General features: G+C 37.7%; 9 protein-coding genes and 1 long non-coding RNA gene across 14 annotated transcripts; 1 reads left to right on the top strand and 9 right to left on the bottom strand.

Moving 5' to 3' along the window:
• Positions 1-20,969: 20,969 nt before the first annotated feature.
• On the bottom strand, positions 20,970-30,264 carry emx3 (empty spiracles homeobox 3). The gene is made up of 3 exons (XM_084133421.1): positions 29,523-30,264; positions 23,728-23,912; positions 20,970-22,222 (listed from the first exon to the last, which is right to left on the bottom strand). Exons 1-3 carry the CDS (start codon positions 29,869-29,871, stop codon positions 22,055-22,057), a joined length of 702 nt encoding a protein of 233 aa, XP_083989547.1. The 5' UTR covers positions 29,872-30,264; the 3' UTR covers positions 20,970-22,054.
• A 4,416-nt stretch (positions 30,265-34,680) lies between these two features.
• Positions 34,681-43,325, bottom strand: b4galt7 (xylosylprotein beta 1,4-galactosyltransferase, polypeptide 7 (galactosyltransferase I)). Its single transcript, XM_084132956.1, has 6 exons — positions 42,717-43,325; positions 39,000-39,329; positions 37,180-37,405; positions 36,962-37,045; positions 36,735-36,839; positions 34,681-35,665 (listed from the first exon to the last, which is right to left on the bottom strand). The coding sequence occupies exons 1-6, from the start codon at positions 42,767-42,769 to the stop codon at positions 35,510-35,512; spliced, it is 954 nt and encodes a 317-aa protein (XP_083989082.1). The 5' UTR covers positions 42,770-43,325; the 3' UTR covers positions 34,681-35,509.
• A 529-nt stretch (positions 43,326-43,854) lies between these two features.
• tmed9 (transmembrane p24 trafficking protein 9) lies at positions 43,855-47,656 on the bottom strand. The gene is made up of 5 exons (XM_084133691.1): positions 47,419-47,656; positions 46,797-46,897; positions 46,583-46,708; positions 45,620-45,766; positions 43,855-45,420 (listed from the first exon to the last, which is right to left on the bottom strand). The coding sequence occupies exons 1-5, from the start codon at positions 47,636-47,638 to the stop codon at positions 45,271-45,273; spliced, it is 744 nt and encodes a 247-aa protein (XP_083989817.1). The 5' UTR covers positions 47,639-47,656; the 3' UTR covers positions 43,855-45,270.
• Positions 47,657-49,046: 1,390 nt separating this feature from the next.
• Positions 49,047-58,955, bottom strand: LOC311095594. The gene is made up of 3 exons (XR_014608868.1): positions 58,793-58,955; positions 49,839-49,953; positions 49,047-49,760 (listed from the first exon to the last, which is right to left on the bottom strand). It is a non-coding gene; the product is annotated as an uncharacterized lncRNA (long non-coding RNA).
• Positions 58,956-61,537: 2,582 nt separating this feature from the next.
• Positions 61,538-69,034, bottom strand: lman2 (lectin, mannose-binding 2). 2 transcript variants are annotated; one of them, XM_084133347.1, is made up of 8 exons: positions 68,722-69,034; positions 67,278-67,396; positions 65,225-65,342; positions 64,815-64,894; positions 63,976-64,137; positions 62,782-62,896; positions 62,584-62,703; positions 61,538-62,485 (listed from the first exon to the last, which is right to left on the bottom strand). In XM_084133347.1, the coding sequence occupies exons 1-8, from the start codon at positions 68,906-68,908 to the stop codon at positions 62,325-62,327; spliced, it is 1,062 nt and encodes a 353-aa protein (XP_083989473.1). In that variant the 5' UTR covers positions 68,909-69,034; the 3' UTR covers positions 61,538-62,324. The 2 variants fall into 2 exon arrangements, with proteins under 2 accessions (XP_083989473.1, XP_083989472.1); XM_084133346.1 differs by lacking the exon at positions 64,815-64,894 and adding an exon at positions 64,934-65,016 and having other exon boundaries at positions 68,722-68,951.
• Positions 69,035-69,492: 458 nt separating this feature from the next.
• Positions 69,493-76,327, bottom strand: pld7 (phospholipase D family, member 7). 2 transcript variants are annotated; one of them, XM_084133295.1, is made up of 11 exons: positions 76,043-76,327; positions 74,608-75,510; positions 73,644-73,828; positions 73,374-73,557; positions 73,096-73,210; positions 72,847-72,974; positions 72,196-72,399; positions 71,683-71,822; positions 70,428-70,593; positions 70,234-70,333; positions 69,493-70,026 (listed from the first exon to the last, which is right to left on the bottom strand). In XM_084133295.1, the coding sequence occupies exons 1-11, from the start codon at positions 76,043-76,045 to the stop codon at positions 69,821-69,823; spliced, it is 2,334 nt and encodes a 777-aa protein (XP_083989421.1). In that variant the 5' UTR covers positions 76,046-76,327; the 3' UTR covers positions 69,493-69,820. The 2 variants fall into 2 exon arrangements, with proteins under 2 accessions (XP_083989421.1, XP_083989420.1); XM_084133294.1 differs by having other exon boundaries at positions 73,644-73,831; positions 76,043-76,259.
• Positions 76,328-76,989: 662 nt separating this feature from the next.
• On the top strand, positions 76,990-82,284 carry gpr137 (G protein-coupled receptor 137). Its single transcript, XM_084133164.1, has 8 exons — positions 76,990-77,128; positions 77,591-78,179; positions 78,268-78,317; positions 79,241-79,484; positions 79,694-79,837; positions 79,923-80,051; positions 81,560-81,678; positions 81,779-82,284. Exons 2-8 carry the CDS (start codon positions 77,835-77,837, stop codon positions 81,870-81,872), a joined length of 1,125 nt encoding a protein of 374 aa, XP_083989290.1. The 5' UTR covers positions 76,990-77,128; positions 77,591-77,834; the 3' UTR covers positions 81,873-82,284.
• Positions 82,285-82,890: 606 nt separating this feature from the next.
• On the bottom strand, positions 82,891-89,956 carry syvn1 (synovial apoptosis inhibitor 1, synoviolin). Of its 2 annotated transcripts, none has more exons than XM_084133162.1 (16): positions 89,792-89,956; positions 87,940-88,077; positions 87,765-87,857; positions 87,527-87,679; positions 86,454-86,502; positions 86,107-86,210; positions 85,753-85,879; positions 85,567-85,666; positions 85,411-85,476; positions 84,958-85,074; positions 84,712-84,869; positions 84,471-84,623; positions 84,251-84,391; positions 83,975-84,158; positions 83,764-83,876; positions 82,891-83,449 (listed from the first exon to the last, which is right to left on the bottom strand). In XM_084133162.1, exons 2-16 carry the CDS (start codon positions 88,069-88,071, stop codon positions 83,274-83,276), a joined length of 1,866 nt encoding a protein of 621 aa, XP_083989288.1. In that variant the 5' UTR covers positions 88,072-88,077; positions 89,792-89,956; the 3' UTR covers positions 82,891-83,273. The 2 variants fall into 2 exon arrangements, with proteins under 2 accessions (XP_083989288.1, XP_083989289.1); XM_084133163.1 differs by having other exon boundaries at positions 89,749-89,928.
• Positions 89,957-92,432: 2,476 nt separating this feature from the next.
• smad5 (SMAD family member 5) lies at positions 92,433-110,563 on the bottom strand. Of its 2 annotated transcripts, none has more exons than XM_084132636.1 (7): positions 110,429-110,563; positions 99,743-100,513; positions 98,357-98,614; positions 96,849-96,962; positions 95,185-95,406; positions 94,042-94,298; positions 92,433-93,154 (listed from the first exon to the last, which is right to left on the bottom strand). In XM_084132636.1, the coding sequence occupies exons 2-7, from the start codon at positions 100,143-100,145 to the stop codon at positions 93,011-93,013; spliced, it is 1,398 nt and encodes a 465-aa protein (XP_083988762.1). In that variant the 5' UTR covers positions 100,146-100,513; positions 110,429-110,563; the 3' UTR covers positions 92,433-93,010. The 2 variants fall into 2 exon arrangements, with proteins under 2 accessions (XP_083988762.1, XP_083988763.1); XM_084132637.1 differs by having other exon boundaries at positions 110,267-110,491.
• A 6,201-nt stretch (positions 110,564-116,764) lies between these two features.
• tgfbi (transforming growth factor, beta-induced) lies at positions 116,765-129,042 on the bottom strand. The gene is made up of 17 exons (XM_084133818.1): positions 128,845-129,042; positions 128,492-128,590; positions 124,361-124,425; positions 124,127-124,284; positions 123,794-123,958; positions 122,746-122,892; positions 122,508-122,649; positions 121,831-122,043; positions 121,036-121,173; positions 120,807-120,952; positions 120,383-120,519; positions 119,170-119,300; positions 118,864-118,988; positions 117,880-117,982; positions 117,725-117,786; positions 117,581-117,605; positions 116,765-117,444 (listed from the first exon to the last, which is right to left on the bottom strand). Exons 1-17 carry the CDS (start codon positions 128,958-128,960, stop codon positions 117,383-117,385), a joined length of 2,034 nt encoding a protein of 677 aa, XP_083989944.1. The 5' UTR covers positions 128,961-129,042; the 3' UTR covers positions 116,765-117,382.
• Positions 129,043-144,179: the final 15,137 nt, after the last annotated feature.

Raw genomic sequence — 144,179 nt, 5'->3', positions numbered from 1 at the left:
CGGGCCAGGTGACAACCATGTTGTACTGAGACCCCGGCCTGGCTATGTGCCCAAGGTTCCTATCACTTCCTTCAGGGACCAGGTGGTGAACCTGCAAGCGCTGCCCCTGGAGGAGGCAGACCCAGCCCTGGCTTTGCTCTGTCCCGTTCGCGCCCTGCGTCTGTACGTGGACAGAGCTCAAAGTCTCAGGACCTCAGACCAGCTCTTTATCTGTTATGGAGGCCAGCAGAAGGGAAAGGCTGTCTCCAAGCAGAGGATGGCCCACTGGATAGTGGATGCCATCGCCTTGGCTTACCAAGCACGCCGCAAAGTGCTTTGGGTTCGAGTTTGAGTTTGGCTCATGATCTTGTTCCCCTCACTCCTTCCTGTCTGTCCTACATTGTACTATCTAATAAAGCAGTGGACTAATGAATAATTCAACTATTGAACTGATCTGAATCAACATTGAACTGACTTGAGCTGAAAAATTACCCTATTGTCTCCCGTAGAGCTGCTTTATACCTGAAATTGAATTTGTTTCATAGTTGATGAACTTTGCAACATTGACACAGTTATTGAACTGAATTGAAACAACACTGAAGTAAATTGAACGGAATAAAGACACTTTTGTCTTCTGTAGAGCTGCTTTATAGATGAAATGTAATTTGTTTCATAATTGATGAATTTGACAACATTAACACTTTTATTTTCCTGTTTATGAAACAATATACTGTATATAAAGCGCAATATAAATAATGTGACTTGACACAAAACTAATATGTATATTGGAGGGGCCATGTCCTGTTATGGTGATCCCTCAATGACTACATGTGTCTAAGGTGGGAAAATATGACTTCCCTAAAGTTCAGCAGTAATCTTTTAAATAATTTTTTTAAACAGATGGCATAATTTCCTGAGATATGCCTATAATATTCAAAAACAGTGGTTTGCTCTTTCTTCAGAGCCATAGAGCAATCTTCAGAGGTGAGTGAGGACTGAAGCATGGCTCCAGTTCTGTACTGTTCCCAGCTCTCTTCTCTCCCACACAGAGACCCACACCCAGCCCCTGTCCATCTGCACCGGCAGGCACCTCAGCTGGGAGAGTAGCAAGCACCAGCCTCCCTCTTCTGTTCAGGTCAGAGTCCTTCACACTCAATGACATCATCATTGTCTGTCAGTCACAGAAAGCCGTGGGCCTCCTGTCTCAACACAGACTTCAGCCATGCCAACAAAGTGCCTCCAGCACTTAAAGCCCAAGCATTACAGATGAATGCAGATCCGCTGTAGTGACACTGTACATCAAGAGACCTTCTTTACGTGGGCTCCGTTTGTTTGCTGCGCCGGGATGTGCTGAGTAGCTGGCCGCCTTTAATGTGTGCAGACGGCAATAGAGAGATGTGAGCCAATCCAGCCATCTTGTACTGAGGATTCAGGGCTGGACAAGCATTTGCCATCTGTAGCTGCGGTAATGCGTGAGTCTGCAGCCAGCCCACATTGTGTCAGCAGCAGCAGCCCGGTACTGAGGGTTTTTTAAGAGAGTGTTTGAAATATCTCACCCCTTTCTGTTGTACACTATCACCCACTAATGGAGCATGAACTTTAAGGGGGTGACATCAATTACTTCAAAAGATATAATGAGTGTAAATGGTTTATCTTAAGTGCAAAAGAGGAACTGGGAAGGAGCTCATTATGTAGTCAGTGATTATCACCTGCATATTAAGTGTTGTTAATAGTTGTGGAAATCCTCATGTTACACTGCACTGGAAGTGTCATTATAGGGGCTCAATATACTTGCTTAAATAATGACGGAATTGTTTAAGGAAAAATTATATTTGTAAAAAGTAACATTTAAAATTAAGTCAATCTGTCATTTTTGGACATTAAAATACTTTCTTAGCCAAACAAAAATATGTAGAGATATTATATAGATATTAAAGGTAGGGGAGGTAATTTTCGGAGCAGCTAGCAATAGGAACAAGTGTTACCATAGCAACCCAGTCCACCTTTACTTCCCACCATCACCCTCAGGGTCTTCCAGCTGACAGTAAGGTGCCTTAAATCACAGCTCAGGCGAAAGAGACACATGCTAAAACTTCTAAAGTTTGCTCCTCCAGACTTTTCCATTTCTGTTCCTCACCTAACCGTTCTGTCATGTCACATTGTATTAAAATGGCCACTTCTGATCCAAAAGACTTTTCTATTTTAAGCCTTATTTAGGAATGTTGTTTTCATATGTGATGGCTAACTGCTCTTTCAGCCGATGAATAAGGGAAATTCTTATCTAGCGAAACGATCCGTCATTTTCAAAAATAAAAATGTATAGGCTACTTTTTAACCACAAATACTCGTCTTGCACTAGCTTTTGCACAAAAGACGATCGATTGGCTAAGACCCTTATTCCTCGGTTGGGATCGTGTTGAGCCCTTTGAAGCGGCATTGAAACTGCAATTTGGATCTTCAACCGGTTGGTTCCCGTTGAAGTCCACTAGGCTATATGGAGAAAAATCCTGGAATTTTTCCTCAAAAACCTTAATTTATTTTCGACTGAAGAAAAAAAGACATCTTGGATGACATGGGTGGAGAGTAAATTATCAGGAAATTTTGAAAATTTTTAACTAATCCTTTAACATGTCATAATGGCTATGTTTACATCCACAACTTTTGTTTCAGTCGGACTGAATTTATTCCGATTGATGAATTCGAACGCAGTGTTTACATGAACGCAAAACATGCGATCCGGTTGATGTGCGCGTTTACATGTCACAAACTTCAAATCGGAATATTTTTTGACATGCACACTGCACAAATATACAGAGTTTCCTGCTGTTTGTGCATAATAACTATTCTCCTACATTGGTTCTTTATTTGTTTTAAACAGCAGACTTAATATTTATCCATTTCATAATTTAGAAACAATGAGCATATGAACCGTTGTGCCGTGCTGCTCATATAGCCTACAAATGCCCAAAACCAGTCGTCTGTGGATGAAAATCCGAAACAAGGACTGGTGGGACGTTGTCCTGCTCCACTTCACAGACCCTGAGTGAAAGGAGAATTTTAGAATGACGGGACACTCATTTACATGACACTTGCGCAGTCCTTTCAGTTTCGGTTTTCAATCCGATCAAGTGTTTACATGTTCTCTCGATCGGATTAGAAAAGGAATAAACCACCCCTTTCAATCCGATTGAAATTTTGTTCGGATCGAGCTCAGTCTGATCAATTAAGGTGTTTACATGAAGGCTTTTCAGCCTTGAATCCGATTACTAACGGATTATTTGGTTGCATCGGTTGATCAGAGAATTCCATCTGAAGCAAAAACAGAATAGGCTACAGTGATTATGTTAATGTGATTATGCATAATTAGAGCAACCAGATCTAAGCTCAAGCATTGCAGATCAAAATCACACACACAAAAAAAATAATCACACTTCTGAAGCTCATGCAATAGATTTACATATTACTCCAAAAGAATGAGTCAGACCATGTACCAAAGAGCCCAGTGAACAGGTTCATGTGCAGTGGAGAGAGAAAAAACTAATAGAACTAAATGATCATGTATACAGGATTGAAGAGGTTTGCCTGTAAACATCTTAATTTGCTTAATCCTTAATTCCTCCGGTTATTAAAGACGACTTAATATGCAAAGGTCTGCAAATGAACAAAGAACAAAGTCACTCCAAAGGGAGTTATTCTCTATACTAGTGCGTGCGCGCTGTTTCTGGACTCCCTGAAACACCACCATTGTAGTCTTGTGTTGTCATCTGGGAACGAACACGTCACAATATTCCTAATTTTAATAACAACCACAAAAATAAAGAGGTGAGGCCTGGTTGAGTTGCATCAGGAAGCTGTGTCTCATTTCGGAGACTGCATTCTCCGGAGGTCGCATTCGTCACCTCATACAGTTCACTTGAAGGGGTGAATGATAACGAGTGAGTAAATTCGGACAGCCGTTGAGTGTACATCAGCTGTACACTCGTTATTGCGGTGCAATGTGGGATAGAATGAGTGCACTCAATAACGTCAACTATGGTTTCAGACACCACTACAAATGGCTGTTCCCTCAAATAATGCCCTATTTGAGGGTATAGGGGGTGATTGGAATTCGAATTTGAAGAGGCAAACAAGTCAGCTTTTTGGAAGAAGGGGCTTCAGAGAAACAGGAACTAAACAGAGTGTTACTGACAAACAGGGAAAAGAGGTGCTGCAACAATGTAAAATATGTGAATTTTTTTTTTTTTACATTTAAGCATGGAAATCTATTCAAGTAGACCCCAAAAACAAAACCAAGGGCATAATATGGCCTCTTTAACAATAATCAAGACTTTAATCAAATGTATGTGTAAATGTAACCAATGATCATTTCAGTCTGATATTAACAGTTTGTGCAGCACATTTCAGCCTGGATTGGTTTACGAATCTGTCGAATTAATACAGGCTTGGCAAAGAGGGTGTTATTGAAGGATGGGTAGAATAAAACTATTTAACACGAAAACAAACCCACAGACAGTGTTTGACAGAGCTGGAGAAGGCGCTCAGCACTTTTGCTCATTAAACATGCAAAGGGAGTATCATAAAGTCATACTAGCAAAACAAAATGTTCTTGTCATCTCATGTGAGTGTGCATGTTTTTTTTGTTTTGTTTTTTAAGTATTAACTTCTTTCAGTGTAAAACTTTCTTAATGAGGAAAATTGACTTTATTTTGTTTCTGTTGTATGACCCTTCTTTGCATCTCAAGAAATTTGTAAAAAAAAGTTCTGTTCTTTGTCTAGTCTTTGTTTTTGAACCCAGTTTGTGACTTGTAAGAAACCTACCAAAATGGAAAGTGCCACACACACACACGCAAGAAACAAATCCACATCAACACACACAACATTCGCATTCGCACACAAAAGAGAGTCGACATCCTTCCCACACCTGAGGTGGCGAAGCTCTCACCTCCCGATCGCATACAGGTGTGAAAGCAAATACAATGGATCTTTATTCAGGTTGAATCACGTGAAGTCTCATCAAACGCAACACAGGTGCGCGGCAGACTTTCGGATCATCAGATACTTTAGAAAGTGGATATTTGATCTAATCACTCCATCAAGCAGCATGAGAAGGAAGAACCTAATCGTTCACTTCCAGAGAGCATCAACAAGGGTACAGATCTGTAACAGGCCTGCGATTTGTGTTGTTCCATTAGGGAAATCAGTGCCGTATTTAACCCTACTTGCCGTGATGGGAAGACAGCAACACCAGCCGCTATATATACAAGCCGCAGCTCCGCTCGCACAACCCCCGTGGTCTCATTTTATGCAGTGCTGCATCATAAGGGAAAAAGAGGATAGAGTGATGTTTACCTATTCACACCTCTGATGAGTGCAGGAGAATTGAATTCATGCTGAGAGAGGAATAATTGATTTGGACGGCAGCCGCACCAGGAACATCTGGGGTCTTTCTCACACCGGCACATCTTCTGATAACATAATAAAAGAAGGATTAACTGCGAGGCACAGTCATTTACACCAATATTTCCCTGTAAACACATTTACGTACGGCATTAAAATCTCGAAAATGTTCCCTGATGAAATGAATTAGCCTTTTCTTTACAGTTGTGGTGTGACTTTAATCGAATCTTCAAATGTATTATTTAAGTCATCTTTAATTATCAGATTACTATAAACACGAGTCAACATTGCATTTAGTAGGATTGTCACTTGAATGCATCGCTAATATCTAATTGGGGCGTACCGGTTGACGTTTGCGCCCTAACTTGGGGCTCTTTCCTCCTGCGCCCCGCTCCTGTTTCTGGCATCTGGTTCACTGAGTAAATTGGCTGTACAGACACCCTTCTTCGCTCTCCTCGGTTCTGTGGCGCTCCCATTTAAAAAGTGAGAAATTATAATTATCAGAATTATGCTTTTAATGATGCGTTAATTAGACTCCTACAGTGAGATTAGCAAGTGCTTATGAATTATTAACTGTGAAGTCTTTCCAGAATTTGAACAGGCAGGACGCACACTAAATTTGCTTTTTTGGTGATTAGCGTGCTGGAAAATAACACAACAGACTGTGGTGCATATGCTTATGATTACAACTTTAAGTGCATTTATTTAACTCTATCACACACCGGCGATTTTGTGCCAAGATTCTGTGCAACCAACTTCTCGGGCAAAGAGCCTTGCGCATTCGTACTTTCTCATTAACAGAAACATATGATGAATCATTCGCTGCCAAAAGTCTTTTTTAGCACACGGCAGATATATATATAACGAGCGCTCTTTCTGTTTGGTGTTTTCGCTTTGATGCTTTGACAAGGTCACTGTAATGATGTATGTGCTTTCTTTGCTAATGCATTCTTCAAATCTTCTCCTCCACTCTGTCAACAGCAGGGAAAACAATGAGGATTCATAGCGCACCTTATCGAACCGCCCGTGAGCGAGCACGATGGACGTTAAATAAACAACCCTCCCCGCAGCCAATCCTGGCTCGTGTTACATGAGCAAAACCTAACAGAGCATGGTAAAACTATTTGGGTAATCCCTAGTTGTAATAACTAAGTCAACTGTTTTGAATTGAGAGAGCAGCCTCTGGCCCAACCGCAGTGGTCATGGCCGCCCTCTTTAGCCCAGTGTGTAACGCTTGGTCTGAGCTGTCCAAACTTTTGGATGGAAATAAGCCTGCTAATTTGCAGGACATGGGCACCACACCCCACTTGGCATGCATGAGTGAAGAGTGCACCCAGGATACATCACACAAAAGACCATTTAAAGGGAAGGGAGAAGCCTGCTCTTTGCCCACAGTCCATTTTAAACAAATAACCAATAAATAACCCATGTCCAAATGGCCAATTTAGACAGCGCCAGCACCAATTGGTCTGCGGACTATTAGAGTGAAGTGAACAAAAGAGACGCCTGACTGAAGCCTACATCTGTGATGCCATAGCGAATGATTGAGTTATTCCACAGAGATAACCAAGACATCTTTCTCTTTTAAGTAATACATAAGGGATATTCAGTCAGATAGTTATTATGGTAAAAATAAAGCAGAATCAAAGCAGATGGGTCTTGTATCACCCTGAAAGGGTTTTATCACTTGCCTAAAAAGTAAATAAATGGACATGAAATATTGATTCGACTGGATAGTGAAAAAGATTAGGCACTGGACAAATATATTTGACACCAGAAAATCACAGATGACAAATCACAATCAAGTATCCAGTTGTGTAATATACTGTATATATTTTAAATTTTGTTAAAAACTGTATATATTTGATGTACTTTATGTACATATGTTTATGTAATTTGCATTCGTGTTGCTATTATAACATATCTTCAATTAAAATATGGGCAGTTAAATAAGTAAATATTCATATGCCTCTGTATATACGTTATGGAATAATTTGACCTTTCAGATGAATCTTTTTTTGCTTTGTCTGTCATCAGTTATTCAATTATTATCAACTAAGTTGTCAAAATAAATGTTTTAATAAAACATTTTATTTAGTATTTTACATTAATGACACTTTACAATATATATATAAATATTAAAACTATTTTATTTTTTTACACATTTTAGTGTTTTTGCTTTTTCACGACGAGGAACAACGAGGAACAGAAGAAAAGAAAAAAGATGACAAATGGAAATGACAAAACAACAGAACATTTGAGGAAAGAAAAATTCCTTTGACTGGACAGGTAATTCTTAAACAGGATACAAATTTGTAAATGTTGTAGAGTTACTTAATCCTGTGAATATATATTAAAATAAAATATCTACTACCCTTATGACTCATTGAATGACAATGGTAACAATGATTGTGTTCAATACAAAAAGAGAGATAAAGTGCATTATCCTGACTATTGTCAGCTGTCTAATACAACTTTAGGCACAGCATTATATACATTATCAATGAATACAGATAACACACCAACTAAATTAGCAAATGTTTCTATTTATTTCCTATAATACCACATTGTCTGGTGCATCATCATCCTGCATATGCTAAACTTAATCTAAATCTAAATATGTTACAATTTAAAAGTAAATCAACATCATTCTTAAGGGGGGCATCTTCCCCCATACTACTATATATAAACTCCTTCAAACCCTGTCTCTTTTTGTGTATTTATATATAATTATATATATATATATATATATATATATATATATATTTTATTTTTTTTTTTTATTTCAAGTTTGCCCATGGCAATAACGGATTTACGGATTGTTGCAAGGATATTAAGTACCTCCATACATAATGCAGTGAAACACTGATAGTGCTCAAAAAAAAAAAAAAAAAAGAGTTCATCATATCAATTTCCCATCTGACAACGTGTGACTTATGAAGTGCATTTTAATGAACCATTGTTTCTTTGATATTTCCTGCTATGCGTTTTTCTCCACAGGGCGTCAGTGAGTGTGTTAGTGGGCCAGAGGGTAGAAAATAACACAATGCAATATATTTTATGAAGAGACCTCCGACAATCGCACCGAGCAAAGACTCGTCGGCAGGTTTTGTTTTTACACAGGTTATGCAAATCAGTCCTCGTTGACTCTCCAACTCGTTATAACATTAATTAACACAGTGCTACCTTGCTCAATATTTGGTAACAGAGCCACTGTCTGCGGATGTAAAAATTTACAGGATTCCAATTTTAATGAGGGAGCAGAGCACAGGTGTGCTAATGAAGGGATCGGCTCATTTGAATAAAACCATCCTGTTTGGGAGAAAATTAATTAGCAACACTGGAGTAAACGTTGACACCTTTGAACAGAGATGGTGAAATTATACAATGCAAATTTGCCTTTAATGACAAAGGTGCTCCTGCCTTATATCTATTTAGTAAAGTTTGTTAATCAGCATTAATCAATGTGTTATCAGAGGTTAGTTAGCCTACTTCAGACATTTAATTGTGAGACTGAATTGCCGCCATTGCCGCACTAATAGTCACAAGGTCGAGTTCAAAAAGCAGCATTTACCAAATAGCTTTCCCTCTTCATGTTTAGTCTCCATTTGAGGCCAAAATTACGTGATGCTCACTCTGCCCGTCTCAATTTTCCTTCTTGGATTACCATGTTTAAGCCTTATTTTCAGGAGACAACACGAGCTAACTGCAGCTTATTAAAAACTATGAGGTGGAATTTTACTGTGACATTCAAGACAGAGCAGATAATAGGGAAATACCATGTCTTTTCATGAAGTGTAGAGGAACGTAGTCTTAACCCGAGGCCTGATATTAAAACGTTCTTCTGCGCTTAAAGCAGCAATTAAGGAGCGTTGTGAAACAAGTGTTAGATACTCAAAAGTCTCTCACACGATACCTCTGAGTTTAACACTTTGAATACCCACTTGAGGCTAATGCTTTTCATAGTTGCCGTTTCATCCACTTTATCTTGGAGGGACCACACATTTTCCACATCTACTGAAAACTATGGTTATAAATCTAAAGCTTTACATTCTGAAGGCCTTTAGCCGATGGCTAAATAGCACATTATCCTGCATCCTGCACAGTGCGGCTTAAAATAAATCAGTGGCAGGGTTTCTCCATATTTTTAAGCAACACGGACCAGCAGTCAATCATCTGATGCTTTTTCAGGACCCTGATTGTTATCTTCCTAAAGTTTTTGATTTTGCTTTACTAAAGATATAAAATAAAATAAAATACATAAGATATAAAATATTATATATATAATATATTAAAATAACTAACTGTAATTTTCATAATTTTTTCAGCTCATTTTTTAGAAAAGGAAAAATTTCTATGCCCAAAAATGTGTACTTTCATAAGCATTGAATTTGTTGAACTTATTTCTGAACCATGATGAAGTACATCCACCCTGTGACCATGATTGACTCCATTGAATTTTGCTGTAATAAAATCAACTGGAAAGAATATTTTTTTCTGTTATTGTTAAGTATAATTTAACCCATAGGGAGCAATTTTCTTGGTACTTATAAGCACTTAAAAAGGTCTCTGTCTCTGTTTTTTTTAGCTTTCAATTATAGCATAGCCTACATTTTAACGGTCGCAAAGTAAATTCAAATTCAAATGTAGCCTACCTAATAAGACAGTACGCGATTTCAGACGCAGCATGTAAGTTAGGTATTTGGACAGCCTACTCATTTATTGACATACTGCTTTTTGCATACTTTATCATAGGGAAAGATATAGGCTTTCACACTGTCAGTTTTTGGGATTGTCAACCGGATTTACTTACAGGTCAAATGTCCCGTTCAAACAGCAACTTACAGTAATGTCTCGATTCGAATACTCTATGAACGTGCAACGGGAGTCAAGCCTGTATTCTCTTACCAGTAACCATAGCGACAATGACCAAATGTAATATCAAAGTAGGCCTAGTCCATAAAACTGAAAAAAATCGTATCACTTTTGACACGACAAGAGTCCAATGGAGCATATGAATCGCGTGTAGGACACAAAACTGACGGGAGCAGCTCCACTGGAGAACAGTGCCTGGATCTAAAACCTTCAGATGACACACACACAGCTCATACTGTATCTCCGTTGCTGTAAGTTACCAAAGGCGAAACCACACAAGAAAAGCCGCCGCAACACACGGTAGACAAGCGTTTTGTGCAGCGTGTTTGTTCGGCTCTCTAACCGTATGCACTATGCAGGGTTCCCACACCTTGGTTAACTTCAAATTCAAGGACATTTCAAGAAGTTTCCAGGTCCAATATCCTCAAATTCAAGGACTTAATGTGGGGACACATTTCAAGTGAGAGCAAGGTTACATCGTGTTACCTTGTAAGATACATTGTTACAGTTTTTTATACAGTTTTTAACTATGCAAAAAAGCATTTTTTTTGCATTGATTTTTGGCCATATGACAGAAATCAGATATTCTATCTGTCATATTTCTGATTTGCATAAAACTGAAGAATATTCGGTACATCCTATACTGTATTCTAAAATGATCTGATATTAACTTTTGCATGAAACGTTGAGGTAACTTACCATCGGGAAACACTTAACATAACGCGTAAATCAAGCAAGCTAGAATGCATAGCATAATGTGTTATGCGAAATAACACATTAGTGAACTTGAGGGAATAATATGGATTTTTTTCCAGAAAACATCTCGCACAAAATAAATTCAAGCACTTTCAAGGTATATATGTATCTATATATGTTTATTTTCAAAAACTTTCCAGGGCCTTGAATTTTTTTTTTTCAGATTCACAAACTTTCAAGGATTTCAAGGACCCGTGGGAACCCTGCTGTATGATGTGACACAACTAGAGCCCTGTTTACACCTGGTATTAATGCTGCTTTATCAGAATTATCATCAATACTAGTTTCCTAGTTAAAAAATGTGGACATGAACGCCCTCTCAAGTCAAAATTTGAATGCTACAAGCTAGTATCACGACTTCAGAAGTGGGAAGTAGGACATTTCCGATTGGTCAATCGGCAGACACATACCCGTTTACACCTGGTGTTTTATGCTGCCTTCACGTGCTATCGGAAATGTCCTACTTCCCACTTCTGAAGTCAATTACTAGCTCGTCACATTCAAGATCTTTGTTGTCGGAAAAAACAGGAACTATGGAGGACACTAGGTTTATTCTTGCCTATAAATTGGGAAAATCTTATTAAAGCCATTCATTGGCCAACATTCACCATGCTATCTATAGTCAGCTTGCTGACGATTGTGGAATTTCAGTCAAATACAGGCTATTTTTGCTGTGAATAATATATACATCAATGATTATTCATGTATATGCACTACTTTAACGACGAGACATGGTGATGTAGCGGTTGTGGGAAAAAAACTAATAAAGAATACCAATTCTCCCCTCAATCACAATCGTTCACCGCTCCGCCATGTTTAAAGTTTGTGGCCCAGCCATCTTGTGAACTTGGGTATCAAAAAAATTATCCCTGAACTTCCCAGTGGTAAATACGACTTGAGAGGGCATTCATGTCCAATTTTCAACTAGGAAACTTGTATTTATGAGTTACACATGATTTCTTTAAGGGGAGGTTCTATGGGCAGGTAAATGTATGGATTTTTTTCAGATCTTTGGATCAAATGGACAAAATAAGCTTAATAAACGTGAAAGGAGACGATGAAAAAACACACGGAGAGCATCAGCTTTTGTTTCTGCTCTGACAGCCGCAAGAAGCCGCCGAACACTGTGAGTGAGTGTTTGAAATCTGGAATGGTAAGAGAACATTGTGCTTGGTACATTTTTCATCTTCAAATCAAACTTGGATCTTCAGCCAAAGAAAGTTTACATCCCGTCTGGCTAGTGCGCTTACCCTTATGTTTATGCGTTAGGTCAGTAGGCGTGTGTTCGAATGCATTTGACCAAAAAAGCAATCCAGTCAATGCGTTTTCGACTATCTTTAGAAGTAGTCAAAAGTGGACAAGCTCAAAAGTTTTAGACCCCGTTTGCATTTAGCGTCATCCACTTATGATCCAATCGACCAAAACGCATCTTAATACCATGTGTAAACAGGGCCTATTTGTCCATTCAGGTTCAGTTCATAGCACAGGTTTTTTGAGAATGCGGTTGTGCTTCCTGAAAATATATGGGTGCGAGTTTGGTTATAGAATGCGATTGTCACTCTCGTAAATAACTGAACTGGCCTAATATTCAGAGAATGTGTGTCATCATGTGTGAAAGGTTTCCATGTAGGTCGGATTATGTGGTAAATACCATGCAATTGCGTGTTTAGGTCATGTCCATAAACACAAGAAGGTTCGGCTATACTATGTATGGGTTGTAGCCTGTTGCTACAATAAATAGTGTTGTTTGAACTATAGTCAGTTGGATTGTATACATGGACAGCTAACAGAAAGCTTCACTGGCCTTTGGTGAACCACCCTTTTCGAAAAAAACAAACCTCGAATAGAGTCTGTATTAGAGCTGGGCGATTTTTTTCCCCTAAATATAATATATATATATATATATATATAATATAATTTTATATATATTAAAATACGCACATATACACAAGCTCACTCACATAGCCTACACACACACACACTCTCACGCGCACACACAGTCACACACACTCGCTCACTCACTCGCGAACACACATTCTCACTCACTCTCCCTCACTCACTCGCGCGCGTCTTGTCGTGGAGGACCGATAAAAATTAAACATGCTAGTCTTTTTGTCGTGATGTCGTGAAGCATCGAGGGCTGCGCCGCAGGGAGCGTGCTACGGAAACCCTGAAGGAAGATTTGGCGAATGCAAAATGTATTGTACACTATACTGAAGAGGGGGAGAAAAAAAATCTAAAAAATCGATTTTTTGAAAATATGAATCGATTGACCTACCAACTCGATTTTTAAATCAAATCGATTTTTTCCCAGCCCTAGTCTGTAGCCTATTCAAAAATCGAATCTGTGCCAGTCCGTGCAATAAAATCCAAACCACAACGGGCAACGGCAGACATAGCATACTTGCTTGCTCAGGTGTCCTTTTTCTTTTTATACACCTTGTTGGACATTTTTGGTGTCTTGGTGTGCAACATAACAGATCCGCTCAGATAGGCCGATCACACGATGGAGATTCCACAAATATTGGATTCATCTGCGCAAACAAGCAGTATCGAAACACAACTGGCGTAAAAATAACGTAATATCCGCAAGTGACATTTTAAAGTAGCCTATGTTTCAACCACAGGTGGAGAGACCAACGTTTTAATTCTAATTCTAAAGATATCCATTGTAATTTTAAGCAATAATAATATATGCCTACTGTATTATTAGGAGCTAAGCAACACATTAAAGCCCCTTTCACACAGCGCTTTGAACCCGGGAAATTGCCGGCAAATTGCCAGAGCGCCTTCTGTGTGAAAGCAAACACGACCCGGGATTAATGCCGGGATCGATGCCGGGTTGGGGACCTAGTAACATTGCCGTGTTCAGTCCCGGAACGCGCGCTGTGTGAACAAAAGCCGTAATAATGCCGTGTCGTAGTGATGACGCTGAAGCCGGGATCGTTCGCCAGCTGTGAAACGGTACGTAATGCGCAAGTTTATGATCGAATCAGAGAAAAAAATGCACAAGCGTGGTTTCTCGAGAGGGAAATCGCAGCTCATAAGCAAACTTCAGACGCTGCTAAAACATTAAAGTCACGTCGATGTCACGTGTCTTTACGGGATTTTTACGGCTTGTGTGTGAACGCACTCTCTGATTCCGGAAAATCACTGGCAGTGTGAATGAACCAAAATCAAATCCCGGGTCACTTTATCCGTGTATTTTCCGGAATCTCTGTGTGAAAGGGGCTTAAGTAAGTTTTTCAGCAGCATATGATGACCATCAGACAGAAGTTTAAGGATGCAGTGTAAACTTCTCAGTCAATTGTCAGTCTCTTTCTTTACTGTCATCCATAAATATAGGAACTGGTAAATATAGTCACAGCAACCGGATGGCCGTGACGCCGATGCACTGATTTCCATCATAATTCTGCACCCAGAACCAGGCTGGGCCCCTTAAATAGTAATGTGCTAGAACACAAATAGGGGATGCGTGATCACATTGGAGAAAACCTGCTGTCGGGTGTTGATTCGCGCTGTCTGGTGAGTGCCAATGGGGACGCACGTCAGTTTTATAGCTGAGCTGGGAGGAGAGGCGTTGGCAGGGAAAGAAATGCGCTCATCAATGTTTATTAATCACCGGCATGATACGATACTGTAGCATTGCAGTATTTTTACACACGTTGAGCATGCACAATCATCTTTGGCCACAAGTTGATTTACTTAATTAGTCACAGGTCTGTGTGAAAGCCATGCAAAACTGTTTCTTGTATAAGCAAAAAGCCATGAGTGTCATTCTATCAGCTGTCAGTCAAAGTCATCTGCTGGGCCTGCTTTTTCTGTTTTTAACACACACGTCAGAGTGTCTCAAGCTGTTTGCAAGGAATCAAGCGTTGGATTTTCTACATGAACCGCATGAAACAAAGGAGCAACAGCTCACACATGTCAGAAAACCCACAGTGTATCCGTTCAAATGACAAAAAATGCACGACGGAAGTGATGGGTACAGGAAAAATATAGAGAATTTACGATATTTAAGAAATATCACGAATGCAAGTGTGATTTTTTTTTTTATACAATCATTCAATAATTGAGAGGTTCAAGGGTTAGTTCACCCAAAAATGAAAATGATCCCATAATTTACTCACCCTCAAGCCATCCTAGGTGTAGCTATATGACTTTCTTCTTTCTGCCAAACACAATTGGAGTTATATTAAAAAATATCCTGGCTCTTCCAAGCTTTATAATGGGAGTGAATAATAACTGAGATTTTGAAGCCCAAAAAAGCTCATCCATCCATCATAAAAGTAACCCATACGGCTCCACGGGGTTAATAAAGGCCTTCTGAAGCGATGTGATGCGTTTTTGTAAAAAAGAAAATCCATATTTATAACTTAAACTATAATCACTGGCTTCCGGACAAAGAGTGACCTCTGACCCAGAGCATGACATATTTATGAACAAGGAAGCGCAGAAGATGGAGCAAAACGAAAGTCTAAATTACATTTTTAAAGAGAAATGTCAGAGGAGCTTGTGTTTGTTGCTCAGTCATATTTGTTTGAACCACGAGAGGTGTCGACTCTCACCTAAGCTTACGCTATTCCTACATCATATGTCATACGCCGGGTCAGAGGTCACTGTTCCGCCGGAACTAGAATCGTGTACGGCAATTACCGGCAGAAGCCGATATGATATGATTATATTTTATAAAGTTTTAAATATGGATATTTTTCTTCAAAATGCATTGCTTCGCTTCAGAAGGCCTTTATTAACCCCCTGGAGCCGTATAGATTACTTTTATGATGGATGGATGTGCTTTTTTAGGCTTCAAAATCTCTCCCATTCTAAAGCTTGGAAGAGCCAGGACATTTTTTTAATATAACTCCAATTGTGTTTGGCTGAAAGAAGAAAGTCATATACACCTAGGATGGCTTGAAGATGAGTAAATTATGGGATTATTTAAATTTTTGGGGGTGAACTAACCCTTTAATATCAAGTATTAAATACTAACATTTCTGACAAAGTTAGTGCATATATTTATTATTTGCAAAAAAAGAAATATTTACTCTGCCAAATTAGTGGACAACTACTGTAAATTGTATCTAGTTTTTGCTGAAAAATAGGCCTGCTTGTAAAGTCATCTTCACATTCAGATTATGCATAATCAAATACTTACTCTGTATTATTATAAGAGCATTTATCAATACAAAGGATATGCCTACTAAGAAGTAGGCCTCTATTCAATGAGTAATTATCATTCATAGCTTTTGACTGATTAACAAAGGTGCCTACATATTTCATTGCATATTTTCACAAGATCTCCAAAGACTTGAATGATTGTTATGATTCTTTAGATTGCCTCGCGGCCTTTGTCCATTCAACGCTATTAACTGATGTTTCTGTGTAATTACTCTGTCTGTGTGTTTAACAAACACACAGACACTCACAAAAGAAGCTGGTATGTTTTCAAAGAAGCAAAGCGACATGTCTGCAATAATTCAGATATTTGTAATCAAAACAGAAAACTCTCACTGACTGTTTTGGGTACACAAAAAAGCCTGGCCAATCAAAATATTGTTGCTCAAGCACAAAGTCAGAAGCAATTTACTTTTGAAAGATCGATTTAACCACTGATGAGCGTGCTTGGTTTAGCTCAAGGATTTTGGATCGCCAACAGTCATTGTGCATTAATTAGAGCTCCTAACACTGATTCACAAAAACCAATCAATTACTCTTCTAGACTTGACTGTCGGTACCCTATAATTGGGTGACTGCTTTCCTTTTCTCAAGTGCCCCGCGGCCAATCGTTGCAGACCAAACAGGTGGCAGCAGAGGAAACAAGCTCTTCCAGTCCATAAAACTGGCTAACTAGCTCCTGAAAGTTGCCAGCCTGCAATTATCATATCATTTGTGTTGTAAATCACACTGCTTCTTGTCATGGTATCATCAGCTGCAGCAATTTCATGCAGCACATCTACCCCCCACCCCTAAAAAAAGAAACAAATGTTAAAAAGTAAAGACATTTCAGGTCATTTTCACATGTATTCAGTTTCAATAAACAGAGCTGGAATTGAGTAGCTGTGAATGTGGTTCATAAATCAGCGCATTTGTGTGACATTGTCCCATAGGCAGAAGAGATGGCCCTCCCTACTGTACGTTGCACAATAGACTCCAATGCAGGTAGCACGTACTTCCCCCTTCTCAAGTCTAAACATCCCCGAATCCAGCATACCCACCCACATACCGGATTTTTATCCTGTCACCTGGACACAGCAAGGGCGTACAACATTTTTATAATGCCTTTTGTACATCATAATATCAAATAATTCTGCCTTGGAAAAGCAATAAATCTTTAAGTAGGATCCTGCATCGTCGTGTTTTAATTTTCCAGTGGATCTTGTAATCATGGCAACCCATAAACTAATAGGAAAAGGTTGTTAAGTTTAGGCTAGTCATTTACACAGTTATTCAGATAATGTTATGAATACTTGTAATTAAAAAAAAAACACCTAATTGAACATTGACACTGTTTATAGCCTCACTGAGGTACTGTGTGTTCTTACCCTCTAAACACATGGTAATTGCTCAGCTGCAGTTGATACAGCCACAAATAAGGCAAATGAGTCACTGTTAGATAGATAAACAACTAACGTTAGATCGGTTTTTTTTAACCCTCAGATATCATAAATTACACCAACTTATAAAGAAAACACATTTGAATCAATCATTTAACAGCAACATTAGTCATTACATGACTGTCTATTAATATCTTAAAATTTGCTCCAGAGAAACAATTGTGTGCGGCGCCATCTTGAGAATTTTGCGATTGAACTTCCGTTGCTGCGGTAACTCTGTATATTTTTTATGGCACTAATTAGCTGGTGAAGTGGGTTTACTTATAGAGTTAACGAAAGTTTTCATAAGCGCTGTATAATGTTTGAAGCGGGTGTTCATTAATTAATCAAGATCTTACCGTTATGCTGTGGAAATAAAAACCAGAAGACTGAACACAACTGCGCTGATCAAGGGGCGGGGCTACACAGATTTTTCCTAAAAATCTCTTATTAATGCTTGTAGTAAACTTTTATTAGCTTATTTTCATCAAAGAATACTGAAAATTATCACAGTCTCCACAAAAATATTAAGCAGCACAATTGTTTTCGACTTAAAAAGATAAAATGTTCTTGAGCAGCAAATCAGCAGGATCACGTGACTCTAAAGACTGGCCTAATGATGCTGAAAATACAGCTTGGCATCACAGGAATAAATTACATTTTAAAAGAAAACAGTTATTTTAAATACTAATAATATTTCACAATTTTACAGTTTTTAAAGTATTGTTGCTCAAATAAATTCAGCCCTCACTGTAAAAAAAAAAGTTGCTGCCTTACATTTTTAAGAAGCCTACAATCAACTTGGATGTTTAAGTCATTTCTACTTAAATTACATTAAACTGACATAAAAAAAGGGTTGAATCTTGAACTTATAAAAAAAAAAGGATGAGTTAAAGCAATTTAAAATGTTGTCGTAACTTATTGATCATACAATTCTTTTACGCATAAGAGACTTAATTCTTTCAAAAAACATTTGAAAAAATCGTACTGACCGCAAACTTTTGAAAATAATTTAAATTATAAGTTTCATTAAATGCTATAAATTATAAAAAGTTATAGAAATAAACAAAAGTACTGCAAATTCATAAATATACCTGCTGCATATTTAGCCTGTTTATCAAAGTAATTGTATTATAAATTGCAATCACTGACCAATTTTGTTTTCAACATTTATAAGAAAGAGAATTAAAAGCAATGAGCAAAGCTTTCAGTTGAATTATAGCAACATTTCACAGACAAGGACAAATTTATGTATGAAAATAATTTGGATAACTTTATCATTGGTTAGACAAACTTGGTATGTAGGATAAATAAGAAGCAGCACTAGCTTTGATTAACTTGATGAAGCCAAATCAGTAGCCCACTCTCCGCTTGGCATCGGTCCAGATCAAATTACTGTGAGTTAGATGAATTATTTCACTTAACATAGTTGGGAAACATCACAGACTGCTCTCTACACCTACATGCTTTCAACCATCTGTTCTTTTGTTTACACCTCTTCATATCCATGGCAACAACATGGGGGCAGGTAGCTAGTCGGAAATATTTGTAAGTAGCATAGCCCTCATAAGATTAATGAGCATTTGTTTGAAGCAATGTGCTTTGACACAGAAGGATATTCGGATATTGTTGCTTCGTCATAAACTGTGACTCCAACAGTGAAGCAATCAGTCAGTCAAAACTATTTTACACACATAATTGAGAATTAGGCCTATGTGATTGTCAGTAATTCACATATGTTGCATCATATCTGTGATAAAATCACTTCAGAGTTAGCTCAACCTTCTATTTATCATCATGTGTTAACACTGATAGCGTCCTGTCTGTGTGATCATTACTCATACAGACTGAGAGTGGTAATTTTGCATACACAAACACTGCGACTTCGGTGGCTATGTTACATTAGTGATGTTTGACTACCCACACAAAATGTATCGGGAGGTTATACATTAGTTGTTCTCAATTTTATTTTGTTTTGATACGCTCACAGAACTAAACTGCCTATCTGAAACAGAATCTGCAAGAAAGAAACAGTCTTTGTTTACACTATTCGAGTGAGGTATATGTTTTTTAATGGAGTGGGTGTTTAAATTAAGCCTATCTGTCTGTCTGAAGTGTTGTGGCGTATAAATATGTTTTGTTTTTCTTGCTGTGTGTTTCAGAAGTGTTGTTTCCTGGGGACTTCTTCAATGAAAGATAATATGAATAGATAGATTGTTCTTATATTATCTTTCACAGTTTATAGGAATTGCGACTGATAATGAGGCTATGTATTTACGTCCAAGGTCATGCAGATATGCAAATTTAAAACATTTATGTCACTCAGGCCCTTAAGGATTAGCTGGTGTAAATTACAGTATATAAAGGTGACATGGATGCCTTTTCAGCTGACTGAAATACATATATATATATATATATGTGTGTGTGAATGTATGTATGTATATATATGTATATATATATATATATGTGTGTGTGTGTGTGTGTGTGTGTGTGTGTGTGTGTGTGTGTGTGTGTGTGTACTACCGATTTTTAATGTGTTTTTTTTTTTTTTGCTTATCAAGGCTGCATTTATTTGATAAAAACACAGTAAAACTTAAATATTGTGAAATAGGCTATTATTACCATTTAAAATAATCATATTAAATATATGTTTAAAATGCTCAAGGAACATTTCCTATTATTAATATCAATGTTTAAACCAGTTATACCGCTTAATGTTTTTGTGGAAACGCTGATAAAAAAAGATCAGGATTATTTGATGAATAGAAAGATCAAAAGAACAGCATTTATTTGAAATAGACACTACTGTCACTTATAATTTAATGCATCTTTGCTGAATAAAAGTATTGATTTCTTTCTTTCTTGAATTTTAATTGTGTATCATGGTTTCCACAAAAACTGTTTCTTGAGTGCCAAATCAGCATTATCTATAAAGTTATTTTATTGAGCCAGCAGATGAGATGCACACTGTAAGCGAACAGTTAAATGATACAAAACACAAATTAAATCAACTCAGAAACATATTTATAAGTGTTTCCACAGCCCAGCGAAGGTAATGGTGTTTGATACAGTGGCTGTTTTGCACAGGTTTTGGCGTGACACTGTTTGCACATGTAAATCCAAAGGTGGAGATGTTTGTCCACTTTCAAGCTCTTATATGTGCAGCGAGCATGTAAGTACACTACTTTTGGAAGGATTTCTGTATAATGACAACTGTCTGTTTTATGTAACTGAACCAATTAAGCTGTGGCTCCTCAGGAATGCAAAAGCATCTATTGAGAGAGAAAAAAAGAAAACCCAGACAAATCACTGCTAAATGAGCAGCTTAGAACATAATAACAAAGGATAAATAATTCCCAAACAGTCTTTAAGTTAAGGTTTTTATTATCTAATAGTCTGCAGAAAAAAAAGTTAAACACACACATACCAAAAGATTCCTGAACAATGAAGACAAACGAATGGGGTTACAGTGAGTGCTTATCACCTTAAAGAAAACCCAAAAAAACAAACATCTATGAAGTGCTACAAACCATTCTGGGTCTTAGAGGTTAGAATGCATTTTTTTCCCTCGTATTTAATTGAGTAAAGAAAGAAATTCAAACAATTCCTAAGCTTCTCTAGTTCGCTGATATTTGATCTCAGTTCAAGAGCCGTTGTGGTAATAAACATGAAAGAAAAATAATTCTCACACGATACATGTAAAATCTTCAATAAGCTTTAACCCAGATGTAAAACACAAAATACAATTTTGGGTTTGGAGCTGAAATGCATAGAAAAGTTCACTCGCTTAGAATAAATAGAACCTTTTCAAATGGATATCTGACTGATATCTGTCGCTTTAAATTTGAAGTGTTTGCCTGGTTCGTAAAAGAATGACATTGTATAAAATATGCACATCCATTTTTTTTTTTAGAAGTACATCTATGTGTGATTTTTCATTCACAGACTGGATCGACCTATTGGTGTTAGACTATGGGCATTGAATCTCTAAATCAATTTAACACTACAAAACATTGATCAATCTATTCATTAAGGTGTTCTTTTATTATTACTTTCGTCATCCAGTTTACTTCTTTATGATGGAAATGTTCTGACTGATAACAAAGGAGCAAGAGAGAAGTGAAAACTTACACACACACACAAAAAAAGCATACAAAAAAGTCTCCATTGCTCTGAGATGGAATGAGATCCAAAATGAAGAGGTCCATGTGTATTGCATACAGAAGTCTTTTACAGTCAAGTCTCTCTGAGCAGTTCAGCTGCTGACGTCCTTTGCTCCGTTGTGCGCGATCAGAAGTCGGTGGCAGTCGACTGTGACTCAGCTCCTTAGTTTACACACCAAGTTCAATTCATGACGCCGTCCGTCTGAAAAATATTGTTCTTTTTTTGTGGGGCAGAGATCCGTCAACATGACTGATGTTTATTACCCGAGATAACACAGCCGTATGACATCAGTCTTCTGAAATGACGTCAATGTCCTCAGAGCTGCCCTGTTGCGTGGCCACCCTCCAGCGGCTCACATGCTGACTGCCCTTCCTCTTCTGCTGCGACTCTGGTGACTCTTCCTCCAGCTTCTGTCTCTTGTGCTTGGTCCTTCTGTTCTGGAACCAGACTTTCACCTGAACAAGAACGAGAAAGAGAGGCCATTTCAATATATCAGCTTATCTAGCCAAAGCCAAATAGTTACATATATAATTAATATATAATAATAGATAGTATATATTGATTAATATGTTTTAAAATGCATGTTTTAACTATTTTATCCTTTTTTTATTAAAGAAAGTTATAAAGCATATCTTCCCCATACCGTGTTTGCTATTAAAATACTTTGGCGGCACATTATTATGCCATTTAAAAACATGCTTATGCCTGCAGCTCATGTGAGATCGGATTGTTGTTGACTTAATCTCTCAATCTGGTGAGGAAATCGTGTATTGTGATTGCACAATATGTGGAAACATATTCTAACTGTGTGCTTGACACGGATAAAACAGTATGTAAAAAAAAAAAAGCAAACATCCAAAATAAAAGTAACTGTAAAAACAAAATGACTAATTGCAAAGGTTTACAGGTGTCCAAAAGTCTGAAATCACTAATAATTTATTATAATTTACTATAATTTAATAAAGGTCATTACAAATTATATTATCGGTATGAACACTTGAACGAAACTTGTTTTTTTTTAAATGTACTAGAATACGAATAAAACTATGTAAAAAAAACAAAACAAAAAAAACATACCAAATAAAAGTCGCTGCAAAAACATAACAACTAATTAAAAAGGTTCATTAAAAACCACAAGTGAAATTGCATTTTTATAATTAAATTAAAAATATATATATATTTATGCCCTAAATTTTGAACATTTGAACTAAAATTAATGAAAAAATTATATTTGTAATTTAAAAATGTATCCGTATAAAAAAACATCCAAAATAACTAATTTAAAAGATTCATATATGAATCTTTAGAATTTAGATAAAAAGATTCATATAACCTGTAAAAAAAAGTTGCTGCATTCAATTTTTAAGTACAATCAACTTGGATGTTTAAGTCACTTCAACTTAAATTACATTAAACTCACTTAAAAAAGAGTTGAATCTTGTTTAACTTATTTTGATGAGTTAAAGCAATGTAAAAACAAATGTTGTCATAACTTACTGATCACATAATTTTTTACAGTGAAAGCAGGTGTCCAAAAGTCTAAAATAAGTTTCTTATTTTATCTCATAACATTTATTTATTTATTTATTTGATTGATTTTTTTATTATTCCATTTCTTTCCACGTTCCGATTTGTATTCCCCGATTTTCAGTGGTGTCTCAGACTTTTGAACTCCTCCGTGTGTCACATCAGGCATTGCTCAAGCCTAACAATTAAGTATGTGAATGCTTGTGAAGCCGATTGTGAAAATAACCAATAAATGCATGTTGTATACATGCTTTGGAATTTATACGGCCTATCCCAAGGCAATGAATGATGAATTACTTCCGTCCTGTGAGGAAACTAGATGAGTAAATGCGTGTTCACATCCCATGCCGTTAGCAGTGTGTGTGTGTGTGTGTGTGTGTGTGTGTGCGGTGGAATGCTGAAGGGACGGACCCTGACGCCTCTGCCTCCTCACCTGTGTCTCTGTCAGGCACAGCCCGTTGGCTAACTGCTTGCGCTCGGCTCCCACCACGTAATGGTTCTTCTCAAAGGCACGTTCCAGCCGGAGCAGCTGCGACGGGGAGAAGGCCGTGCGGATGCGCTTGGGCTTGCGAGAGAAAGGCCCGTGTAGCAGCAGGTTTTCCGGGCTGCTGTCGTCACCTGGAGACAAGAAGCAGGGGAATAAAAAGTACATGTCAATTAGCCCAGTGGATACTTTTATAGTGGGATTTAAAATGAATAAACGAAAATCTAAAACTTTCACAACAAAAACACAAGGGAAACGTGTAGATTTTAAAGATTTCAAACTGTGACTTATGCGCCAAATATGTTTTACATGAAAATTTCACCGTTTAAATTTGAAGTATCGTGCTGTTGAAATCCTAATGACATAATTGGATTGTTTTTTTCCTTTTTGAAGTGTGTGGGATTACAAAATAAAGTGATGTGAATTTTTAAAATTCAAAAAAAAGTCTTATGGCAGCCATTACGTTGACGTTTCTTCATTTAGCAGATTGATTATCCAGAGGCTCTTTATGATTTTATACAAAATAAGTGCTTTACGTAGCAAAGCAATGCTGACATTAAGCACAGGATTTCATGTCTTAATTGAGCCACATGAGTTGATTTGAATAATTCCAGGTCAGTTCCAGACACGGCTGATGTAAAGTGTGTTCACACCGCATCATTCATACCAACCGAACGTCTGTACACTCAGACAGCTCTCGACGAGTCTTTAACCTTCGGCCCTCATAATATATGGCATTACCCTGATTTTCATACAAATGCAAGGCTGCTAAAAAATAAATAGACATCCATGGCTGAATAGATGCAAAAACATTTGTGATGAATATGTTAATTGTCAGTTAAGCAAATCTAAATCCCTTACATTTGGTCTGATTATATTCAACATGAGGTAATAGTAAAATTTTGTCTCCATCAGTATCAGAGCAAACGTGATCTTCGCTCGACCCCAGACAACATCTGGAGGGCAGAGTACGTGTGCCGTTTATTGCAAACACACAAAGAGAGAAAAACATTTTTCATAAACAAATGGATGTGTAATTTATGTGACCACTTTAGTGTTTGGAGAGCTATGCTTGAAAGAATCTTCAGAAATGCGATGACCGCAATCACGTATAAACAAAATTTTCTCGCGGAGCGGTTACAGGGTGGATAGAAGTGACAGACCATGATCTTTTGTCAATGGAAAAATAACCAAAAGGTTTCAACGTTCGCATCAGGTGTGCAACCGCAAATGTGCATCGGTAACATGCAAACGTCCCAAATAGGTGTTTGCTTCAGTAACGACTTTTTCTGAGCATGCGATTCGGCTGGGTTTATGAATGCGGTTGGTCCATGCCCACACGTAGGCCGTGAAGCTGCTGAAAACATCAGTGGCAATTGCTAAAAGCATATTAATGCATTAATACATTCAGCCACCCAGAAATACTTTCACAACTCCAAAGGCTGCCTAAATCCTCTGAACCACAAATTTAGATAAACGAATTTAATCTAAATCTATAAGAGTTCAGTGTGCACAGAGCCCATTGAAATGTTTAACACTGATGATCATCAAAGAAAGCACAATGATGCACCAATTCTGAGCACAAAAGCTCACTAATGGCATCACCAGAAGATGAAAAGAGGATTAGCATGAGGCTGTTCGGACTTTAAGTCTTTTAAAAACTCCGAAACCGAGCCTTTATCTGCAGACAATGGCTTTGAACTGACTCCTTTCAGACGAGCATTAAGCCATCACAGAGAGGCAACTTCACCTCTCAGCCTAAAGCACAGCGATGCTTCATATACACACATTTCTAGGCATCCCACTGCGGAAAAGACAGTTGCAACATGTTTGTTTGCGTTCACAGAATGACTAGTTCGTAATGGTCGCTGTTGCAAGCCTCCATTAGCAGAGACTTCCCAAAGGTCCTAATAATGTTTGCACTTTACTTCTATTTTACTAAAAGGTGCATATTTTCTGTCACAGCACTGTCATTGACAACTGCTTTCAGCTGGTGCGCTGAAAACGCTTTGAACACCAGAGGCAAAAACAATGGAGACGTCTCTGTGCAAAACTGAGGGGAGCAGGGCGGAAGAATGTAAATAATGAGTTCTACGCGGTTTGAAGGTGTTGAAAAGCCCTCCTTAAACCTTCCTCAAGGTGCACTGAGCGCCAACCAACCGAAACCGAATACTCAGTGTTATAGTGGCAACTTTTCGAAACTTTCAAATCAAAGCCAAATCTCATTTCGTTGTACGCTCGGTGCTCTCGGCCTGGCATCATCAGCATGTGTGGCATCACCTCCGTGTCTCTCGAGAGAGGTGGTGGATCAGACTAGCAGGCCAGAACACTGACAGAGACTCAAGCCTCCTGAAGAGCTGGGAGACCCTCCGGGGGTTTGGACTCAAACACACACTGGCCTATCCACGGCAAGAAAGCCCCCAACACGAGGAAAAGGGAACCAGATGGCACCCAGATCAGCTTTACTACCATTCCCTTGGCACAAACAAGCTTGGTCTTGTCAGTGCCGTTCTCATTAGAGGCAGGGAGAAGGGTGGACTATAGTGGGAAAGAAAGAGACTGTACCCTTTGGTCTCTCCTACAGAATGAGTGTTCCCCGTTACGCCGCCTCCCTCACATTTTGATTCAATATTTTCCAAGCAATTTTGAAAAAAAAAAAAAAGTTATATATATATATATTTCCAAAAGATTGAACTGTTATTATCTGCTATTTTTGTTATTATATTATTACATTATTATTACATTGTTATGTAAGCTTTGGAATGAGGCCTCAAAAGAAAGACAATAAATCATTCAATATCAATAGTTTTAAAAGTCTGCTGATAACACTGTTTATATATATATATATATATATATATATATATATATATATATATATATATATAACTTCTTTTTTTTTTCAAAATTGCTTGGAAAATATTGAATCAAAATGTCAGGGAGGCGGCGTAACGGGGAACACTCATTCTGTAGGAGAGACCAAAGGGTACAGTCTCTTTCTTTGTGTGTGTGTGTGTGTGTGTGTGTGTGTGTGTGTGTGTGTGTGTGTGTGTAACTTAACTGCTATTATTATATTATTACATTGTTACAATATTTTTTAATTATATTATGCTTTAGAATGCGGGCTCTAAAGAAAGACAATCAATCAATCTATCTATATTATTAAAAGTCTGCTGATAACACTGTTTATACATCTATAGGCCTATATGTATGTATATATATATATATATATATATATATATATATATATAAGGGGTGTAACAATATATTGTGCATATATATCACAATACATTATACAAAATACAAAAACTATCGGGATAGTGAAAATCTGTATTGTGTATAGTTCACCCAAAATGAAAATTACTGTGTGAGAAAAAAATTCAAGTTTACAAAGTTTTAGTGTCAGTACTACATATATAATGTTAAATATAATGTATAATTATATTAGAGCAATGGGGGAATATTTGTGGCTCCTGATAATGCCAAATGTCTTTTGTTACCATTAAAAAGCGGCCAACACTATTTTAAATATATCTAGTAAGTGACAGAGTGCAAACATATTCGTCTCAAATAATGTTTAACCTCTTAGCATTTGTCTGGGAGTATCGCAATACTATTGTATCGTGAGTTCAGTATCGTGATATGTATCGAGTTGTGACATAAGGGTATCGTCACACCCCTAAATATATATATATATACATATAGGCTATATATATAACTGCTATAATTATTATATTATTACATTATTATTACATTGTTCTCATATTATTACATTATGCTTTGGAATGCACCCTCTAAAGAAAGACAATCCAGTCTGCTGATGACACTGTTCATGCATCTGGAACCTCACAGATTTTTATTGTAACCTGAGAGCGCACAAATCTCAGAAAAAATGCATCAGTGCCACTGTCACAGTCTGTGAATCGTAACCATAACACGAAACCCTGCTCATGTACAACAGCAGGCCGGTCTGGGATCCTGTTTACCTTGTCCCGCATGACGGATCCGAGGACGTGGACGCATCTCTTTTCCCATTCAGGAAGCGCTAGAGTTAAAACCCATGGACACATTAGCACTGACACTCTCCTCGATAGGTGATCCGTTCCCACCCAATCCCCACGGCTGCATTTAGTCTTGTCTAAACAGTAGTTTTCTAGGTTATTGGACACCATCAGTGAGTGGATCGGCTGCGTGTGTAAACAAAGAGGCTCTATCTAAACCCCGGATCTGAGTAATAGTGACAACAACCTCTGACTTCCACTAATTACCTGAGCAATGCCCTCGAGGACTGTGGTCCAGCTTTGGACCCTATAACAGCAAATGTGTCTGGGCTTCTCATCACAGCCCTCCAAGCAGGCAATAAGTCAGACCGGCCAGGGCTACTGATCAAGCTTTAACAAATTGCCTGGTAAATAGGACCTCCTAGTATCCATTACACTTTTTAAAGGACTCTGCAAACAGGACTATCAAATCAATCAACTATTCTTGTATTTGATTTTTAATAATAATAATAATAAATTAAAGAAGTTTGAAGAAACATTCATCTCACAAAGATGGTGATTAAAATGTACAAAATAAAAAATGTAATCAAAATAAAATAAAGCTCTTAAAGGAACAAACATTTCAAGGCTGTTTTTTTTATTTATTTTTTTATTACTAGAGCTGCCTATTAAATCCATGGGGTAAAGTGCTTGTCCAAATAGTTGTTTTAAAAGCTAACATATGTCATTAACAGTGTTTGCATTATTATGGTAATTTTAAGAGCTGTAAATGTTTATGAGCCTTATAATAACAAATGTGGAAGAATCACAAATGTAAAAGAAAGATGTTGCATGTAGCACTTCGACTACCTCATAACAATATTCGTCCACCCACAATAGTGTAGGCCTAAAATAATTATTGAAATAGATTATGTATATCGTACATTTAAAAAAAGAAAACGGAAACGACGTAGAAATACGGTGCATCTTTAAGAAGATACACAAACAAATATTTAAATATTTAAATAAAAATTATTCAAATAACAGTAAAATAATGTAGGCTACTTTAGTTTTTTCTACTATATTTATAGTGTTAAAATGATCCTAAACGATGGAACGTATGATGAAAGTATAATTTAAGTAAAATATAGCCCAATTAACAGCCTACATTTATTTTAGGCCTATCATTAATATATGCTTCTGAAAACTGTGACAATAATCTTTATTATCTTTATCTTAATTATCTTTAATAAGGAATTATTTATATTATAATACACAATGAGAGCTAAAAATGTTTCAAACAAACAGAATAAAAAATATTTGTATCGAACGACGTTCTTTTATGTGATCGAAATAAATTAGCGGTCTTTCATAATGTTATGACGACTACAAAATTATTTAGCAATTCACGTGTATTGGTAATTTGGTAAAATTAATCTAATTTAAAGTCAAACCATTTTTAAATAGACTATAACACGAGTTGCACGGCATCATTTTCTCATGAGTCCCTTTTATTTTTATTTTAAATCGATATGTTTATAAAAAATAGGATAATATTCAGATGAGAGGTATTTATCGCATCGCCATATATAACAATTTTGAAATAAAACATTAAATCAATATAGGCCAAAGAGCTGCTGAAAACCTTGACTAGCCTAACTTACCGCATAGGCTAAATCTTTTTGTAGTTATTAAGCTTTTCTTAACTTCATGGACCCCACTTCAATCTCTCACTCCATCTCTCAACATCCCAGAAGTGATCTTTACCTTGGAATCGATGTCCCAGATATCTGTTCCTCAACACCCACGGGTAGAAGTTGAGGGTGTCCCTGTGGTGAGGGCTGAAGAAGGGCTGTGTGGGGATCTGGAGGTGACGCAGAGACAGCCCGGAGTTGGTGGAATGAGTGGCCGGGTCTGTGAACATCATCTCTGGGCTGCTGCTGTACAGTGTCCTGCCTGAGTTCTGGAAGCAGCTCCCAAAGGGGGAAGGATGGATGGATTCAGAGAACCTCAGAGCAGTGGGTCTGATGGGCTCATCCGCAGCGGCACTTGATGAATTGGAGTCTTTACCCACAAGAGATTCAATAGTGAAGCACTTCTTATTGTGCTGGAACATTGTGATGGGCTATAAAAAAATACTCAGTCAATTAAATGCACACAAAAAAAATCGAACAGGAAGTCAACCGATGATGAACCCACGTCTAAAAAAAGTCAAAAAGACAATATTTATATAGTCCCTCTACAATCCATAACTTCATAAGGTTCCTTTGGTTCCTTCAATTTCGTGGGTTGCAATCCACTTCCAATAACTGCAAATAGACGTGTGAGTTTCTGTCACCAGTTGTGTTTAAAGTCATTCAGATCTCATCTCATTCATGTCCTTGTCAGAGCAAACCTCGAGCATGTGAAGCAGGCATCAGCTCCGATGCAGTCAGATCGCTGCGAGCTCTTGTGATCGATGATCCGTCAGCTTGTGCGCCAGCGCTTGTCATGATGAGCCAACTTCAATACCTGCTCTCTCAGAGCTCCGACAGCGAGGTGTGCTGCGCATGCGCAGATCGGCGAGCGGCTCACTCGCACTCAATTACAGCCATTTTGTGTTGTGTAAAGAAATTCTTCAGGCTATTTGACCAGAAAGAGTAGGCTACAACAACACATGTGTCAGAACAGAATCTATGAAGGTTATACCTAGCTACATTTTAAATGTTTTCAAGCTTCAAAACTGAATCTTTCTGATGGCTTAGTCGTGATCAGCAGGTTGCTTTAGGCTACAATTTGTTTAATTTTATTACAATGTGATTGATGTTGTTTTTGAATAATTTTTATTTCATTTATTTAGGCTAATTTTGCGAAATACAAGCAGGTGAAAGGGATTTATAGATTTTGTTTTGCTAGGCTAGTTTAAATGAACGGCCTCATAATTCGTCACGATATTCATTTAGGTTATTATTTGCCTATTACTTTCTTGTCTTCTTACAGCCCAGACATAGCCTATTTATTTCCGTTAATAAATTTTCACACACTATTATTTATCATATTTAAAAAAAAATCCTTGCTAGGCTACTGCATTTAAATTATCTATTTATATTATGTGTAGGCTACACAGTTCAGGCTATCGGTAGCCTACACTGTAAAAAATATTGTTGGTTTAACTTTTAAAAAGTAGGCTAAATAACCTGGTTGCTTAGTTCATTGAAATAAAATCAAATAAAAAATACAATGGAGATTGGTTTAATCAATAGAAACTCAAAATGTTAAGTTGATAAGTTGATTTGACAAAAGAAAATATTTACCAATAAAATATTAGAATTTTTTTTTTTTATTATTTATTTTTATTTTTTACAGTGTACAACCAGTAAGAATTAAAGCCTACAAATGTAAAAATTCGTTGTAGCAAGTAAATTGAATAATAATATAGGCTAATAATAATAATACAATATGCCAATAATAACAATAAAAATATTAAATATCATTAAAATTGCCACATGCATCCATGCAATTTGCTATTATCATTTGCAGTATTAGCCTATAGTTTTTTTTATTACCCTTGTTGTTTTATCTATCAAATAATTATTATATCCTTTAATGAGGTTTATTACCTTACAAGATAGAAAATTATATATTTTTTATTTTATAGATTGGTTTGATTTATGGACCATTATAGGTAAGCATATAAATTAACTAGTGAAATAATCAATATGGTTAACACATCTAACACTTATTTTTATTTTATGGATAGACATTGTCATCATAACAAGAGAACTCAGGAATCTGAGCTTAGTTAAGGAGTTTATGAAGGTGTCTTAATGAAGCAGACACAGATCAAGGGAACCGGGCATTGATCTCTCGGCTTGACATGTCTCGAGTGCCTCTCCTTGTCTCATTTGTCAGTTACAAACGCAATAAGTTGTTGAGAGAGGATGGAGGCTAATGGGGTGGATCAGAGTCTCGGAAACCCTGGACAGATGTCACCCTTTTGAGAAGGAACAATCGTGGCTCAGGAGCCACACAAAAGCCCCCCTGCTCAGGCCTTTCACAATCCACCCAGCGGAAACCCATGTGAACCACGCAGGGCACAGACCCCATTGAGCCCCAAAGCAGTCCGTCTCCAGCCCTCTTGTGCCTCCCTTCTCATTCCCTCTGCATATAATTAATAGCTTTCTCTGGCCAATTTTGTCCCCTTTGCCTCAAATACAAATGGCCATTAACATCTATTAATTTTGCCTCTGGCAATTGATTGCAGAGTGTGCACAGCTGAAAGGCTATAACAGTTGGAGTTTTTGTAAGCACTCTGGGTGTGAAGGCGAGTTAAAATGTGATTATTGTTCCCCTGCCTGGAACTAACTGGTGTTAAACCGTCTTTGAACACGGAGAAGCCAAGATTGGTTATTTTATAGTCATTAGCTGACTCAGAGAAGCTAAATTAAATGGATAACCATCAATACCTATTGACTTGAGGAACAAAAAATAGCATGTTCATGAAATCCCTTATTCACAATAAAAAAAAAAAAAAAAAGCAAATCAAAGATACATTACAAAAAAGGTTGAATTAAGCTAATTGTAAAACTTCTCTTATCAGACCATGAATAGAACTCAAATCTATTAATAGAGTTATCAGACAGCCATAGTAAAAACCTTTCTAACTGCCGAATGCATTATTTGCAAAGTATTTTTTTAATAGAAAGTTAATATTTTGCAATAATTCAGCTCTTGATTCTAGGATTTAGATCTAAAAAAAGAAAAGAAAGAAATGCTAAAAAAAATTATATAGCTAAAAATATATTTTATAGCTAATATATGATAAGTGCCTGAATTATAAAGCTAGTCCTTTTTCTACTCCATATTTGCATGATGCAGGGCATGTATTTGGAAAAACTAAAAGAGGTCAGTTAAGGATGTCAAGCTCACAGTCACTGTTTACTATGGCACTCAGAGTTAGTATTTATTTGCTCATGTATCCTAGTCTGTTTATCCACTAATAACTAAAGTAAATGTATTACACGTCATGAATGCTGGGACAAACACTCAATGAGATTATACAGGCTTTTTGTTGGTTACTGTTCAGAGTGTGTGGTGAACAAACAACGCCCTCTACTGTACCAATGTGTAAAAGACACAGAGCACATCCATTTACACTGCATTTAGACATGCTTTTAAAATAGATAAATTGAAAACATATATGGTCGGCACTTAAATATTTAAAAAACAATTAAATAGTAAAACGAACATGGCATGGTGTAAGTAGGCCTACATGTTGATTATGATCTCTAACTGATCTGAGGTGCGTTTCCCAAAGCCAACTATGGTCGCAATTTCCGTGTTACCAATTAGAGTTCAATGGAACTTGCTACCAAAGTTGGCAAACGATGATTTTTGAAACGCATTTCTGGACTGTCTTTCACCAGAGCCGCGTGGATAGAGCAAGAGCTGAGGCCAGAAATTTTCTCTCGGAATTTCATTTAAAACCATATTTGCTATGCTGCTCCAGGCTCCAACTTCTTTGACATTTCAAATTTTCTGAAGAGACTCAATCACTTTATAATGAACAGATTGAATTTAGGCTTTTATATTTTAATCACATATAAACATTTATCATTGATCATAAACAGAAGCTCAACCAAACCTGCTTTACACGTGAGAACAAACCTCATTGGTTCTTGCAGAAGCTCAAACCTGCTGCGTCACACGAGAATGAACCTCATTGGTTCTCGCACATCAAGCGAACATGCTTGAGCTTCCATTTACCTCAAATGATGCGTGAGTTGATGCATGTTTGTGAATAAAAGCCTAAATTCAACCTGTTCATATAATTCATATCGTGTCTCTTCAGAAATTTTGGTCTAAACCACTCAATTCATACGGATTATTTTTACCATCCCTTTATTAACTTTTTGAAGCGTCTGTAGTTGCGTAACTGCCAATGAATGGAGGGACAGAAATCTCTCAGATTTCATCAAAAAGATCTTAATTTGTGTTCCGAAGATGAACGAAAGTCTTACGGGTTTGAAACCACATGAGGGTGACTAATTAATGACAGAATTTTCATTTCATTTTTATTTTTAAGCCTCGTCTGTGAAACCGGTGGGCTAGTTATTTCCGAACAGAACAAATACATACGCTCACTATGCATGCAACATTATCATACTGCTAGTTAGACACGTGAATCCTTGTTGAAGCTCCACATTGTGTTAATCACTGAGAATGAAGGACATTCATTATTATTATCTTTGATATTCAGACACAAGCAGAGAGTTAAGTGACCTTTTACTTGATAAAAAAAAAAATGTACAAAAAAATCTGCATATTAGAGTAAGGCTGAAGTCCTTAAAACTAAAAAAAAAAAAAAGTAGTAGTAGTAGTATGGAAAATTGATACTGTGACAAATTTTAAAAATCAATTTTAATCCTATTTAAGCTTCACTATAGTCACATTCCTTTGACTCCAGCTCTTCTCCTTTGTACACATTTTTCTCTCTCTGGCCAAAAAGTATATTTAACTAGTACTTTAAATATTTCAACATTTAGAAGGCTTGCAAGTGAACAATAAACAAATTCCATTAAGTGTGTCCAAACCAAAACCCAGCTTAACAACCCATTTAAAATGACATCAATAGCCATTATCCTGCTGAAGCTAAAATTAAACAACAGTTCACGAAAACACAGCACAGCAAACGTCATTAACTGTATAATGTTGTGGAGCTCAACTGGATGCACTACTGGCATGTACACAACCCTCCCTCGAAATCCATTTTCTTTTTTCTTGAAACATCTCCAGATATTAGGGATAGAATGTCATTTTAGAGTGTTAAAGAATATACAAATAAATGGGGTCAGGAATAACAAATTCTCTTTCCACACTCAAACTAGTATTATTGCTCTGCTGGTGAATGTGTAGAACCTTGTTTTTTAAAAAAGACAAGTAACTGTTGAGTCGTATTTTCTTTATTTTTTTGGCAAACATGTTCTGTGCAGTTGTGTAGCAGTTTGTTGCCACAGGCACAATAATGCATCTCAGTCTGGACAGAGTACTCATTCACAGTTTATGTTCAGGCATTGCTAATGAAAACAAGTATGTGGTGTCTAAATTTTATTAACATTTGCACCGAAAGCTGTTTTTTGGATATAGCTTCATGCCTCCAGTTCATTGGGTCTCTACATAATCCTGTGAGTGTACGTTGTAACAGCATTCCATGCGTTCTGAAACATGGGGGGAAAGTAAAAAGACTTGAAATTAAGAAACATTAGTTTTTTTATATAAATACTGAATATTGTGCAAATACAATCAAAGTACCCTTAAACCCATTTCATGTATATATAATATTGTCCTTTTCAAGACATGATTTTGAATTCAAGCAAAAAAGAAACAATTTTGTCAAGACAGGGCTGAGCAAATACTTGCAATTGCACTAAGAGAAACAGTCCAAAACAGTCAACCGCTACAACTAAAATATTATAAAACTCATTCAAAATCTGACATTTGGATGCTCGTATTTGCAAAGTTGATGATGCAAACTCAGTGTAGTACCTGTGGTCCATAGATCGATTAAAAAAAATGAGGCAGCACTTCATCATGGATGAAGTCAACAACACTGTCCTATAAAAATAAATCCAAAGGGAAAAGTTCTTTCCCCACTGTCACATATTCAAGTCATTTTGGTTAGACGATCACAGAGTGACTGGCACTGATAATCTGTGAAAGCTTTCCTGCTACCAGAATGCGTATCATTCTGGCGTTACAGGTCCTGCTCAAGCACTTTAGCTGGACTGGCACCATGGGGTCTGGCTGAAGTCACACTCTAGAGCGATGCTGATGACAGTACATGGAGCTCCACTGATAGTCACTTCCTTTCTGGACTCCACCTTGTAGCGGAGGTTAGTGAGGCCACCCTCGGGGTCCACCTTAAACTGCTCCTGCCGAAAGCAGACAGATATGAATCCAAACATTTGGACAAGAACGTGCATCATGACAATGTTGTCACGACAAAAACATCTACTGATCAGAACTAGAAAACATTTGGCAAACTGTTTCATTTTAGAAAAACTGGAAGTGTATATGTTTGTAAATTTCAGTTAAGCTGTGTCGACATACCTGGGCTGATTCCGAAATCGCCCCCCTGTACCATCAAATAGGGACAGCCATTTGTAGTGGTGTCCGAAACCATAGTGGACGTTATTGAGTGCACTTATTCAATCCCACATTGCACCGCAATAACGAGTGTACAGACGATGTACACTCAACGGCTGTCCGAATTCGCTGACTCCTTTTCATTCACTCCTTCATGTGAACAGTATTAGTGGACTACCGTAGGGAATAGTGAATGAGGGATTAGGGGGCGATTTCGGATTCAGCCCTAGTCTTTATTAGTAGTACCTTTCCACACCTTACAATAATAATAAACTACAAAATAACACAAACTGAATCCTGGGAATTATGTAGTGACCAAAAATTCTCAAAACAATATTAAATTTGATCTAATATATTTATATATTTAATTATCAAGTGAGATGGATGCTTGTTGGCTGTATTTTATGCTCATCCATTTAAACAAAATAATAACAACAATAAACATTTAGCTTGTAAAGAAAATATGTAACCACAATTTATTTTTACCTTTAGATCGAAATGTTTAAGATCATTATAAATTATAAAATTATCAAATGTTTTACATGGCTATGCAAGATATTTGATGAATACAGCTTATTAATTAATCCACATCTTTATACCAATTTAAATATTGTTAAATAATGTTTCTTGAGCATCAAATCAGCATATTACAATGATTTCTGAAGGATCATGTGACACTGAAGACTGGAGTAATGATGCTGAAAATACAGCTTTTCCAAAATATATTCAAACAGAAAACAGTTAAATTGTAATAATTTTTCATAGTATTACTGTTTTTACTTGAGACTTGAGAGACTACTTCTGAGGAGGTACTGAGCGCTGAGGTGTTTTTTTGTGTGTGTGTTTTATTTCTACCTGCTTTTGTGCAGCGATCCGCTTCTGGTCTCTCTTCCTCCAGGCTGGATCATGGATGTGTCTAAATGTTTTAGTTCCTGTAGTAATACCCGTTGGCCTAAAAAGCTGCAGAGATTTGAATTGTCACGATTAAATAACTTATCAAATGAAACGGCACAAACTCCTTATAAATCCTCTGAGCAGGTGCGTAGGAATAAATAGTGTTAAAGTGTTCAGTTCTTTTGTACCTCAAGTTTAGCTGTTCTTAGTCTTCTGAAAAACTCGTCATCTTCTCTTCCCCATCCCCAAAAGCGATTTGACATCCCATTGCACTATAGGAAAAAAAAAAAAAAAAAAAAAAAAAATAATAATAATAAAAAAATAATCACAAGCAATTGTAATTTGCAATGAAATTCTGCAGTCCTGGAATCAGTACTGAATGTCCAAACGTATTCAGGTTTCTTACCATCTGATAATGTTTCTTGGTAAGCAGCAGGATCCCTCCCACATACGTCTTATAATGATATAAGGGATGGAGCTCTGGTGAGGCCACATGGAAGGGCCCCTCCTCCGGGAATCCATAGTCCAGATCCTCATTTTGGGGCAACAAGTCCACATCATGCATTGCAATGTAGTCTGTGTCATTATCGCTTTCCATGTGGCCAACATTAATAAGCGAGGCACGATTAAACCTGACAAAAATGAGAGTCAAAATCCAAATTGTTTTACTCCATAACACTTGTGTAATAGATATTTCCTTCAGCAAAAATAACACATTTATTCCTGCAATGATTCAAGTGCCCCTATTATGCCATTTTAAAGGTTATTAAAGGTATAGTTCACCCAAAAATAAAAATTACCCCATGATTTACTCACCCTCAAGCCATCCTAGGTGTAAATGACTTGCTTCTTTCAGATGAATACAATCAGAGTTATATTAAAAAATGTCCTGGCTCTTCACAGCTTTATAATGGCAGTGAATGGCCATTTTATGTTTTGAAGTCCATCGAAGTGCATCTATCCATCATTAAAGTGCTCCACACGTCTCCGGGGGGTTAATAAAGGCCTTCTGAAGTGAAGCGATATTTAAAACTTTATCGACTAAAACAACTGGCTTCCGGCAGACGGCCGTACACATCGATTACTTTTATCATGGATGGATGCACTTTGATGGACTTCAAAACAAAAATGTCATTTACTTGAACTTTATAGGTAATATCTATGGTTTGACCCATTTGAGAGGCGGACAAAATCAGAATTTAAAATGAACTGAATAAAGCTCTCTACGAACTTGACGAGCGATGCCGCGCTGACTGTAAAAAATGCACATGGATCACTGTCACACACACACTCTCAGAGTAATATTGTAAGTTACTGCATAATACATTTTCAACTAGAAGAATAGTACAGAATCACGATACACAGGCTCACTTGTAGCTATGTCTTTTAACTATTATAATATTTTGAAGGGCATAAACAGGAACTTTTAACTATAACTTTACATCATCAACTGTCACTTTAGCGCGAGGCCCTGTGCGGTCGCAGACTTGGTACTGTCGGTAGCATATAGCATTAGCTCCCAAGCCTGAGCTAACTCGATCGCGTCGAGCTAGGCGGGCGTGGTTTCAGATAGTCAGGCTCCTCAGCTCCACCCGTGTCCCGCCTCTTTGCCCATTTTCTCGTATCCGGAAGTGACGCGAGGCCAAGGTGGCGACGGCCGGCTCCGCCCACTTTAGGCTTCAAAAATGCTCTTCAGAAACCTACGGGTGACGTCACGGACACTACGTCCATATTTTTTTACAGTCTATGGTCTTACCTTATCAATTCAAGCACGAGTCCATTTCTGTTGGAAGTGCCTGGAAAGTGGATTTGCTTTCGCAGCGAAGAAAACAGCATCTTCTCGACATGTCGACAACACGAACCAAACTCTTCCAGGCCTCAGCTACAACTACAGTGTTTAAGGGGCCAAAGTAGATGCTGTTCGTGGGCAACCAATGTAGACTATAGGCTGGCATTATTCAAATGTTACAAACTTAAGACCGTTCAAGAATGAAGTAAGACTGGAGCTACTGAAGACTCGTTTCAGCAGTTCAGAATCAGTTCTTTTTTAGGGGAGACAATAACTAATTTATCTGCACTTTGATCATTGAAACTTTGCAGACATTTTACATTCACAGAGCTATTTAAACACTGCATGAAAGGTAGTATCCGAAAAAGCATAATAGGGGAACTTTAAAGAATCACTAGCAAACACAAAAAGTTAAGACACATAGTAAAATTACTCACCGAAAACGATCCACTTGGTTTATAATAAATATTTTATGCCGTATTTTCTTTTTGTTGAGGAAAGCGTGCATGTAAGGGACGAATATCAGCAGCTCTTCAAAGCGCTCTCTGAATGGCACGATGAGGGCCATTTTGTGAGGGCCCCAGGAGGGGTCATCAGCAGAGGAGGACTGTCTCTCTATGGGACAGGGCTGATGAGGGAGGTGGCTGTATCCAACAGTCTGGTTCATGTCTCCTGAACAAGTCAGTTGCACCCAAAGAAGGGACCCCAAAACAAACACCATGCAGAACCCAAAGAGCTTCCAGACGGTGCATTTCCTCGACAGAAAACTGCAAGCATAAATGCAATTGTGTGAAAAATAAAAAATAATTGAGCTAAACCTGATATATGACATGTCAAGCATTCAATAAAAGGATAATAACAGTCCCTGCAAATCATAAAGTCAACGGTCAGCATATTGTGGTTATGCGGATGCTGTTCCAGACACACTAAAAGCACTTTATATAACCCATGACATTGCTTAACGAGTGCAACTGACGTATTTCCCTTTAAACCAGGAAGTAAGTGTTGCAACAAATCAAAGTGCAGGTTAGAATTCAGGTGAATACAGGCAGTATTAGTGGGAGGGACATTCTCATTCTTGAGAGCATTTGATTGGACAAAATGAATGAGTGCAAGATGAGTCATCAATACTTCTGGGGCCTGTTTCAATAAGGAGGTTCAGGAGTTAAAACTTGAACTCTGAGTTGACTTACCCTGAGATGGGAAACTCTGAGTTTTTGGTTTCAGAACAGCTGAAATTAGTTAGTTCAATCAACTCTGAGTTGACTGACTCTGAGTTAAGCGCGTGCACCACAACTATAAAAAGCCATTATCAATGGAGCACAGATATTATGAGTCACCATGGCAACAGCGCCAGACAAAAAGAGGTCTTCATATTTCTTCACATTTTAATTACTGTTATACAGTGATGGGTGTAATTAATTACCAAGTAATCTAAATACTGTAATTTAATTAAAGGGATTACTCTTAATACTTCTGTAATTTAAAGTTAAATCTGATGTAATTGTATTAGACTATAGAACAATTCTGTATAGGCTATTTAACATACATTTTTAAAAGTTATATTTTTAATTTAACCTTCTCCCTCTACACACTTTGGTCAATTCTATAATAATTCATGCAATTGTATATTGTTTATTTGAAAGCATTAAAAGTGCTGTTTCTTGTCTCTCCTTGTATTGTTCAAGTGTTTAAGGTTGACATGGGATTTAGTAATTAGTAATAAGTAGACCAATCATTTCTAAAGATAGTCATTATTACATTAATCTAATTACACTGTTGAAGATGTCATTTGTAGTTAGTAATACAAGTAACTTGCCCAACTGTTATAATATCAGAGGTGAAACTGGAAGAACAGTATGTTATTCAACCTAATTTTAATTTTCATGTAGGTGCAATCCTGCAGGCATTAAAAGAACATGGCAGCAGCTGAAATTTAAATATAAAAACATAATTCAGTCAAGTAAGGCTTGAGCATAGTATGGATGTAGGCTACCTGACTTTACAAACATGTGACATATTAAATAACTAAAGCATCCAGTGTCTAGCAGTGCAGCAGCATTTACGGCTGAGGGAATTCCTGGACGGACTTCAGAGCCAGTCCCAAAGATCCAAGGGCCTTCATAAAATGTAAGAGGTTTACATATGTGTTATTTTTTATATAGGCTATTTTTGATATTTCCATTTATTTTACTTTGGGTTAGGATTTTTGTTGGTCCCAACAGATTCTGATGGTAATATCTGTCTTTTGGAGCCTCCTGTCCCAACAGAACCCCAGGCAGTCGTAAGTCGCCTACTCAATACACCAGAAATTATGACAAATAGTGTTATAAAGTGTACTCAACCAAATGCTCATCACATGGGGATAAAGAGTTTCTGCTGCCACAGAGAGGCCTAATGTTAATATTATGTGTCTACACATCAAACAATCTACACATTCACATTTTTTCACATTTTTATGTGGAGTAGCCTATAGAATCTAAGTTTAAATCTAAGTATAAACGGGTATTCTTATCTCTCCCCCCGCCCCCAGAGTGTGGAAGAACAACAGGAGGACGGTCCATCAACTTCTGTTGCACAGATCAACAGTTCAGTGATTTCCAGTAAATGCCACAGTTTAATTCTGTAGAATTTGTTTAGAACTACATTATGTAACTCTAATCTACTACTGTGTTTTCAGTTGCCAGTTAAGGAGTTATATAGACTTCATCTTATTTAAAAAAAAAAAAGAAATAGCAATATTTTATTTATTAATAAAATATTAATTTTATTAATAAAAATTTACTGAATGAAGAAATGTACTGTTTAAACACTGCTTCCTCTTTAAAAAAGGGGAGGAGACCGAAAGAAACTGGGTTTACTGAAGAAAACCTGCTCCCGACCAGGTTAGGTTCACAGAGTAAGTTACCATGGTAACTGACTCTGAGTATAAGTTACCTCTCTTTCAGAAACAGGCTTGACTTACTCTGCTTTCTCAGGTTTAACATATCTCCCATTCTGAAACAGAAAACTCAGAGTTTCCCTCATTTCAGGGTTAACATACTCAGAGTTTTCACTTAACCTCCTTTCTGAAACAGGCCCCTGGTTAGTTTTCCTAGAAAATAAATACCATGCATCTCTAAACAACTTGTCTTGCTCAACCAGACTTGACCCCATAAAGTCTACTGTAGGTAAATGAAATGTAATGAAATGAAAAGTAAGTAAATGGCCTTTTAGTATAATTGTAAAAACATTCCCCTTCAGGTTGTGGCACACGTCTTATTGCTGGGAAATTTGCATTGATTTTTATGAAGTAAACATAAGAATAGCTTGTATACAGTTATTAATATTGCAAGATGAACACTTACTGAACTGAAACTTATGTTTACCTCATTATTCACTAACATTTTTCAAAAGAAATGATGCATATGAAATATGATCCATCAAGCTTTTGATTAACATTGATTTGTTCATCTCTCAATCATAATTTTATTGAATTGCATTATACGTTTTGCCTCCCACAATTGAAATGATAGAACTTTAACAATAAAAACTAAGAATTTAAATTTCTTACTAAGACATACTACCGGGAGATATAGTGACTACTGATATTTATATTAATTTTATGTGAGTAGTCTTGTTATAAATATCTCACTGATTTACATTACAAGCTATCATATTTCATCTTACTTTCTGGCCATATAAATATCAGCAACTGCTCCAAATTGTATATTTTTGCTAATTTTCCTCCTAGAGTGTGAACTCCAGCTTTATGCATCAAATATTATACTCTAGCCTATATAAAACATTATGCAAACTTTTTTTTAAAAAAATTGTATATATATATATATATGGTTCAATAAACGTTTTTCTAATTATGATATAATGTGTCAGGCTTTACGGGGTTACAACTTTTCACACTTAACTTCACACTTATACTCACTGAACCTCTCCATGACGCTGCATCCTTTGACTTTCACTTCTTGAAATTTTGAAACACATGAAACAACTACTAGCAAACGAAGATTATATTTCTTTTCATACACACAGAGGGTTTTCCAAAACCATAGACCAGCATTTGCAAATAATTACAGCAATTCAGCAAATGGAACAAGTTTATATATTTATAGAGAGTGATCACATGTTGATTTGCATGTTATGATTAAAGCGTTTACCTTCTATCATCTTTGAAATACAGCACAGGTTTTCTCCGTGAAGAATACATCATCTTTGTGCCTGTCAGTGCAACACTGTACCACGCATGAAGTAGACAAGCAGATCGCAATATCTTCACATATACTTCACTGATACGGCCTTATGACGTCTACATGTTAAAATCAAATTTCTCGTTTGCAATAATAGTGTATTTTGTCTCTTTCCATCATGAATGATCTATAACTTTAAAACACATTCTTCCTAGTTGTCTATTTAAACGTTCTCTTGCATAGTAGGTGCGACGCCAATCACACTATCTCAATCTATATAAACCTAATTCATCCTCGTCTCGTTATATCTGATTAGAGCATTTAATGAGTTCAGTTACATGTCACTCATAACGGTACGACAACAAAAAACGCGCACGAGCTCGCGTGATGGCTGTAGGACGACACGTCCGTCTGACGCGTGTTACACGCCGCTAACATACGATATAGTTTGACGTTATTTAATACGGCGCGTCATTGATGATAAACGTTCAAAAACTTAACTGAGAACGGTGACAAAAGGGAAAAAAAAAATTACACGCTGGCTGGAATCGTCCGTCTTTAAAATATTCCTCGGGAAACAGTGTACGGAATAAAGTTCCTAGGATGTTCTGACCTGACAGGTACATTTAGGTTAGATACATGATTAGACACATATTTTTATTTACAGTTATATGCACAAAGCGAAGGTCACCAATAGACAGTGGAAATCTGAGTGCAATGTGTCGTGTAATAAATGTACAAATACGACTACACTCAAAAGCAATTGTGATGTGAAGTTCGACTCCTTTCCGCGAATCGGTTCTTTTGAATAGTTCGTTTTAATGAACCGGTTAAAAATGTCAGTCATTAGTTTACGCTATCGCATTGTCACCGTCGTCCCCATAGTATCATTACACACCCTATTAAAGCTGTATGATAGGCACAAACTACTTTTTACGTTTACCGAATGGGACGCCTAAATGTAAATGTTTGTAATGTAGGTTACTGTATGAATGTCTGTCAACAAGGTGTATAGCAGTAGTAAAACACTCCACTAGTAAATTAATTCCTCGACACAATCTTACCCAAACAACTGTGAGGTGGACATTAAAACTGAGCCAATACAATGTTGGGGGAGTGGGAAACTTTATTTCTGAGTGCAATTATGGGTTGATTTCTCACCAGCAAAATTTTCCCTCCCCTATCCCCACTTAAAAAGGTAACCCCATTTCCCTGTGGCTGCTTATAAACTAAAATGACCAAAAAAAAAATAAAATAATAATAATAATAATAATAGGAGAGGGCAAAGCAATTCAGTGAGCAATAATCTGTGTAACAAAACACTCAAAAGGCATGCCTTTTTTTTTTTTTTTTAAAGAAAATACAACAACGACACCAGCTATGGTAACTAAAAAAGCAAACACAAATATATATTTTTTTAGATTTTTACAGTGTATTCTGGGCTGATCACTTTGAGGGGCAAATAATCTGTGAAATCTCTACATTAACCTGAGCAAGTGACAACAGGAAAATAAAGATGTGAAATAGAAAAATGACAATAATGTATGTGCAAGATGGCATTACAGATTTCACAGGGAATTGAGGAAATCTCATTCGATTAAAATCTGCCTAAACTTCAGTCAGATTAATAGACAATGGATAATGGGGATTTAGGTATTCATGATAAAATAAAACAACTTTTTGATATCATTTCTTTCAATGTGCCAAGTACTCACAATTAAACATTTCACCTTTTGATAACTACATTTTGCCATTTATTTAGATATATACACTTTAAACACGTACACTTTTATGCAAAATCATTGAGGTCAGTCAAAGTGTAGCTATCAAAAGGGAAGAACGCCTAATACTAACATGACTCTGATCACAATGATGATTAACAAAAATAAAATGGAGGGGGTATAGAAGAGAAAACATGAACCAATTGTATAAAGAATAAAAAAGGAAAACACCAAGAAACATTCACTCCAAGCAAAACTTTAAATATCATCCTAATTACTGCATAACCAAACAGAAGAAATGTACACCTGCCACCAGGATAAACGCAGTTATTTTTGTCTTGTAAATGTTTACGCAAATAATCCAAGGACATTTAGGAAAACATCACATTCACAGCCCAGATAATTTCTTCATCGGCTTTCTGAAACAAAAACTACCGTTAACAACTTAAGGGAATATAAAAAAAATAAAAAATAAAATTGTAGGGCAACCACTATGCGATTTGTGTATTGAATCCAGTAAACTATTGGAGTGCCTATCACCTCCAAACAGTTTAGAACAAACTGTAATGCATTTCTGAACAGAAACTAGATTCACATTACTTGGGGTGCGGCACTGAAACGAGCAATGTAAAACGAATCAATGCAGGATAAACCAGGGGAATTTAGGGTGGGAACTGAACTGAGTGCATGTCGAGTTTTCAGCAGTCTTGACCACACATGAAGCGGGTGATCTTCAAAATTTTGTGTACTCTATCAACAATTAAAAAAAAAAAAAAAAAAAAAAAAAAAATCCAAATACAGTTCTATACTAATTTCTTGGCCTCAAAGAAGCTCTTGAGATGTCTCATTTGCCAAAAGCCAATGGCCACCAGGATCAGCGTCTGGACGATAGACCACCACAGAACCCTCTGATTGGTGCTCTCGCTGGTTTGCCTGAAGCGTTCCTCACGATACTGAAAGTAAAAAAAAGATTCACGTAAGGATCATTCTTGTGCACAGAAAATAAGGCAATGGCAAAAGTGGTGCTTATGCATGTATTGCATGTTTCACTACCATGTTCTATCAGCGTCGGTGGAAGAATGCCTTGAAAACAATTGTTGCGGTGGCTCTGAATTAGCCAGATCTCAGTTGCCAAACCTGTAGGACACTCACCCTCTGATAGTTCTGCTCTTTCTGGATCTGATCCACCTGCTCCATCAGCTGTCGAACTCTCAGCTGCAGCTCCGTGAGCTTGTCTTTGGCAGCGATTTCTGCATAGTTGTTTGTGTGCTCACCAACTTGGATGTCCAAGTGAACACGCTGTATTGAAAATTCAAAAGAAAAAGAAGGCAAAAATAGGTAGATAAATAATAACAGATGGTGCTCTACACTTTATGTAACATATATATACAAATCTATAATTTTTTTTAAAGATATAAATATAAACAATTTATATGTATACACATTATGATTTGACAAAATCTAAAAAACACTTTTTGTAATTAATAGATTAACACATCCTTACTTGCAATAATGTTTTTGTCAATTTATCTGGAAGAAACTTGTAGCAATATACTTTAAATCTGGCATGAAACAGAGGTCACGATAGACTTTTCTTCCACAATGTGACGTCTGAATGAAACGGCTTCCCAAACAAGAAAATTGTAGGGCTTACTTGCAATAATGTTTTTGTCAATTTATCTGGAAGAAACTTGTAGCAATATACTTTAAATCTGGCATGAAACAGAGGTCACGATAGACTTTTCTTCCACAATGTGACGTCTGAATGAAACGGCTTCCCAAACAAGAAAATTGTAGGGCGGGACTTGATTTTGTTCATTGGGAATTGTTTGGATGGCTGTGGTTTGCTCTTGCTGTGATCTCATGTGAATGACAGCAGCGCCAGTAAACACTTCATCAGAGAAGAGATGAGATGTGGTTGCAATAGGGAGGGGGAAGTTGTTCTGATTAAAGATTACGAGGGCACATGAATTTAAAAATAATGATGTGCACAGATAACTCTTTTATAACACTGCAATATTCCATTTAAAAAAAAAGAAAAAGAATTGTCTGTCAATTTTAATTTCATGGCGACTTTAAGAAAACCAGAAGATGTGATGCACAAGATGAACTCACAAGCATCCCACCAGCAAACAGAGCAAATTTGGAGGAATTTGAGTGCAAGCAGATTTGATGCTCTCCAGGTGTGTGGGAGGTGAAAATAAACCTGCCCTCAGATCCGTACTGGCGGGACAGGATCACCTGAAACCCAGAAAAGATAAGCAAATGAGCATGATGAAAACCAAACAAACTGGGCTTTTATTATTCACAAATCTTTCATCAAACAGACCTTCTCATCAGGATCTTTCACTTCCACGAACATCCCAAGTCCTTGAGTTGCAGGCAAATACTCTTCTTTCTGCTTGTCATAGAGCTGCGTTCGGTAGTTACCTGTTGAAAAGAGAATTACACACTTGTAAGGAAAGAGAGCAAAGTCATAAACACAAACTACTTTGTTGAGTACCCAAACAGGTTAGAAGTAACAAACTGACAGAAATACACTAAACACAAGTCGATGAGGAGTTGTACATATTCACTTGATATTGCAATAGCCTATAGAATGTTACTTGGGCATTCATGATATTTCAACATCAGATTCTTATCTCATAATTTACATCGTCGTCTAACTTAGTCAAAGTGGCAGCAGGATGGATCACTATGGTGTTACCTAAGAAATAAGTTACAATGTTTAAAAAAAGCGTATAAGCTAATGTCGCTTACCCAAACCAGTAAGCCGGTAGATGTCTACTTATATGTTCATTCGTATAAATGATCTTTTGTAACTTATATTTTGTTAATTTGTTAAGTCAAGCTGGTTGCCAACGAATGAACTCTGACAAACCTGCTAGTTAGCACAAGGCTAAGCATTAACGTGCACTGCAAACTTGGCTTATTCTGCTTCACTTACTTACCTATTATCATGGTTTCGTCTGGTATTTCTTCTATGAAACATTTCTTTTCAGTCTCGCCGATATGAAAGTACAACGCAGACACAAAACTGTTGTAAATATTTAACAACAACACCAAATAAAGTGTAAACTGCATTCTGATTGCCACCATCTTGACACTACCGGTGATGAGTGCACTGCGCCTGCGCACTGTGCGCAGAGACTCCAATGCCACGTAACCCATCGTCGGCCATCGTCCAATCACAAGCGGAAACTGCAATCCCGAGATTCTTCATGGTCATTGTAGTTTATTGGTTGAGCTTTTGATTCAACTCAGTGAACCGAATCTTTTGAATCTTTCAAAAGGATTTGTTTAGTTCAATGACCAGCAGGTGGCATGGGGGAAAAAAAGTTGGTTTAATTATCTAATTTTGTGTCTCTGGAAAAGTGATCTTTATGACACTGAATGATGTTGAATATGAAAGTTTTTCTGTCTGTTTGTTAATGAGGGATTTGTGGAGTAAATATTATAGTTTTATTTTGAAGTAAAAAGATAAAATTACTATATCAGCTTCATAAACTACAGAAATTACTTTTTCATATTCACTTTTAGATGATATGTGAGGATTAGGAGGGGTGTTTTATTCAGTCTTCATACAACGTGTTAGTCAGGGGTGCGTTTCCCAAAACCATAGTTGCTAACTTAGTTAGCAACTTTGTTGGTTGCAATGCAATTTCCCATTGCCAACCAACTAAGTTGCTAACAGGTTAGCAACTATGGTTTTGGGAAACGCACCCCAGGATGGTTGTTACTTTGTAAGATTAGGGAGAGGCTCTAGGCTATACCTCTCATAAGTTATTGTAGAGAGTTATGAGTCATAACTCTCTACAATACATCCCTGTTTTTTTGGTTCCAGGTTATTTTTAACCATATAAAAATAGGTTAAAAATAGGGGGGTGAGAGGGGAAGGGGGCGCCACTGGCAAAACCAGCAATGTAAGTTTGAGAGGTGGCGCCCCGACAAATCTCGCGAGAATCACGACTGGTTTTACGGCACAACGTCACATCAACAACATATGAAGCAGCCTCTATGGAAGACACTAGCACGCATTTCAGACGTGAATCATGGCAGAGTCGACGAAGAAAACGAAGAAAGCACGGTCGGAAGAGTGCAGAGACGGCTCTGCGTGAGTGGTATTTACGACAGTAACGTTAAATACAAGTACTCCACAGCGACTCTAGGGGTCGCTGTTTGAGAAAAACGGAAACTGCATAGTGTGCCTTTAACGCCACTAGATTGCTCCAATGTTTTTGAGGTCACAACAAGGTTGTAGTTAAACTAAGATTCACAGAATTAAATCCTCATATTTGCACTAAATCAACACTTAAAACTGTTTTGTCAGATGTGTCAGAGCTTCATTCAAGGGATTCAACTGTTGACACAGCGACAAAACGATACAAATTTGAATCGATCCGGAGTTGTAGCCTACTAAATCATTGTTAGTGACATTTTTATTATACTAAAATATTTGTCAGGACAATTAATCATTTAATTCCTGGAATTCATTTTGAGTGGTTTAAGATGAATATATAGTACAACACATGGCTAAACTAATACAAAAAGAAAAAGGAAAACATATTTTTAACAAGTCAACTGTTATAGCTGCTTTATTTTCTCACCAAAAGCATCATTTTACAGTCACTGCCCATTTGCTCTCCAACAGAAAACTTTTGGGAACTTCTTTCAGAAACTGTTGTAAATCAGTGCATTGCAATCACTTCTTTCATATGCGCAAATGTAACGGAGGCCAGCTAGTAGTTGCTGTGCGAGTAAACCTCACTCCTCTGATCTCAATAGGCGCTCTAGCGACAGATGCTAGAGGCTGCAGTCTTTAGCCTCCTTGTTAGAGCGCCTGACTCTCATGCCGGAGACCCGCACGGAGCGGGGTGTGAAGGACCCGGTGAGAGGGGTTACACAAAAATAGCAAAAAGGACATAAGAAACAAAAACTCATATGGCTGAATTCTTTTTAATCTGCAGAATTTTTTTTTTCAATATTGGTTAAAAAACAAGGCTGAAACAATAGACCTTCCAGCCAGTGAGGGGTGAGCTCCGAAAATTTCCCGTTGGATCATCAATATTGTCTGTTTTGTGGGAGAAGACATGTAAACATGACAAGCAATTGAATGAAACATCTTTCTGCCAACAATCTGAATATGTCTGCAACTACACATCAACTGTGCTATCTTTCGGCGACTTGAGGAGACTGACGCAAGGCTCGATCTTCGTCCAGTCCTGGTTGTCCTCCTCAGGAGTATGTTCTACCATCAGCTGGTACATCTTCATAGAGATGATGTCATGGTTATCTGCACAGAAGAAACAGTGCCAGTGAGGTCTGGCAAAAGGCATCAGGACTACTGTGGAGATTTAGAACTAACACTTACCAGAGAGATCTCCTGTGGCCGCAGAAGACCCAAAATAGTATCCTGTGGGGAGGCGGACGCCCCCAATATCAATACATTCTCTCCAATCGTTCCCGTCATCCACATCTACCATAATCTATGAAAACAATATACAGTAGCTGTGAAAAACCTCTATACATATTCAATATAATAAAGGACTTATTATAATGAACTCAAAACATATTCATTACATGGCATTACGGATTTAACAGGGAATTGAGGAAATCTCATTCGATTAAAATATGTCAAATCTTTAGTCAGATTAATACAGTGGGGATTTAGGTATTCATGATTAAATAAAACAATAACTTTTGATATAATTTTTTTCAAAGTGCCAAGTACTCACAATTAAACATTTCACCTTTTGATAACTACATTTTGCCATTTATTTAGATATATACACTTTAAACACGTACACTTTTATGCAAAATCCTTGAGGTCAGTCAAAGTGTAGCTATCAAAAGGGAAGAACGCCTAATACTAACATGATCCTGATCACAATGATGATTAGCAAAAATAAAGAAAAATCCATATTCGCCTTTCATATTTCACTTCCAAAATATTAAAACTGTTTAAAAATACAACCTATAATATTCAACAGGCAATTTTCGGTCCATTTTATTTCGCTTTGCAAATTCGCTTCCACTAATTCAGTGGTTCAAATTCGACAGAAAATTCAACATTGACATCCAGGAACTGCGGGAAAAGTAGTAGATTACCGAGCATACTCTTCTTCTGCTGTTAGTCTACCTCACCATCAGGTGGTGCAAAAGCGCGTGTTGTAGACGAAGACCAGCAACAGTTAGAGCAAGCCATTCATTCATAAAAACTGTCAATGTCAGTGATTATTATTGTAACGTCACCAGCTGGAGTGCCCATGAGAGCCACCAGAGGGCACTCCACACCAGACTATTGTCACTCTCACAAACTACATTTCCCAGAACTCACTGCCCGGACTCATCATCATTGATTGCATTCACCTGTATCTCATTACCCTGTTAGTCTCAGCCTATTTATACCTTGTACACTCATTCATTACCTGTGAAGTCTTGTTTTAGTGTCACACTGCAATTCTGAGCATTCTCCTGGTTTTGGATTTCTTGCCCTGTTTCCTGGATTACTCTTTTGCCTCTGCCCCCTGCCTAGTTTGTTAGTTTGTTAGTTTGTTAGTTTGTACGGACTGCCTGCCTGTGTTTGACCTTGCCTGTTCTTTGGATTACCCCTTACATAAATCTGCATTTGGATTGGTGTCTTGGAGCAGTTTGTGACAGAAAACTTCACCACACCAAGATCCAGCAGTGATGCCAACCATGGATACAGCAGTACAAATCCTGCATCTCCGTCAGGGGAATCGGCCGATTGAGAGGTATGTCGAAGAGTTTATTGAACTGGCACATCTCACCTCAATGAACACAGAGTGCCTTATGATCTTTTTTCGGGGAGGACTATCTGAACCGCTCAGTTCATTCATGCCCTTGCATGATCCTCACGGGACTTTAGAGCACTATATTGACCTGGCCCTTTTGTTGAGCAGCTCATCATTTACTGTGGGCGGAGTAGAGGAGGAGCTCTATGAACCCACAGTATCCCCTCAGCCAGAGCTTCGCGTCACGTCTGCCGAGCCAGAGACGCTTCACGTCATGTCTGCCGAGCCAGAGAAGCGTCACGTCTGCCGATCCAGAGATGTGTCACGTCTGCCGAGCCAGTGTCTCCGGACAAGAGGGCCGCCGCCGAGCCAGTGTCTCCGGACAAGATGGCCACCGCCGAGCCAGTGTCTCCGGACAAGATGGCCACCGCCGAGCCAGTGTCTCCGGACAAGATGGCCACCGCCGAGCCAGTGTCTCCGAACAAGATGGCCGCCGCCACGTCGCCTGAGCCCTCAGCAGAGATGGCCACCGACACGCCTGAACCTGAATCCTCAGCAGAGATGGCCGCTGACACGCCTGAACCTGAGCCCTCAGCAGAGATGGCCGCTGCCACGGAGTCTGTTCCTGAGCCGGTGTCTGTGCCATGGCCGCCTGAAGGGTCGTCTCCGCCCTGGTCGCCTGCACTGCCTGCTCCGCCCTGGTCGCCTGCACTGCCTGCTCCGCCCTGGCCTCCCGTCTTGCCGCAGTCTCCAGGTCCTCTTCCACTCCACGGGCCTGGCCCTCCATCCTGCCCCTGGGTCCACCTCCGCTCCACCTCCCTCCTGGACTATTTTAGAGCATCTGGAAGCCGCTCCTTTGAGGGGGGGGGCTATGTAACGATCACCAGCTGGAGTGCCCAAGAGAGCCACCAGAGGGCACTCCACACCAGACTATTGTCACTCTCACAAACTACATTTCCCAGAACTCACTGTCCGGACTCATCATCATTGATTGCATTCACCTGTATCTCATTACCCTGTTAGTCTCAGACTATTTATTCCTTGTACACTCATTCATTCCCTGCGAAGTCTTGTTTTAGTGTCACACTGCAATTCCGAGCATTCTCCTGGTTTCCTTGTCGCTTGGTTTTGGATTTCTTGCCCTGTTCCCTGGATTACTCTTTTGCCTCTGCCCCCTGCCTGTCTTGTTTGTACGGACTGCCTGCCTGTGTTTGACCTTGCCTGTTCTTTGGATTACCCCTTAAATAAATCTGCATTTTGATTCTCCACCTTCATGTCTTGGAGCAGTTCATGACAATTCTAATGGCTTTTTTGTTAAATTCAGTGTCTTCAGTTTTCCTGTGTAGCCTACAAGCATCTTTCTCTACCGTGAACGAGATTATAATGTTATTCCCCCGATGCGGATGTACAGATCCAATGTTACATTTGAGGTTGACATATATTTATCTTGGTGGTTTAGTTGCCTTAACTTTATATTGCGGCGATACTCGTACCTCAATACTTCAGGATTCCCCTGCTATACATATAAAACACTTAATGTAGCTTAATGGACTAATACAGTGATATAAAAGACCAAACTCGCAGGCAAGCAGATGGACTCAGAATATGAACGTAACGTGCAAAGTTTAATGCTGAGCATTTCCCAGTGATATACTGGCACAAAGTTGGCTTGACATTGGACATTCACACATTTAGGGACGTCTCTAAAGTTACATATGAGATTGGTATACACGTTTCTAACTTCAATGGCATTTGAATAGAATGACTTGGTCATAAAACCAACTGTAAATTGTTCATGTAGGTGTCAGGCATAATGCGCACCCTTTAGATTTTTTATATTTATTCAAATAAACTGAAGTTTGCTATTGAAGTTAGAAATGTGTACATGCCAAAGTTGTATGCAACTTTAGAGATGGTCCCTAAATGTGCGACTGTCAAGGCAATTTTACATTTAGACAGTACATTACACGTTTACAGACAGGATCCATCTTGGAAAACAGTCTCAACTAATCGAGTCACGAACGCCGTGCTACGTTAGATTTCACAAACGTAATTCCTATCAACAAGCTCACTTAGCACGGCGTTCGTGACTTGATTAGTTGAGACTGTTTTCCAAGATGGATCCTGTCTGTAAACGCGTAATGTACTGTCTTTATAAAGTATCTTCTTATTAAACTGTCTGTACACTTAAGTTCTCAATGCTTCGGTTTGCATGTAGGGACCCTCATTATGCTACCGTGTTAGTGTGAGGCTATTTTGAGCCTTGTTAGTGGTATTAACTAGCGATTTACTTTTAGTTACTCTGTGCCCCATATACTAGCGTTATAAGCCAAACTGTTTTTAGAGATAAAACTCTTTACATTCGATTTTCATGAAAACGCATCCCAGGGAAAGATCGACTCGGTAACCATGTGTTAATTACCCCTAGGTTCATTTTTCACCGGAGTTGTCCTTTAAACTAACAATAGGACTACAATATGCAAGTGCTATGACCCTTCCCAGTTTAATCTAATGCAGTACATGTACATGCATATATATATATTAGGGCTGTCAATCGATTAAAATTTTTAATCAATTAATCACATGATTGTCGTGAGTTAACTCGTGATTAATCGCATTTAATTGCACATTTTTTTATTTGTTCTAAATATACCTTAAATTAATACTTTTCAAGTTTGTAATACTCTAATCAACGTGGGCATGGATAAATATAGATGCTTTATGCAAATGTATGTTTATTATTGAAACCATAGTCAATATAGAGCATGAAGACAAGACATGTTTTAAAGGTCATAGATGTTTTTTCAAAGAACTTGTTCATGTCTATTAGACACATGTAGAAAGAACAAAGAAATACCATGTTCCCATTACTTCTCTTTCTTTGCACTGAGCAATTTACTAACAAAAAAATGTTTAGATTTTTGCATGACAGGGCAGCTCTTCTGAAAATGCTAAATGTACATTTATTATTTATTATTACATTATAGTTTGTCTCTCTCTGTGCCCATTTTGATGAAGCTAAATTCTCAATAAAACTGTTTTCATTGGTATATTTTACTGTTTCTATTGTCAAACAACGCAATGAATTTGAAATGGTGACTGAAACGCGACCCAATAAACATAACCAGCTCTCCCTTCCAAGACGTTTAACTGCACAAAAATTCTGATAATCGAGCCGTCGTCTGGTGAAATCAAATACACATAAGCTAAAGACAATATCCGTGTATATTTGTAAAATTAGAGAAGCAACATAATATCTGTTTAACTGAATTAAAGCGCTGCTCCTCCGCGCGAGACGCAGAGAGAGAGAGAGAGAGAGAGAGAGAGAGAGGCGCGCGTGCTGAGAGAGCCGGTAGATTCTCAGAAACTAAATAAGGTTTGGGCGCTTTGTTGAAGAAAAAAAATCGCTAAAGGGGTCTGCAATGTCGCTAAGTTGCCAACACGGTGTATCTCCATTTCTCCAACTAGGGTTGGGCCACGGGTCAAACAGAAAATATGCGCTGCGTTAATCGCCCGTTAAAAAAATTAGTGCCGTTAATATGATTTTAGCGCGTGATTAACGCGCTAACTTTTGACAGCCCTAATATATATATATATATATATATATGAGAAGAGAAAGTGTTAGTATTAATTGATCAAGTGTTGATTTTATGCCTGTATATCACTGGGAAACGCTGAGCATGAAACTTTGCGCTTTAGGTTCATATTCTGAGTCCATGCTTGCCTGTAGCCTATATAGTAGGCCTACAGCCTACATCTCCAATAAGGTGCGAGTTTGGACTTTTATATCACTGTATTAGTCCATTAAGCTACATTAAGCGCTTTGTCCTGACGGAAGGGAAATCCTTGAGTATGATGTATTGAGGGAAACGATTATAATTCCGTTCATGGTAGAGAAAGCTGATAACGTAGGCTACACAGGGAAAGGAACAATGAAGTTATTGAATGAAACAAACACAGCTTTTGTGTCTTAATCATCTTTTCCGCATATATACTGACCCAGATAATCATCACAAAAATGAATGCTCTAACTGTTGCTGGTCTTCGTCTACACAGGGGGGCAGCGTTTCATATTATTTTGAAGGTACCCCCGGGAGCCGCCATTGGCTAACAAGCCTTCACCTGCTGTTAGCATCCCATTGACTCCCATTCATTTTGGCGTCACTTTGACAGCGAATAACTTTACATCTGAGGCGTTTAAAGACTCCATTTGTCCATGGTTTATTTCTAAAGAAACACGACAATGTATAAAAGGCTCCATTACCTTGTATCTTACGTTATGGCCCCGTAGAAGCAGTTTTTGTAAAAGTAGGCTAACGATTGCGTCATAACCACGCGACTCTCTGGAAATTACCGTAGAGACAGGAAGAGAAGCTCGCAGTCAATCGGGGGGACGTGGAGGCATAAAGTCCGATAAAGTCAAGGGAGAAGCCCATAGAGAGTCATGACGTTGCTCCTGCTCCTAGCTCATGGACAGATCCTACTCACGCTTTCCGTCTCTGCAAGATTAGGAAGGGAATGGTTCAGATTTCGTTTGGCACAGCTACTAGAAAACTTACAACTGTCAGGCAGGCTGCTCACGTCACATCCACGTCGTCAAGCTCAGTTTGAGTCTGCGCAGTATGCTCGGCAATCAGGAAATGAGGGCTTCTAATGTGCTTCACTTCTCTCCGTTGAAACCTATGGGGTCGCTGTGTCCAGTTTATATTCACCTTATTTTCGAACGCGGAAGTAAACATGGGTCCAGTATCCGGTTTTTGTGCGGCACTTCCGTTTCCTCGCTTCCCTGGGCTAACTAACGATATCAATCGCAAAGGATTAAATGCAGAATTGACAGAAAAATGTTACACATAACGTAACAGATGAATACAACAAAGATCTAAAGCCCCGCCTCACCCAGTTCGGGTACCGGACCTGGTTGAAAACACTCATGCATCTAGCTGGCAGAGTGCCAACTTCGCCGGCGCCTTCAGCACCGCCCTAAACACGGCCGAGCCAGCGCTGGACTAATATATCTATGGAGGTATTTTTGTCATGTCGAATGTATTAATAATGCCATCAGAATGCAACCAAAGCACAGGACAGCAATAAGTAGATGTCTATAAATAATTGTAAATCATACAAAATAAACGCCATGATGACTAGATTTTATACAGAGGTTACTATGATTTTGTTTCTCCTTAGAGTTTTTTATTGAGACTTCATAGCCCAGCCACTTTTCTGGTATCGGGTGGTCTTCTGTAGGTCTTGTGTTCACGAAATGAAAAGAACAAACATACGGTCGTTTCGGTGGTTTCTTCAAATGTAAAGCTTTTAACCACAGGCGAAGGGTAAAGTAGGTTTTATGTTGGACATTCGTTAGACATTCGCCAAGCAAATTAAGGGACTGTCTTAAAACTGCACACACACACAAATAAGCATTCCAAGGTGCGAAACCACGCAAAGCATACTAATAAAATGTAAATATGTGAATTAAGTGGACAACCTATTTTGCGTTAATACTGCCGACGTTGTCTTTGCTGCTATATATTTATGTTTAACATAGGCCTTCCACAACTCTCTCCCCATATGTCGAATATATCACCAAAGAGGCTTATCATATGTCACCAAGCAGCAGCAGCGCCGCGTCAGACACGTTTGGTGTGCAGAGATATAGAAAACGCCACGCAACAGAAACGCCAAGTAAATCTTTCTTTTGTACCAGTTATTATGACAACCTCTAACTGCACAAACAATCCCGGTCTTCCTTGAAGCCATAACGATGAGTTAGTTGTTATGAATACTTGTTTGATTAACCGCTACGGTGAGCTCGCCAGTAACCGGAAGTGCCTGACCGGAAGTCTCGCACAAAATACCGTCAACTGGCTGCGTCCGTATTTCCGTTAAAAATAAGGTGAATACTGTCTATGCGTCTACAACGCACGCTTTTGCACCACCTGATGGTGAGGTAGACTAACAGCAGAAGAAGAGTATGCTCGGTAATTTACTACTTTTCCTGCAGTTCCTGGATGTCAATGTTGAATTTTCTGTCGAATTTGAACCACTGAATTTGTGGAAGCGAATTTGCAAAGCGAAATAAAATGGACCGAAAATTGCCTGTTGAATATTATAGGTTGTATTTTTAAACAGTTTGAATATTTTGGAAGTGAAATATGAAAGGCAAATATGGATTATTTAATTTTTAATAATGAAAATGTGTTTGAAATGTTTTGAATTGAAATATTCACAGCTTAAATATTCAACCATGTTGAATTTCAGCCCATAAAAATGCAAGCCTTAAAAATACAATGCATTAATATGCAAGCATGGTTATTGCAATGCCTTTTTTTTTTCAAGTACTGCAATTCAACTGGCTTTTTTTGTTTCAAAAACATTTGGCATTATTTTACTTCCATAGTAAACTATTGGAGTGCCTATCACCTCCAAGCAGTTTAGAACAAACTGTAATGCATTTCTGAACAGAAACTAGATTCACATTACTTGGGGTGCGGCACTGAAACGAGCAATGTAAAACGAATCAATGCAGGATAAACCAGGGGAATTTAGGGTGGGAACTGAACTGAGTGCATGTCGAGTTTTCAGCAGTCTTGACCACACATGAAGCGGGTGATCTTCAAAATGTTGTGTACTCTATCAACAATAAAAATAAATAAAAAAATACTAATACTAATACTAATTTCTTGGCCTCAAAGAAGCTTGAGATATCTGTAAGAAATTGTAGCAACAGCTGGCCCAAAAGAAGGAATTGTTGTTTCTTTTATGCTGGTTTTTGTCAGGGAACCCCCTCGTTTAAAAATATCTAGAGGGAAATTGTTAAGGACAGAAGAGAATTTGGTTTATTCAGTATTAGCAGGAGGAGTTGTCTAGCCTATTCCGTACAATTTTGTTTAAGATTCTAACGGAACTGAATCAGCCCGAAGCATTGTGGTGGCAGAGTTGTATTGGAATTGTTGTTTCTAAAGTAATTGAAACAAAGTGCTTAAGTGTAAAGTTTCTAAAGTAACTGAAACTTGGTGTTGGTCTGTTATAATTCTGTTAAGATTCTAAAGTAATTGAATCAACCCAAAGTAGTGTGGTGGCAGAGTTATATTAGATTGGTTGTTTCTAAAGTAACTGAAACAAATGTGTACGTTTCGAAAACGATTGTGAAGAGGAAATTCTAAAGTAACTGAATAGACCCGACGCAGTGTGGTCACAGAATTATTTCACAATTGTGTGTTTTAGTGTAGACTAGTGAGTCTGACACATTGTGACTCTGTGAAGTTTAAAACAAGAACCCGAAGCAGTGTGGTTTTGCCCGATGTACTGTGGCAGTGTTTTAAATTTGATATATTGTTTAAGCCCGAAGTACTGTGGCTAAGTAAGTTGTTTTAAGAAAATAACATAAAACTTGATGTAGTGTGGTTTTGTCCGACAGATATCCAGAGATATCCATTCGTATGTTTTGCAACTTTTTTTGTTAATTAAAGTCAAGCTGGTTGACCGAATGAACTCTACCTGACAAACCTGCTAGTTAGCACAAGGCTAAGGTGCACTGCCAACTTGGCTAATTCTGCTTTTTTTTACTTACCTATTATCATGGTTTCGTCTGGTATTTCTGAAACATTTCTTTTCAGTCTCGCCGATATGAAAGTACAACGCAGACACAAAACTGTTGTAAATATTTAACAATAACACCAAATAAAGTGTAAACTGCATTCTGATCTTAACACTACCGGTAGGCTACAGGTTATTTTTAACCATATAGAAAGACGATACTTATGTTATCTATCTATACATTCTATCTAATTTGCATATTAATGTGTTCTTGGGCAACATTTAATGAAAATGAAGTGTAATATAAGTGTATATATAATTTTGTTACTGCAAAGATGTGCCCAATGATTATTGGATCTGGGCCCGGTTTCCCGATAACGCTCACTCTTAGCGCGCTAAGAAAGCTCGAAAGATATATCTTACCAAAGTTGTTTATGTTCCTAAGTGTGTTCCCCGAACCATACCTTAGGAAGCTGCTTAAGATATACCTTCTTACGTGCGACGTTACCGGGTGCTGTCCTGATGGTGCTGAATTGGTTGATATCGATGGCTCGAGAATCAATTATTCTCTCGTGCAGGGGCTGTTTATGTGAGAAAGCGGTGATCTTTATAAATGAAGCACTTCAGAAATAGTTGAAATTGCAATTTATTATGATTATTGGATATTATAAAAAATAATCCAAACTATAATAGCCTATAATAGCCTAGCCTACATATTTTAAAATTGTAACATATATTGCTGCCACAATAACCTTTTCAAAAATTTACGTGCTTTCTTCTCTTTCCCATTTTTTGTTCGCTGAGGTGGAGCTGCGATGAAATATTGTTCTTGTAAATACTTTCCAGCATTTCAGTAATAAAAGTTTACATCTTGCGTATGGTGCTCGGCAGTGATCAAAAAGGATTTAAACCGTGAATTTTGAATCTCTTGTAAACTCAGAGATGTGGATTCAGACGGCAATTAAATTACCACACGACCTGTTTGTCAAAAAACAGAAGGTACTAATTTGGCCAGGGATTTTTACGCGGGTTGGGTGAGAAAAAACACTGATATCAGACCTGCCAACCTGTACGCATTTTGCGTAGCGGATACACATTTTGACTTCAAAGTACGCTGGTACGATTTGTTACTCTAAACTACGCAAAAACCTGGTGACGCCTCTGCACGCGCAGTCCTCAAATCAAGCAACAGCAAAAGAAGAAGAGTTCGGCCAATCATAGCGCTGGATTCATTCCCCAAATAGCATGCGGGGATGATTGACAGATACGTAAGACCTATCATTAAAAAGAGACTGAAAATCGACACCAATAAAGAATCCCGCTCGATCCGCCTTCCACTCCCGCGGCCGCCGTCTGACTGATTTCATAAACGAGGACAGTACAGTCGTCAATGTACATCTGACTCCTGAAGGTAAACGGGCTGGCCTGGGCTCGATATGGAAAGTTGAAATATTGTACTGAGTAAACCTAATCGATGATCACACGGATTGCATGGATTATTTTAAAATACTCCGTTCTTCATGGTCACTCAGAAAAGAGGAAGCCATCATTCAGCCATGCAAATAATAAAATGCTCAAGAAATGCTGAACAATAAATCTTAATAAACTTGAAATCGCTATGGCTTAGTGATTATGAAAGTGATGTGATTTGTGGATTAAGTGCGAGTCTGGAGAAACAAGCGTTTATTAATTAATTCTCAGTGCTAAGAAACGTAGCCTTCATGTGTTACGTTATTGTGTTAATAATAAAAGTACCTAATTATGTTACATATTTATTTTGTATGAAAACTAGCGCGTTAGTTATGGATTAAAAAGTACGCTACCGTTGTATCAGTGCTGCGCGAGCTCTCTCACAAACACGGAGGCGCGCACAAAGAGAGAGAAGGTAATTGTAAAATTAAATTTGACGGGCTAAGTTTAAATTTTGTTCTTGCTTGTTTTTGTTTTTTTTCTGTCAAAATGCCAGAAAGCATTTTGTATTATCCATTATTTATTTTTTAAATTCGTTAAATGACGAACGTTTTACTGTTAACAGCCCTTATATGTCGGATTCGTCTAACTTACCGGTATACTTGATATTCTTTTTAGAATAAGTGATTCGTTATGCTATTATTGGACACCTGTCTAATCATTGTCAACTGTTTTCTATAAATATGTTTGTATTGGCTAACATTCAGCTAATGCGTTTCCTGTTTAAAATGCGCAATGTTCAAATGCAAAGACAGCACGTCACAAATAGAAGCCCTTTTCCCTGTGGTATTATCATATTTGGATATGGGAATAATACATTAAGTAGTCTATCTTAATTGTACTTTTTTTTTTTTTTTACAGTTTTATAGGGGTTTCTTAATTTTAGACTAGTTGACCAGCACACATTTTATGCAATGCAATATAATGCATGTGTCGTCGTCGTCGTAGTAAGTCGTTTTTGCGTGTACTTTAACATCACTATTAAAGCAATTCCAATGTTTTTGACGTCACAACAAGGTTGTAGTTAAACTACTAGAAGATTCACATAATTAAATACTCATATTTGCACTAAATCATCAACATTTAAAACTGTTTTGTCTGATGTGTCAGAGCTTCTTTCAAGGGATTCAACTGTTGACAGCGACAAAACGATACGAATTTGAATCGATCCGGAGTTGTAGCCTACTAAATCATTGTTAGTGACATTTTTGTTACACTAAAATATTTGTCAGGACAATTAATCATTTAATTCCTGGAATTACATAAACACATATGGCTAAACTAATACAAAAAGAAAAAGGAAAACACATTTTTAACAAGTCAACTGTATAGCTGCTTTATTTTCTCACCAAAAGCATCATTTTACAGTCACTGCCCATTTTGCTCTCCAACAGAAAACTTTTGGGAACTTCTTTCAGAAACTGTTGTAAATCAGTGCATTGCAATCACTTCTTTCATATGCGCAAAAATAGCAAAAAGGACAAAAGAAACAAAAACTCACATGGCTGAATTCTTTTTACTCTGCAGAAATTTTTAAAAAATGACAATTTGTTTTTTTTCAGTATTGGTTAAAAAACAAGGCTGAAACAATATACTGCAGAGAGAAGGGATCAGGGTAGTAACTTTATAAAATAAGCTAAAATATTTACATTGATTTGATCAATTTAAAAGAACATTTTCATTAGTTTGATTTCTTTCGCAGTCCATTAAAACCCTCTTAAGTAAATCATACAGGTTGTACACAGCATTATTAGCACTCCAGATCAGAACAAAACAATGTGTAGATGAAACAGATTAAGGATTAAAAACAATAATAAAAAAATAAAACCACCAAGAATTTAGAGACATAGTGTATACACAGCATTTACACAGAAATAAAGATGTACTACCATTGAACACATTGGAAATGTGTAATCTACTATATGTAAGCAGACCCAAACTTAAGACAGACCAACATAAAGAAAGGTTTATTCGAAGCCACCAATCCTACTCCTTCCAATCAAGCACTTCAACAATATCAACATTTGTACAGCTGATCGAAATTCACATTAATGTTTTTCACCTACAATCTCCAGAGTTCTTTAAAATCCAGATGTTTAGTAGAACCTCTTGTTCCTCTCCTGACGCTTCTGAAAGACCACAGCGCCAACAACCGCACAAACCACAATTCCCAGCAGGGCACACAGAAGTAGTAGGAAGACCTTCCAGCCAGTGAGGGGTGAGCTCCGAAAATTTCCCGTTGGATCATCAATATTGTCTGTTTTGTGGGAGAAGACATGTAAACATGACAAGCAATTGAAAAATCCTTCTGCCAACAATCTGAATATGTCTGCAACTACACATCAGCCGTGTTACCCTTCGGCGACTTGAGGAGACTGACACTGGGCTCGATCTTCGTCCAGTCCTGGTTGTCCTCCTCAGGAGTATGTTCTACCATCAGCTGGTACATCTTCATAGAGATGATGTCATGGTTATCTGCACAGAAGAAACAGTGCCAGTGAGGTCTGGCAAAAGGCATCAGGACTACTGTGGAGATTTAGAACTAACACTTACCAGAGAGATCTCCTGTGGCCGCAGAAGACCCAAAATAGTATCCTGTGGGGAGGCGGACGCCCCCAATATCAATACATTCTCTCCAATCGTTCCTGTCATCCACATCTACCATAATCTGTGAAAACAATATACAGTTGTAGTGTACATATTCAACATAATAAAGGACTTATAATGAACTCAAAACGTCTTCTCCGCTGAGCTATTGCTAATTTCACATGTTTCTTTAAAGCACGCAAATCTAAATGAATTCTAAGGTTCAGGGAATTGAAAACGAAAGTCATGAAAAAAATGGTCATGACTGTTTCAGTGCCAAAATGAAATAAAATAATAAAACAATACACACTACAGACCTGTTTACACCAAGAGCAATAACTAGAAAGATAACTATATTAGCATCAAGACATAGTTTTGTTTATTATAAGCGGGCACTGCAGTTATATCATCTGCCGTTTTAGGGTATGTTTACGTGTCAACAATGTACTAAAACGAAAAAAAATTCAACATTTTGACAACATTGCCAAAACGATCCTCATTCACGGATCCATAAAAACGACTAAAAAAAACAGTATTTGACGAAGTCACTTTGTAAAGAAACACTACGCACCTATAGACCGAACATGTAATACACATGTGCATGACGTCACCGTTTTCACACATTTTTGTAGTTTACACGGAGACGATTTCGGTATCATTTTCAAAAACTTGCAATTTGAAACCCGTTTTCAAAAGTTTGCATTTTCAGGCCCCAAAAACGCCCTTGTCGTGTAAATGAATGGACTGATGAATGGAATGATGGATTCTGATTGGCTGTCAATGTTTTTTTAGTTCATCAGCTGGAAAAAAATCGTTATCACTATAGTTATCGTCCTTGGTGTGAACGTGACATACCGTTCAAAAGTCACAAAGGGTGTTTTTTTTAAAAGAAATTATACTGAAAAAATATTAAGCAGCACAACTGTTTTCAACATCGACAATAATAAGAAATGTTTCTTGAGCAGCAAATTTTTTTCTGAAGGATCATGTGACACTGAAGACTGGAGTAATGATGCTGATAATTCACAGGAATAAATTACATTTTATAATATATTAAAATAGAAACCAGTTATTTTAAATTGTAATAGTATTTCACAATATTACTTTTTTTGTTGTTGTTACCATCCTGATTATTACCATTTACAATTATCGAGCTCTTACCGTGAGTCTGCCTTTGGAGTATCTAACAGCCAGGTATGTGTCATGATCTTTGTTTCTGACTTCAACAGAGCATCCTCCCAATTCAGTAGACCGGCCGTCTTTCCCGTGATCATACGGCAAGGAGCCGTTACTCACCATTGCAGAAATGTAGGGAAAAGAGCGCTAGAGGACCAAAATGAATATGAATAAAATTTATTCATTGACTTTTTTCTATATTGATGACAAAAATACACTGAAAGTTACCAAATGATGGTACTTTTTACCTTGATACAGCTGTTACTGAATCAAACAAAATGATCTAAATTTATAAAAGGTCACTGTTAACTACTAAAATCAAAATAATAAACACTGAATATTGTTTACAAAATGCTTCATCAACAAATGATGAATGATGAGGGTAAGAAAATGACATGGACCACATGATGCAGGCAAAACAAAGAAAGCATTGCTTACTTGACAAATTGTTGAAAGATCATTTCGGAACATAAAAGCAAATCAAAAGAGAGTGAAGGGATAGTCCAAATAAAAGATATTCTTATCTTCTCTACTTGAAGGATTGTTTCTCTCAGTTCAACATCTGAAAGCAAATATCTGGCACATAATCGTATTCAAACTATCCCTTAAAGATCAGTTTACAGATGAGGACAAAACCTCAGATGACCAGAAGCAGACCAAACATGCCAGAAGTCCAGTATTCTTAACGCTTCAAAACATATTTGGTAGTTTGGACATAGATATCTTTGCATTTTAGTCTCAAGTCAATTTCTGATCATGAAAAAGCAAAGCTTTCATTCAAATGAAGGTACAAAAACACAAACATTTTACATCTCTCAACTCACATCCGGAGCCTCATCGTTAGGGTATGTGTCTATAAAAATGGCCAACCCATGGAAATTGGCACTACTTCCAAACACGGTGCCTGTAGAGAAAGAAGGACCCATGAGTACTGCTCACTTACATCCATTCCTTGGAGATCATTACGGAAGGTATCCACAAAAATAGCCAGGCCTACAAAATGGTCTTGGTTTCCAAAGACTGGGCCTAAATGAAAGTATGACACAATCAACTGCAGGGAAGAAAGAGCAGACTTGCAAATGGATCACAGATGGACTACACACACATATAGACAGCATTATAACTCATTACAGTTAAAATCATGAAGTGCGCAATGGAAATGGTCAGAGAAAGTGCTTAAAACAGGACCTGAACCTGCAATTTTCCTTCACAGGATCACAGCTTTCACACTCACCAGGATGTAGTCTCTCCTTCGTGTACCAAATGGCAAAGCCATCCCCATGGAGATTCTTCTTTCCTGATCCATGAACTTTAAACTGCACATGCATCTCCCAATCCTTCAAATAGCATGGCTACAAAAGGCAGAAAATTAATATGATAAAATTAACATAATAGTATTTGGGGGAAATAGTAAAATCAAATTCAATTAGTTTAAATAGGAATCACATGATCGGGAATTTCGCACGAGGGCGAAAGATTTCCCCCTCTCAGATTTTGCATCGGGTTCAAGTTGGATACATAATTGAGAGTTGATCAACAGGAAGATACTTGGTTTGAAAGCAAGTGTGAGATGCATTTGACAACATACAATGGACATTATTTGCCAGTGAAATTTCACGTGACATTTCTCTTATGTGACCGCATCTAAGACATCTTTAAGACATAAATATTAGTACTGCAACTTGTAGTGTAAAATACAATTATTATAATTATAAGGGATGCACCGATACCACTTTTTCTAGAACAAGTCCGATACGGATACTTTTATTTTTAGTACTTGCCAATGCAGAGTACCGATGCCTGTGTTTTCATTGCATTTTTTATTTTTATTTTAAATATTGGGAAGAGAAACTAAAATAATATGAATCAAATTACCTTCTCTTATTTTCATGCTTAATTATGCCTGTTAAAATATATTGTAGGAGCTACTGTTACTTTCACTGTTCATATTATTGCTCTATCATATTTTATCTTTAATTTAATAGCACAGTGAATATTTTGAGCCGCTCCAGCAGGGCTCAATCTGTCAAGAGCATTTAGTGATTTTCTCTGTCTCTTGTTGTTAGATTAAAAGTGCTCTAAGCGATGTCACACTTTTTTTAGGCCAAAACATTTTTTGTCACATCCAGCAAACATCTCACTATCCGCTAGCTGCCTGTCCCCTGAACACACTGTAAAAAAACACGGTCTCTGTAGACAGCCCAGGCTCCACAAACGGCAAGAAAAACAAACTGGCCCAGCCTGGACCACGAAACATAACAAACAGTGTTCCAGCCAATAACCGACAAGAATGATTTGGGGGTGGGGGTTTGGGGGGTTAGTGCGCGTGCACATGAAGGGGGGTGTGGGGAGTGGAGGAGAGAGAAGCATGAAGAGGGAAGTTAGCTAGAGGAGAGATGTCCTAACAACAACTAACGTTAAAATGTTATATTCTTGAGAATTTTTATATGGCCGACACGCGACCAAAGAGACGACGATCCAATGAACAAATAACAAAGAATAGGGAAAAGGAGAAGGAACGTGCGAAGTCCCGAATTTACATCGGAAAAGCGTTCAAAAGGTGGCGAGAACTTCGCCGGCAGAAGGGCTTCCAATCCGACATTCAGGTGGCTCTGTTTTTACTGGACAGGTGGGTAAATCCAGTTTGTTTTTTCTAAATGGTTCATGACTGTTTCAGGAAGCACGGAAGGGAGGGGGAGGGGACGGGATGAGGAGGAGCTAGCCTCCGTTTTGTTTGACAATACTTTGAACGTCAACAAGAAGTGACGTCACCCAACATCGCTTAGAGCACCTTTAACAAAAGGTGACAGCAGAAGGTTTATCAGGCTGCTGTCACTTTAAGAGCTACACGTATCCAACATACTGTTACACACGTTTTATTTTCAACTGTTTACATTCACAAGACATAACCGACTATGTTTCACAAGGATACTTGCGTATAATTTTTTTAAAAATATTTTAGTTAACGTTTATTTTAATTAAAGTAACAAAACATTTTTTAGTTTTAGTTTCAGTTAACTATAATAACCTCAATTTTAAAGTCCAGTTTCAAACTCAAAATAAAACACTTAAAAAAAAGATACATCTATTTACTTGCATGTCATGTGACCATTAAGTGGCGTCAGAGAACCGTGAACATGCAAATGTGTGGTTAAAATATTGGCATATTAAAATCTCAAGGGGTACTTCAATAAATATTTTACATCTAAAGGGTTCGGCTGACAAAAAAAAAAAAGTTTGTGAACCCCAGCTGTAGGTTTTTAGTTCTTCAAGGAAGTTTTACTCACCACTGTATTCCAGATTGACCCTTGTTTGCTCCTCTCATCCGGAGTTAGACGCACATACTGGCTGGTTACTAAAGTACTTCCCCAAAAGTCCCACTGACTTGAGGGACTCGTTCCAACACCTGATCATCAGATAAATGAATAATCATATAATTTATTCACAGTTTATTCACAGTGTCTTGGGTGTCAGTCACAAGCTTCTCAAGAGTGTAAACACTACAAACCATGAGAACATTATGAGATAAACATGAACTAGGCATCACATACACTGGGGTTCAAAAGCCTGAGACCACAATGAAAATATACAATAGTAAATTTACACACTGTAAACATTTGTTTGTCATTTTTACATAAAAAACTAAAAATGCTGCAGTACTGCACGTTACAACATACAGTGAGCTTTTGTAACATTTTGTAACATTAGATGCAATTTTACTGTGAAATAGTCTGTCAAATTTATGTTTTTGGAAGTAAAAACTATAAATAACCATATAATTTACCGTGAAAAACAGTAAAAGGACATTACTAGAAGCCCCTGAGATTATATCACATGACATCACATGAGATTATATTTTACTTCTGACTTTGTTTTCAGAAATGTAAAATTAGGGGGGTTTGCGTACAATTTTTGTGTTTGAATTAATGTTCATACATTATTTTATCCTCATGTATGTTACTCTGATGGTGTTTTGTTTTTGTTTATGACTCTGTGCACCATCTACATACAAGTATTGACCATGTTTTATGAATAGGCCACTTAAAAAAATAAACCTTGCATTATAATGGTGGTTGTCAGCACATTTTAAGGTACAAAGCAGATTTCGGTAGTTCAAGTACATTGGTATATTAACATTATGTTACTTAATAAAACATATGGTTACAAGTTATACAGGCATCCTCCAATATTGAAAACATCACGGTAGTTTTTAACTGCAAATTTCTGCCATTTAGGAGAACATGATCATCAAGTTTTGCACAAACTTGAGGTGTAAATATGTGTATATTTATATAGTGTATAAATAACAAAACTGCTTTTTAACGGTACTTTTAAAATATTTGGATATATTTACGCATGTACAAAACAGTCAATGTGTTATTTTTTACAATTTAATAGTGTTTTGACAATTTGCATACTCTGCGTGTGAAGGCAGATTGCTTTAACAGTTACAACCTGCAATACAAATGCAAAGTACCCTCACCTGTTCAAATAAAGGCGCTGACTAGTTTTGTTTACACTAAGTTGTGTTCCTGTAAAGACTCTACTGTAGACTACTTATTTCCCTGTGGTACATGCTCCCAATAAAATACATGATCTATGACATTACAAAATAAAAGGTGAAATCCTACTCAAGGTAGTGCACAGAAAACGTAAAGCACGTTAGTGATGATGAGGCTAAATGACGTCAAGAACAAACAGCAACACTAGCACACAGCTAACGTTACTCACCCTGATATGGCTTAATGAGCGAGTGCTCCCGCTTTAAGTGCTCCGCATTCCCGTCCGTTATATCTGAATATACGGAAGAAAAGTGGAGTAGCCATAAAAGTAAGAGTATTCTGTGACACGCCGGCATTTTACGAGTTACACTTGGTTGAGTGTGAAGCCATAAAGCTGGGCTTCTTTCTCGTGCCATTTTTAGTGTCTTCCTTCCTCCGTGCCTTCACTTCCTGCGCAGAGAAGAAGACGCAGGCCGTGTTTCAAAGCCTGGTGAGCTGCCTACTTAGACAGCGTATTTGAGTATCGTGGACACGAGCATTCTTACGCTTAAAAGCGCAGTCTAGGTAGGGGGCTCACTAGGTTTTGAGACACAGCAGCAACATTTACTTCACAATTCAAGATGAATTGTTTTGTTTTATTTTAAGTTATATTTTGTTGTAAAATTGCCGTTTATTAATAAACATGCACATATATAAGACACGTTTTAAATTATGTTATGTGTTGGCGTCCAACATTCACTTTTCTTTTTAAGGAATATCTAAAATTAGCTGTAGAGCCGAGTTTCAGCTTGTCTGTTAAGTGTCAGACATCTTTCTTTTTTTGTTTGTTTTAGGTAAATGTTGATGCATTAAACTATGTAATATATATAAGTAAACTTTTAAAAAATATTTAAACTAAAAGACCTAAATAAGCTAAATGTAATTTCAGGAACAACAGAGCACAAGCATTTTCTTACTGAAAAGTAGTTTTATTTTGAAAACAAACTTTACAGCCAAGGCACCTATTACAACATTTTATTGACATGCATGTTTAACCAGTTCAACATCATAGATCAGTGCTTGCTCAAGGACCTTGTCCTTATTCTGGCAAATGTCACATAATGCAAATATACAATAAATGCACTTGATGGAGAAAAAAAGAAGAAGAGAGATTTAATGTCATATTTATAACAAACATTAAAAATGCACAGCATCCTTTTGGCAAATACATAAAACATAAATAAATTATCAGTAGGCAAGAATGCCGCAGGGAAGAGTTTTTGGTTTTTGACGTTTTTGTTTTTTGAATCATAATGCCTAGCAACATAACAAATAAAGAGCATGGTGCATTATGTAAGCTTTTTTCCGCTACAATGTTCTGCGTGAACATCAGTGATGGGTTGGGCATATTCTGAATGCCAATCCCTCTGGAAAATCTTCTGCAACTGGCTCTGGACGGTTTGCTGGCCCTGCCCCACTGCAGAACCTGTCTGATTCACAACAAGCCCAACCCCTGCCGTCTGGGTGAAGTAATTCTCAGACCAGTTGGAAGTTCCTGTAAAACACAATATAACAATCGATCATTGTAGCAGGATTATAAATATGACATTCACTTTATTGCACAACTCATATTCACAGTGCTTCAAAATGTAAACATGGACTGTTTCTGTCGGCAGGTTTTTATGATGAAACCTGCCGTCAGATTGCAGCAATATGGAAAAGCATGCAGGTGAGAAATTGTGCATGTAGACAGCTGACATACCAATGTAAACGACTCGATCAGTCACCATGTACTTGGCATGGTTGACACGTGCAAACGGAATCCTCTGCTGCTCTCGTGTTGAGGGCACCTCGAAAACTTTCTGTATATTAAAGGGTTATAGGCAGTAAATCACCAGTGCTGCCTCAATTTAAATATATATATATATATTAAATATAAAGAGCAGAGAAACGTACAGTATGAATGTTGCAGCTCAGAGGGGGCTTGTTGAGGACTGACAGAGACTGAAGAAAGACAAACATGGCACCAGGAGAGTGACTCCAGCAACTGACCAACAGCTTCACCTCAACACCTCTGGTACAAGCAGCCTCACGAAGGGCCGAGTCGATGACAGGCCAAAACCTACATGACATTAAAGATATTATACATAAAAATCACGGAAAACAATCTTTCAACTAGTCAAATTAAGCTATTAAACACCACATACATGCACATTTAAAAATTATTAACTTACTTCAGTTAATGGAATTATTGTTCCCACTAATGTTATTTTAGTATTGAGATACTATTTTTTTTTTTATATATTTTGACTTCGTTTATTTTCAAGTTTCATTTTAGTTAAATTATCAGTAATTTTGTGTTTTTGTCATTTTAATTAGCTATTGATTTAAAAATATATATATCTCTACTTTTTATGAATTTTTATTTCAGTTTTAGTTTTAGTTATTTTAGTATATCGAAATGAGAAATGTCGCTTTGGCTACTAGCTGTTAGTCTAAGTATTTCTAAAGTGCCTCTATTATGCTTTTTTTGGATATTACCTTTCATGTATTGTGTAATATAGCTGTTTGTGAATGTAAAAGGTGTGTTTCAAAGATCAAAGTGCCTAATAAATGTTGTTATTGTCTCCCAAAAGAAAGAACCAATTCTGAACTGACTGAAATGGGTCAATTGTAGTTCCAGTCTTATTAAACCAGTCTTACCAGTCTTGCTCAAACGTCACTGGCTGTCCGCAAACAACGTCTACAAAGACACAAATTTTGGTTCAGATGTCGACATGTCGAGAAGACGCTGTTTTCTGCAATTCTAAAGGATGAGGACTTGAACTGATACGGTAAAACCGATGACATCTTTACTGTTTGTATCACTGTGTGTCAAGTGCTGAAGAAGGTATGGTAATGGGTGTTTCATTTCTGACATGCGCTGTAAGTGGTAGACCAATCACATGGTAGTACCATCTGACCAATCAGAGCAGAGTAGGCTCTCGGAAAGGAGGGGTTTCGAAAGAACGAATCCTTTAACGAACAGTTGAGGACATTAAGAAATTAAAGTGTCCTTGGATGCATGTAAACATATTGTAGGAGAACTCCAAAACTAAATTAGCAACCTTTAAAATAGCATAATAGGGGCACTTTAATATTTTAAAGAGGTTAACGTTTATTTAAATTTTTATGGTTTTAGTTTTACTCAATATCAAATGGTAAAGATTACCGAATGGGCTCCGTGAACTGGGACATGGGAAGGTAGTCCATCACAGACACATAGACGAAGCGCTCGGCATCAGCAATCACTGACAGGATGCTTGAGAGGTCATCAGAACGGCCATATGATGATAAAGGAGGAGGGGAACTCTAAAAGAACAAGTCAAAAATTGCCATGTAAACATTTCAAAAATTTCTGCTCACACAAAAAAATGCATGTCGTGTTTAGAAACAAATGAGAATTAATGATATAGGACATACATACAGTCCATGCAATGTATTCATTAAAAAGCTAAACATTTCAGAAGTGAAAAAGGTGACAATATGACAAAAAATATACAATGCATAAAAAAACCTCATATGGAACAAATGAAAACCAGCCAACACAAAAGAGTCAGAGAAGAATGAGTGGAATTGTGAACAGGTTGAATAAAATGATTGCAAAACATGCAATGAAAAAATATATGGTGAACAAAAACCAGACCAAACAACAAAGTCAACTTGTGAGAGAAACACAACTCACAGACAAATAGACACGTGCAGGGACACCGTTGAATTTAACAGCTAATGGGTACTTAGAACTGGAGAGGGCGGAGAACCGGCCCGGCCAGAAAGGAGGTAGAGATCCATTCTTCTGAGCTCCAATGTCCCAGTACACGTCAAATATCCGTGAAGCGTCCTGTGCTAGACAGCTGCAGTCTTCCACAGTCACTCCAACCTCTTTCACCTAGTAGAAATATTGACTATATTTTAGCATAAGCATTTATATTTATTGGATTGTTTATTTGGGTTGATGGCCATTTTAGTCTAATAAACTGCACTGAATAATGAATAAAATAAAATAAAAACAAAATTACATTATGTACATGTCAAGGGCATTGCATGTCAACAGAAACCTCCAATAAGATCCATTAACCATCCAATAAGATAATGATATTGATAGATATTGGCTGCGTCCGAAAGCTATCCTATCAAGCAATGACTTTGCAGACAGTTTGTTTGGCACAAAACTGATTCCTGTTTTGCCTGCCTGAGTTCCTCGTTAGTTTCCTAGGTTGTTAATAAGTTTCACACACTACCTCTACTGTCACAGAATCTAACACACAGGATTGTGGGATATCGTAGGCAGCGAAGGATAGCATTTTTCAGCTTCCGGACGCAGCCTTGGACTCACCTGGGTGAGAGAACGCCAATCCATGTTCGCGCTCCCTAAATACATATGCTTCTTATCCACAACCCACAGTTTGGTATGCAAAATGCCTCCAGTGATGCTCTGCAGGTCAACTCCCCTGACTTCAGCCCCTGAGAGAAAGCACAGAGCAAGTAAGCCGAAGGGAAAAGGCTGCATAACATCCATTCGAAATCATTCAAGTGTCATGAAGTGCTTCATGCAAATGTGCAATAGACATTCTGCTGTACGTACCTGTTGCTACCAGTTCGTCTGTGTCTGCAATGTATGGCTGAGGGGCGTTTACTGCGATCTTCAACTTCACTCCTCTTGGTTCCAGCTGCTTCATTTGGTTGAACACCTTTTTGCCCTATTGAAAAGATAGAAATGAACTGCCTTCCAATATAATCAGAATCAATACTATCCTATTATTATCCGCATCTTATTAGATCATATGCCGATAACAAATGTTCTAAAGCCTAGAGTGCATTATTCTCACTTAAGCACAGTAAAATGTCCAAGGCACAACATACCAGCACAGACGAGGGCTCCGTAAGGCCCATGTCTGAATCTCGGAGTGTGAAATAGAAAGCACCAATGTGGACGGAGCTGTTTGCTCTGTTTAGTAGATTAGTCCAAGTCTCTGAAATGCTTGGCAGGTGTGGCGAGCCGGAAGGGAAGCTGAGGCCCTCTGGGACACTCTCAACAAGAGTGAGCCTGATAAACAACATTTAGAAACACATTTAAACATCTCAAACTCGCCATTTAAATAGTTAAAGATTCTTGAGGACCGGTTTCCTCACCTACAGTCAGAGATGCACGTCTCTTGAGGCATCCAGAAACTTTCCAGACAGTGAAGCTCCAGTTGTGACATCAGGTGTGACATGGATTTAGGGACTCCATACTGCCAGATATGCAATGCAAATCCACCAAAAAGAAGGAGAATGGAGGGCACGAGACAGAAAAGGAAAAAGCTCCTTCCTTTTTTCTGCTAAAACAATATAAAAATAAAATGAAAGACATACTATTTACTTATGCTAGCATCTATCTAACAAGACATATGCAGATATCTGTTAGTGATGAAATTGCTGTTTTGTGGCTTTTTCATTTCACATATCCTCTTCTGTTAAAATTCTGTTCTGTCTTTGATGGTAAAACAAATATTTGAAGGCAACTGGACTCAGATACTTCGAATTTGTATATGTATGCAAATCAAAGAGGTCAAATTAGTCCAGAGAAAGACATTCTGGTCTGCAGATATGGCTTGCACTGCAGTATTTTTCTTTCTTACCTGGTATTTTTGTCACATTTTCACATGAAAAAACACCTCAACATTTTAAAAACAAGACACATTTACTTGAGGAGCAAAACGACTTATTAATTGAGTCTTGTTTTGTATAAAAATGATGCGAGTTTGTGCCTAAAACAAGACAAAATATCTTGTTTTAGGCTCAAAAAGGCTCACAAAGTTTATTTCTCTTAGTCCATTGGTAGTTATTTGCCATGTTTTAAACAGAAAACTGACTTTAAATTGATAAATCATTCAGAAAACTTAATATATTATGCCTTGTTGATGTAAATATCAATTTAAAAATGTTCTGGAAAACAAGAAAATGATTTGCAGTGATTCCCTTCTTCAGGGTACATCTCTGTCTGTTCACTTAGAAAGGTAATGGCATGCCTTTCCTCAACAGGAACAACAATAGTATGCTTGCCTAAGCAAACACCATTAATTTTGCATATTGCATGTAATATAATTCACCTCACCTTTGAGGGTGTACACGTTTTGGCCTGGGTGTGTTTTGTGGGACTAGTATTGCCAGTTTTGGTTCCCTGTCGTGTTTCTTTAATGCATTTTTTACTATCTAAAGGTTTCTGCATTTTAGCGGTTTCATCCTGACCACTAAGTGTGGATCCATCACCCTTATCTGAAACAAAGCACTGTTTCACATTGTTCTCTGTGACACGATTTTCTTCTGTCCAATGTGATTGGGAAGCACTTCCTTTTTCCTCACTCAAAGTTTCTTCACAAGCTTGATCCGAGGCCTCGCGTTGATCATCGGAGGAGCACGAGCTCAGATCCTCTACAACAGCATCCTGTGCCGACATCTGCTCATCTTCTGAGACGGTCTCTGCACTTGCAGTTTCAAATTCAGAAACAGGCTCTACGACGAGATCATTGGTCTCATAGATGTTCCTGAGAGGGGGTCGCTGCAGTGACATGCCATCCTGATCAGAGTCTTTTGTAATCTCAGGCGTTTGATCAAGGGATTGATCAATTTTCGGAGCTAAAAGAGTGGAGGTGTGATCCGAGATATCACCTTCAAAGAGAACATCAGCAAGGCTTGTGGGTAAACGAGCCGATGGGATGGGCAGTGCTCTTTCTCTCCCCCCAGAAACTGACATTTTCCCTCTTCCAGCCTCTGTAGAGCCAGCTTTCTCTTTTTGGCCCTGCTGGCTGGATCCATCCATCTTCAGTGATGACTCTGCACTCTGGACGGTGACTCGCTTGCGGCCCAGGGAGCTTTGAAAGGTAGGGATGCGGGACAACGGTGGTCTCCCTGCTTTACGGGATTCCTCTCCATCCTCCTTCCTCTCAGATGTTGCTTTCTCATTCGCTTCCTCGTCTATCAATTGTTCTGGTGATCTAAAATACACATCCTCTGGTTCCTATAGCATAAGTTCAAAAACATAATATAATGCAAAAACATAACATAATGGGTCCATACACATGTTACATATATATGTAGTTTGTTGTTTGTATACATACACCCTTTACACTTTGGTACATATGTGTATGTTGTTAGCAATTATAAAATGCAAGACTGTATATATATAGAGAGAGAGAGATAGCATAAAGGGTGTATGTATACAAATAATGTATATTTAATTTGTTGTTTGTAGACACTCTTTACACTTGGTTCATACAGTATGATATTATCATGTATAAAATGCAAAATTATTTAAGATGCAAAGACTGTAGACAGATAGAATGAAAAATACTGTATAATCAAATCCATATCCCTTGATCTCTAAATGCAAGACTGGTTAACAAGTAAGTAGCAAAACGTTTGTCTAACATTATGCAAGGTCAGTAGAAGGTGTGAAACTGAAATGTTTAAACGCTAAAGAAAAAAAGCTGTAACCTTTTTAAACACCAAGCCAGCAAGTTTGAAACCCTATTAGCACGCAAGCTACTCACCATGACCACAGGCGATAACTATTCTCAACTTATCCGTAACGAGTGACTATTTTCAAAAATAAAACGGCAAAAACAAAACGTATGACGATATGTACGAGGTGGTAAACTTGTTGTAGGTCCAGGCGATACAGTTGGTAAAGGAGACGCTGTGTATCTGTCTGCGACGTGGCTGCAGAACTACAGCTCACACAGTGCGGTACAGTGAAGAAAGGAGAGCGAGAGAAAGAGAGAGAGAGCGAGAGAGAGGAAAAAGTGAGGAAGAAAAACCTCGCCTACTAAACACGCGATGAGTTCAGACGTTACAAACCACCTCTGACTCACAGCCTGCGAATCTACACTGACCGCGCATCAGCAGTGCGACTGACATAACTCTTGTTATGAAATGATGAGTTCATCAAATACAGTAGAGTATATATATGTATATATATATATATATATAACTTAAAAATGTGTTATTTAAACCAAGTTGTTGATTTGCTCGTTTTAATCAGTTCGTGTAATGAAAAGCAGATATAAATCATAATGACAGGAAGGAATGACAGCTGACATAACGGTTATTGATGGCGCAAAATTGAACTAACCGCCGTTTCAAAAGTGGTAGTAGTCCCATGGTTGATTGATTAAGGGCTCCCCTACAGGCCAAATGCGGTAATGCAACGGGCGTTTTTCATGCGTCCTGAAACTTCTACCACTGTAAAGCCTGCCCACCACGCCCAGTACATCGCCTGTAATAGTACAAACCACGCCCACTACATAATGCTTAAATACAAAATACTTCCTAAAGATGGCGAATCTCTTTGTTCCTCTTTTCCCCTTTTTGAAACTCCTTTGTACCTTTGAAGAGTTTGGTGAGAAAGTGTTTTAAGGACAGCATCGTTCTTCGTAGTGGGCGTGGTCTTGCATGAGGAGGAAGTCACGTTTGTTTACGTTTGTCATTGCCGGTATGTACCGCGAGATGTCGCCATAGATGAGTCCGTTTGATAAACGCAGTGCATAAACACGAACGGGACTTTAGTGATGAGGGAAAGGATTTATTGGATGTGTCACGGCGATTATATGGTCTTCCATGCCATGGTCATTTGTAAGGTATTGCTGAATTTATTTTTGCAATATTTTAGGGGATTTTTAAAGAATGTGTGTCGCATATTTATGTCAAAACCGACCTATGAACTAGCAAATCGATTTTAAACTCTTATCTAGCAACGTTAGCCACACAGCTAGCCACTTTATATCAGTCTAAACAAAGTCATTTTGATACAAATGTTTCAGTGTTAGTGAGTTAAACAGTTAAAAACTATTAAAATCGGTGCTGTACACCGTGCGGATGAACAGGGCGAGCGAATAAACAAAAGTGCTGTCATTCGCGACTGTCAAAACTCCCAATCACTCACTGTTACTGTTACTGTAATGGCTGTTGTCGGATAAAAGATGCTTTTGTTTTCGATGAGGAAGATGTTATTCTTGACATTAAGTGTCAACTTTTGAGTTGATGTAAAACTTGGCTGTGCTACTTTAGTTACATTAAACGCTTTCACTTTTATTTTGCAGATCACAGGTTGAAAAGGGACATTCTCACAAAGGACTTTTCAGAAGTGTGTTTTTCTCGTCGTGTATTAATATGTGACAGAATATCACATAATGATAATCATACAAACACAGTAGTGGTTTTTTTTTTATTACCATTTTGCTAATATGATTTACACTGATTTTATACCATTTTAGTTTTATTTTATTTTGATGCTTTGGTCTTTACATTGTTTTGTATAATACTTTTCTGATATCCATCATCATAATGCACACTTCAGTTCCACCGTCCCCCATGAGGCCAGCCGTGGCCCCATCAGTACAGCTGGGTGTCACGGTTCTCTACGCCTGTCTCTATGGGGGTCTTTTTTTAGTCGTATACATTCAGCTTTGGTTGCTGTTACTTTACCGGCATAAGCGATGGAGCTACCAGAGTATTTTTCTTTTTCTTTGCCTGTTCTGGGCAGCTCTTCGCACAACACTCTTCTCGTTTTATTTCCGCGATGCCCTTGCGGCCAACCACCTGTCCACTCCAGTCTACTGGCTCCTTTATTGCTTCCCAGTGTGCTTGCAGTTTTTTACTCTGAGTCTCTTCAACCTTTACTTTACTCAGGTAAGTCAAGTACAAGTTACATAGAGAAAGTTGTTTGCTCGGTTGAGAAATCAATCCACTCCCTAATAACAATGTTTCTTTTTGACAGGAGTTGCTCAAAGTCAGAAGTGTATTCAACATTGAGCCCAGCAAAGCACTGTGAGTACATTCACATTCATGCATATTAGTTAGTGCTGTCAAGTGAATAACATAATCTAATTAATTACATGATGTGATAATGAATTAATCTAATTAATCGCAAATTAATTTCTACATCAAATTTAGCTGAGAAATTTCCCCCAAAGGAAAAAGTCTTTATTGTGTTAAATAAGAAAAACATCAAATAGTTACTATAAAAATAAATATTTTACATATTCAACATAGAATTTATTACACATAAACCTTTAAGGTTACAACAGCCTTAATTTTTTTCAGAAGCTACATTTGAATTGGTATTTAGATATATTTACAGATCAACATGAGGGTGAGTAAATGTAAATAAACATAATTTTCATTTTTGGGCAAACAAATTTTATACACGTTATTTTTTCGTAACTAATTAAATTAACACGTTAAATCTACAGCCTTAATATTAATGGATATCATTTGTTTGATGAGAATTGTATGGAAGCTTGTTTCTGCCACAGAATAAAAACTAAAAAAGGTAATTGAGACTTTTTGTCTCACAATTCAGATTTCTTTTCCTCAGAATTGCAAGTTTATATCTCACAATTCTGGGGGGAAAATAGGCAAAATTGCGAGATATAAACTTGGATTTGTTTTTTTTTTCATAATTGCGAGTTTTGTAACTCATAATTCAGAAATTTTTAAATCTCACAATTCTGACTTTATTTCTCAAAATTCCGAGTTCATGACTTTATAACTTACAATTGTGAGTTTAAATCTGAACTCGGAATTGTGAGGAAAAAGTCAGAATTGTGAGTTTATATCTTCACAATTGTGACTCTTTTTTTTTTCAATTGCAAGTTATAAAGTCAGAACTGTGAGATATAAAGTTGCGATGACCTTTTTGACCAGGTTTCCCAGGAATTGTGAGTTTGTGTGTGAACTTTGACTTCCAGACTGGCGGCTCGGTGTGTGTATGCCACCATGAGTGCCGTCTTCCTGTGCGTCAACATAGTTTGCGCAAGCCTCGGAGAGCATGGAGGTTCTGGTGGAGCTGGTGAGAACACTTGGAGGCTGGTTTTGCTTCGGGTTCTGGTTAATGACCTACTGTTCATTCTGGAAGCTGTGTGTCTGGCCACATCTCTGCTCCTGTTAACTCGATTCTCGCCCACCACCACCACCCCTTATCTACGCAGTAAGGTACATACTTTGCAAGGACTTGAGCTCAAATGGTAGTCGCAATCTATTTGACTTGTTTAATCTGAAATATTCTGATGTAGTTTATGGTACTCTGGATAACAGTGTCTGCTAAATATCTACTCAAGATTACTCAAGATTAAATCTCTGTTGCTTGTAAACAAGACAAACTTTGGTATGTTTGATTATGTCCAGCTGTGTTGTGTTTGCAGGGGCTTTGCCGGACTGCGGTGTTGGGGGCCGGTGTAATCTTGCTCTTCTCTAGCAGGGCTTGCTACAATCTTGCAGTGCTGTTTTTGTCTCAGAGTCATAAAGTCGAGGCTTTTGACTATGACTGGTACAACATTTCTGACCAGGTGGGCAGTTGCACTTTGTTGGTTGCTAATGAAAGGGTATTTCTCTCACTGGTCAGTTTGTGATGGTTGCGTGTTCTTCTCAAAGGCTGACCTTCAGAGTGAACTTGGAGAGAGAGGCTACATTATCTTTGGAGCAGTTCTCTTCATTTGGGAGCTGCTACCTACCGGCCTGCTCATTCTCATCTTCAGAGTTCGCCAGCCTCCTCAAGAAAAGGTCTTTATCTTTTATTTTGCTCATACACTACTGGTAACCCTCTGGTACTCTTTGGTCAGTTTTGACTGAAAAATTGGATGTTTTTTATTTTTTTTGAATTTTTTACTTCATGGTGCGAAACTTGGTAAAGGTTTTGGCACTTGCTTTGTGAACTAAAAAAAAAAAATCATGGACATGATTTGAAAAGGTTGTGCAAAAAATAGTCACACTTGCACTTACGTTCAAAAATGTCTGCATTGGAAATGAATGGGAAATGAATTTCTAGTGGAAACTTTTGGTACTGCGCCCAAATAAATCTAAAAAAGTTTTTTTTATTTTTAGATATCAACCTCAAATTTGGATCACAACTTGTTTTGATTTATGGCTTTTAATTTCTCGCAGATCTAGAGTAAAATGTGTTTTGGAAAATAGCTGAAATAGTGTTTTTGTGCATTTTTCATAACTATAAATGTAAAATTCTATAACTTTTTTTTTTTTCACTTCAGCAATAATCTGCCCCGTGTCTTTAAAAAGAGTCCAAGATTAAGTGTGTTCCACAGCATTCAAGATTCATGACGGTTTAAGTTGGAAATTTCATTTTCAGCTCTATGCTCAAAAAGTTAATAAATGGATTATAACAACCGCATATAAATGATTTAGTACCATAAAATCCCCTAAAAATATTAAATATTAAATAAAAAACAAAATATTAAATAAAAAATATTATCAAACTAAAAAATAGTACATTAATATTTTGACCACCACAAGAAGAACACCAGAGAAGATTTTTTTTATTAATACTTTTACTCTTCAAAGATGCTTTAAATTGATCAGATGTGACGGTAAAGACATTTATAATGTTACAAAAGATTTCTATTTCAAATAAATGTTCTTTTGAACTTTATATTCATTAAAGCATCCTGAAAAAATGTATTACTGTTTCCACAGAAAGATTAGCTGTTTTCAACATGGATAATAATCAGAAATGTTTCTTGAGCAGCAAATAAGCATATTACAATGATTTCCGAAGGATAATGTGACACTGAGGACTGGAGTAATGATGCTGAAAATACAGCTTTGCATCACAGGAATAAATTACAGTACAAAATATATTCACATAGAAAACAGTCATTTTGAATTGTAATAATCTTTCACAATATTACTTTTTTTACTTTATCAAATAAACGTAGCCTTGCTGAGCATAAGAGACTTCTTTCATTTTGAAACCTTACAGACCCCAAAATTTTGAACAGTAGTGTACATTTTCTGTATTTAGTTCCATGACATGTGTGTATATATATATATATATATATATATATATATATATATATATATATATTATAATATATTTGCATTAAATGTTGGCTTCCTGTATAAAAAAAAAAAAAGGTTTGATCTAATGACTTTTTTTAATCCTCAAAAAAATACAAAAATTAATTTTAGTTCAGTCATTAAATGTATGAAATGCGTTTTTAATAAAATAATAGGTCTGAGCGTCATTGAAATGTTGGCTTTGTTGTTTATTTCAGAACTGCAGCCCGACCATGTGCAACACACAAAGCTCACAGTCATATTTCTTTGATGATCCTCGAGGAATGGATGATGACACGGCTTCTCTCTGGAGCCACAGTATCAATCCTCATAGCAGGTAATGTGTTCATCAGGCTTTGACTATTACAACTCAGATACTTGACATTAATGGGATCAGTTGTGATACAGTGATTAAAAGCGAGTGTCTGCACCAACAGCTGGTTTGGGTCGAGTGAGACGACTCCACTGCTCTTCAACAGGAGCGACCAGATCAACCAACACCACTCGCTTTACTCCACTCCACAGACCTGACCGCTATGCACAGCTGCAGAGATCTTCCTCTGACCTTCTCAGGCAATAGCACAGCATTACCTCTTCCTGTTGAGTAGCTCAATAGGTTTGTTTGCACTAACATGCATCAGAAGCATCTATACTTCTGAAATTGCACCTTGACTTTTTAAAGCTGAGCACAATTAGACTAGATGCTAAAAAGATGCTAAAAGGGACCAGAAATGACTCTACTACGATTTAAAGGAGTTATAACCACATTTATCTTCTTATCATTCATGAGATATTCTTTGAAATGTATTAACAGATGTTATTTTGTGTGTGTGTGTGGGATGGTGACCTTCCATTTCAAATGGTGCATATGGAAACAATACATTTGGAACTTTGTGCTCTGATATTTGCCAATTTACTTTAATAAAAAACTAATTTAAACATTTTCATTTTTAACTTGCTTTTTACATATTTATGGTCCGTTCATGTATTGTTGGAATTTCAGTAAAGACTAATACTCGGACTTTAGAAACTGAATATTTATAACTCATTTGACCATTTGTGATGTCATGAAAACATTATCTTATCTGATTAACAATTTTAATATTACCTTAGGTTAATATTAGGACTCTATTAGGCTAATTTGTTTCTCTTTTTGTTAAGACTATAAACGTATACAATTTTTATTGAATTTACACTGCAAAAGAACAGCATTTAGATACACGATATATCAGAAACCATATTGGTATCGGCCGATACATGTTCATTTTTAATGTTATCGGCTAAGAAATAAAAGCCGATAAATAATGGATTATTATTTCCTTCAGCTGAGACACTTCAGATACACACTGTTCGCCCTGATGTTTTTGAAGTCTGTCATATAGTTTATTGTGCAGTATGTACATATCCTCCTATTAAAACACTTTATACATTATGTACATTAAGTTAATTTACTCATATTTGGTTCATGGTCATCTTTTACCCACAACCAAAGTAGATCTAAGAAAACAAAATCTATTATGTAGAGCTAGAAATAATGAAAATACACAAAGAAGGGGAAAACATCAAATTTTAAGGGCACATGAGAAATCCACAGACCTTGTTGATCCTCTGAGAAACAGAAACCACATTCAGAGAGGAAAGTCTCACCAATACTCGATTCAATAGTCACGGCTGACCTTCAAGGTGCAAGGTTTTTTTTTATCCTTTAAATCTTCACGCATGGTTACCCAGAAACCAGTTCTCTACCCGAGTCTTCTGTACACGCGACAATGACAAATCCTCCATACACTGGGTAGTGCCTTGATGTGCCACATTTAGATAACATCTAAGAACACATGAACTTTCCTCAGATAATCTGACATCTCAACATGACAAGTGCCCAAAAAGTCCATAAGAAGCGTTTCTACAGTCATGTATTTAAGCGTCACATCATCAGTGGTCAGGAGTGGGCGTGGTCTCCAGTTTACGGAGTCGACGCCTTCTCAACTCGGCGGCGCTCGGCTCGCCGTCATCTTCATCTCCCTCTCCCTCTCCCTCCATCCTGTCTTTGTCCTCCTCTGTGGTTGAGTCTGGTCGAGAAAAGCCTGTAGCTCCATTCACAGATTCACCTAGGAACAAGAGAATACAATGACTCTGGTACTAACATGTGGCCCAGGCGCCTGGTAGCCAATTGGCTACATAGTTAATATATATATATATGTGTGTTAGTGTTTTAGTATAATAGTTTAGGAGAGTAGGAGGTGCATATATGGATATATATATATACTGTAAGAAGTACGTGTTTCATATATTATGACTACACATTTCACTGGCAGTCATGCTGTGTATCAGGGGGCGTGTCAATTCAAATATTACTCTTTTGATACAATATTAGCTCAGTCATTCAGAAAGTTGTGGCATTATTTTTCCTTCTTCCACTCACCGCTCTGAGCCTCGTTCTCCTGACTGGGGGTTTCCGTGTTGCCCGGGGAGGGTGAGGGCTCCATGTTCACTGATGCACTCGTCTCACCAGTGTTGGTTTCTGATCTTGGCGGACTAAACAGGAAGTTTAGAAAAAACAAAAACCACGGGGATTTCAGAGGTAGGAACTGGATGTGCCACTCTCTATCAAACCTTATGCAGCACTTGCATACCTTAACGTAGCCACCGTGCTGAGGTAGTGGTGAATGTTGAGCATGGCGGCATCCAGCAATGTGTGGATGTTGTGAAGGCACTGCAACCTGGCTTCCAAACCTCGCCTGCCCTCCTGCTCCAGTTCTCTGAGCTCAGCCTCTGACATGGTGGACAGAGTTGATGGTGGCGGTGGCATGGATGACACTAGTAAACATAGAGATCAGAGTTAACTCATATCTGACCTGGAAGGTTTCAAAAGCATTTGTTCTACGTGAAGTTTGACCACTCTGACATACTAAAAGGTGGAGGTGGAGGCATCGGCAGCCATGGAGCTGATGGGAAAGGGGGCGGCATGGAAAAGGGGAATCCTGGGATAGCTCCAGGAGCAGCAGAGGCGCTGTCTGCAGTCGGCTGAGTTGAGCTGCTGGCTCCTGATTCTACATGACAGATGGTGAGAATTTTTATGAAAATTATGGATATTCTACATTTTCACAGGGAGGTAGAACAGATGCTCACCTGATCCCTGAGCCTGCGCTCCATCGGTACTGGTCTGTGGCGTGTCAGTAGCTGCCTGTGCACCAGGGGCAGCAGGAGGAGGTGGTGCGCCAGGGAAGGGACCCCAAAATGGAAACAGCCCCGGAGGAAACTGAGGCATCATACCTGGAGCAACTGCACAGAAGTGTAGGCATACAATCTCAATCTCAATTAGCAATCTCAAAACAGCCAAATATCAGCAGATTAACCGGCCTGGTCTTACCATTGACAGGTGGAGGTACGGGGGCATTAGCAGGAGCAGCAGGGGCAGGTGCTTGCGCAGGAGCTGGGGCTGGATTCTGGTTCGGCTGGGATGCTCGGAGGACATCCATACGACAGGTGGGACATGTCTGCTGTCTTTGGAACCATGAGCGAAGGCAACTACAATGAGAGGAAAAGACCATTTGAAATGTGCATGCAGATATCAACACCAAAGGAACTGAGATGTGTCAATCAAGTGGACATGAACCTTGAGTGAAAGATGTGGTTGCACGGCAGTTTCTTGGCTCCAGTCACCATCTCTTCTCTGCAAATGATGCACACATTGTCGGTGGCTTGCAAGTCTTCAGGGGTGGCATCAGGATAGCTGTGACAAAACATGGCAACCATCGATTTGAGAAATACTCAGAAAACTATTAATACACTCTCAACATATTAAAAACGGCACAATATTAAGAAAAATACTAAATATACAATAAAAACAGATTTAATTTTTCAACAACAAAAAAAAAAGGAAAAAAAAATAAACGGCATAAAATTATAAAAACATTAAATACACAAAATAAACAAATACTTTTTTCTAAACAAAAAGAAAAAAATACAAATAAAGAAATAAATACTAAAAACATTTGTCAATTAATAAAATAGATGAATAATAAAATAAAACTTTAAAAGTATATTTCATATTAAAAGATGCACTCACAGAGTATTCATATTACGAATGGCTCGTCGAGACATGATGGCGTCCGTTACTGCCTTCTTGAATTGCCTGATGAAGACAAACATTTTGCACATGACAAAAGAATAAAGACAAGCTAGACAGCTGTTCATAGTTGGAATCTAATGATGCATCACTCACCTCATTGCGAGATACATGGGCCGAATGGCAAACAGAGGGAAGGTGTGCACTTTTATCATTATGGTCATGAACGCCATGTACAAAAGCACCTTGATGAATCCTGAAGGATAAATATAATATCAGTCAATCTGTAAATGGGCTTATTTGATACATAAGCATCCCATGCTCTGGTTCTCTAGGACATACCTGTAAAGAGCTCTGTGTACAGCATGTAGACAGCTTTATTGTCCCATGGATTCTCACTCTGCAGATCAACTGTGTGTAAGGTGTACTTGATGAAGGTCGTGAGGACCATAGTCATCAGAATCGCATACTGAAAGAAATGCAGCATTCATATTACAGTAAAGTCTATGGCATTTTAAAACTCTAGTAGTATAAAATATGTTCTGATTTATAAATTGCTCAACTTCATCAAGTTATGGGCCACCATGTGAGAAAGTTTAGGGTCAATGGGCCTTTCAATAATATTAATGAAATTCAGTTTAGCAGGATCTCACTCAAGCTAAGACATAATAAAACTAGAATTAAATTGATGTTCACCTCAAATCCAAAAACCAGCTGCACTGATGCCCCTCTTGTTATAATGCTGTGACACGCATGATTGACAAACAGAAAGTCTAACACTCCCAGCAACACCATAAGAGCTGTACCAGAAAAAAAGAACAGTAGTGACACGCTCATGAAATGATGCAATACCACAACACAGTGACTCCAAATAAGGCAGTCCAATGTCAAATGCTTTAAAATTTAAAATGCAGGTGCAGCTCAAAAAATTTGCATGTCAAAAAAAGAAATTACTTGGCAAAGTAGTTTCATAAATAAAAAGGAAGTAAGAGATATACTGGTGCTATGGAAAACAGGCCGCAGCAAAACCATAATGTACTCACAGAGAACTCTGAAGTGGAAGACCCATGAGATATTTGGACTCCTTTCCATCTAAAAATTAAACAAAAACATTAGAATCAAAAAAGGCCTATATATATATATGTCACTAATAAATTTGATACATTAATCAGTCGATTATTTTTGAGGCAATAATTTTTGGTTCAAATAAAGGATCAAAAGTAAGTAATCATATGGTTTTATAGAACAAAACATAATATAATATACATAATATAATCAATCAACTTGTGTATATTATAATATAACTAATGCCTGCAGAGGAGGCCAACGAGGTGTTGTTACGAGCCCTGAAAAGTGAAGCTAGAGCGTCTCGATCGGCCCCAGGTTGCTGGATGCAGTATAGCTCATAAACCCAGCCATATTTTTTCCAAATATGTTTTCTGTCATTTTAGGCTGTTTTTATCACGCTGATGTTAAATAAGTTTGGGTTTAGTTAGTTATTTGATGCTATAAAAACGGGGATGTGACTTCTGAGTCAATCTTTTTTTACAATCTATGGTTGTTACACTTTACAGCATGACAAAATCCTTGTTTAATATTTGCCAAACAACATTTAGTTTTTAATATTTGGCCACTTCTTTACGATAGAAATGCTACAGCCACTGTAATTCCTTGAACAAGAATATGTGGACATCAAAACATGCAAACTTGCCGTGGGTTTAAACTTATTTCGAAATCGCGATGAACAGGTTGCATATTTAGAAACATATTGATGTATTCTCCTGTGTTGGCGTAGGTTTATAAATGATTCACCTTACAAATTGGATTAAACGACTCACATTGTGTTCCCAGACGATCGTTTTAAGCGACCCAAACTCATAGCATATACTGAGATGGACTTTGAGACGTGCTCCACACATGCAAATGATAAGTTCATGTGGAGCAGCATTTACTGTGAACAGAGCCGCTCTGAGACGTAACTTACACGGATTTAAATAATTAAAGCGCATAATATATATTAAACCCACAGGGTGTATATTTAATTGAATCACATCCAAAAATTGTGACAGCCCTATATATATTGTATATAAAATGTAACATTTCGATATTCACTCACAAAATCCACCCTGTCTTCAGCCAGCCAATGGAAGCACTTGAGGAAAAGCAGCAAAGTGAAAAGGGCCACAAAGCGAGGGGAGAAATCATCCCTAAAGACTGTAAAGGCCAAGCAGGTCTCCGTCACTGCATACCAGGAGCGTTCAATCAGGTGCTAAAAATATAAAGAATATAAAAATGAGAATGACAAAAATAAAATAAAAATTGCCCTTGCACACTTTGTACATTTAGACACCAACCTCCATTTCAGCAGCTCTTAGTTGCCCGAAAAAGACCTTCCGCATAAATTTCCCCAAAAGGAAAACCAACACGAAAGCCTGAATGTATAAAACCTGTCAAAGAAAAAGTACGGAGTTTAGCGTCCACCCGTCTTACCATAAACATTTGATCCTGAATAAACCAACGGCGACTTACTGCCATACTAGGACTGCTTTTGGTGAGGTACACCACAGTCGGGTAGAACTGGTGCTTGAGGAAGTAGGCATGGGCAATGACTGTACCAGTCAGCGCCAAACTGATGGTCGTCACAAGAGTGGCTCGCACCATCTTGCACTGCTCTCAAAAAGGACATGAGCTTCAGAATCAATGATGAGGACAAGCGACATTTCATGACACTCAAACAAATACCAGCATAATAACAACATTCGGCTGCAGGCATGTCATCAGCTAAAGGAGGAAAACCTGAGCACACCTCCCCCCAGAAATTATTATTAAAACATATTTTATCAAATTAAAAATAATTAAAATTATTTTATATTGCAATATTATACACTATTGTATTGTAAAATTAAAAAAACAGTATTTCATAATCATGATAATAACACATTATATTATAATACACTGTTATAATAAAAGTATTAATTGAATTGTTATAAATAATAAGAAACAGAACAACGGTGAAATTATAATTCTAACATTTATGGTTGTCTTAATTTCTTTGTTTTCAAACGTTAAACCATTGAGTTTTTATTTTGGCTAAAAAACTGATTTTTATTGCTTCTCATTATAAGCGACTCAAACACACAGCACTTGCAGAGTAAGCTTTTGCTGTGAATCAAAACTGAAAACACAGTGCTGTTACAAGAACTTGTATAACTTGGGGGGGAATTCATGAGCTTGTGATTCGATTTCGATGTTGATTCAATATCTATTAATTTGGATATACATGGATATAGTACTAATGTAATGTTGTAAACTACACATGGAACCCTGTCAGCTGGTACATTATTGTTAAAAGATTAAAGGGATAGTTCACACAAAAATGAAAACTCTGTCATCATTACATATATATTTTGGAGAATGTTGTTGGTAACCAGAGAGTTGATGCACCCATTGACTTCCACAGCATTTCCCCCCCTACTATTAGTTGCCAACATTCTTCAAAATATATTATTTTGTGTTCAAAAGAAGAAAGAAATGTATGCAGGGTTGGAACAACATGATTATGATTTGTATACAATTGCATAAGGTCGTTTTTATAATAATGTTATATGATAATACATTTTAATGGTATTAAAAGTAAAATATATAATGAATATGTAATAAAGTGCTTTTTTTTTTTTTGGCAAAATGCTCCTCTCTAGACTTAGCTATACAGTTTATGAACAGTGAATGGCTTTTTGTGAGGTAAATGGAAGTACCTGACAAAATGTTTACAAGCTGTTTTATCCATGGTTAAAACACTGATTGAGCTATTACATGATATATTGCAGTAAGTTGTACTGTTTCCTGCGACATACCCTCTGATATTAAATGTTTATTTTGTACAGTAACTAGTAGTTTAGAGGAAGAGATGATCGGTTCACGTGAGCTACCGCTTGAGAACAGTCAACAATACGAAAACCCGTATAAACATAAATCACACGCCTCGAATAGACATTTCTAGTAAACTGAAGTGAAAGTAAGGGCCCAAATTACAGTAGTATGCATATGCATAAACTAGGCATGTTGTAAATAGTACTAAAAGCAGAAATGACTAAAATTAAGCTTTAGTTACATTGTATTATGTTTGTCTTTATAACACTTAACTTAGCTGCAGGCTGTTTGAAAACAGCACCCATTACATTACTGTATGACAGTCGTTATTAATCTACGACACAGATGATAAATACTAACTTAAATCTGCCAAGACGTGTTTTAATAACCCGACCATATGCTGGCAAGTATGAACTGGCCGACTAGCTAAAGCAGTCAGTACTGAGATGACACGGAACTGTGTCTTACCTACAGCCGCAAGAATCCGCTATTTCTGCTTTAGAGAGATTACCTCTTTAGCGTTGTTCTTCTTATGACAGCGTCGTGCTTCTATCCTTCCATCTAAAGCAATCTTGTCGCTTCCAAACTCCTGTAGTCACGGCTACGTGTTTATTTTTCGTTGCTCTCGAGAAAGGCCACCTCACTTCCGGCGAGAGCTCATTCCTGCCAGTAGAGTGAAGACAGCACAGCGGCTTTGAGACTGCTGAACCGAGCGCTATGGTCACGCCCACAAGAGTTTCCATTTCAAAATAAAAGCATATCAACGGTCACCAGTCCAACTATTTTTTTTTCAGTCTATGGTCCAACTAGCCAAGTTCGCATTCAGCCAGGATTGAATGAATTAATAATTCAACAGATATAAACGAACATAAAAAGGTTAAATAAAAACATTAAAATACTTACTATTATTAACACATTTTACAGCATTCTTTTCAAACATAAAATTGTTTAGGTATTGAACTTTGATAAAATTTTATAAAAATGCTTGCTTACTTCGCCCATATTTGCATTTATGTAGACCTATATTAAATTTAGCTGATAAAAGTAGCAGATTAATTATGATAGTACGTCATAAGTGGGGGAAAACGAATTAAACATTTCCAAAATACAACTGAAATGCTGGGTATGATGTGATCCTTAATAAATGATCAGAAATCGGTCCAAAAACAAGAATGAGGACAACTCCAAAATAAATGAAAGCATGATTCCCCATGTAAATGTACAAAACATATCAATTTCATAATTAAATGCTTACAAGATAGTAATTGCAAGGTTAAAACGTTTAAATTGTGGATTATATTACTATAGATTAAATTCTATTGAGATTGAGAATCTGTTTGTGAGGTTTCAAAAAAACACCTCGAAAACATTTTGTTTAAATGACGTAATTGCGTCAATACCACATGGTCCATACACTTACATTTTCGATTATATTCATTGTTAGTTGCAGCCATTAATAAATACACCATTAAAAAAAAAAACTAGTTTATAACTAACTATTCGCTCATAAACATAAGTAAATTAGAACCGAAATATAATTTGCATTTACATAAATCAATACTAAAATTAATTTACATATCTTGGCTTCAATATGTGCGTGCGCGAACGCGCCTGGCGCTCGTGCACATTATCGTGAGCGCGGCGGGGAATCTGTTAGAGCTGTCAAGTCAGCTGTCATTTTTTACTTACCGTTTTATTATTTACGTAAAACGATCCAGGTCGTTATGCTATTTAGTTGTAATTGCAAATTTACATTATTGTTATCACTAGTTATTTAGGGCTTCCTTGATACAGAGTAACTATATATACACTACGAGTATATAATATACACCAGGGGTGCCCACACTTTTTTGCTTGATGATCTACTTTTAAAATGATCAACACAATGAGATCTACCAACTACCAACTAAAAAACACAGTTTAATAAAAACAAAACAAACAAACAAAAAAAACCAACACTTCAAATGCTTGTTGCTACTACAGTAGTAGTACTGCATGTAATCTTGTAATTAAGAAGAAAAAAAATAATAAATGTTCATTGTTGATATTCAATTTTAACACTAAACTCAAAATACCTACAACATTTTGCCTTATTCTGATGACTTGCACTGACTGGAATCAGACAGTTTTATATAATCCGGGCAGAAGCTGCTGATGATAGCTAGTCTCAAACAGGCCTCCACATTGTCATCAGTCATGGTGGACCGGTGTTTTGATCATTTTCAAACAGCTTATATTCAAATGGTTGGAATTTATGAATGAATGAATGACATTCATTCATAAATTCCAATGAATTTTTGACGAATGAATTTTTACCAGGCGCGATTTTTGTTTATTCGGTTGTCATGACAACTAGCCTGCTTCTGCTTTCCAGCTCTGTTCTCCGAAGCTTTTGAGCTGGAAAGCAGAAGCAGGCTAGTTGTCATGACAACCGAATAAACAAAAATCGCGCCTGGTAAAAATTCATTCGTCAAGTGCAAGTTATACAAACACTAAAAGAAGGAAGGACAATGCTATATTTATTTTTATACAAATTTAACAAAAGCATATTTTAAAATTATGTGCGATCTACCAGCATGGTCTTTGCGATCGACTGGTAGATCGCGATCGACCTATTGGGCACCACTGATATACACTAACAACGTGTAGGGTTAGGTTTAATTGCTTGAAATTGTGCATAATTTACAGTTATTTATATAGTAAGTGCATGCATGTATACCAAGTAAAATAAAGTGTTACCTTATTATTTAGGAGAGACTGTCTGCAATGCTCTTCAAATTGATGATGTCTAAACTTTGATTTTAAAAGAAATGCCTAGTATTAAAAACACTACTTGTCCAGTAGAGGGAACCAAATAACAGACATCATGGTCCACTTCAGTCTCCATGCCCACGGATTCCACTTTTAGGAATTTGTTTAGAAAACACAATCATACAACGCTAATGAAATACAAATCTACTATACGTGTAAACTGTACCGATGCAATTTGGAGTTTTCAATGTTTTTGATTTATAAACTGCAAGGACAAACAATGCAAGGACATATTCCACTAACAGCTGATGTCTCAATCTTTATATCTAATATGTACTTTTTAGAGAATAACAGCTTTTTGAATTATCATATTTAAAAAAAACATGTCAAATTACCATGAATTTATCAGATAAAAGAACTTTATTTAAAAGCAGTAACTTTGATTTGCCTTAAGGCAACAGATGCTATAAAAAGGAAACATTTGTAATGAGCTTTGAGTCTAACAGTAAACATATAAAGGGGGAAATGCCTTGCGAATAACAGGGATTAGACATAGCAATTAAAAAGATTCTCATAGAACTAGGAAATTGCCATTTTCAACTGGTGTAAAGTGAAGTAGAGATACATAAGAGCATGTCAAATTCATCTACTAGATTACCTACAGTTAGAGAAAAATCAGTCATACAAGCATAATTTTAAAACAATTGTAAGCAAAAGACAAACAAACATGAAGGCAATTGCTAAAGCAGTAGTTAGTCCATTTTGTGTCACTGCCTAGAATTTTCCTCTGCCAGATGTGCTTGTGGCCCCAGTTCATTCTTCTCGTTCTGATCGCTGCAGGATTCGGTCACCCTTCTGCAGGTAGTGTAAACAGTTCAGCCCTTAAGACCTCATTTTCTTTCAAAAGTGAAAAAAAAGAAAGAAAAATGCTAAAAAAACAAACAAACAAAAAATCCTCCCAGCCCAGAGGGGCCCATCATTATGAGACAGAAGAGATGGGGTTCAGAGGAGAACCCATTTGTGTAAGGACTTTATCCAGCCACTGGAGGGGGCCGTGGAGATGCACTTCTATCCAGCAAGGGGTGCTCGTCACGTCTTGTCTGTGATACTCGGCGCCCCAGCCCTAAACAAATATATTAAAAACAAGTTTGATTTTTTACATTTATTCCAAAACATTAACTAAAGGCATTAAAGGGTTAGTTCACCCAAAAATTAAAATTATCCCATAATTTACTCACCGTCAAGCTTTCCTAGGAATATATGAATTTCTTCTTTCAGCCAAACACAATCAGAGTTATATAAAAAATATGGGTTAGGGTTGTAATTGGAGTGAATGGTGCCTTAGACTTTGAAGCCCAAAAAGCACATCCATCCATCATAAAAGTAATCTATACGGCTCCAGGGGGTTAATAAAGGCCTTTTGAAACGAAGCAATGCATTTTTGTGAAAAGAATATACATAATAACTGTGTTTGGCTTAAAGAAGGAAAGCAAGGAAAGTCATATACATCTAGGACGGCTTGAGGTTGACTAAATTATGGGATGATTTTAATTTTTAATTGAACAAACCCTTTAACAATTTAAACACTTTCATTTGTGAACTGATGTTCAGCTGTTCTTTTTAATAGTCAAATTATTTTCGTATTATCAGTCATCAATCTCATTAAAGGGGGTCACAGACACAAATGCTTAGCCTATTTAATTTCATTGAAACACAATCATCATGTTCTCAGGCCATTTCAAGTTTGATTTTGACATGATGACAAAGAACGGTTGTTCACTTAATTTTTAATTACTCTTCCCATTAACGCCATCATTTTGTTGATTCAGACCGAATCGCGAACGCGCACAAAAAACAAGAGGCAGGATTTATTTAATCGCACAAATCCATTTTTGTAATATGGATTCATTTTCTCATCCAATTTTCTGAGGCACTACTGCCTCCTTGAAGGAAATGCCCCCAATGGCGAATGACCATCTGAATACTAATCGTCTGCGGTGATGCTCGCACCTTTACAAAGCTCATGCGGATGGTGCACATCTTGGTGAGCTCGTAGACGGCCTCAAAACCATGGTTGACGGACTGAGCAAGCAGCTGAGCAAATTCTTGGTTGTTGAAGATCTTGAGGCTGCAGCCACTGGGGATTTTGCAGACAGTCGTGGGGTGGAAGCCATGATGGTAGTTGCAGTTCCGACTCTGGACGAAAATGCTGGTGTCACTCAGACACTCTGCATACACTTCTCCTCCGACATAATACAGGTGGACACCTGAGGGGTCAAACACAGGAAAGATGTAGTACTGAAATACAAAAACAAATTCAATTCCTGTAAGTTTTCCTGTGATATAATTCCATAGCGAATCATAACAGTCCAACGACTATTCATCATTGTAATCAAACACATTCTCTTTGAGAACAAAGAGTTGTCTTCTTTGTTATTCAGCCAGGTTGACCCACCATGAATCATCTGAAAGCTTTTAAAGGGCCATACAGCACGATAACTATAATAGTTCTAATTCTATAGAATAGGGAAGTCCACACAACAGCTATAATGATAACACCACAGAGGAACAAAGCATTTTTCCAGCTGTGTTTTTCCAGAACAATAAAACAGATAATCTGAATCCACACGCTTCAGCATTTAAAGCAGCAGACGACATAACTGCAGTATGCGCTTTAATAAACAGAAAGTTATCATGTGTTGATGTGGACACTAATAGTCTATTAGTTAATGTTCTTGTTGTGAATGGGCCTTAAACAGGGTAAAGGTCGTCATCATGCTGACAAACCACTGCTGCTGTGTTATTTTTGCATTTATATACTATTATAGTTATCAATTTTGAATTAGCTTTTAATTTAATATTTTCAGTTTTCACATTAATTTGAGTTTTTTTCCCCCCATTTTTATTTAGATAAAATATTTCGAAATAGTTTTAATCGATTTTCAGTTTTAGTCCAGTTAGTAATTTTAGTATATTTTACTTAGAAAATATTTCTTATAATACTTTTTTTGATTTCAGCTTTATTTCACCATCTAAAATATTTTAGTTGACGGCAGCACAGCTTTCACCTCCCACAATGGGTTTCGTAACTCCTACTGGTTTTCCAGGACTGAGTGAAAGAGAGCACTTTGTGCATAATAACTGCACGCATACCTTTGCCAATGTGGCGGCGGGTGTTTTCAATGGTGGAGTTGCGATTGACGTTAGAGAGCAGGCCCAGGCAGAAGCGGTTCTTGTTGTTGGATGGGTCGGTGAATCCATCAACCAGCACGCTGGTGGAGGAAGCGTGGTAAGCCTCTCCCACACGATTATTCAGCTCATAGTACACAATAGAGCACCAATGACTGGGCTCTTCATACTCCACTGGCTGCACATCTGAAAGAGGAAAATAAAACAAGACCTTGAGCTTAAGCCATCTATTGTTTCAACTCGCTCAGATACTTCACATCAGCTAGATAAACTAACTGAAGAGATTAGAGGTGGATACCGTGCCAAAGGGATTTGACGGTTACAACAAGCAAACGGTGTTAGAAATTCAGGTTGCACAAGTCATGATGTGAACGTTTTAACTCCAGAAGTTGTTAGCGTGCGTGCATTGCCATTTTTGTGTAACACGCATGAGCTTTCTCAATTCTGTGACCTACAATCGGACTGTCTGGCTTTACACAATTGCCGTGCACAGGTTTTATTTTGGTCTGCCACAAAACAAAGTTGTGTTTTCAAAATACCAGGTTGCTAGAATGAGTGCTTCTGAGAAAAAAGTAGTCATTTGATTTGCTAAACGCCCCCAGATGTTATGTACAAAGAGTCAACTGTTGTTGGTCATTTTACTAGTCTTTTCTAGGGCTGGGTTTTAATCAATTCTCCTTTTGATGAACCAATACAGATTTGTTCAAAAGTTACAAAATTTATATATAATCAGCGAGTTCATCATAAATCCATCTTCCAAACCTACGCATAAACGAGAGAACGTAATCATTATATTTCTTTCAACCTGCTAGTGATGTCCTGATGCATGTTTGAATAAATTCGTTACGCAAACAACAAGTTTTGACAAGCCATCGTTTAAAGTGCCCCTATTATGCTTTTTCGGATATCACCTTTCATGTAGTGTGTAATATAACTGTTTGTGAATGTAAAAGGTCTGCAGAGTTTAAAAGATCAAAGTGCAGATAAATAGAGTTATTGTCTCCCAAAAGAAAGAACCGATTCTGAACTGCCTGAAATGAGTCGTAATTCCAGTCTTATTTCCTGTGCGAACCTATCATACGTAGGTTTGAAACATATTTGCGTTATGTCAGCCTATAGTCTTTATTGGCTGCCCCTGAACAGCATCTACTTTGACCCTCAAACACTGTAGCTGTAGCTGTGGCCCGGAAGAGTTCGTGTTGTCGACATGTCGAGAAGACGCCGTTTTCTGCACTGTGAAAGCAAATCCATTTTGCATGGATGAGGACTCAGGCTTGAATTGATACCGTAAAACCAATGCCATTGTTATGGTTCATATCACAGCATATACAAGTGTTGAGGAATCCTCCAGAGCTGAAATTCAGATATGACGATGGGTGTTTCGTTTCCGACACGCACTGTAAGTGGTAGACCAATCACAACAGACTGGGCCATCTCAAATTGTGTGCCTTTATTCAAAAGTCTGCTTCTGCAAGACCTTTGGAAATATAGGGCAATATTTCCACAACAAAACAAGCTATGACAAATACTACTGAAATGAACAAGCTACATGATGATACTCAGATTCGTGGGAGTTGTTCGATATCACACCGAGACCACTTTTGATTAGGATGTCAATAGTTTCTTACCCCCTCTGGGCATGTTCTGAGGAACCATGCTGCTGCTGCCAGTCTCCATGGACTGAGACCCGTCCTGTCCCATCTGCTCATCTGGAGGCATGTAGGCAGGAGGAGGGGTATCAGCTGGTAAAAAGACACCAGAGAGAGAGAGACTGGTCAGACGATGAAGCCTGCTGCAAACAAATGGGCTTCCACTGCAATCCCCTGGAGCCTCAATTGTGATTATTCTTTACAGGAAGCTTCTTCACATCTTATGGAAACCTTTTAGTCTCAGATTTCACAAATCCCTTACATCAAACACCCACCATACATACATTCAAGATGTGGAAACAATCAGAGAAACAACCAGCCACTTAAAGAGAAGCTTTTTGTTGATCGTATAATCCGAGCAAGTGTGAATACGTGATTGCAGGGTTGTTTATTATTTGGACATACATGTTGCTTTGTGTGTTTGTTTTACCATCTATGAATGCAACCACTGAATGTCCCACAGAACAGCAAATTGCATTCAAATACAATCTCTTCCAGAAACTGATTATGGCTAATAAAAGAAAGCAGTAAAAAAAAAACAAAAAAACACCTCTGGCGCTAATAAATCCTTGGAAGACGTTATCTAATGCAAGAAGAATTTTAAAAAGGGTTTGATAAGTTGATGTTACTACTTTCCAGACAAATTCAATGAAGCCAAAGGAAAAGAGCGCTGTCACATTGCTCGTCTGGTGGATCAGCTACGTCAGATTGTTTTTTTTTTACATGAACAAGTAAAACAACGTTATGCTGTTTTTCCTTTGATTTTTTGAAAAACTGATCAATCTGAATAAATCATTACCACCGAATTACACTACTGTTTAAAAGTTGGGTCAGTAATTACAATATTTTTTTTTTGTTGTTGAGAAAAGTCTCTTATGCTCATCAAGGCTAATATTGTGAAAAATACATTATTTGTGCACAGTAATGTTTAAATGTTGATGCTGCGATGGTGATTATCCCACTAAAGACTGCTGTTGACACAAAAAGGACCTTATATTGTTTACCAGAATATTTACAATGTAAATGCCATATACGTCAAAGCTTCAAGTACTTCCGTTGTATTAATCACTGAAGCAGATCAGATGCTGCAATGAATCAAGCAATTTCTATGAATAAATCCAGCTTTAGTTCTAACCCACAGTGCTATAAAACATTGTCGCCCTTCTGCCTGAGTGCACCCAGCCAACGGATGCAGGCATCAGCAAATCACTCTGATGCAGAATAGAGGAAGTGCGGGCCAGTGCCAAGTGATGGGCACCCACCAGCAGGACTGAAGTCCCTGGGCTTTAGTGTGCTGCTTAGCTGGCATTTCCATTGTTTACTGACGGCAATCGACACTGCACAACTCACCGTCATATCACGGGTTAATCATTCAGCATCACGCATCCATTTGCGATTGCGGCAGCAAAGAAAATACAAATATCAGTTTGCCACTGGCAAAAATATCCCAAACGGTCTATCAATATGTTGACTGGTGTTGTGTGTACCTGGGAGCTGGAAGGGGCTGGATGGCCCAGAGCTTGCAGGAGAGTTGGGGTAGGTGCCACTGCTGGCGGGAGACGGAGGGTAGGGCGAGTTTGGAGAGATGGGGAAGGAGCTCCCTCCGCTGTGTTGCTGGAAAGACTCTGGAAAGGTGGCGTTTAGAGGCATGTGAGGCTCGTTGTGACTCAGGTTGCGGAACTGCACTAGAAGACTGTGCTGAGGGTTGAACTCGCTGTGTCGTGGCACCAAAACTGGAGGAAGCACTGAGAAAAGATGATAACATTTTAAACATCCTAACAGATCATTCTATTTTAAATATTTATGGCAAAAAATAATAATAATCCAGCATCTTTGACATCTGTGCGTCAATTGGCTGGCTCGGGCTCCAAGGTAATAGCTAAGGCACAACAGATCAGTTTTCCAGCTTCAACAGAAATGTGTTTTCTCTCCTGAGTGACATGTGATATCTGCCCTTGAAAAGCTCAATACAGTGTACATCTCAATCTAAGCAGAGGGCAACAGAGGTTACAGAGATCAGAGGGCCTCTGGAGGCTAAAGATATCTGATAGGCAACACGGTCTATACCACTGGATATGCAGAGGAAATGACAGGCCGCATGTCCTCACAGGGTACACATATGTTGAGCAATCTTTGTTATTTTGTCTGATTTTTATTTGCTTGATGTCCACGGTAGCTTCTCAGAAAAAAAAACTCTGAGTTGACAGACAGATGAAATCAGTTGATAAGGATTTAATGATGTGTGATTGGTCAAATGAGTTTAAACACTGTTCATCCAAAAATATTGAATTGCTGAGACTAAATAGCGATTGTTTGAAAAATACACGAATATTCAAAAGTTTGGGGTCAGCAAGTTTAAGTTTTTTTTTTAGATGAGACAGGTGACAAAAATGTGACAGTAAAGAAAAAATGCTGATCTTTGGAATTCATCAAAGAATACTCAAATGCATCAGTGTTTCCACAAAACTAAGCAGTACTGTTCTTAGCATTGATAATACATGCATCTTGAGCATCAAATCAGCATGTTAGAATAATTTCTAAAGGATCATGTGACACTAAATGCTGGAGTAATGATGCTGAAAATTCAGCTTTTGCATCACAGGATTAGATATTATTAAAATATACTACAATAGAAAGCAGTTATTTAAATTGTGATAATTTTTCACAAAATTACTTTATTTTAACCAAAAATAAATTCAGCCTTGGTGAGCATAAGAGACTTCTTTCAAAAACATTTGTAAAAATCTTACTGACCACAAACTTTTGAACTGCAGTGTACTTGTATCACTCTTCCATAAAATGTCAATAATATTCTTAATATGACAAAACATTCGTGTAGAAGGACTAATACGAACACACCAGTCATGACTTACCCGGACTTTCAACTCTTTTGTAGTGATATGGGTTGATACACACTTCTTTCTGTTTGGAACCGAACGGATATTCGCACACCTCGAGGGGTTTGAGCTCGTGATGGGACTGCAGGTCAGGCCAGCGCCACACGCGGCAGTAGATGACGTGAGGGAGGCCTTTCCTGTGGGACACCTGTAGCCGCCCGTCCAGCGACCGGGGGATGGTCACGCATTTGCTGGGCTGCCCAGGACTGCTGAGGGCCTTTTCCAAGTCCTCCATGGCACCCTTTTTCTTCTTCAGTTTCTTCACCAGGGCATCCACAGCCTTTTCCGCCCATTTTTCCTCCTCGTCACCCTGCTTCCATCCCAGCAACCGCTTCACCGCCGGGCTGGTGAAGGAGAACAGACTGGACATGGAGGTCATAGTGCCGATCTGCACCAGGAAGTGGGATCTGAAGCTCTCTCGACCAGCAGTGTGCCAGGAAGATGATTATGTGTGTGTGTTTGTGTGTGTGTGTGGGGGGGGGAATGGGGGGGGGGGCGGGGAGTGGACAAGCTTAGCCTTGCAGGACCAAGGACAGGAAGTTGAGGCAGGACGCAGCTGCTGGTGCTCAGGAAGGCCTGCAGTGAAGCAGGGGGTGGAACTGGGTCACAACCACTCCGAAAATTAAGTGTAAAGGGCAATTGAGAAATTAAGGCTAAAAACACAGATGAGACAGCTATTAGATATTAGACACTAATCCATGCCAGATATTGATTGTGGCCAGAGGTTGAAACTTCAAGAAGGGGCACCTGCAACAAAAAGAGAAACTGACATTAGTTTGGAAATTAAATGTGTGTAGGCAATTTATGACGACAAATATCTGACAGGACAGACTTGATTGGATCTTCAAGACTCCATCTAAAAATAGTTTAAACAACAAAAAATATGCTAATTATCTTAGAATTTTGCATGTAGCTTTCTTTCATAACCTTACATTATCTACTTTAAAATTAAGGGGGGAAAGGAGACTAAAAATGGTGAAATGGTGACTACAGCAAACTTAATTTATTTACAACAAGACAAAAGCTTTAAAATAAGCTAAAGATATTTCTTATTTTAAATGTACCTGATCATCAAAATATGTTTGTATCTTAGAAAACCAGGACATAGGAGGTATGCCTCATTTTAAAAAGTGTAGTTTCTAGACCTAAAAAAAAATGTATGAAAATTCTCCAGTAAACCACAAACGACTGGAAAGTCATGTAAATTCAGACTGGGATCCCTGAAGAACATTCAGCTATTTGTAAAGCTGACATTTAATTATTTACATTTTAATTATAACTACTTTAGTTACTTATTTTAATTTATGGACACTCCTAGCTACTGCACATTACAACAAAAACACCAAATAGCCTATATGAGCCTTCAAATATCATAGTGGACAATGGAAGGTCTTGGAGTCACAAAGGTTGTTGAGAACCCCTGATCTAAGATATAGACTATCCCGTATGCATTCACATAAATTTTAACTTAAAATTGATGTGGACAGAAAAAATAAAAAGTAGTACATAACCTTTTATGGATGATGAAAAATTACCCTCCAGCTTTTCAGCTCTACAAAGTTGTTAAAAACGGGTTAAGATTGCATCCAATGTTTGGACAATACAATCAGACTGCTTACGAGTTTTTGACCAAACATTTAAAACCACTATATTAGTGCCCACAATGATAATTACAGCCATCTCAAAATAATACAAAATAAATAAAAACACAGTGCCCAAAGGATAAGCACAAAAAAGCAACCAGCTATTAATTTATAAAAACAACACACGTACGCGCACATCTGGGGTCTTGCAGATAACTGTTAGGATGTACCCATCTCCCATGTGTTATGGTGAACTACAACAGACTCATTGTGTTGGATCTGTAAGCAACAGCCTCCCGCTGCCCCACCCAGGGAGCTCCCAGGGCGAGAGTGAGGGGGAGCACAGCACAGCTGTTGAAAATGTTGCAAATGTAACCAGGACAGAGAGGATATAAGACCTCTGAGAGGCACTTCCTGTAGCCACATCCCTTCCCCTTGACCTCTTCAGCTGCCAAACATCAGCCCATTGGCTCTTCGGGACAGAATGTTACTATTCAAAGCACTCCCCACTCCCAGACCACTGCGGTGTTTGTCCTGTCAAATCCACACCATGCTTTATGTAAAATGAGTATGATGGATCAGTAATCATTATTAGTGAATGGTACAGTTAAGATGGGCGAGCAACAGCCGAACATCTACAAAAAGTATAGTAGGAAATCTCTTCACATTTCGCCATCAGTGTTGGCACAACAGAGCTGCCCCTATATTGTCCAAGCCCTGTTTGCGTACAGGCACGTATATACAACGGAAGCAGGAGCACTCAAACAAGCTCTGACATTAATAGCACAAGCTTTAATTGACATGTCATTGTCTTCCACCAGGAGTACAAATCAAATGTTGCAGTTCATAAGATAAAATGTAAAAGGTGTTCGATCAGGACTGTCAGGATTCCACGATTAAACTTCAGTACTCCATTTAAAAAAAAAAAATCCAAATCGTCAATTTGAAGTGTCGCATTCCACGGACGAGAATCCATGAACCACATTATTAGATCCCAAAGACTGCAATTCAGTTAAATAAATATATACGTTGCAGGTTTCAGAGTAAAGCTCAGTGCTTTAATTATTTACATGCATGCAGGTTATGAGTCAATGGTTTAGGTAGGCCAGCCGGTAGGTCATTTAGGTGGGTGATATATTGTCCCAGAAATAACTGCAATAAACGATATCATTGTCAATAAGAATATTTATGTACTGAAAATGCTGTCAAAAAATAAATATACAAATAAATAAAAAAAACTTAGTAGGAAAGAACGCCTGCAAATGCACAGAAGCGACTTGTATGAAGTTTTTTTCCCTGACCGTCTTTTCTCAGTGAAGTAAGGGTGCACACTATTGCTGAAAAACACAAACCCTACTTAGTAGTCAGATGTTCATTTGAGCAAAGGCACATGCGCATCAACAGGCCATATCTGCTCATTAAACTTTTTTTGTAGAGGCGCGTTTAAAAATTTTTTTAACTTCTTTTAACTTGAGTAGGGGTGTAAATATTAATCGATTCGTATCGATGCATCGATTATACAGCCGACGATTCGATGCATCGATGCGTCCGCAAGAGTATTGATTAATGTGTTTATTTTGCCGCCTGTCTATTTTCAGCATCTGCTCCGACATATGCATACAACCTACTAAGTTGCGGGTGGCGCTAACCTCATTATTGTCTTCTTCTTCACACCGCTTCACGCGCGTTACTTACGTTTCACAGTCTATTTATGTTCACACACATTGTTGAGTCTGACTTTCAAGAGCGATGAATCTGTCAGAGCGAGCTGGCAATGACAGTGAAATGTTACACACTCCAGTCGGCGTCAAGTTATGGGTGTGGTCGTGTGGATTTATTTTGGCTTCAGGAAAACAGATGGAGCAGTGGTAAGAGTTGCCGTTTGTCTGATTGTGCCCGTTTCACTCATACTCCGTTTGCGGGTCAGAGATGTTAACAGGTCAGAGCTTTCACACTGCACGCGGTTGCGGTCCGTTTATCCGTTCCAGTTGCGGTGCATAGGCTATACAGCAGTGCAGAGAAATGAAAATGTACATGAAAATGTAGTAATTTCACCATAAATGTATTTAATTTAATTGTACTATTTTTCACAGTCATCTTTTTTTACTTTAAGACCGGGGTAAAGCAAGGAAAACTACAATTTACCTCAACAAGGCGACATAATGAACAACACTTTCATTCGTGGAGGTGGAAAAACTATTTCTTTGTGACATGCAATTGTATTCTGTATTCTCAATAATGAGAATAATGAGAATAATAAAGGCAAATTATTTATTATTTTTGTTGATTTATTTGAAACTTAATAGATATCATGTAAAAATCTAGTATTGAATCGTATCGAATCGTATCGCGGGGAATTCTGAAGTATCGCAAAATAATCGAATCGTTGGCTTAAGAAATCGGTATCGTATCGAATCGTCATGTAGGCTCCGATTTACACCCCTAAACTTGAGCACCGCATGATTATGATGATGCCGTTATGCACGAGATACTGCAAAAGTCGTCGGTCAAACATGTCTGTTTACAAAGAGAAAATGTAAAAACCGTGGAATGGGAAAAAAAATGCGTTCTCTGTGAAAATGAACTAGACACTCGCAACTCGTCTCCTGTGAAACAATGACAACGTGAAAGAAGTTTGATTGAAATCTTTGCAAATTTATTCAAAATAAAAAAAAATGGGAAAACAAATCACATCAGCCTTTGCCATGACACTCAAAATTGAGCTCAGGTGCATCCTGTTTCCACTGAACATCCTTGAGATGTTCCTACAACTTGATTGGAGTCCACCTGTGGTAAATCCAGTTGATATGACATGATTTGGAAAGGCACCTGTCCACATAAGGTCCCGCAGTTAACAGTGCACGTCAGAGCACAAACCAAGCCATGGGATTGTCTCCAGACCTCTGAGGCAGGATTATATCGAGGTACAGATCTAGGAAAGGGTACAGAAACATTTCTGCAGCACTGAAGGTCCCAATGAGCACAGTGGCCTCCATCAACCGTAACGTGGCCAGACGGAAGCCACTCCTCAGTAAAAGGCACGTGACAGCCCGCCTGGAGTTTGCCAAAAGGCACCAGAAGGACTCTCAGACCATGAGAAACTAAATCCTCTGGTCTGATGAAACAAAGATTGAGACTAGTCAGGATCGAGGGAAAGATGTACAGCAATGTACAGAGACATCCTTGATGAAAACCTGCTCCAGAGAGGTCTGGACTTCCAACCGTAAAAACACACAGCCAAGACAACAAAGGAGTGGCTACGGGATAACTCTGTGAATGTCCTTGAGTGGCCCAGCCAGAGCCCAGACTTGAACCTGATTGAACATCTCTGGAGAGATCTGAGAGGCTGTGCACCGACGCTTTATGATGGCAAAGCTGAATTTTCAGCATCATTACTCCAGTCTTCAGTATCACATGATCCTTCAGAAATCAGTCTAATATGCTGATTTGGAGCTTAAGAAACATTTATTATTATTATTATGAATGCAGAAAACAGTTGTGTTGCTTGATATTTTTTTGGAAACTGTGAAACATTTTTCAGGATTCTTTGAATAGAACATTCAAAAGAACAGAATTTATTTGAAATGGCAATCTTTTGTAATAAAAGTCTTCACTGTCTCTTTTGATCAATTTAATGCATCCTTCTGAATGAATGTGCTAAATTATTTAAAAAAATGAATCCCGAAGTTCAGCTCTGGATAAACCAAACAGAAGAAAAATTAATAAATCCTTCAAAAATTGCAGCAATAGTATGGCAGTTACTAGCAAGTATATGGATGCATTTCAAGGGTTTAAAGTTTTAAAAATAAACATTCAAATGTATTAATTCTTCTTTAAAATTTGCTAAAATGTTTTGCATTTGCAGTAAGACCACTGCTTGCGTACAAGAATGGGTATGTGTCAAATGTTTCCTGGAAATGTATTAAAGTAAGTCACATGACATGAGCAAAACATTCCTCTTCTTGGATACTTGCACATAATATTTCATAGCTACTATGATAGGAGCCGACAAGCATACAGAAAAGCTATTTTCATACTAGACTGACGGAAACATGTATAATTTGACGCTATACCTTCAAAACAGCAACATTTGGCCATTAAGCTGCCCATGTACTATGTTTAAAAAAAAACAGAAGGACAAGATTTTTTTTGTGGTAATGAATGTTACGCCACATATGCTGGAAAATTGTGTTAACAGCGTAACACATTAAAACTCATTGGTTTAAACTGTTCCAAGTCTGATCAATGGCAAATATCGATAATGGTATAAAAAAAAAAATCTAGAGATTGAATTCCTGAAATCTTCCTGAGATTATGTTCAATGGGACGGCACACACCAAAACGTCTTGCTTATCAGCAGAAACAAGCAATCAGCTTGTAACCAGCACACTCTGCCTTTATTGCTGAGGGACTGATGATAACGAAGCTTTAACAATAGGAAGTACAGGACTCAGATCAGCAATACAGAGGCTCAATACACAAACACACACTTCCCTGTTCCCTATCTCCATCCTGCCTTCACACTCAACTGCTCCACTTGCAAAATAAGAAGCACAGAAAGCATTACCCGTATTGATTTTTCTAGCAGTCACTAAAGCCTCCCACTTAAAGCTTTTACTCTTTCTGTGCTCTTATTTCATGGCGAGGAAGCAATTTTGCTTTAAAAAGCGAAGAAGAAATGTTTGGCGTGAGTCTAATAATGTCATTAAAATGAAAACTGACAGTCATCCGCTTCATCCCAAATAATGAAAATAATGTTACAATTCTGACCACAACCGCAACGTGATTATCAGAAGATGTGCATCTTAATGCTGCTTCATAATTATGATATACATTCAAGGGCAGTGCCATTTGCAAAATTACACATGAAATCAGCCTTCTAAATCATAATGGAGTCACATTTTGACACTAATGTAGAGCTCCAGACCAAGGAAGAGGCGCTTTTATTCTCTACTGGATCAATTGATTTATTACAAGGACTGTCGTGCAGTCCCAATGCCTCTAGTGGGCTTCAACCCATGCATTATCCTTAAAATCAAATTACGTATACAATTAGGTATAATAGCCAGATTGAAAGAGCCATCTAACATTTCAGTGACATTTAAGAGCACGACAGAGGCAAGACAAAAGCACAGCCTTACAATTTTATCAGTTCGACTATGATCAGACAAATAAGGCTTTCTAACAAACCCAGAACGAGACCATTTCTCTTTTTGTAAATAGGGTCACACCCATCCAAGACAAAGATGCAGTCGTCGTTACGAGGGGGGCTGTTTAATTGCTTGACACCATCCAGCCTCTCCATCCCTGGAGCCTTACATCGTCAACACTAACAGATAGACCCTCTTTATGCTGCACATAAACAATAACCAGCCTGTTGTTCTCACTGGCTCAAATAATATCAAGAATACAGAGGAAAACACATTTCTAATGATATAAATCTTCAATGCTTTACATTAAATTCAACTGATATTATTCATGATCAGGTAACAGCTCAAGATCGACAACAGATGTGAGCACTCACATGAACATCTATGTGACAGATGTTACACGTTGGCAGATATTCAGAGACTCAATGGAAACGAATTCTGCCATTGCAAAAACTAGGCGCTAAGAACAGACTAAAACTGTAGAAGCAAAATACGACCAGATTTTTTAAACAAATATCATACTTGATCATGTGGCATACTCAATGGGTCTCTTTCACTAACCGTGATTTGTGCGTTCGAAATTTTTTACGAACAAATCATGATTAATAACGTTCCTTCTAAATTTTATTCAAAATGTAGGAACAACTGAAACCACACGTACACAAAGATATCTGGGTGGTCTTCCAAACGGGTTTAGATGAAATTTTAAACATACATGTTACATCTTAAATATATTTCATTACGTATAGGCTATATATGTAGGCCTATACACACACATTACTACAAAACTGTTGCTTAAGATGAAAATAGCATCGTTGTTCATCAGCATTTTGTTGTTTCCACGGCTCATTAACAAAGCATTTGTACATGACACTAGGAACAATACAATTACAAATTATTTTAATAATAATAATAATAATAATAATAATAATAATATCGCTAAAATTGTATAGGCCTAATAACAGTCTTTAGGTCTGAACACAGTCATCTGTGAAAATCAAACGTAGCTTCAAAACCCGACTTAAAATACAACAACTTGTTTAACAAAAAATACTGATTCTTCTAATTTCTTCACTGTCATTAATGTATGGTCAACAAGAAAATGATTAAGCCAGTACATTAAGATAGTTGATAGGCTACCGTTATCAGCTTATTTTGAGGTAGACTCATCTCGTCGTCTGCACCTTTTATGCAGCGACAGATGCCAAAAGCTCAGTCAGTTTTTGCTTTCACTTTGACTTCCATGGAATAAGTAAGCGCGTTTACTTGCACGCTCTTAACTCGATTATGCGTAATCCTCCCCTCTGTCAAGGTCAAAAATAAGAATGCTTATTATATTAATAAACGGTTTAAGCATAAACCGATTGACACAGCTCGATTTTTGCCCCATACCCCGATTTCTCCTGGCATGTACACATAGCCTGCTTTCTTTGGGCTTATCGAAGTGTGCATATGTGATATGCTATATGACAGGAAAGCTTCCTTACTGCGCATCCAGACAGAGCGAGCTTTTTGCGGTAGCTATAGGAAGGAGGAAATATATAGCTAGGGCCTATCTCTGACTCATTCTTGACCCAAGAAATTATAAAAATGTGTTCTCATCTCATGCAGAAGTACAGTAAAATGAGAGGATAATGCATCCGGAAGTTTCCCGCTGACATGTCGAAATGCTAACTAATATCTTCGACATTGCTATTGCTGTGCAAAAAGATGCAGATATACAGCTGGTTAATCAGAGGTCTATATTTGTGATAGGTTTTTGTGTGTGAACCTAGAGAGCATCATGTTTACCGAGAGAGACGAAAGGAAAGCCCTTATATGGACATGGTTTTGGCATGTTATATTAAAATTTCTAACCACGGGCACGCGGTCGCTCATTTAGAATACTCCAAATTCATTAACGTAAGAACAAATCCATGTGCGTAATCTGCGTATGCACGTGTTGTGAATTAGTCGGCATAAATACAAATAATCCACGCAATTATTAGTGAATGAGACCCATTGTCTGCAAGGTTTATTTTCATTCACTGGCTATTTATTATGTATATGTACATTGTTAATCTTGTTTATAATGTTTACCAATCCAGACTGTTTAATTTAAAAAAATGAGCTGAGTAAGATCTTTAAGTAAGACAGTTAAAGGGATAGTTCACCCCCAAAAAATGTGCCATCATTTATTCACCCTTAAGTTGTTCCAAACCTGTATGAGTTTCTTTCTTGTGTGTAACATAGAAGATATTTTGAAGAATGTTTGTAACCAGACAGTTGATGGACCCCCATTGACTTCCATAGTCAATAGAAGTCAATGGAGTCCATCAAAATATCTGCTTTTGTATTCAGAAGAAGAAAGTCAGTCATACAGGTTTGCAACAACTTGAGGATGAACGACTGTCCCTTTATGTAAGTTAAGACAGTCGTAAAAGATAGTTATTTATGCAACACCATGCAAAAAACAGCAATATTACACTTACAAATCAGAATCTTACTGTGATGCATGAAAGCCAGGAACATGATCATGGTGATGCTGCTCTTTGAATGCACTCCATCTCCGTTAACATGTTACAAGCTGACCGTATCTAAACCTCCCCTCTGTCAAGGTCAAAAACAAGCTGATGACTTTCAAATGCTGTTTCTACAAAGGATTGGCATTGATACTTAAAAAAAAATGTATTTAAAGTGTAGCATCTGTCGTTGTGCATCAAGGCCAGGGAAAACCTTCCTTTTGAAGCTCTTTATCTACAAGGTTCAAGGAACGCTCCAGCAATAGTCTCAGACCACATTAACAATATTTTAACCCCAAAACAAACACAAAAAACACCTATTTATATCTTGACAACAATCTTCATCCTCACAACTGCTTCAATGATGAACTTTGAGAAGGATATGCACCATGGATATTCCCAAAGAATGCAAATGTGGATGAATGACACAAGCTCATCACACCATCTCAAATGCTCGATCAAAGAAAGAAAAAAACGTAAATTTTATGGACAATTTGGTCGCTAAACGATAAACAAAGCTCTGTGAATGTGCTTTCAAGCGGATAATATCAGACATACTCACTAACTGTCCCTCAAAACCGAGGTAGTTGCCCATCTAGACAGCATATTGGGGCATCACAGCACGTTTAGAAAGTTTGAGCCAAGGAAGAACACTAGTTTTTGAGATTATAAAGCCCCATAATGCTGTCTGAGTGGGCAGCACACTAGGTTTTGAGACACAGCCAGAAAGACACGCCACGACACGCACATCTCTCCTCACAAGAATGCGAACAGTCACTTTCTTCTACTACACAACAATTATTATTAAACACACTGTTGTTTATTTGATCTTCGTGGGGTTTTGTACGCAAATATGTGCGGATCAGTGTTAAACCGTAAATAAATAAACGAGCTCAATAAACGAGAGGAGTGAAGCTAAGCTACATTTTAGCCGCAACTTTGTGTAATTGAGTTCAAAACATGGGTATTTATTTTAAATTCGAACTGCTTTTATTTTTTGATAACATTATCCGTTTGCAAAACTTTCTAAAATCACAACGATATATTATTGGTTAAATTTGCGTTTCGTTTGTTTTTCTCTATTGTGTAAAAATGTAACTTACTGCTAGCCGAGTTGCTACATAGCCAGTTAGCCATTTACATTTGCGGTTTAATTAAACCCAAATAACAATTACAACCTCAAAATGCTGCATATAACATGTTATAAATATTTGACATATTATTTGTATAAAATGTAAATATACTTCGTTCACGTGTTTTCCTCACCTCAATCGTACAAAAATGAAAAGAAAAAACCCAGCAAGGAAACTTTTTCAATCACTTCTCAACACCCCCTGCGGAAAAACCACCATCCCTACTGGAATAAAGTTGATAAGTGACCGCTGAACCGTCTTTATCGGCTAGATGTATTATCATTAGATTGCATACCTTTCATGAAATGGTGTAGCGTCTGTCGACCTTTGCTCTGTTTAACAGACACCGACATGAAGGAGTTTTTTTTTCCCCTTCTTTCCTGCCTCTCTCTTTCCCTCGTCTCTCTCTCTCTCTCTCTCTCTCTCTCTCTCGCTCACCCGTCCTGGCGTCAAACAGACTGGAGGCGAAGCACATTAGTGCATATCCATCCGCCCATTTGACAACCGACCACTCTTCTTCCTCTACAGACTGTTAGCTTAGTGCCTGCAGATGCACTTGAGATGATCAAAAGAAAGATGTATGTGATAAATGGAGTATAGTATTATGTGAGTATGATGGTTTCTCTATTGTGGCTGTAAGATGGACAACATCAGAAGGCATTTACTAAGAGGAAAATGCCTGCTCTAATTAGATCAGAAGGCACTAGGCTATATGATGGCGAAAGTAATTGTAAGTGATACAGTTAGCTCTATTGCAATTCAGTTTCCTAGTATGTGCATTTATTGCTGTGTCGGGCCCCACATACAGCTTAGCCTACCTAGTATGGCTTATATGTTTCCAACAGACAGATATCATTGAATTATCCAATCAAAAATAATAATGTCATCACTACTGACATAATAAAGTGAATAAAGTAGTTAATTTACCCCTGGTTTTATGGTTGGCAATTTATAAAACAGGCGGAAATGCATTTCTAACACAGTATTTTTTTAGCCATGTTATTATTTTTATATTTTAAAACGGGCTTCTGTCATTTTATATTACTTTCAACATTAGGCGCTATAGGCTTATTTTATGTTATACATCTATTAACGTGAAAATTATATGACAAAAAAAAACTTATATGTGTACAGCATACAATCAAACTTGTCATGAGCGAATACTAAATACATTCAGGTCCATAGTCTACTCTAGATATAAAGGCGGAAGGATACAGTTGGTTGCTATGTAATGCCTGGGCCGTCTTGGAGTTGTGCTACGGTCACGTGACGTCACGAAACTTGGCTCCACTCTGTCTGGCTTTTAAAACTTCAGTAGTGCAACAGCCAATAGAGAGTGAGTTACGCGGTGTTTGCTTACTCGCGCATACACACGAGGTCATATTCAAATTAATTAGTTTGCCCATCTGTATTATTGGACGAGGAGAAACATTTAGGCCTATATTAAAGTCCATAGTAGGTCATCTATCTATCTATCTATCTATCTATCTATCTGTCTGTCTGTCTGTCTGTCTGTCTGTCTGTCTGTGTCTGTCTGTCTATCTACTAGTGGTTGTACGAATGTACATTAAAGTATGTATAATCTAGCATTTAGTAACACCTATAGTTCTTGGATAAATAATAAGAAAGTGTTTTAACAGTAAGTTTCACACTATATGGTGCTTATAATGATAAAGTTGCATTCGACTGACTGCACAGATGTGAAAACACCTTTAACTGACACCGAGTTTTTCTCAGGGTTTTTTCAAATAAGTGAATGAGGATCTCAAACAGGGTTATGATATTGTCCTGAATGAGCCAAGCGGTAAGTTTGGATTCAAATTCACATGATTCACATTTATCTGAACATTCTGTTGACATTCTGTTCCCCTGTTGTGATCCCACTTATGCACTCTTTGCACTGGCTTTTTTTTTTTTTTAAAGACATGTCCTATACAAGATGACCCGCAGGGGTGTCACTAGGGCCATTTTAGGAGGCCCACTTAAATTTCCACTAAGGCTGCCTAAACATTTGTGAATAACTAGTATGTAATATGTACACTAATTCATTATCACCTCAGTCCCATTTAAAGCTCCGACGGGCTTCGGGCGCGGCTCATCCCCGTATTTTAGGCTGCGTTATTCAGCTTGTTCTTGAATCTGTAGCAGTGCAGCAGGGCCAGTGTCAAAAGCAGAGGACAAGGAGTGTGCATTTATTGATAGATTGTTATGATATCTGCGTCTGTGTAGTTCTTTGTCATAAATGCAGTTTACATAATATGATGCAGGAGCAATTCAAGACGGTTTCCCATTCACTGTACAATCTGGGCTTATTTATCTATATTTTTATTTATTGAATTATTTAAAAAAATGAGACTTTGTCTTTTCCTACTCTTGCTATACTTCATAGGCTTACTTCAGTGCAATAAAATTGCAAAATATTTGTTATAATATTCAATTTATAATAAATCGATAAGCCAATCACACGATAAAAGTTTTCATGTTAAATGTGTTTATTTTCCACCAGGTGACAGTAATCTTCCACTAAAGCATGGCACATTGACCATGTTATCTCCATGAAGGAAAATGAGAAATGTAAATAACTTCTTTAAAGTTAATTTTGCTGCACACATGTAGTTACATATTATTTTAAACATTACATGTGTTGAAAAAAAAATATTTTACCCACGTATTGCCAATCTAAACAATTACAGTACATTAATATAAATGTTGTCTATATTCTTAATGAATATTATTGAATATTAGCTGGTTATTTAAAATTCAGTATTCAGGGATTGACTTGATTGGTAGTGTAGAACCTAGTGTATTGTTCACCCTAGTATACAAACAATATATAATGAATATATTTTTTAAATCATACCCTCATTGGGGACTGAGCCCCCCTAATGTTGAAATGCTATAATCGACCCTTGTTACACCTTATCCTTGTAGTATTGTATTTTTTAATCACAAGAACACTAATAATTATAAAATAATAAATATTTATTTTTGTTATGTTTATATCAGTAACTATAATAAAACCTGGAAAACCAGTAGCTTCAGATCACATTTATTACTCCAATAAAATATTTTTAAAATATTTTATTGCTCTAACATCCGGGTTTTCTGTGTTTCTTGTTGGATGGAACATGAAGACACATCCAGAAGTAATCACCAGGGGTCAGTCTTTCTCTTCCCAAAAAAATAATAAAAAAATCTCAATTTAATATATTCTTTAAAAAAAAAATCTTTAAACTTGATGTAAATGATCTGTTACTGTGATTTCCAAAATGAATTTTGGAAAATATTTTTGAACGACTGAAGACACCTGACGTAACAAACAACCGTGTCAGAGGCCACAAGTTTATTAAGTGGTATTAAATGAACCATTACTCTTCCTGAGTGGAGCGAAATGTTTTTTGTGCAGTTTAAGGTGATTAAGTTTAATTTCTGTTCCTGTTTTACTTTGCGTCTCCCCCTTGTCCTCGCAGATTTTGTTCATACAGAATTCAGGCTTTCACAAGCTGAGAGTTTTATGGATACTGGAAACCTGGTCCTACAATCTGTTCTCACTGGGTGTCCTGAATGTGATATAAGGGAGCTATTGTGGGTCAAGCCCACACAGCAAAAGGCCAAATCAGAGGGCAACATATGTAGAGCAGGTCATGCATGTTGTCCAAGTCATCCACCCAGATCACAAAACATCTGTGTCTGTCTATAAAGACAGAAGAAGGACTTATTCTTTTTGCTTTCACACATCTAAACAGTTTGTCTCTTTTATGTCACTGCCTGAACACTGAAGCTGGCTGGTTTCTGTTACTGTAAGCCTTTCAATCAATGGAAACTCCCTCTATGACTCAGGTTAAAAGAGAACAGCTGCATGCAATACAACAATTTAATTTGTAACTCATGACTAGCATGAAACGACTGCCATAAGTTCCACTTATGTTTGAAAGTAAGCTCTGACTTCATTGTGCATATTCCAAGCAAGATTCAAGTTGCCAAACAAAGACATTTTGGCATACTTTGTGTCTCTGTGTTCTCTGTAAAAAGAGAATAGTGTCTGTGGTTGTTACATTATATTTATACTTGATCTAACCCTTAAAAATTACTGTTTGGTGTATAACAAATTTGAATAGAACCAGTAAATGTAGATGTGACCAAATATGAAGCACATTTGTGATATACAGAGAGTGAAAGAACACATTATATTGAGCCATCAATGGCCACACATGTGTTTTCCATTAGAAAGGAGATATATATCATACAATAGCCATGCGTAGGTGTGCTAGAAACATTTCTTTTTCAATTTGAGTGGAGAGAATTGTAAATCACCACTGATATCGCTATATAACAACACTTAAACTGGTTATCTGATTGATTTAAATGCAGGCGGTCAAAATAGTGGACAAATCATGTCTGATTAATCTGGATTGATACTTAAGGAAAACAGACATCAAATGATTTAGAATGGTCTCAGGCATACAGTATAATCCTGGATTTAATACAGATGTAGACTTATTAGACTTGACATTTGTTTCCGCGCAGTGTTGTAATGATTTTAACTTCGTGGTTAAACATTTCTTAGAGGAGATGAGCGTATCTTCAATATTTTTTTTCAGCACACCGACCTTTGATTGCTACATAGTGCAAAAGCGTGTTTGCCAGCAGGTTTCAGTAGCACTAAACCTCACTGCCCTCGATCTCAGACACAAAACAGTCTGCCAGTGTCTTGCTGTGGAAGTAAAACGCTGTTGGAATGTTTCGTTTGGGCTGCCAGCTGAGAAAGGGTACTGTGCACATGTGTTTCCTACTCCAGCTCTGTTGGGAAACTCGAGACATCCCATCCCAGGACCACTGCGGGATACAGAAGCTCCGTTTAACATCCTCAAACTATTCCAGAGTGTGTGCGGTGATATTACAAGCACAGTGAAGCGAAATGGCAGGTTTAAACAACAGGCATCTTTTCATGTACAGCCATTACGGAAGCTCCCATTGGCAGTCACGTTTTCAGATTCCAGTTGTTGGTTGGGATCCAAAAAATGGCAGGTCTGTTCTGATATGTATGCTCATGGATGGGGGGCAATCTAAATGTAAATAATAAAATGCAATGAACTATATAATTATGAGATCATAGCAAATTAAATAGGTTTAACAACTTTTAAAGGTAACGTAAATAAAAGTTTGATTGCTTTTAGTCCATGTATTAGCTTTAAGGTCATCTGTACAGCCATAAACAAAAACTTCTGACAAAATTCACCTTTAGAAGATATATGCATTTAAAATGTATAGTATTTCTCTTCTGGGAAATAGGAACAAAATGTTGATGACTCATCCTGCACCTCAGATTTTTGTCCAATCAGATGTTCTCTAGAATGAGAATGCCCCTCCCACACTGAAAAAAAAAATTGTGTTGGATTTACATGATTTAATCTTGTGCATCTGTCCCACATGAATCAAATAAGTTCAGAAGTTCAGAAACACATCAGAATTATGTAATTTTAAGTGAATCAATAAAGTCGTCTCAAAGTGAATTTCGTATAGCTCCCTCTCATGATTCATGCATTTAATTTTAAATATTCTAGTGCCACACGTCTGAATTACAATACTGCCCTTGCAAGTAATCAAACTTTTAACAAGCGATATCACACATTAGCATCTAATATGTTAAGAATTAAGTACTCCTTTAAGCAAGGCAGTACTAACATTAGCTGTATCAGTCCACAGCCTAAGCAAATGCTCCACTCTTCTCCACAATGGAAAAACCAGTGTAATTTAAATGGTTCTAATAATTCCAACATAACTGAACATTAAACACTATTACACACTATCAAGTCTCCTCCTTTTCTCATCTTGCTCAAAAACACATAAAATAACAATAGCAAAGCATGCTGGGAACTAACAAGCACCGCCCAGTTTCAGTTAATGTGATAGAAATCATTAATGTAATCCCAACACAAACGGATTAAGTACACTTACATTTTACATATTTAAGTGGACTGAACATAATCAAATTAAGTTAGGACAAAATGTATAACAATTGTGTTGCTGGAGCTCATTTTAATTAACCAATCTGAACAAGCAGCAAAAAAAATGGGGTTTTTTTCAGTCGTTACAGAAGCTCCCATTAAGTCTCGTTTTCAGATTCCAGTGGTTCACTGAATATATATATAAAAAAAAAAAAAAAAAAAAAAAAAATATATATATATATATATATACACAGTATATACACACACACACAATATATATATATATATATATATATATATATATATATATACTATATATATATACAATATATATATTGTTTTTAGTTTTACAAAAAACAATATTGATTCTCTGGGTGATGTTTAATGTAAAATCCAGGTCTGGAAGCAAAATAAGCCACCCAATGCTGGTATATTTTGGATTGATGAAAATGTGCTTTTAAGAAAGAAACAGGAAACATAAAGAACTTCTTTAGTCATGAATAATAGGAGCAAGCAGACTTTTAAATGATCATCTGAGTGAGACTTTTAATTACCACACAGATTAATCACCACGTTATGACAATCCACCACATTGTGAATTCAGCTCAGTGAACTGACAAATTGGCTAACAGACAGAGTAAACTACATTCAAGGGCACTGACTAGTCATGTAAACTATAACTCTGTGGCTACAAAATGGTAATTTTATTATGAAATATGCCGAAAGGGATCTTTGGTTCTTTACAAAATATCTTTGATACAACATGACAAATAATCTGCACAAGTTACAGGTTTTACATTGTAGATCATGTGAAATGAAGACATACATTTGGTCTGTGTTTTCATGTGCCCAAATAGCATTTGTTCCAGCTTAAACCATGCAAACATGCTACAGGTATATCAAATACAACAACCAAAAACAATAAAAAGAAATACAAAATGGTAATAAAAAGTGTTGAACCAACATCTGATTCAAATAATTCAGACTGAAAGTCCAAAACGGAAGCTGAATGAATATCCAAAACATATGAAGTGCCATAACAAATCGCTGTCATCAAGTTGTGATATATAAAAAAAAAAGCATTGCTGTTCATTCAAGGGTCTTTGGCATGTGAAAAAGTTACAATGCTTTGCAATGCAAACTGTTTTCCATTTTCAGAATTCTGTATTTTGTTGCCTGAATGGTCTTAGTCTTCAGATTATCTCTCCACTGCGCAAAATAAGACATTGAACTGTGTGTTTCCTTCTTCTTAAAGTGGTGGAGGTTCAAATGAATTGCAGTTTTACTTTGCAGAGCTACGTTTACTGAACACGAGACATTGCTTTGCTGCTCTGACTCCTCAGGACCTTCTGGAAGAGATCATCTGGAATGTGACAAGAAATATATTAAGATTCATTATTTTTTACATCTCAATACAATCACAAGCAAAAGATGAAATACATCTGACTTTTTATTTATGTGGGGGTAAAAAAAAGTTAAAGTTAGTGAACAAGGCATACCATTTTTCATTACATGAGTCCCAGCCTGGGATGGAAAAGTGAGAAGAAATATTTCATTTATTTTGACAATAATTCATATTTATAAAAAATGAAATTAAAAAGAGGCACTGATCTATTGGAATCAGTTTATGACATTGTACTAACCCTAACAGCAGAGGTGCGTCTGACTGTCGAGCCTTCAGCCTGGTCACTCACAATTTTAGGAGCTAAAACAAAGTGGCACGTCACACTGTTATGAAGCTCTGAAATAAGATATTTTTATTATCAAAATGTTTAAGAAAATGTGTCTAATGGCTTACGCAGTGGCTTTAAGATTACATCAACAGCATGTACAACTCCATTGGTAGCCATCAGATCACCCTCCACAACAGACACCCTGTTCACGTACATGGTGGAGTTACGCTGAAAGTCATACAAAAAATAATGAATTCATTATCAGATGAAATCAGGAATATTTTACTCATAAATGAATATTCTGTCATCATTTATTCTCCCTTACTTTGTTAAAAAACATTTACAAGCAAGAATTTACAAACAGACCTTCTCAACAGAACGGCAGTTATGAATCTTCAATGTGAAGATTCAGCAGATTCATTAATTCTTTAATGATTCATGATTTTGTGTGTGTGTGTGTTCTGCAGAATAACAGCATATAGTTTCAACTGTGAGTAAATAATGACCGAAATTTTATATATATACACTACTATTCAAAAGTTTAGGGTAAATAAGATTTTTTTAAAGAAATGAATCCTTTTATTCAGAAATTACTGAAATTGTATATTAAATTTATCAAAAGTAAAGACCTATAATGTTACAAAAGATTTCTATTTCAAATAAATGCTGTTCTTTTGAATTTTCTATTCTTTAAAGAATCCTGAAAAAAGTATCACAGTTTACACAAAAATGTTAAGCAGCGCAACTGTTTTTCCAACATTGATAATAATGAGAAATGTTTCTCAGGCACCAAATCAGCATATTAGAATCATTTTTGAAGGATCATGTGACTGAATAATGGAGTAATGGTGCTGAAAATTCAGCTTTGCCATCACAGGAATAAATTACATTTTAAATTGTAATAATATTTCAAAATAATACTGTTTTACTTCATTTTTGATCAAATAAATGCAGCCTTTGTGAGTATGACAGACTTCTTTCATAAAATGTTTGAACGGCAGTGTACCAATATGAATATATAACCTATATTCTACTTCTATCGAAGATACACAATCTAAAAAGCATATATTTTCTTCACTCAATAATAAGATAAAATTGATTGTACTGACAGTGCCTAACTCCAGTTTATCGCCTGCGAGGGGCTTCATTCTGGTGTGTGAGGTCACAGCGCCGCTGATCAGGAACTCGTCACCAATGTGGTATTTCAGAAGGTTTGCCAGCTCCTTGGGGTCTCCTATGTACAACATACAATAGCAGTGAAACAACAGATGTAAGTATATGCTGCACATTCACAAACACTTATACTGCTGCCTTACAGAATTCCCAAATCTGACCAGCTTGTGTGTAATCATGCGCTTAACATCTGTTTTATGAACACATATGGTGAAACAAGAGTGGCACTGGAAAGACATTACTCATGAGTTTGTTGAGGTCGGCGGGGGGCATTGCACTGAAAGCAGCATTGGTGGGGGCGAAGATGGTGTAGGTCCCTTTTTTGTTCAGGAGCTCAGTCAGGCCTGCTCTCTGAATGGCGCCAACCAAGGTGCTGTACGGATGAAAGTTCATTAAAGCACATTATTAGACTATATCTTTAGGCTATAAAGACAGTTAGACTGACAGCTCAAATTCCACCCAGGTCATCAGAAATCTGAAGAAATTACAGCCTCAAGTTTGAACATGCAACTACATTATCATTATGAAAAAAAAAAAAAAAAACATCTGAGAAACTGACATTGAGGTCTTTGAATGTGGATGAGAAACGGCAGCTGCATATTTCCTTTCAATAAGACTGTGAAAATTACACCCTTTATGGTGGAACATTTTTTCTTCTAGTTTTTTTTAATAGGGCATTTCGTGTAAAGCACCACTGATGTGAGGTTAAATCTTTTGTGCTTAAGTTAATTCTCTCCAAATGCCTCTAGATAGGCTTAAACAGTCATTAACATCTTATTTAAAAGGAAAAGGAAAATCCTATCATCATTTACTTAACCTCATGTCATTCTAAACACGCTTTGTCTTGTGTGGAATACAAAAGGTGAGTTTTTTTTTTGTATTTTGTCTTATTTCCATATAAGGACAAGGTCGTTTGGGTGTCAAGATCCAAAAAGTAACTGTAAAAACATCATAAAAGTAGACTATACGACTAAAAAGCTGTGGTGCGCTGGTGCCTTTTGACAGCAAATGCCATTTGTTCTCCTGTGTCTTCTGACCAAATGCTGTTTGGTTTCAGAGCAACAGCGGAAGGGAAGATTCAGTGAATAACGGCGAAAAATCTTGTCATCATTTACTCACCCTCAAGTTGTTCCTAACCTGTTTTAGTTTCTTTCTTCTGAACACAAAATAAGATATTTTGAAGAATGTTGGTAACAGGATAGTTGATGTAGCCATTGACTTCCATAGTAGGGAAAACATACTATAGAAAGTCAATGGGGCCAGCAACTGTTTGATTACCAACAGTATATTCTTTAAAATATATTATTTTGTGTTCAGCAGAAGAAAGAAACACATACAGGTTTGGAACAACTTGAGGGTGAGTAAATGATGACAGAATTGTCATTTTTGGGTGAACTATCCCTTTAAGACTTCACTGTAAGGAGTTTCCTTTGAATATGTTTCTGATCTTCTTACCTAAAACGATCATCTGCCTTCAGGACGTCCATAACAGTTCCCATGGGGGGTGCCAGGACCTTGTCAACGACGAACATATTCGCGTAGCGTCCATTTTTGTCATGGGCAGCAATACAAGCATTCTCAATGCACAGGTTCTGCAACGTCCATGCAAATGAAATGGTTAAGGTTATTGGTAATACAGATCAGCACATTTGTTTCAAAGCTCTCTTTTCTCACAAGACTGATGATGCATGAAGTGGGCTGTGGAAAATGTTAAGGTGATCCAAAGGAGAGGTTTCCGGTGGTCTGGGAATTCCATTACAAAGCAGAAATGTGAGAGCGCAGACAGAACTATACCACCCTCGCTGCCAGCTACAACATGGCTAGAAATAAAAAACGTGGCTCTTATGTGTATTTGATGGATTGACATTTAAAGACTTACATTTCTGAACACAAACACTCTTAGTTTCAATCCACCAAGAGTCTCCAACTCCTGCCCATGGTAAAGGCTCTTGGAGGAAAACCTCTCCTTGAGAATGTGGTTTCTCAGCAGTTTCTTCATGTCGGGTGTCATGGCCAAGCTCTTGTCTGCACACAAATGATACAGTTACAGTTATTTCAGAGTTTCTTAAAGCTCATTTGCTAGATTAATGAAAATGGAGTGATCCAACCTTTAAACGCATCATCCAGTGGGGCTAATAAGGTCACAGCCTCAGAACCAATGAGATGATCAGTAAGACCAGCATCTTTAAAAAGCTTTGAGGCTGTAGTAACAACTGATCCCTCTGCAAGCTCCAGGAGGGTCTTGGCTAAAACAAACAAAAAAGCACAGTAAAGCATTGAATACAACATGCTTAAATAGTCAACTAAAAACAAAAGTGTCCAAGACACCAAAAATAAATAATTTTTTCACCAGATCCACCATCCAGTGACAGTGACACTAATATTTGATTGTGTTCAGTTCTTGCTCTGCAGTAAATCACTGAGCCATTTCAAGTTTTGCTGATGATACTTCCTATTCTTTTGTTTTCTGCCTGCGGTAACTATGAGTGAAACGACACTTCATCACTGTGTATCAGACATTGCCACCTTGTCGAATAAAGGTGAATTACACTTATTTAGTCATCAAAGATTCAATTAATGTTGTGCAGAACAAATATATACTTACAGTGTTACACACCTGGGGTCTTTAGCGACCCTATACAAGTTTTACAAAAAATGAATGGGAAAACAGGCATTCTTTAATAATTTTTTTTCTTTTTATATTGTTTAAAATTAATTGATTTAGGAATACTAAGAATGTTGATGTCTAACTTCAAAAAATGAATGAGGAGGAGGGTAGTGAATGACGTCCCAGGTCACTAAAGACCTGAGGTATGTGTTTAAGGGTTAATAGAGCAATAAAAAAAAAATGTGTCATGACACTGACCATAAAACAGCATCTAAAAGTCTCCTAAAGATCATACCTGAGTCAGGGATGAGGAGTTCATTGATGTAGTGAACAACTCCATTGGTTCCAAGTTTATCTTTCTGCATGACGATGGCTTTGCCGTTGATGGTCATCTCTGCACCATCGCAGCCGACTTCCAGCACGGAGCCCTGCAGGGTTTCCAGAGGAGTTCCAGCCACAATGGACTCAGAGCAGTGCAAGTTCTTCAGAATGTGGTAATTCAGCAGATCTAAAGTGGATTGAGTCCAAAAAATGATGACAAGGTGACAGCACATCTCAACATCAGCACAGCTGTGCTACTGGGAAAAGTCATACCATAATAATTGTTCTGGAAGAAAAAAATGAAACTGCTGTTGCAGTATCTGGGAGATTCACAAGTGCACATTATTACTTACAAACCGTTTGTCTTTGTAATCCTTTAGCAAAATGTAATAGCTTTCTTGGCTTCTGAAATTTTTTTCTGTTTGGCCGATGTTACAAATGAATCTCTCTTACCTCCTCCCACCACCTGTCTCCAATCTGGTATGCACTATAATGCCAACTTTTTACAATCCAATCACTTCCCAATGGATAAAATTAGTTCCACTCAACATTTTTTCTCATAGAATATCTTGTTTCACTCAGAAATGCATCACATTATGGAAGTAAAATGTGTTGTGACAAGTGCCTTATGCTGAAGAAGAACAAAAGTACCTTTAAGAGCAACAGGATCTCCCAAAATCCTGGTCAGTGTTTCTGGATGAATCTTCTTAAAGGCTTCATTGGTAGGAGCAAAGATGGTGTAGGTACCCTCGTTCTCCAACAGGTTTGTGAGACCAGCAGCAGCAACGGCAGTCTAAATGAAAAGGGAAAAAGTAATTCAATGTACTTTGTACCATTTATACTACATTTAATTTAATGCCTATTGAACCAGTAAACTCCCTCAATCTACCCGTAGAGTGTCCAAGTCATCATCGATGTCAATCAAGGAGTTGACATTGTTCGTAATGGCAGTGATGACTTTGTCAACAACATGCACAATTCCATTGGTGGCATGCTGGTCTGTCTTCACAAGCCTCGCACAGTTCACTGTCACAATCTGCAACAAAACATATGGTTTGGTAATGTACAGACAAATCATTTTTAATTAAAAACAAACAAACATGGTAACACTTTATAAGTATACAGTAATAAAGTACTTACAAATCATGAACAAACTATTATAGTTTATTCATAGTTAAAATATTGTAGTCGCAACATTGTTAATATATTAACAGGTTATATACAAATAGTGAGCTCTACATTCATTGTCACTGTAAATAACACAATTATTATTGTTTAATTAGCTCGTAGTAAAGACATTGTTAATTGGTTATTAGGAGTAAATAGTTCTTGCTTTAGATTAGGTCACGGAAAATGTGAAAATGTCATTAGTTAAGTGCTTTAAACCAACCTTTATTAGACATTAATTACATAAGTATTAAATGTTCCTTAAAAAGTTTACAAATACATTAAGCACACACACGCACGCACACACACCTTATGTAATTGTACAGTTTTTAAGGAACACTTAATACTTGGTTTAAAGCAATTAATTAATGACATTTTCCCATTTTCAGTGGCCTAATCTAAAGTGAGAACTAGTTAAAGTTAATAAGTTAACAAAGCATAAAAAAACTCTAACTCTTTACATATGAGCTAATTAAACAATAATTTGGTTAATTACAATGACAATGAATGAAGAACTCACTATTTGTATGTAACCTATTAATATATTAACAATGTAGAGACTATAATATATTAACAATGAATTCACTATAAACTAAGAGTTTGCAAATGATTTGCAAGTACTTTATTACTATATACTTATTATAAACCAAAAACGCTAGTCAACATAGTATTAACGAACTATAGATAAAGTAAACAACATATTTCCAGTGAGAAAATCTAAACAAGACTTGGTTAAAGCAGCAAACCGATTTCATTCACATTTGACTTACTCCGTTAGAATAATGGTTGATGTGAACATCAAAGTCCTGATACATGGAGGGGAACGAAGAGCCATGCTTAAGATCGTCAGAAGTCAAGCGTCTGTTGATCATGTGATAGTGCAGAGCGTTGAGGAGTTCAATGTTGACGTTGCTCACCAGGGCATCCAGAATTTCCTACACAGCACATTGAGCTTATCTTGATATTTCTTGCTATTTTTACAGTTTGGTAGACAATACATAATGTTTTCTGGGAACTCTTTGCCTACATAGCCTGAATACGACAGGCTATGAACACTTTGTTTGTTCTACGTGATCTATGGAGACGCATTGCTGGGAACTCACAGTGGGAAGCGCAGCCCAAGCCTCATTGCTGGGAGCGAAGAATGTGAAGCTGCCAGGTCCTTCGATCTCCTCCTGCAATTTCGCTCTTTCAGAGTACATCTTAGTAGTAGTGGCTCCAACCATACCCAGGGTTTTATAGATGTTCGCCAGAGGTAAAGCTTTGAAAAACAAATCAAGTTTTTATTGCTATATCATAACACACCTCTTTTAATGCATGCAATTCTATTTACATACCTGCTGGACAGCCTTTTTCTCCAATGGCCCTCTCATAGCCAGGGCAGCACTCATAGCTGATCACCCTACAAAAAGATTTAACAAGGTCAAAAAAACATTGCTCTACACTTTATTGAGTTTTACAGAAGATTCGGTTGCAGATCCCATTAGAAATGGGAGTTCTTCAAAAAAAAACGTCTGCAGGAAATCAGGTCTATATTTCTCTCTTTATTATTGCGAGGGCTGAAGCGGAGACAACCGACGCACTCCTCGATGTGTTTTAAACTGCATGGCTTAAGCTATACTGTACTTCTTCATTTTATTTCTCGCCAGATATTTCAATGATAAATAAGGTCTGTCCTTGAGTTGGTCTTAGAGGGTCATAAAATCTAATTTCCTTTAGATGCAGAAGAATCCAGAGGCACAGTTTGGGCCAGGGGGAATCTCCTGAGAGGGAACTCTAACACCAGTAGCTCTGCCAATAAAAACAATGGGAAATTCCTAGGAACCACCATACAAAGGTGCAAGAGATTGACACATAGCTTTTCCTTAAACGTTTCCATTTCAGAAAAATGTTATGATCACTTACTAATGCGGTTAATCTTTATATACATAATAATTTTAGGTCGCTACTAATAATTCAATACTAAAAAATAAGTCTTTTTCAGTGACACAAAAAAGTGCTTGTATGGGACTAAATAATGATCACTAAATCCCTTTTAAAGCTATAGACTTAAAGGTAAAATATGTCTGTGCTTATTTTAACAATATGCGTATGCAACATAAGAATCTGCTATTACATAGTTTTCTTGACATATTATAAAACAACTCTTTGACTTATTTGTTTAACATATTTGGCGAAGAATCCTTGAGGATACGTCGATGATGTGGTATGAGTGGTATGACCACTTAGAGACAAAGTCATTTGAATTATTAAATTTTTTTAAAGGTTGCTCACATACCAATTGCAACAAAATGTTAGCATACTAGCTTGAGTAACCCACAGCATCTTAAGAGTGTGAGAGTGGAAGACTAGAAGGCAAATCTAAGCGAAGACAACAATCCTGACATTCAGGCATGGGGTAGACTTGTAAAATGCACAGAAGAGGAGAGCAGACTGAACTGATTATCAAAACAGATGGTAACTCAACTCCTGTTTGTCTTCTGCCAACATAAGCAAAGATGGTAGCCATGGATTTCTGACAAAATAAACAGCATATTGTGCACTTTCAAGTGGTGTGACAAGAGGTTCCCAGAAGTATTGTGAAAGTTGTATTATACTTGATTATGTTAAAATCTATTTTCAGTGTATGAATGGTCAGCTGATTTATCATTTGCGTCTTCTAAAACATCTCACTTCCCATATATAAAGAGGATATCGAAAGTGACAACAGGATTTCTCTGATAAATTCTTCTTAAATTGGAAAAAGCAGATGACAACAATCATTCCTAATTTGATTAAATATCTTAATAAATTAATTATATCTTTAAAAGCACAAACATTTTAAGGTTTGCTGAAGTTATCAAACCATATTATCATTGTTATATATCAAAATAAAGCTCCTGAACCAGGTGTATAGCAAAAAGAGAGCACTAGGGAGTAAATGCTGAAGAAAGTTATTAGTCTCGCCTCAAGTGACCTGGAAACATCATGTTCCACAGTACTGACCTTTATAAACCAGTCATACAAAGAGTGCAGTTATTCCCACAAAATTCCTCCCACCCCAAAACCTCGAAACTCTGTAAATCAAGTGAACTTCAGTGTCACAGAACACAACCTTGGGGTTTCCTGAGAAAGGTACATCCTTCAAGACTTTCTTTCTTTTCTTTCTTTTCTTTTTTTACACAGAAAGACGTCAGAAAAACTCCTTGAGACCTGGTCAATGATTTGTGTGCATTTGGGCATATAACGCCTTCTACAGGACTCCCAACTGAAATAATTTCCTAGAAGCAAGCGCCCACATCAACTCTGACTTCCTTCTTTCTTTCTTGAGAATTGCTATGAAAGAAACTCTGTTTGAAAATGGGGAAGATGAATAAAACAAATCCTTCTCTATATCGCAATATTTTGTCGTACACTATTAAATTTTGTTCTTGATCAGAGTTGCCAAACAGACAGATTTTAATCATTTGAATAAAGAAATAATAAAAAATGACAAATAACAGACTACATAAATAAATAAATTATATAAAGTATAAGTCTAAGTCTTTATAAAAGATCTATGCTAACATTTCCCGAAATGGGAAAAATCATGCCACTCTTTCACAGCATTGAATTTTTGATGTACTGCCATCCAAAAGTTGTTTTTTAAATAAATGAATGCTTTTATTCAGCAAGGATGCATCACACTGATCAAATGTGAGATTAAAGACATTTATAATGTCACAAAAGATTTCTATTTCAAATAAATGCTGTTCTTTTGAACTTTCTGTTCATCAAAGGGTAAAACAATTAAAACAAAAATCTATGGTTTCCACAAAAATATTAAGCAACTGAAAAAGTGATTAATAAATGTTTCTCAAGCACCAAATCAGCATATGAGAATGATTTCTGAAGGATCATGTGACTGAAGACTGGAGTAATGATGCTGAAAATTCAGCTTTATCACAGGAATAAATTATATTTTAAAAATAAATTAAAATAGAAATCAGTCTATTTTAAAATGTACAAATATTTCACAATATTACTGTTTTTACTGTATTTTTTTTCAAATAAATGCAGCCTTGGTGAGTATAAGAGACTTATTTAAAAAACATTCCATATATGGTGTCGTAACTCAGTAAAAAGTATCATCAGCCAGGACACATGGGATTATATAAAACTTCTGCAACTAAAAAACTCCCAAAACTTGTTGGTGCACCTAATTTAGCATGCACACCTTATGTAAGCAACATTAATCTCTTACGTAATGTCTCCATATAAACATTCCAGATTCCAACATTCTTAATAACCATCCATCATGGAACGTATTGCACCAAAACGGCAACTTCACCAATTAAAACTATCCCATTAAATCTATGATTTTTATTTGTCTTTTGAAAGTATAATTTTTGTTCTTGGATTGTAGACACTGAACATGCGGTTCCTCCTGAATATATATTTGTCTGTGGAATGTTCATAACACCTTTCCCCCCTGTGGGGACATTAAGTGGCTGTCAATCAAACAGTGTTTCTACAAGTTGTGATTGTAATCCAGGTCTTGGAGCACTGAAGAGCTTTCAGACAGAAAGGCACACAGATTTGTCAGCCTCGCATTAATGCACTGTTCAGGATGTTAGGCAACTTAACCCCGTGAAGACTGAAGCCAATTACCAAGAGACATATGGTAACCATTACTACGCAACGTTCTTCTACCGTCAACTTGAACTCAAATACCCTGTTCACCGTTTCATACAAAAGAAAAGAGGCCGTTACCAAAAAAAAAAGTGAATCTGTCCATTGTGTAAAATTATAACTTTATGAGCTACGCAGCTGGTGGAAAATGGAGACTGAAAGATGTCAAAGTGTGTCATACAACAGTCATTAACACTTTAACAAGACGTTTTCTCTTCATCACTTCAAAAGTTTGCAATTTGGAAAATGTTTCACCAAAGTCATCAGAAGCTATGAATATACGTATCTCAGGGTAATAAATATTATTTAGTACAACCACTTCAAATCGCATTGATGATGCATTTTAACTCCTCTGTGAAAACTGTGTTGGTGATATAAGTTTATTCACATAGTCATCTCTCAGCACATTCTGGCATTAATGCTGAAAATAAGTCATTAACTTAAACTTCAATCTGGTTCGATAAATGTGGGGAAAATATTCTGGTATGACACGGGTGAAATATTTTCCATCTAGTTATGTCCTGAGAGATTTTTCTTCTCCAACTTGAAAAGACAATGGTATTATTTGACCTATGAAGAAATATTTATTATGTCTGGTACACTGGCTCAGACTTTGGCACAGTAAAATACTGGAACATGTTTGCAAAATGCAAAAATTTATCCTGACAACTGTAGATGTCCGATAGATAAATAAATAGATAGATAGATAGATAGATAGATAGATAGATAGATAGATAGATAGATAGATAGATAGATAGATAGATAGATAGATATCTTTTCAGATTTTCAATATTAAGATATCTGTGACAGTAACTCACGTTGGTTTGCCACAGATTTTGCGGTGATACCATTGCTTGCAGTTGGTGAAGTACTTCTTATCCGTTCCTTGAATCTTCTGCATAGCACAAACATTGGGGCTGCAAAGCAAATCAAATAAACACACCCTTTTTTAAAAGCTCCATGCATTCACCAAATGCTTAATGCATTGTGCAGGACTAAAGAAAAAGTTAAACTTTTTACTGATGTTCAAAACATCATATGTGCATATAAATCAGGGTCATACTTTATTTGTGCTCATTGTTTTAAATCCTATTTAGGGAACACAATGGCTATCAGTTTTTAAAATTATCAATGAAAGACAAGTGTACGAACACAGCAAAACAGCCCTTACCCATGAGTTCTCCCTCTTATCCTGCTGTGCTGAAGAACCGCTTGATACGGGGATTTCGCGGCGAAAACTGTCGCGATTAATGTGATAGCCAGGGCAAACAAAGTTAAGCGTTTCATTTTGCGTCCCTGCACGCGCACTCCACAGCGGCGCTGGAAGCGGCAGTGACCGGCTTTAAATACCGAGACCCCTCGCTCTGGTGCTCTGGGAGGGGCTTCAGAGGACAGCAACACGACACTTTCACTTTACAGACACAGACACATTTCACTTAAAAGTACAATTTTCGACCATGATGATAAAGCTCTGATACATTGTAATCATAAAAGTTTTTTTGTAAAAATAAATAAAATATATATATATATATATAATTATGCACTACTATTAAAACAGTCATAAAAAATGTAAAAGTGTAAAGATGGCCATCCCTTACGCAACAAAAATATATTTCTCAATATATTACGTGACAATATATTTCATGTGTCTCCATATATTGTGAAATTGACATAGCAATATATCATATGATATATTATATAATAATATATTATATATGTAAGTTATATATTGCAATATATGGGACAATACTGCAATTATTGCCGTTTTCATATATTGAATAAATACATATTATTATACTGTTTAATATATTGTTATGTATATTGAAATATATCCCACATTATATGAAATTATATATTGGAAGAGGCATTGTATATATATGTAAATATATATGTAAAATTATATGCGATAATATACCTCAATGTACAAGATAATATAATCAGATTTATATGGGAACATATATTAAATATGTTGAAAAATATATTGATTTATATTACATAATATATTATATAATTATCATATTTTATATTGTATACATGGTAAATATGACATAATCTAATGTACAATGTCTGTCATATATTTTAAAATATAATAGATTGAATAAGACATCGATATAGTTCCCATGAACTGAATGAGGTTTATTTCAAAAGCAGCAGCTGAAGGACAACTGTTCTTCATTGTAAAAAAAAAAAAACAGTTTTTAGTGCAACAAAAACAGAACAATCCCTCAGTGGAAAAAACAGGACAACAATCCTTTAGTGCAGTGTTATGTTATGGTGCTAAGAGCCAATAGGAGTGGCGCATTCAGATCGCGCTGGCGCCGCTGCCAGTGTGAGCAGGGGAGAGAGAGTCAGATGAGAGCAGATCTGATGAAACAGCAGGCAGCAGCACAGAACATTTCTCCAAAGCATTTCTTCTCTTAACAAAAACTGTGAGTGCGCTTGGAAAGTTGGACTTTGGTCATGTTGAGGATGAAATGTCATGTGGGGGAATTCAAAGTGGACTCAAAAAAAAAAAAAAAAATTTTTTTTTGTAATTGCTGCTGTTAATGATAATTTAATTTATAATACTCTCATCTACATTTTACAATATATGAATCAATACATCCATATGGCTATATAATGTAAAATATAATGAATGTCATGCAAAAATTTGATTTGGACTATTGTTAATCAATCTCTCTGTAAACCTATGCATGAGCTTGCTTAACTCATAAAAAATACTTTGTTTCAATAAACATACATGCAATAAATGTAATACAGTTTTGTTTGTATATCAATGTATTTTAATATATGAATCAATATATAGCAATAGGTTGTCCATCCATACATTGCTATATATTTTCAAATATATGAGGAAGTTTCTGATACATTGAAATATATTTTCTAATGTATTGCAATATAAATTCTAGTATATTGCAATATATTTTTGTTTCGTAAGGGATAAAGCATTGAATAAAAACGGACCTGTTATATTCATAGTTACGATTTACGGACTTTTCTGTAAGTAACAATAAATGTAATAACCATGAGATAAAATTAAATAACCATCTGGGTTAAATGTGCAACCCAGCCTGTGTCAGCGCTGGTTGCAAACACAATGTAATAAAAAGCTGTATCTAATCTCAAGCAGTGAATGTTTAATGAAAACAAACTCAAAATGACACGTCTTAGAATACTGGATACAAAAATATGTAGAACAGAACAACCAATGTAATACTGATGAGATCGGACAATGAACTGAACTAACTTCTGAATAACACTAGTTAAACTAATCAACGAAATAGAGAACAGGTGCAGATCATAATCAATCAATGAAAAAACAAACTCAACCAGGAAACGGAACCAAAACAAGTGCAAAACCCACCCAAAACAGACATTAAACCCAGAATTAGGAAGGCGCGTCCTACAAAGTCCAACAGAAGAGGGCGGGAGGGGGTGCAGGAGGTGGGTGCAGGGCAGGCACAAGGAACAAACACAGGAGCCAGGGTGGAGCAACCAACCAGAGAATCCAGGGAGGAGCTGAAGGCGGCAATACCCAGGACGGAGATAATAGTGGGAGGAGCTATGGTGGAATCCCCAGTAGGAACCCCAGGACGAAAGCCCATGTTGGAGTCAAGGGACCGAGACGGATCAGATGTAGGTGGAGACCCAGGCAGAGCCAAAGTGCCGACAAGACCGGGTGACACAGAAGGTCCTGGAGACCAAGGCGGAGCTGTGGGGACGAGCAGCCATTGACGGGCACAGAGGTTCTAGGCAGAGCAAATGGATCGACAGTCCAGGGCTGAACTGGCGAACAATTAGTCCGAGGCGAATTCACAAAGCACCGAGCAGGAGATGAAGACCTTAAGAACTGGGCAGTGCAGGCAGGGGTTTATAAAACGGTTTTCCAAAACTGACAGACTTCTCAGGAACATCCTCCTTGCCCGATATAGGACAGGTAGACATTTCAGGAATTACTTTCTAGGCCGAAGCGAAACAAGCAGACATTTCAGGAATGGCACTCTTTGACGACTCGGAACAGGCAGAGGAGATGGGAGTGGGAGAAAGGGTGAGAACACAGACATCAATAACTCAGTGCTGGGTGACGAAACAGGCTTGGTGCAGGGTGACGGAAAAGGAAGGGTGCAATCATTTTCCAAATCAATCAGGGGCTCAGAGTTTAGAGCATCTTCAGCCACCTTAGCTGAAGGGACAGTGCTCCATTCCATCTTCTCATATTTCAACAGTATTCCCTCACTGATGGATGATGTTGCCGGCTCACGCACCGGACAAACTGACATGGTTGGCCCGGGCTCCAGGGCGATCTGGGGCTCAGGTGTCGGCTCTTGGTTCGCGTCAGTCTAGGGCTTAGCGTCCGTTGGGACGATGGCTGCGGGTGGTGCGCTGAATTCCTCCTTTCTCTCGCAGATGGTGAAGGGGGAACCATTATGTAGATGAACCCAGTCTAAATATTTCTTGAATGTCCCTTGAGGTCTGTCTCCGGGAAGATCTCAACACGGAGACACAAGCATGCCTACCCTGAGAAGAAAAAACACACTCACTGTCGTCATCATAGTGGACGAGATGGTACAAATCCAGCATGTGTTCTGTCCTGTATTTAACCAGCAGTGCGTTTAAAAACTACCCAAATTGGGTTGTTTTTACCCAGCAATTTTTTTCATAGTGCAGAATAATACCTCGATAATTCACCATATTGTGATTGTACTAGTAGCATTCTTAAATAGGATGGGGTATTGTAGCAAGGGAGCTGTTTCTTATTTTTTAAAGGTAAAACAAACCTCCATTTTAGAGATTTGTTGGTTTGCATACTTAATGCTGTGAATAAATAACCTCAAATCTGACCTCTAAAGACTCTAGAATGAATTACACAAAAGAAATACAGCTATTTTGAAATCATAACGTTCCCTGATAAACCTCACCAAAATATCTTCCATCTCACTTGAACAGAACATAGAAACACTTGTAAACCGGGGACACACTTAACGACTAGCTGAAACATTCTAAGACTGAACTAAACACATTTAAAGACAGATTTTAAACACAGACTGTGAACACTGAATGAACGAAACTGTCTCTGACTCGGCCAGTCGTAAATATCAAATTACATTAATAATTGGCCTTACAGTCATTAAGTGTGTCCTCGGCTTTAATCAAAACATGTTGGACAACACTCCATTACTCTCAGAATTAATAAAACAGTTATCATGTCTGGTTCAGGTGTTAGGCTCTTCAAAACATTTGCACTCACTTTCATCACAGAACAGAATATATAATAATATACCGATATACTGTATATCTGAACAGACAGATAACTCTTAACCTTTTCTCCCATTTCCCTCACAATGGCAGCACAAATTGCATTACTTTTCTTTCCTTACTGCAAAACTTTTCTTTCAAATGTGTTTCCAATAAGCATTCTTTTGTACAACAAGGTTAAGTTTCCAATCCAGTTGGATCACATTAGAGGAAATGGGACAATAAACACTTGATTTTTCTTTGGGCATTAAAATATTTATTAAAATAAAACAACATTTAGTTCAGCCAGTTAGGCATACACTTTTACAGCTTCTTTAGTGTGGGAGTTATGTGGCGAAAGAAGAGCAAGACCAGCATTAGGTTGAGCATTTCCGAGAGTCTTTGAACCAGCCTGAGCCAAAGAGCACTTTTGTTTTTGACCTCAGGGATTTCTCCCCAGAACTGCAAGTGAAAACAGACACAATGACAGAAGATGAGATGGAACAAGTTGTGAAAAAATTTAATAGGACAAGACAGCAGGTCAAGACCAGATTCCTGCAGAACTTCTGAAACATGACGGATCTAGTGTGATACAAGCACTGACACAGCTGATAAATAAACATTAAAAAAAAGAACAAGTACCAGATGAGTGGCGCCAAGGCCGATCTGGACTTTGCAGATGATATTGCACTAGAAGCCAGAGTCGCAGGAGAAGCTATAGCAACTTACCACCAGGTTAGAAAGATTTGCACTTAAGATCGGTCTGCAGATCAATATCAAAAAGACCCAAGTGATGCAAATGAACAGAGAAGACGAAGATCTACAGATGCCAATTATCATTGGCAACCAGCTGCTCAATGATATAGACCGGTTTACATACTATGACAGGAAAGCAGAGCCAGACGCAAACCAACGCAATGGCAAGACAGCCAATGTGATTCATTAGCATCTCACTCAAGAAAGATCCACCTCTATATGTCCATTGTGTTACTGATGGCAATCTATGCCAGCTTGTGATGTCTGTCAGGAATTATTAAACAATAAAACAGACGAGACAGGCGTAGCGATCTTCATCCATCTTCTTTACTTTATTCACTTCCGTTCTCACAGACATTACGTCAGAACACAACACTTCAACAGTTCAGACTTCTTCTTCCACATAGTAGTCCACAGTATAATTCACTCATGAACACAACACTGAAAGACCTGTAAAAACACTGCACATTGTCCACAAGTTGGACGTGTTCCACCAGCGGTGCCTCAGATGCATTTTCCACGTCACATACCACGACTGCGTTACTATCAAAGAGATTCTGTGCAGGGCTAAGCCTAAAACCCACAGACTTTCCGCCATTTTGTCTGAGCGTTGCATCAAACTGGCAGGTCACGTTCTGGGGCAATCGGAATGGATGGCGCCCAATGGACGCTAAAGGCGAGGAAGGCCAAAGAAGACCTGGCAACGTACATTCAAAGCGGATGTGAGCCAACGTTAATTAGAAATAATCCCATGCAGCCAATCGCAACCAACGGAATACGCTTACTGCCCAATGTGCCCAGTAGCACAGAAAGACTTAAAGAAGATGACGAAGAAGTGTGTTAGCTGTTTGGGAATTTAAAAGGTCTGCCAAATTTTAAAGATCAAAGTGCATGACAAATAAAGTTACTTTCTCGTAAAAGAAAGAATTGATTCTGATCTACTGAAATGAGTTGTCAGTCATTTCATTATCACTTACTGTTCCATATCTACTTAACAATGTAACACATTTGCATAATGCCAGCGTGTGGTCTTCATTGGCTGCCTGTGAACAGCCTCTACTTTGACCTGCCCTCAAAGACTGTTGGCCTGGAAGAGTTTGGTTTATGTTGTTGACATCAGCGCTGAGAATCCACTTTGCATACATTTAAAAAGGTGGAGGATGAGGACTCGCGCAGGAATTGATACGGTAAAACGGACGCCATTGTTACTGTTCATATCATTGTGTTTCACGTACTGAGGAAGCCTCCGGAGCTGAAATTCAGATATGGTAATAGACGTTTAGTTTCCGACATCCACTGTAAGCAGCCGACCAATCACAACAAACTGGGCCATCTGACCAATGAGAGCAGATTAGGATTGTGAAAGGAGGGGCTTAGAGAGACTGAATCTTCTAATGAACCGTTTTCTGACTCTTTGAGATGATGTGCAATGTATATTATGAGAAAATGTAAGTATTTTTGACTTTGGATGGATGTCAACCTAGGAAACCTCCAAAACTAAATTCATTCATTGACCATTTCATCCGTATCTGACGCTTAGTGATCTATGGACAATTTCATATGCAGGAGACTGTCCATGAATTTTCTTGCCAATGATTTTTCCGGGGTTGCCAGGTCTTCCCCAAGCCTCCCCATTACATACCATACGGACAACCAGAGCACCCAGAAGAAACCCACACAGGGACAGGGACAACATGTAAACACCACACAGAAAGGCCTTCTGGTTCAGCCAGGACTCAAACCAGGGACCTTTGCTATAAGACAACAATGCTACCCACTGAGCCACTGTGCCGCCCAAAACAAAATTGCAGCTGATTTTGACAAACAAACACAGTGTTAAAGCCAGGAGATGGTGTGTTTGGACATATTATTGTTTTTATTTTCATTTTATTTTACAGTAAGTTCTTTAGAACTGGTACTTGGTTTATTTTGGGGTTACACTATAAATCTAGCAGCAGTGGTTAATGACCTCTCCTCATATCCTCTAGCCCGATGCTCCATTAGCTGTGTGGTATTTAGAGAGGTGATTCCTCCTGAGTGCTGTGGGGAGGGGTTTTCCCTTCTTGCACTGCATGTGCATTAAAGCCTTACTTTTATACTTGACTATGTTTGTTGTTTTGAAGTTTATTGAATAACAGGAATATCTACTGAGTTACACCTAAACCATAATGGGGTTTATTTTACGATTTTCTTTCTTTGCAGCGGGGATCCAGGATTCTGCATGTTACGGTAGATCATTGTAACACAGATGCCTGCCACGTCAAATATCATATCATACATACAGCCCGACAAACATGTTTGAACAAGAAAGACATCAGTCTCATCAGAAATATTTTTGATTAATATTAAGTAATAAAATAAATAAAAAATTGTAAAGTTGGTTAAATGTTGTTCAGTGCATGAGTTTAAAGGAATCTCTTTGCATATTTTATTGCAGCAATTAAATTAATCATTCTATTTTGTAGATATATCAAATTTTAAAACTTAAATAACAATTAGACGTCTAAAACATGAATAATTTACCTGCTTTGCCAAAGAGTATGTTGAGAGACTAGTTCTTAATTGATTCTAAGTTAGATGGGAAAAATATTAATCGCATATCTCTGGAGAACCATTTAAAACTGACTTTTTGCAACAAACCTGCCAACTGTTTTTGAATTCTGTCCCTTTTTTCTTACACAATAAACACAAATCTTTCATGTTTCCAGAAGTCTTTATATTCTACAGAAAGCGAATCCAGTCTCCAATTCTCATCTGATCTTAATAGCATTTCAGTGAATGGCATCTGTTTAATACACTACGTGTTCTACACAAACAATATGAAAATCTCCAATAAAAAGTATCTGATAAAGAATATCTTCAGTAAAAAAAAAATAATAATAAAAAAAAATCAACATTGATTGACAGTCTAATTTACTCACTATTTCTTATTTGTTATTTCATGTCAGAAATGAAGTATGGCACATTACCTTGTTGAGGTCTGTTTCTTCTATTACTTTTTATGGCCATGTCCAGGAGTTGCCATGGGGCGTAGAGTTTAATGTTCAGCTCAGCTTCAGCCAGGGAAGAGCACATTCCTTTGCACTAAAACCTCCAAAGGGAGAAGGAATACCCATTTGTCCTTTGAATTTTGATACTTCAATGCTTCAGATGCCCAGGTAACAAAAATGAAAGTGGAATTTTTATATTCCACATCAAGACATTTGATATAAATCCCTTTGTGTGTTAATTTAGTGTGAACAAGCTCTCCTTTGAAGCTCCACGCATGCGTTTCTCATTGTTTTCCCTCTGCCCTTTTCACACTTTTTGAATTAATCGTTCTTTCCTTTGGTGATTCAAGACTTGTGTGTCAACAGAATCATTTTAATGGTTTGAAAAATGCCCATGCAGCATCCTGTATCACTGCAGCTTTCCATATTAAGTCACGGGTATTGGGGAATGGCTTACCTTAAGGGGAAACAATTAAGTGTGTTTTTCCACTCTCTTTGGGGTATACCAGTGGTCTCCTTACTGTCTAGCATTACTTCCTGTTTCCAAGATCAGGTTAACTGAAGCCAGAAAACAATTTAGCAAGAATACAACACTGACCCTAAAAACATTTAAAAAGAAAACATCCAAAATGGACATGAAAACAGTGAGTTACTGGATCTAGCGGTATATGAAAGTAAAGAAATGTATAACAGGTGGCTTTGTATATAGGAGCAAATTCTCATGGTTACACCATAAGTTGCAAGTAATCCCTGCTGTAAACAATCCGAGAGCATCTTTCCAGTCAAGTTGATGAATCGGCCGAAGAGGTCAGATGGGCAGAAATCTGGTGAGACAATTCAAAATGTACTTTGTTTAGTGCCCCAATGTCCTCCAGCAAAGGTCATTTTATTTTTGCACATTTTTCTCGGATTACATCCTCCCACATTGTCTGTGTTTATGCCTGTATCTGAGTAATATGGCTTTTAATCTAATTTATTATAGTTCTTAATACTTCAGTGTTCTAAATACATGCACGTCATTATTATTGCTCACTTCTGTTTATATAGAGGGGCTGTCGTACAGTGAAAAAATTGAAACAACCGTTAAAGTGGATTATATAATTGAAAATCGTGGCTTAAGGTTTAAACAGTTTTTTCTGTTTGTCTAAAAGCAAATAACACTACCAAAGGAAATATATATATATATATATATATATATCTGAAATAGAATATAGTGTTGATGTGCAGAACACATTGCTAACTGCAGAAATGCTTATGGGTGTTTATGCATTTTTCTGGCATCATTTTTGTAAGTACATAACACTGACGAAGGCAAAGAGCTGAAACGTTTGTTAACTTTATCTCCTGTCTATAATAAAAGATTGTTAGAGTGCAGAACTTTTTTCATTTTTGAATTACAAAACAATGATGAAGTGTCCTTTCACTCAAAGTTACTGCAGGCAGAAAACAAAAGCAAAACTTGAAATGATTTACTGCAGAGCAAGAACTGAACGCAATCAAATATTAGTGTCACTGTCACTGGATGGTTGATCTGTAGAAGAAGCTGTCAGCGATCAAAATATTGATTTTGAAGATGTTGAAAATTATAGTATTGAGAATATGTTTGAGATTGTGAATATGAGCCAGATGCTGAATGTACTGAGAAATGAGTTCTGACGAGGACAGTGATGATGGTATAAAACATCTGCTCAAACCCTTCCAAGCTCCAAAAGGTAACAACATATGCTTTATTTTATTCCTCTGTAACTGTTACTCTATCAGATATTATCGCGACAGGTAGAGATCCATCTGTGATCTGGATCGCTAAAGACCCAAATTTGTAATATTGATTGGTGAAACATACATGCATTTACGGGTTAAGGTCTATCAAAGTAAGTAAACTGAATAAAACATTGACTAGCAAAATGTTTTTACTTTTTTCCTACAGTCATAGCCGGCAAGGAGATGAGATGTGGAACCAATGTGCAGCTTAACTTTATTATACAAACAAAAATGAAAGGAGAAAATCCAAAAATGCAAAACAGGAACAGGGAAACCTGCAACAGATTCACAAAAGCAAAGAAAATAAACAACAAGGAAAATAAGGAAAACATAGAGCTAAATACACAGGATAACAAGCAACTTAACTGGAAAAAGGTGTACAACATAATCATTTACTATGGCAACAAATGAAGAGCGGGAACATGTGTGTCACAGTTCGACTTTGTGTTTGTTTTGCAAGGTCTATCCTCATTTACCTGTGTATTTAAGTTCTCTTGTTTCAGTTCGGTGTTGTCAGGTCTTGTCGATTGTTATGGTTGTGTTTGCTACTCCTGAGTTACGTATACTATTAAAGATCTTCATCTTCTTTGTTGTGTTTGTTACTACACTCAGTGCGTGCCAATGGGAAACAGGAACAGAACACAGGAAAACGAGATGATACAAGCTAAAAGTCCATAAAACAAAACAGAACATAACCATTACATTTAGCTTTTGTTTGGTGAAATGAAGTTAATTAAGCCAATATAATTAAGAAACTTGGTTGTAACAAATCAGTAACAAATCTTTTTTTCAGTCTTACTCTTCATGAAAAGAAATCCATTAACAATGCAGCAACAAAAGTAGAAATATCAGCCACAATAGTGCTTTTCATAGGGGAAAATGACTGCCATGAGAATTTTAATGAAATAAATTTGAGAGACTTTGAAGTCGACGCAGGATCAGGTTACTGAGGCTGATGCCTTAAGGGAAATATGTGTTCTTGTGGGCCTTCACTCTTCACTCAGGATTCCCTTAACATGTGTTATGGAAAAGTTTGATGAGTCACAGTACTTGCACAGTACAGGTCTAGCTGAACCTCTCAGTGTTTAATACACTTCATAACCACTTAAACTTAAACCACAATATATATTTCAGTGGCAGCTATGTTTAGACTTGTGTGAGACGAGTCATACTGAATGCCCTTGTGTGACCCTAATGGAATGAATCAGTCTACAGTGAACCCTTGTATTGCTGAGCCACATTACAGGACAGGGAAAGAGGAGACCCTGTGTGATCTCATGACCCTGCCACATGGAGGAGGAGGAGGAGGCTGAGATCATCTCAAAACATTCCAGCAACACAGCAAAGCCTTTCTGGACAGCTGGACAGCACATAGCCTATACCAGTGGTTCTCAACTCCAGTCCTCGGGACCCGTTGCTCTGCACATTTTGTATGTCTCTCTTATCTGACACACTCAGTTCAGTTCATGGAGTCTCTCCTAATGAGCTGATGATCTGATTCAGGTGTGTTAAATAAGGGAGACATACAAAATGTGCAGAGCAGCGGGTCCCGAGGACTGGAGTTGAGAACCACTGGCCTATACGATTGGTGTGGAGGTGACCAGAGGCTGTCTAAAGCCTCTGATGACCGCAGAGATCATCTAACAGTGATAAAAACAAACCCCTTCAGAGATAATTTAATGAGCCATCATCTAAATATAAAATGGAGTGGTGATGGGCTAATTACTGCATTGGTGATTTGTATTGTTGTAGTATGCATAGTATTTAGTTCTGCATCCTAAAGAAGTGGTTCTCTCAATCTTTTTGACTCCAAGGCCTCCCATTGTCCACAACAATATTCAAAGGGCCCCCATGTTAATATGTTTCTGCTGTAACGACAAAGTTTTGTTTTAAAGCTTTCATGACTTTTCCAGTTGTTTGTGATTTACTGGATTTTTATGTATTTTGCTTAATTACACTGTAAAAATGTATCAGTTGACTTAACTTAAAAAAGGAAACCCATTCCCTTAAAATTAAATAAAAGTAAATAAACTTCATGCGTAATTGAAAAAAAAAGTTATGTGGAATGTCAGGTTCACATAACTTATTTTTTTTCAATTATGCATGATGTTTTCTCACTTTTTAAGTTAAGTCAACTAATACTTGACAAAATATTTCAGAGCTTGGCATCACTAGAAAAATGCGTATTCTAATAAAAATGCCCATGATGTTATAAGAATTTTCCACGTCTATCACAAGTTAAAATTAGGATACCTCATATACTCAGGTTTTCAAGACAGTGGGAACATTATTTTTTCAAAGAATTAAAATAAGAAAAATCTTGATTTTCAGTTGTTTTGTCTTATTTTAATTCTTATTTCATCTTATTTTAAGTAATCTAAGGGCCCCCCTCCCTCATGAGCCCCGGCCCCTTGGTTGAGAACCATTGTCTCGAAGGGTTCATTAGTGCCCTCTTATGGTTATATAACCACTTCTTATGCTTCTGATTGATATGGGCAAAATTTTGATATCAGCAAAATAATGTTATATAGGGCATATATGTGTAACGACAAACTGATAGGAAACAAGTGCGAGTGCACACTATGTTTATTGCGTAATAAACACTCAAGGTTAAAGACAGATAACGTATTCTTCTTGATGCGATTGTCAGGAACACAGCACACAGGAGATCGCCAGGAACACTGCAAACAGGAGAGCGTGACACAGGGGCTGAGACAGGCGATCCTCAGTGAGAGTGCTGGTGAAGAATCCGTGGTGAGATCGTCGGTGAAGAATCCGTGGTGAGATCGATGGTGAATAATCCAGTCCAGTACAGTGCAGGCAAAACACGAGGAACAAACAGGAGCAGGCACGCAGACGGGGAATCAAACAACGATCTGACAAACATGAGACGAAAGACAGGGCATTAAATAGGCTGTGATAATTACAAACAGCTGTCACTGATCAGTGACAACGCCCACATGAAACAATGAATGAACTGAGACACACCCACACACCCACACACACACGAAAACACACAGACTAGAATGAGACAGCGGATCTACCAACCGTGACAGTACCCTCCCCCCTAGGAACGCCTCCTGGCGTTCCCAGACAACCCTACCTGTCGATTGAAATCATCGATGAGGGAGTGATCCAGGATGTCTCGAGCAGGTACCCAACTCCTCTCCTCCGGACCGTAACCCTCCCAGTCCACCAAGTACTGGAACCCGCGTCCCCTCCGTCTCGAGCCCAGGATACGATGTACCGAATAAGTAGGTTCCCCATCTACGAGTCGCGGCGGGGGAGGAACCGGGGCAGGCGGATTAAGATGAGAACGAAACACAGGTTTTATTTTGGATACATGAAAGGCGGGATGAATTCTCCTGTACGCTGGAGGAAGGTTGAGGCGGACTGTCACCGGACTAATAATTTTGGTGACAGTGAACGGGCTGATGAATTTGGGGGCAAGCTTATTAGACACGGAGTGGAGAGGAATGTTCTTAGTAGAAAGCCACACTTTTTGACCAACGACGTATACGGGTGGCCTAGACCGGTGGCGATCGGCTTTAGCCTTGGTGCGCGCCCCCACTTGGAGCAGAGTCTCACGGGCTCTAGTCCATGTGCGGTGACACCTCTGGACGTAGGCGTGAGCGGAGGGGACCGCGACTTCGGGTTCCAGACTCGGAAAGATAGGTGGCTGGTATCCTAAGCTACACTTAAACGGAGAGAGGCCCGTGGATGACACTGGCAACGAGTTATGTGCGTACTCAACCATAGAGAGTTGTTGACTCCAGAACGAAGGATTCTTATAGACCAAACATCGCAACATTCTCTCCAGGTCTTGGTTGGCTCGCTCAGATTGACCATTGCTCTGGGGATGATAACCCGAAGACAGACTGACTGTGGCCCCTAATAATCTACAAAACTCTCGCCAGAATTTGGACACAAACTGGGAACCTCTGTCAGAAACCACGTCCATCGGGAGGCCATGTAACCGAAAGACGTGATCAATGACCGTGACCGCTGTCTCCTTAGCTGAGGGTAGTTTGGGCAAAGGAATGAAATGTGCCGCCTTCGAGAACCGGTCCACTACGGTTAAAACAACCGTCATGCCATTAGAGGGCGGGAGGGCGGTGACAAAATCTAGCGCTATATGGGACCAGGGTCTAGAAGGGACAGACAGTGGTCGAAGTAACCCATCAGGGGGTCGGTTAGACGTCTTAGCAGTGGCACAAACTGAGCAAGCCAAAACAAAATCGTGAATGTCGCGAGCCATTAATGGCCACCAGAATCGTTGCTTTATTAAGTAGCTAGTGCGACTTACTCCTGGATGACAAGCCACGTTGGAGCAATGACCCCATCGAATAACGTCGGACCGTGACCCCTCCGGCACAAACAAACGATTCGGTGGGCAACCGGGCGGAGGCGTTACCCCTTCTAAGGCCGTCTTGACCCTCGACTCGACCTCCCATACGAGTGTGGAGATAACTACTTTCTTGGGAAAAATACACTCGGGAGTAACCGGGCGTTCGGATGGATCAAAAATACGAGATAATGAATCGGGTTTGATGTTCTTGGAACCCAGGCGGTACGAGAGAGTAAAGTCAAAACGTCCGAAAAAAAGTGCCCACCGAGCCTGTCTGGAGTTGAGTCTTTTGGCAGATCTAATATATTCAAGGTTCTTGTGATCGGTCCAAACGATAAAAGGTACCCCCGACCCTTCTAACCAATGACGCCACTCCTCCAACGCTAACTTGACGGCCAACAACTCTCTGTTACCAATGTCATAGTTACGTTCGGCAGGTGATAAACGATGGGAGAAAAACGCGCAAGGATGCATCTTGTCATCTGAGGACGCGCGCTGGGATAGAACTGCTCCTACCCCCACCTCTGATGCGTCGACCTCCACCATGAACTGACGTGTGAAATCAGGGGCGACAAGGATGGGAGCCGAAACGAAGTGACTCTTGAGGTTGGAGAACACAGCCTCAGCTGTGTCCGACTACCTGAACGTCGTTCTGGGGGAGGTCAAGGCAGTCAGAGGTGCGGCTAGCTGGCTGAAATTGCGAATGAAACGCCGATAGAAATTGGCGAACCCCAGAAACCGCTGTAGGGCCTTACGGGAATCTGGACTTGGCCAATCCATCACAGCCTTAACCTTGTCAGGATCCATGTGCATTCCCTCAGAAGAGACGATGTATCCTAAAAAAGAGACAGACTGTGCATGAAATTCGCATTTCTCCGCCTTGACAAAAAGCCCATTCTCTAGCAGCCTCTGAAGCACTCGTCTGACGTGCTGAACGTGTTCCTGGAGAGACGAAGAAAAAAATCAATATGTCATCCAGGTAGACATATATGAACTGATCAACCATGTCTCTCAACACGTCATTGACGAGTGCCTGAAAAACCGCTGGGGAGTTGGAAAGCCCAAAAGGCATAACCAAATATTCAAAGTGCCCCCTGGGGGTATTGAATGCGGTCTTCCATTCATCCCCCTTCCTGATGCGAACCAAATGATAGGCATTACGTAAATCCAATTTTGTGAAAATGGATGCTCCCTGCAACCTCTCGAAAGCTGAAGACATCAACGGCAAGGGATAGGTGTTCTTTACCGTGATGTTGTTCAGCTCCCGGTAATCAATACAAGGTCGCAGAGAACCATCCTTCTTACCCACAAAAAAGAATCCCGCCCCCGCGGGAGAAGAGGAAGGTCGGATGAATCCGGCTGCTAAAGAATCAGAAATATATTTCTCCATGGCCTCCCTCTCAGGTACCGAAAGAG

This window comes from Abramis brama (genome assembly GCF_963993115.1).
Source record: "Abramis brama genome assembly, chromosome: 13".
Classification (NCBI taxonomy): Eukaryota; Metazoa; Chordata; class Actinopteri; order Cypriniformes; family Leuciscidae; genus Abramis; species Abramis brama.
This window is presented reverse-complemented; position numbering and strand designations above follow the sequence as displayed.

Coding starts and splice junctions, on each gene's coding strand:
- emx3 (XM_084133421.1), bottom strand. CDS start 29,871: ATGTTCCAGCACAATAAGAAGTGCTTCACTATTGAATCTCTTGTGGGT. Junction 23,913..29,522: donor TCTGGGACATCGATTCCAAG/GTAAAGATCACT, acceptor TCTTGTCTCCAG/GTGACGACAGCAGCCCGGAA. Junction 22,223..23,727: donor TGTGCCTGACAGAGACACAG/GTGAGGAGGCAG, acceptor GTTCTTGTTCAG/GTGAAAGTCTGGTTCCAGAA.
- b4galt7 (XM_084132956.1), bottom strand. CDS start 42,769: ATGATGTATTCTTCACGGAGAAAACCTGTGCTGTATTTCAAAGATGAT. Junction 39,330..42,716: donor TATTTCAAAGATGATAGAAG/GTAAACGCTTTA, acceptor TTATGCTTGCAG/TTTTCTGTCGAGGAAATGCA. Junction 37,406..38,999: donor AACCAAGTGGATCGTTTTCG/GTGAGTAATTTT, acceptor CATTTTTGTCAG/GTTTAATCGTGCCTCGCTTA.
- tmed9 (XM_084133691.1), bottom strand. CDS start 47,638: ATGGGTTACGTGGCATTGGAGTCTCTGCGCACAGTGCGCAGGCGCAGT. Junction 45,767..46,582: donor TGTTTGCTGGTGGGATGCTT/GTGAGTTCATCT, acceptor TTTTCAATACAG/CGTGTTCACTTGGACATCCA. Junction 45,421..45,619: donor AAGAGCAGAACTATCAGAGG/GTGAGTGTCCTA, acceptor TTTTACTTTCAG/TATCGTGAGGAACGCTTCAG.
- lman2 (XM_084133346.1), bottom strand. CDS start 68,908: ATGGCACGAGAAAGAAGCCCAGCTTTATGGCTTCACACTCAACCAAGT. Junction 65,343..67,277: donor GGTCAATCTGGAATACAGTG/GTGAGTAAAACT, acceptor TGCCTTTTGTAG/CCATGCTATTTGAAGGATTG. Junction 62,486..62,583: donor TCTCCTCAAGTCGCCGAAGG/GTAACACGGCTG, acceptor CCCACAAAACAG/ACAATATTGATGATCCAACG.
- pld7 (XM_084133294.1), bottom strand. Junction 73,211..73,373: donor CGGAGCCCTCGTCTGTGCTG/GTATGTTGTGCC, acceptor TCTTTTCAATAG/GGCAAAAAGGTGTTCAACCA. Junction 72,400..72,846: donor ATTGGCGTTCTCTCACCCAG/GTGAGTCCAAGG, acceptor TATTTCTACTAG/GTGAAAGAGGTTGGAGTGAC.
- gpr137 (XM_084133164.1), top strand. CDS start 77,835: ATGCACACTTCAGTTCCACCGTCCCCCATGAGGCCAGCCGTGGCCCCA. Junction 78,318..79,240: donor ATTGAGCCCAGCAAAGCACT/GTGAGTACATTC, acceptor TTTGACTTCCAG/ACTGGCGGCTCGGTGTGTGT. Junction 79,485..79,693: donor CCCCTTATCTACGCAGTAAG/GTACATACTTTG, acceptor TTGTGTTTGCAG/GGGCTTTGCCGGACTGCGGT.
- syvn1 (XM_084133162.1), bottom strand. CDS start 88,071: ATGGTGCGAGCCACTCTTGTGACGACCATCAGTTTGGCGCTGACTGGT. Junction 84,870..84,957: donor AACCACATCTTTCACTCAAG/GTTCATGTCCAC, acceptor CTCTCATTGTAG/TTGCCTTCGCTCATGGTTCC. Junction 83,450..83,763: donor GGAGAACGAGGCTCAGAGCG/GTGAGTGGAAGA, acceptor TCTTGTTCCTAG/GTGAATCTGTGAATGGAGCT.
- smad5 (XM_084132636.1), bottom strand. CDS start 100,145: ATGACCTCCATGTCCAGTCTGTTCTCCTTCACCAGCCCGGCGGTGAAG. Junction 94,299..95,184: donor CCGCCGCCACATTGGCAAAG/GTATGCGTGCAG, acceptor TTGACCCCTCAG/GTGTCCACCTGTATTATGTC. Junction 93,155..94,041: donor TCCGCATGAGCTTTGTAAAG/GTGCGAGCATCA, acceptor ATATTTGTTTAG/GGCTGGGGCGCCGAGTATCA.
- tgfbi (XM_084133818.1), bottom strand. CDS start 128,960: ATGAAACGCTTAACTTTGTTTGCCCTGGCTATCACATTAATCGCGACA. Junction 120,520..120,806: donor GAGTGTTTGTGTTCAGAAAT/GTAAGTCTTTAA, acceptor TGGACGTTGCAG/AACCTGTGCATTGAGAATGC. Junction 119,301..120,382: donor AAGGCAGATGATCGTTTTAG/GTAAGAAGATCA, acceptor TCATCCGTACAG/CACCTTGGTTGGCGCCATTC.